The sequence below is a fragment of the Oenanthe melanoleuca genome, chromosome 2 (genome assembly GCF_029582105.1).
Source record: "Oenanthe melanoleuca isolate GR-GAL-2019-014 chromosome 2, OMel1.0, whole genome shotgun sequence".
Taxonomy (NCBI): domain Eukaryota; kingdom Metazoa; phylum Chordata; class Aves; order Passeriformes; family Muscicapidae; genus Oenanthe; species Oenanthe melanoleuca.
In genome coordinates, this window is record NC_079335.1 from 101,878,088 (window position 1) to 102,022,266 (window position 144,179).

General features: G+C 40.3%; 3 protein-coding genes across 5 annotated transcripts; 1 reads left to right on the forward strand and 2 right to left on the reverse strand.

Annotated features, from left to right (window-relative positions):
• Positions 1–33,653: 33,653 nt before the first annotated feature.
• Positions 33,654–61,192, reverse strand: EPDR1 (ependymin related 1). The gene is made up of 3 exons (XM_056483183.1): positions 60,717–61,192; positions 36,338–36,546; positions 33,654–34,313 (listed from the first exon to the last, which is right to left on the reverse strand). Exons 1-3 carry the CDS (start codon positions 61,139–61,141, stop codon positions 34,123–34,125), a joined length of 825 nt encoding a protein of 274 aa, XP_056339158.1. The 5' UTR covers positions 61,142–61,192; the 3' UTR covers positions 33,654–34,122.
• Positions 61,193–62,020: 828 nt separating this feature from the next.
• SFRP4 (secreted frizzled related protein 4) lies at positions 62,021–73,180 on the forward strand. The gene is made up of 6 exons (XM_056483184.1): positions 62,021–62,997; positions 63,153–63,233; positions 63,324–63,389; positions 65,942–66,140; positions 69,410–69,473; positions 72,349–73,180. Exons 1-6 carry the CDS (start codon positions 62,406–62,408, stop codon positions 72,535–72,537), a joined length of 1,191 nt encoding a protein of 396 aa, XP_056339159.1. The 5' UTR covers positions 62,021–62,405; the 3' UTR covers positions 72,538–73,180.
• A 5,064-nt stretch (positions 73,181–78,244) lies between these two features.
• Positions 78,245–99,862, reverse strand: NME8 (NME/NM23 family member 8). Of its 3 annotated transcripts, none has more exons than XM_056483186.1 (17): positions 99,720–99,862; positions 98,787–98,844; positions 97,696–97,732; positions 97,545–97,602; positions 96,506–96,612; positions 95,406–95,477; positions 94,284–94,400; positions 93,316–93,379; positions 92,022–92,101; positions 90,729–90,821; positions 89,225–89,370; positions 87,778–87,956; positions 86,550–86,694; positions 84,383–84,487; positions 83,522–83,673; positions 79,081–79,225; positions 78,245–78,495 (listed from the first exon to the last, which is right to left on the reverse strand). In XM_056483186.1, the coding sequence occupies exons 1-17, from the start codon at positions 99,754–99,756 to the stop codon at positions 78,273–78,275; spliced, it is 1,818 nt and encodes a 605-aa protein (XP_056339161.1). In that variant the 5' UTR covers positions 99,757–99,862; the 3' UTR covers positions 78,245–78,272. The 3 variants fall into 3 exon arrangements, with proteins under 3 accessions (XP_056339161.1, XP_056339162.1, XP_056339163.1); XM_056483187.1 differs by having other exon boundaries at positions 99,839–99,856; XM_056483188.1 differs by lacking the exon at positions 99,720–99,862 and having other exon boundaries at positions 92,022–92,098; positions 98,787–98,841.
• Positions 99,863–144,179: the final 44,317 nt, after the last annotated feature.

Here is a 144,179-nt window from a genome sequence, read left to right on the forward strand (position 1 = left end):
TCTAACTATCTTTATACTAGGTTTGGTTGCCAAACTTTAAAATCTTAAAATCTTTTACTATTTTACTTAACATACTGCTTTGCTTACATAATACATATCTCTGTTTGCTTTAAACTTATTTCTACTTAAGCTACAAACTTATATTCTTTTTTATGTCTGTTTCACTTCACTGTCCTAATTCTTTAAGCCTTCCTCAAGGTCTTAGGTATAACATTGTATCCATCTCTATCTCTGAGCCTGCATGCACAAGATCCTGAGAGCTCTCCGTTCTTGCAACCTCCCCAGTTTTGGATGAGTTTTCTACCTTAAAAGTAAAGTTCTCTAAAAATCTCTGAATATACTTTGGGTATATAAGTAAACTCCAGTGGGAATTTCCCCATTGGGAAAATGCACCCCATTTTCAATTACACTTCTAAAATTCATAGACATGACTTTTATAAATAAAGAAGAGGTACCAGAGATTAATTTGATAGTGTAAAAATTCCTGAAAGAATGAAAAGCAGAGTTTTCAAAATATGAACTCAGCTGTAGTGAAAAAACAGAGTGTGATGGCAGTGACCATGTGGCAAGCGCAAAAGGGCAAAAAGCCCATTATCATTGGCTTGTTACAGATCAGAACTGACCAGTGCACCCAAAGAAGACACAACCAGGATCTATAGGTGCCTTCCTGAATTAAGCTGAATTTAAGAAAGATATGTTGCTATTGGCACCAGAAGTTTGCTCACCTATTGTGGTTATATATACATCAGAGAAGTTGACTGAGCTGAACACACAGCTGTGGTGGAACCAAATTGCACCGTTTGTGCATGACTTACCCTTCTTGCTTGAGTAGCTCCATGCTCTCTCTGCAATGATGGCCCTGTGAGGCTGAGGCATCAGAAGCTTGCTGTGAGACAGAGGTGTCCACTCCAGCATACTATGAAGCCAGCGTGTTGCCTGTAGGAAGCAATTCAGACATTTTGAGAGGTCTCCAAGTGCTGGCCCAGAAGTGGGGCTTGGGACTTACCCTGGAAAAGACCTGGGGTAAAGTTCAGGAGTGGCTGATTAAATTGAGACTGAGGAAATAAAGTGTTTGGCCTCAGTAAGTAGAATAGGGATATTTCTGACAGGTTTTTGATGGAGAAATGGTTGAAGAAGCCTGATTTGCAATAGAATGGCAACAAAGTGAGTTTAAGGACTAAGGGCTGGTAAAGGAAACATAGCTTTTCACAGGATAACATATTTTTAGTGATGTTTTCCCAGATCAAATATTCAAAAAGCTTCAGGAAGGCTTGCAAAAGACCCACAATGTCACCAGTTGTACCCTGTCTTTGGTTTTCATGCTCAATCCTTTCTCCACCAGCACAACAATGATGTGTGAAGGCTGAGTCTGAGCTAGTTAGTCTTGAGGTGTTTAGTGAGTCACGTGTAAACTGGATACCCAGGAAAGGGCCGCCAATATTGGGTCTTCTTGGCCAATAACTCAACCCAGAAAATATCCTTCCATGTCTGCAACCATGTGGTCCCAGATCCCACATACAATAGACTTCCCATCCCTTGTGTGATGCATGATGCTCTAACAGGGCAACTTGGAGCACTTGAGCAGAAACCAGCAGTTTTCTGAGCCACAACAGAGGGATGCAAATGGCATTTGAAAGTGGGAGAGCAGGAACTGAGACCAGTCAAATGAAAACAGAAAGATAATTGAAATATAAAGAAAATTTCCTTCAAAACATGAACTTTGTACTAAATATTTCAATGCAGCCTATGCAACAAATTGAGGTACCATTGCAGTCAGAAATGGATATGCAATCTTTATGCATTCACAGGAGTGAGAAAGGCTTAAAAGTGCTTAATATTATAGTCCATGACCTTTACTGGAGACAGTCAAGACATGCAACAATTAATTGCATGATTATTAATTTGGGAAGGAAACACATTTTCTGGTTCTTTTGCACCTTTTAATATATGTTCTGTTTAGGAGAAATAGTCTAGTCACATTAAACATTTATGCCTTGTGAATTTACTCAAGTGAATTGTATGAAACTAATACAGAACAGGGGATCACCCATTGTGCTTGGAAAAGGCATTAACATGAGAGTCTTGGAAAAAACTGAGAGTGTGGCAAATGTACCGTGCTGCAGCAACAGGCTTTGTCTTTTTACTAGCACACTGCATATTTAAGCAAGTGCAAATTTACATGCACTCTTAGGTTTTGCTTTCTGACTGCAAGACTGAATACAATGACGGAATAATTCTGGATAAATTTATCATGTCAAAATGATTAAAGAATTTATCAGCTTCTGAACTGACCATGTAACAGGTGGGGTCATGGCGCAACTGCGGAGGGAGTTTTCCCCTTGTGACAACCTCACCAGCTTAACTATTATAGCATGACTATAATAATAAATGGGACGGGTACAATGGTGTGCCCGAGATACCCTTTGAATCCCTCCATAATCATGTGGTTTGAGAGGCAGCATTCAAGGACCAGGGGGAGGTGTTGGGTTAACAATACATAGGGATACCTGAGAGCAAGGGACCCAGTCAGAAGCAAGAACTAAGGACATGTCTGGGCATGCCCTTAGATGTCCTTATTCCCATGGTTTTAGGTTACAGCCTCTGCATCTGCAGGGCAGGAACCAGACCCAATGTTTAAGCCCTTGCTTTCCAGGGTTTTAAATTTATGCCCTCTGCATAGGAAATTCGGGTTAAGTCCCCGTCCATCTTAGCCAACTCTATTGCCACAGGGTCAGCAACGGCTAAACTGGTTTTAGTAACTCTCCTTTCTGCAATATTATGAGTGCAAAAAACTTTCTGGAGAAGTTGTGGAATCTAGAAACATTCTGTTGGGCAATTTGACAGAAAACAATCGTATTGCACAGAATTAAAATGTTTTTCTATGCTTAAAAATAGCCATCATTAAACTGTGATATTGCACAGGTCTGTCACTTGCACAATGTACTCATAGAACTTATCACTCATCACTTGTGTTCTGATGTTTCCATTTCCTAGTAATTCAAATTGCTTGCCAAACATAAAGAAACCTCAATTCCAAAGATAATCTGATGCTGTGTCAAAGAGGAATAAATAATTTTCGAATAGGTGATATTCAGGAAATATGCTTGCCAGAATCTCAGCGTGAGGCAATGAAGTCTCTCTGTAACTGCAAGTAGAAGCCTACTTATTTTACACAGCTCTTCAGCATGATTCAGTTTTCCTGTACCCTGTACCTTCTTTGAAGTAACCATGATTGTTTCATATTGTTTTCTGTATTCGTAGTGTTGGAATATTACAGAATCACAGAATCATTAGGTTGGAAGAGACCTTTAAGATCATCGAGTCCAACCCATGCCCTAACACCTCAACTACGACATGGCTCCGAGTGCCACATCCAGTCTTTTTTTAAGCACATCTAGGGATGGTGAGTCTGGATGGTGAATCCATCACTTCCCCAGGGAGACAACTCCAGTACTTGATCACCCTTTCTGTGAAAAACTTTTTCCTAATATCCAATCTATATTTCCCTTGGTGCTGCATAAAACTGTGTCTTCTTGTTCTGTGAGTTGCTGCTTGGAGAAAGAGACCAACCCTCACCTGACTACAGCCACCGTTCAAGAAGTTGCAGAGAGCGAAAAGGTCACCCTTGAGTCTTCTTTGCCCAGGCTAAACAACTCCAGCTCCCTCAGTTGTTCCTCATAGGGCTTATGTTCCAAGCCCTTCACCAGCCTCGTTGTCCTCCTCTGGACATGCTCAAGCATCTCAATGTCCTTCCTAAACTGAGGGGCCCAGAATTGGGCACAGCACTCAAGGTGTGGCCTCACCAGTGCCAAGTACAGGGGAAGAATGACCTACCTGGTCCTTTCTTCATTTATTTACCTTTCTTCATTTCCAGATCTCAACTGCAGAGCTTGTCAGTGGCTGACACTTGGGAATTTATATGCATGAAGAATGTTAGCCATGAGCTGGTCATGGATTAGATTACCCACCTGTGTCTTCTGTGTGTGCAGACTCCCAGAGTCCCTCAGGCAGGGAGTGATCTCAGGAGGTCTTCTGATCAAAGAAGAGTCAGAGCTGAGTTCAGACCACATTGCACAAGCCTGTGTCCTTTTGGGCCTTGAAAGCGTCCAGAGCAATGCCCTCTTCTTGGTACCCCAAAAGGCTACACTGAGGTCCCATCCCAGATCACCCTGCCAGGTTACTTTGGCCTGAGGAACCTGGCTGACAAATGCTGTACAGCCAAATGCTCAGGCAGCTTTAGAACATAAATATTCACAGACTTCCTCTACTTCTGGGTCATGCCTTCCCCATGTCTCATATCATTGCTACTGATTGATGCCCTGGGGAAGGGCATGTCAAGGAGGGCTACTGGATACCTATGGAGTCTCCCTGTTGACCTAAAGAATTATATTTAAGACTGGGGAGTGCTGACACACCACTAGTGATGGCAGAGTGGCCTAACATGTGTGAATCTTGTGTGTGAGAAGAAAAGATTTCAAGGAGCCAAAAATAAAGACAAGTTCCATTAGCCATTTGCTAAAAGTGATTTGTCCTTGTATTCCCCTCTAAGAGCTGTGGACTTGGACAGGCAACAGAGGAAACTTTGCATTCCCAAAAATTTTAACCAAGCTGAATGAATTTCTGTGAGTGAGCTGAAGTGGCTGACAGTGATGGGAATGATAATCAATGCTAGGGTGAATTCTTTGCTTCACTGACTCAGTGAAAGTTACATTCAGTACTTGCAAGATTCCAGCATAACCCTTGTGGCTTTTCCCACTGGTTTTTTCACTGAAAATCCATTCCTGGTAGGGCTGAAGTAGAAACAGGGGAAGAGAGGCATGCACCATCAAATACAAATAATATGGACCACCACAATAGAACTTGTGCTCCTTGATAAAGTACAGCAAAAGATTATTAACTAGGCATGAATAAATTCAAGCTGGAAAGTAGGAGCTGTCTAACTGTTAGAATAAGGGGATCTTGTAACACCCTATTCATAGCAGCAGCAGGAGGCAAAACAACATGATTATTTTTAAGATGGAGCAACCCTGTGATTGTGAAAAGCAAATGTAGTAAGACTTGATCTTTGTGGCCCAAGAAATCCTAGTGCTCTCTTGATTGGTAGGAAAGGTAAATTTAAGAAAGCTACTTATTCACACAGAGAAAAACAAATTAATTTCCCTTTATTTTGTAGATTATTATAATGGATTAATGTAATGTGAGTGAGTGAGGAAACACTGGTAGCTTCAAATGTGGAGTACTACCCCAAAATAAACAATGCAGCTGCTCCATGTTTTTTATTTGACTTGTGGTTAATGAAGCCCAGGGAATATTTTCTTTGCCTAATTAAGCATCATTTATAACCAATTGTTTGATGAGAAGTGTCATGTTTCTGGGCTCTTTGTTTTTTACAAACAATCCTAGCAACAAAATTTTTCAAAAGCAGATGTGTTACACTTACCTGGAACTGGGTAAACAAGTCTTGGATTTTGAGGTTTGGGATTTTGTGACCTGCTTGTGCCACAACAGCTACCAATGTCTAAGACATGTCATGATGTTCCAGTATGGCTCATACATACATGTTAAAAATGTGACTGCCAGAGCACTTACCCTTTCCTGTTATACTGCCAGCCCTGACCCAATTTAAGAAATGCTGCAACAGCTTCCCCATATTTCTGTGTGAGTATTCAACAAAACCTCTTTCATGTCTGGTGGACCTTCTCCTGAGGGTGGTCTGCAGCTGCTGGCCTGAAAATTGGTGATATGCTACTTATCATCAGGGTGCATTTTTGGAAATTCAATTTATTTCCAATATGAAATACTAGTCAAGATGGTCCTTCTACAGAAGGTCTAACTGGTTGCTGTTCACCACAGCTATTAATTACTTTTCTCTGCTCTTAGTTGTATGTCAAGCCAATTTAATACCCCATAGTCGTAGATTTTGTGGGCAAAGCAAAAGCAGTAGATGTCATATATTTTAAACATAACACTCATAAATAAGCTAGAGAAACATGGTCAAGACAAACTGAAGATTCTGGGGTGGAGCAAAGCTTCTAGAAAACCACATAATCTATGGAGTCAAATGGATGCAGTGAGCAGAGTTTCACAGGGATTTAATCTAAGTGTGATACAATGCAGTATTTCCAGGTCTGACACAAAGATAGAATAAGGTATTGTACTAAATGTGCAAATGACACCAAACTGGGGAGAAGTGCAAGGTTAGACCACCATATTGGGAATACATAATGGAAACAGAATGAAAAAAAAAATTTTTCAATGGGGACAAGCATAGGATGTGCAGACACTGAGTGGATACTAGACAGCACACCAGTAGGAAAGGGCCTACAAGCTGAACATGAGTCAACAGAATCGCAGAGTTACAAGAAAATCAAAAACTGGGCTCCATAGAGGATGGCAAATAAAACACATGGATGGAAAAGCCTAAACATTATCCTACAGCTCAACCACAGCTGAAACTGTGTGTAGCCGGAGGACTTGCACATTAAGAAGGACATAACTACTTGGAAAGAGTACAGAGAAGAGTAATGACGAAGAATATGAGCTGGAAAATACAATCTTGGAAGAAAGATTGGATTTATTTGTGTTTTTCCTCTGAAGAAGGAAGAAGGAATGGATAATCAGGAACATCACAGGTTTCCAAAACAAGAAAAACTGCTGATAAGGTGAAGAGAACAATCAGAATATCAGCTAGGACACTAGCATGGGGAACAAAGAATGATGTAAATGACCAGAGGAAAATATTTTGGAGACTGCTAGGAGCAGTCTGGTTAAATGCCGATCAGGAATGATGCAGCCAGAGCTGACCTAGTCATGGGACAGCCTGCTGAGGTAGAAAACACTGACCTGGTAAAACAATAGTTGGAAATACGGGTGACAGCTCAAAGCTATTTTAAAAATGAGTTCATGCCACTTCAAAGAAATTACAGCTTCATAGCTCTTTTTCATGGATGCCTGGAAATTCTGGGCAGTTATACTCTGGGGAGATTGGATTGTATGATGCCATTTGAGAGCAATTGACAGAAAGCATGATTTATTGCTTGGCAATTAGATGTTTTATTGGCTGGTTTAGTCACTCTCTTCTCACTACTGCAACATCACCAGGACAGCATTAATCTCACAAGTCTTAGCTTGCAGTATTTCACCTTAAGATAGAAACAGTGAAAAAGAAATATGAGTTTGGTTTGGTTTGATTTACATTGCAGAGTACATGCAAATTAAGGTACATAAGCAAAAAAGGGCACTGAATTCCACAGAAGTATGCTTCTTAAATAACTTCAGGAGCTGCCATCAAGCATTACCACCACTATGGGTATGTTCAATATGCTTGAGTTCCTTTCAGGTACCATTCAGGTTTCTCATAAAAATTGCAGGACTTTGGGGGTTGCAGAGAAAAAAGGTTCAGGATCAAGGTCCTGTGGTCCACTGACCCAGGCAATGAAAGCTAGAGCTGCTCACAGCAACTCTTTGTGAGCTACTGTTCCAAAGGTTTTGTTGGACAGGGCTGTCTCATGTTGTGAAAGGACCAAAAGGGGGGCATTTTCATAAGCCCCAGAAACACATCTTTTGGGCTACGTTTATGTGAAAAATAATATGTGACATGTAGTGAAACAGTGTCCCAAAAGAACAAATGTGCACAATGAGGTAACAGCAAAAGTTCTTTCTATCAAACAGCTTTTAATAATGACTTGTGTCAAAGTGTCAAAAAAAGTGTCAAAAAACTTTGCGGAGTAGATGTGAAAAATATGTGAAAAATAACACATCAATAACTTTTAGATAAAAATACACTGATGCTACATATACCCACTATTCTTTTATTCTATTTTGATGTTTTTACATGAGATTTTTTTGAGGACTGAAATTGTGCCTTTGTTGAAAATTTATTATGAATATTTACTCATCAAGGTTTGACAAGGAATACTTTGAAGTTTGACCTCCATAATGACTATAAAAAGTCCTGAAGAGACAGAATCCAGTCTGAGTGTTACCAAAAATTACACAAAGATACAGCAACATGGAAGGATTGAGGTTAATCACAGAATTACATAGTCTTGTTGTCTTCCTCATCCATTATACCAGAGCAGACTGCTACAACAGAGATGAAAGAGATTTCCTGAGTGATATTAACTTCAGTGTCAGCAAAATCAGCACATGAGATCCTGTAGGGTATTGCTGAAGTGGTCAAGATACTAAAGAGCTAACAGATTTACAGAGCTTGTAAGCAGATTTTTACATCAAATTTCTGGACTGAGAAGTTGTCCAAATCCCTGGAATGCTTTCACTGCAATCAGATGGTACACAAGGTGGGAAATATCAAGTGTGAAACCATTAAGAGTAGGAGGTCAAATACCAGCCATTGAGGTGGTAACATCTGGATGTTTAGTAAGCCTTTGTGGAAAGAAATTCAGAAGTCTCTTTGGGGCAGTATTTACTTTTCGGTTTATAGAAGTTTATAGATGATGGAAAAAACTTCTATATTTGAGTGTTAAAATTTTCCATCTCTTTGATGATTAACAGAATGAGGCTGATAAATCTGTCTTTCAGCTCCACAATGCACTCCTAGACTTTAATGTGGTGGCCTCTTTTTCCCACAGTTTATTCAGAACAGTGAAACCTGTGAACAATTCATTCAGAGCAGTGAAACAGAAAATTATGTTCACTGTAGTGTCAGCACCTAGTTTAAAACTGTGTATTTAAACTGGTGTATTTAAAACTGTTAATGAAAGAAACCTCATTTCACAGTGTTCTGTAAGAAGAAATTTGAGGTGATGTGAATAATTTTGCTCTGCATTTATGCCAGTTTACATTGCTGCTAACAGTAATAATCCCTTAATTGCCCACACTCAATTCTTGGAACTTGAGAATATTTTCATGTATTACATGACAATTTCTGTTGACTTTCTCTCCAAACATCAAGGCGTGATGAAAATTGTTTCATCACCCTGAAATTTGACAGTCATTAGTCTGAGTTTCTGATCAACAAAAGCAGAAAAAGTGATGATCAGAAGTGCACAGTCTTCCAGGCACATCTGGAACGCTTCTATTTCATTCAACTTTTTGAACTTTTGGCAACGTGGTTCCTTTGGGAAGCTCGTTATGCATGAAAGGCTTATTTTCCCTTTAATTTCTTTTATTTTGGAATAATAATAATAATAATATTTGAAAAGAGTATTGTCTGTTTTACAAATGAGATGCTAAACCAGTAATCATTCACATAATAAGCCACTGTAGATTTGGGAAGTCAAAAAAGAGTCTGAGTCAGCCAGGCCTCTGAGGTCCCAAATTGCATTTTTTTTCCTAAAGTCATGCTGAGCTCAAAAGGAATTTAGCTGCCTAAATAATTTTTCTTAATTTTGTCTGTAAAATCTCCAGAATTTTTAAAAATCATGTTCTAGATAATGGAAGAACTACAAATCCATCTTTTTCTATTAGCACATAAAACCCTCTGCAGATAACACACCAGTAGTTATTTGGATAGTGGTAACACTATCAGACAATAAATCCTTTGTTGCAATTTCAGATAAAGTAATCCCTTTCTCCTAACTAATGCAAATGGAATTTAAAAAAAAATAGATCTCTGAGGGAGAGTTTTAATGCCTTGCTTGGATATTCTGCATTTCTCAATAGGAATCTGAAGGTGAAGCCCTTCCCTGTAATAGGTGGAAGTAAATAGACACACAACGAACAGGATGATAGAAAGAGACCTTGGAAGCAAAGGGTGCAGGAGGAAATGTTTTGGTGTCTTAAAGTTGGTTTGAAGCAGTTTTTGAAAACATTTTATGCTTTAATAATATGGCTGGGGGAGAGGGGAGTTTTTGCCTAGACTAAAACTGGAACAATGATTCACCGCATGTCTGCAACTGTTCCTTGATCCCAGTTAAGTTTGACATTACTAACATCTATGAGTCAGCAGAGGCTCTTTGAGATGTTCTTTGCCTGCCCTGTTTTGAGACTGTTGCAGTAGGATCTTTACTCAAGGCTGGAACTGGCTCCCAGCATTGCCTGTGTCAGTTTTTCTTACCCACTATCAAATACCACCAGCTTCAACAAGAGAAGGGATCTATTTCTACTTCCCATGACCTCTGCACTACAGCTGTTCTAGTCTATACTTTCCTGTCTATGTCCAGGACCCCAATACTCTCTATCATCTCTCTGTAGCCAAGATAACAGACGTTCCCATAGAGACTTTGGGGCACAATGTTGAAGATGAATATTTTGAGTGGTCAACGTAGTCTAAAAAACAACAGCTGTCATAACCAGCAGTCATTCCAAGGGAAGGTTTTGTGTGTCATGCTTGGAGGCTCCTTTATTCTCCTTAAATATTAATGTGCTCTGTGCTTAAGTTTAAAAAAAAGTTCTGCTTCTAAAATTATATAATGTAATTTGGGGATTTGACAGAATAGAAAATAAGGGAGCTCTTTTATGTATGATGCCATGTTGCAATTACATATCTTTATTTTGTTTGGTTCCAAGATGGCTCAGTCTCTGAGCTGTTTCAGCTTTTTTTCTGGACTTGGCCTACAACTCCTTAGACAACAACTACTACATTTAAATTTTTGGCTAATGGACAGGCATCTATCTTCTGGAGCCATTTTCCAAAGAAGGTCATGAGCAAATGGTAATGGGAATACTTGACAGCACATTTGGTTGTTATGCTGGCTACGTTTATGCAGAATTAGAGTATTTTAAATACATGATTTATTTCAGTTGTATACCTACACCTACTTGCTTGTTGATTTGGGGGTTTTTTGGGGATGAGACAGAGCTGTTAATGAGCCTCTTACTAGCAGTCTTATCTATACGGCAGAGAATGTACTGCCCTGCAAAACAAAATAATTTATGAGAGCCATTTTCCTCCAGAAAAGTACCAGCCACTGCCTGCAATCAAATTTTTTTTTATAAATATGGCACATGGTCTTCTTCTTGGAAGAGAGATGTTAGAGAATAATATTACTAAATAACTCAATGTATTTAGAAGCAAGATTTATCAAGAGGCACAGCAAGTCAGCAACAGGTCTGGAAGAGAGGGCATGGTTTTTATGCAAAAGCAAATATGGATTCATCTTCTAAATTTCAGTTCAAAGTACTCATTTTATTGTGAGCTGATGGATAGTTTGGATAAGAAAGTTTTCAAATAAATCTTCATGTCTGTCGTGCTTGCTCTGTAGGTATTGGTTGTAAGAAGTTGACACTTAAAGTAAGACCAGTTTGGGGAATACAGAGTAGGGCATTTAGGGGACATTTGGCAAATGCTTAAAGAACTCAGCAAAGCTCTTCAGAGGAAAGATTATCTGCTAAAGTTTTCACTTTGCAAAATCTTGTGAGTAGTTTTCCACCCAGCCAGTCTGAGTAAACAATGTCTGGCAGTGATATCACCTGTAAAAGCAATGATTAAGGGGTTAGTTAACAGCTATGTCAATCACATAAAATAATTTGTTTTGATGATCACAAGTTTCTAGGGCAGAGGAATGGTTTTGTTTCTCAGCTGTTTACTTTGGACTGGTTTACCATGATATACTTAATCTACACCTGATGCTTTTCCTGAAATAGAAGATAGCACAGGATTCAGACCACAGCTGGGTACAGAAGGCAACATCTTTCCATGGTACATCACATCCATCTGCTGGGAACTAAAACACTCATCTGCTGAAAGTTCTGTAGAGTTTTGTAAAGCTGAGTTTTGTTTGTAAAGCTTGCAACAGGGTTGTAATTATTTATCTTGGTCTCTGGCTCTTCCTGTGGCATTCATTTTACAGTTATGGTCAGAACTGAATTCCTCTTCACTGATAAAGAGACAGGGAGAAAATCCACTGGCATTTGGCTTTCTGGCTTTCCTGAAGGTACAGATTCAGCCAGGATCTTCAAGGTGCTTGGGAAAAGGTCAGAAAGAAACAGATGAGATTTGCATCAAGGCAGATGCTAGCATAAAGAGGGAAAAACCCACCCGATGAGCGGTGCAGCCCTGAGAGAGAGAAAGCTTCATCTTTGGAGATGCATTTTTTTGGAGAAGCTCAAGACACAGCTGGACATGGCCCTGAGCAACTTGAATTCCTTTTGGAGTTAGCCCTGAATTGTGCAAAACTTGACTTGGGGCCACCAGTACTTGCTTCCAGCCTCACCTATCCCACAGGAAAATGATTTTCATGTAAGACACCCAGGTAGGGTGGATGTGCAAAGACTGAAAAAAACATTCTCACGCCCTTCAGAGAGATAAGGTGAAAGAAGAGAATGCCTTCAGAAGAAAGGTAAATGACATAGAAAACTTGTTCAAATACTCCAGTTATAGAAAATAGCCTGTAAAGTTCTCTCAAGGATGCACATACAATGAGAAAACTGTTGTCTTCCGAAAGGATTTAGTTCAAATCCTTAAGCTAGAAGCAAGCTGACAATAGTTAGTACCAAGTAGCTGAAAACTGTTGGATATTCTGGAAGGTAATCCTCTTCCAGTTCATTATGATATTGTGTATTTCATTTTCATTTAAGAGAAAGTCTTGTTAGAAAGCATTCACTGTGTCTGTAACAATGATACTGTAATAAGTTTAAATGAGTGCAATTTTTAAAAATCCTCAAAAATGTACTACTTTTTTAGCAGAGAAATTTTTCCAAAAGTAGTTTTGTCTTTACTTACTTTACATGTTTTCTCACAGAGAAAAAAGTCATTGTAGTGAAATAGGAAAACATAAATCTATTTTTAAATCCAGTAATGAACATTTTATGGCTGAAAATATCTTGAAATCCTCTCCTAAGCTCTTCTATAAACAAAGTTGCAGCAGTCTTCAAATATAAGGCTAGAGTTTATGAACATCAGTGGAGGCTTTTTGCATATCTGCTAGATATGGAAACATAAATTATCAGTTTTCTGAATTTAAAGTTTTACCTAGAAGACAATGCTTGGTAAAATAATGACTTAAGTGCAAATTAAAAACTTGACTCTATGAAAGAGTCCATGAGTAATGATTTTTCATGCTGCTTAGATTTAAAATTTCTCAAAAACTGTGGTTAAGTGTTTTAAGTGCTAAATTACAAGTTAGCTTTCCAACGTAAATCAACTGGATGGTACAGGAGATTGCAAATCAAAGTTTGCTTCTTTTCCTTGAGATACCAGGTCTAAAGCCTGTTGAAGTTAACTGGAATCTTTCAAGTAAATTCACTTTGGGCCTTGGAAGATAAACATAATATAAACACTTTTGCCTTTGCAGTCACCTTCTACTTCCATGCAAGATATGCAAACAAAGGTGGTAACTAATAATTGGATAAAAGCTTTTGAGTGTTGCGTCTGAGGGGAAGTAGCGACACATGCTAAATAGCCCATTTCAGGGCTGTGGCAAACAAAAGTTCACAAAATCTGCAGACAAGCATGGACAGTGTGGGAGTCCAGAGTAGTCCTCTGGCCTCCTTGGGGGTCTCAAAACCCCCCTGCCAAGGGTCTCAAAGACCCCTGAGTGAGACCCTGGTGTCTCAGGTGCTGAATTCAAACAGGGAAATTACCAACACAGAGGAAAGGAAACAAGCCACCAAAATTAGTAAAGTGTAAATTAGATTGTTAGAATGTAGATAAATAGACTTTTGGGAATGTTTGTGATAAGGGACACATGGCCAAGATGGAGAATTTGGGGATGCGGATACCTCTTCCTCCTTCTTCTCTGATTCATCCATGCTGGGTGACATGCTGGCACATTTATATTGGATGGGGTCAGAGCTGGACTGTTTAACAAGACTGTATTGTATTGGAAAAATGTTATAAACACATAGTACGTAATTTAGACCTTCACCAGGCAGATTCCATCCTGGATGTCTGGCAGAGAAGACCGCTGTTAGCCGGGCAAAGAGTTCTTGAGACAAGAAATGATAAACAATCCTTGAAGCCTCTGAAAACTGTCTCTTGCAATCTCTCATTGGCGGCTTTGGGAAAACCTAGGATTTAAACCACTGCATGTCCTCCTGAGGTGATCTCAGGTCTAAGGAGACACCTCAGGTTCTGACAGGACAGCCCATATCTGCTGCTGTATGCATGATCTACCCTTTCAGGCTGTAGATCTTACAGGGGTACTGGGTCATCCTTTCAATAGTGAAGTCCTTCCTTGTGTCTGTCCCAAGCCTCCTGCAGCCCCCTCACTCCTACAGTTAACATATCCACAGGAAATATCTGTGATGTGCCCAAGGTTTGCTTTCTCTTACTGGTTCCTCTAGGTATTCATGTGCTGAGTTTCATCTCTTTGCTTGGCATGTCTGCACTGATAATCCTGATCCCGTTATTTCCAAGTCATTATAGTCCTACATCTTACCATAGAGCATGACATTCTTAGCTCCGTCTCATTCACCCACCTGCAATGTGCTTTGAAGTCAAAAGGCTACCTGAAATGAAGATATTTTTAGTGCTCATATGTCTTGTAGGTACTGGTATCATACAAAAATCAGCCAGACTTCCAATTCTTTTATTTTTGCACAAACACAGATCAATTTTCCACAGACAAAAATCACAAAGCATAAAGGGAAGCAGGACAGAAGCTCTGGAAAAGCCAGATGCCCTCTTGGGATCAGGGAAGACAGGCAGGAGTGGGGTTTATTGCTTTTGGGAGATGTTCTCCCTATCCACAGCCCAGGCACTGCAACCCCCACAGCTTGATCAGCACTTTGTATTTACATAGCAGTTTACATCAGGGTGGAGCAGGGTTGAGTGTACTTTGGGTGGCAGGGTCAGAATTTGGCGAAGAATTTGCATCAACTCCTGCCAAAACTTTGGCATTTCTTAATCATTACAACCTCATAATTTGAAAAGTGCATTAAATTGTTAAATATTTTTGTAGGACTGGAGGTTACCAGACCCCATGCCAGGCATCTGAATCCTTTAATGGCAAAATTGCAAGTTTAGGACTGTGCTCCTGTCTGCCCCTGTAACAATGAGATGGTTTCCCAATAGATTTCTAGAGATTTAGATCAAATTCAGTGGCACTCTTGCTAATAGATAATCTAATGCAGTTCAATAATTTTTGAAAACCTCTGCTGTGAAATGACTAGCTAAGGCACTGAAATACATTATACTGATCCTGCTTCTTTCATAAGGAAACACTTGTGCAGCAAAGCCTGAGCCCTCCCTACCACCTGTGGCTGAGCTAGCCACCACTTGGTCCCCATGAAAAACTTCTCCCCTCTTTCTTAATACAAAATTACTGGTTTGGTTCCTTTTGCCCACTTTGTTCTGAAGTTTAAACCAAGGGTTGGGGTGCAAAGGCACAAGGGTCCCTCAGAGCAAAATTTTGGTATAGTACCGTTTGACTCTTATGCATGATATCTAAATATTAAATACAATTCTTAGCTCAATCTAAGGTTTACGGTTTTGTTATCATAGTTAACATTTAACTGTAGGAAACCTGAGCTTGGTACCTCAGCTGCAATGAAAGGATGTTTATGGCAAATTTCCCTTTCCCAGTTTCCTAATTTGCCCACTCATAAAATGCCCAGACCTTTACAGACTAATGCTTTTGTGCAGACCTGGAAAAAAACTGTCACTGTAAAGCAACCTATATGATGAAAACTATGTAATTTATAGCCTGAAACTAAATTTATGTTGCTTAAAACAACTATTTTATAGCTTAGCTGTTGGAGAGGTAGATGTGCTAAATCTAGCTACAGCCTAGTTTTGCTCATTATAAGAGGTTAAGACATGAGACAAACACAAGACTAATGTGGAAAAGTGGGGCTGTAACTTAACTAGAACTAGAAAGCTGGCCATAGTCAAGATGCACTCTGGGCTAATAGCTCTTATGAGTTTCCTGTCATTGGACAAAACACCAAATCTAGATTAAAAGCTTCTCCTTGCTTCAGGAACGCAGTCAGAGAGATTAGGCTGGGTGTCAGGAACTACATGACATTGCTCGAGGGAGCCACGTGGCAAATGCTCTTCTGCTGCAGGGTAAGATGCAGACCTCTCTGGGTAGAGATCAGTCCTTGACAGTGAGTCCTGGCCTAAATATTAGCTTAAATATTAGCTATTTGCCAGTCATGATCTTTGGAGCTGGCTTTTCAGGAAGATAAAGCATCCAAAGCACCAAAGAAAAATCTACACTCACTGACACTGGGCATATAGTCAGATGAATGCTGACTGGGCAAAATACAAAAGGCAGCAATAAAATGTCCTGCTGCTGTGGAAAGTTTTTCCATCCAGCCTCATGGAAACTAGCCTAAAGCCAGAGAACCCTCTCTGTGAAGGAGGTAGAAAATTTCACAAAATGAGAAAAACTTGAACCTTTGTGAAGAATCTGGGTTTGCTCTCCCAAGCACTGCAACAGGTGGTAGTCCTGCACATGGCATGGGACCTTGTCTTCTTTCACTGGTGTGGACCATGGGGTGTCTTGCAGCACCTTCACCACCCGACTTCCCTAGGCAAGCCTAAGGAAAGAAAAATCTGACCATGCATTGCAAAGAAACAATTGCATATCCACTGATAATCTAACACACTGTAATTTTAGGGGCTTTAACCCACTCTTATTATATCTAGGACCATTTTTCTTGACATTTAGATGTTTGGGGCTGGCGAAACAGCCTCCATGGATGATATTTGGCACTTCCTGGATTTGCCATGCAAGGTAAGCCAACAAGCCTGAAGCAGCTGGGACTGGCCAAATCCTCTTCCCTGTTGTGCAGACTCATGATGTGCCAAGGAAGCTCTATAAGTGGAGGCTCAAAGGTGAGAAAGCAGTGGGCGGATATGAAACTTTGGTAGCTCATTTCACATCACTTCAAATGACTCAATATCCAGCAGGAGAAAATACAGTGAAAATCTCTCCCTGCATGGGCAGGATGGTAAACATGAGACCTTTCTACTGAAGCCCCAACATGTGGTGGTCCTTTACTTGCAACTTATCTCCCACACCCTCACCACTGGTGATAAACACCCTCAAATTTGTCCCAGAAGTGTTGTACCTGGCCATGCAGAAAAGGACAACTGTCTGCTGTGGAAAGAGCAGCAGATTGGTTTGAGGTTACTGATCCTGTCTGCGGCTGAGGGCTTGCTGATGCAGGAGCCTACATCCAGCCTTTAGCAATGCTCCTGCCTTCCAGAGGTGGCTGGCAGAAGCTGCTGATATCTTTGGCTGCCCTGCATGTCATTCAAAGTCCGGCATGGAACGCCCTCCTCTGCCAAGTGGGAAAAAAAAAAAAAAAAAAAAAAAAAAAGGAAAAAAAGAAGAAAAAAATAATTAGACTTACACTTAAAAAGAAGTTTGGAAAATATGTTGTTTAAAATCGACCCCATTTAGAAAAATTAGTCCAAGATGTTGTCACTTCCCAAGCCAGGAGACACTGGGAGCACAATGCAGGAAGCCTGTCCAGCCCCTGCACTCCTGTTGGACAGGCACAAGTTATTATAGTGTGGGTGAGATTAAAAAAGGTTTTGAGCATCCAGACAAAATTTTCCTGTGCAGTGTGTGTAACCCAGTCTGTGACCTACACTGACCAGGGGATGGAAAAGAGGTTCCAGAGTTTTACCTCCATGAAGTCATTTGTTTCAGACAAATTGCAAACAGCAACACAGATCCATCTGTGGTAAAGACTATTTCTGCCATGTTGTCAGTGGGATGTTGCTAAACATGGCTGCCCACCACAGACTTTCCTCACCCCACAAGCCAGCCTCAGGAGATCAAACTGCCAGGGAGAGATGAAGTACAATGCTGATGCCAAACAATCACAGAATCATAGAATGCTTTCAGTTTGGAAGGGACATTAAAGATCATTTCATTCCAGTCCCCTACCTTGGGCAGGGAACACCTTCCATTAGACAAGGTTGCTCAAGTCCCATGCAACCTGGCCTTGCACACTTCCATTGATGGAGTGTCCACAGGTTCTCTGGCAACAGGTTCCAGAGTCCCAGCAATCTTACAGCAAAGAAATTCTTCCTAATATCTGATCTAAGTCTACCCTTACCCTAATGCAGGAAGAGCATGAGTCAGCTATGAGAGACATAAGAATAATTAAATCATTTAAGTGAGCAAGAACTGTGCTAGGTGTGTCTGTGTTTGTTAGGGTGTGATACACACACTAAAAGCACTGAGGCATAAAGATGTCTATTATCAGTTACTCTGTTACCACAGTATCTGTGTTCCAGCATGACCATGCAATCACATTCACAGTTTAGTTTAGAACTGGGAAAGGAGAGGAGGAATCGCTTTTTTTCTCTTTAGCATTTCAGGATAGATCCAAATCTCTTTAAAATCAATGGGCACCTTTCCAATGCTTTCAGTAGGTTTCAGCACACACCCTAGCTGCAGTAGAACGAATGGAGATCATTTTTTAGGCAGACAAACCTTCCATTACCTTTAACTATCAGTAAGTTTCAGTGTGACAGAGACAAGTCATATTTGGGAGTTAATACATTGCTTGTTAACTAACAACACTGGGAGATACATGTTTTTGGAACTGAACATTTCAAGGAGATATAAACTGGAATCTACAGTGCATAAGCTGTTGCTTCCAGGAGCCCTTGAATTTACTTCTCTTTCTTTTTTTGTTCCTCATTTCCTTAGCTTCAGCTTCCCCTTTGTTAGATTTATCTTACAGTCTTCACTTCAGTGATGCAATGCTCAGTGCACAGAACGTGAACTCCAAATTAAGTTTCTTTATTCTAAGGCAACTATTAGAGTTATTATTTGATCTTTCTCCATGTTTTCAGCTTTGCAGCTCTTTTCAGCATCTTGTAAGTTAAAATATATGGTATTGTAGTGTGAAATAAAGGTTTAGAATACACAAGAAAAAAATTGAAAATTTCATATCCAATGTATATTATAGTAGACAGAATCACTGACAGTGGTATGCTAATGGCTGGATGCAATAATCTGAAGGTTTTTTCCAGCCTAAGCAATTATCTGAGTCTATGAATATGTTCAGCAAGTATATAATTTAATAAAACTTTGGAATTGTTTATATCTACAATCAGAATTTCTGGGGTTTTTTTCTCAGTATACATTTCTGAAGAATAACAAAAAAGAAGTTTAAAGGGTCTAAAACATACTCTAAAGTACTTTCACCATAAAAACTATTGTAGCATTGAAGCTGGATCTTCCTGGATTGTCTGTAGAAAGCACTTTTTTCCTTTGATAAATGTTACCAAAGTCTTGACTCTAATTTTTGAAAGTGAATTTCAGAAGTTATATTTCAAGAGAATTTACTGGCAATTGAAATATTTTTTGGGATTTTTGTTCAGGGGTTGAATATTTAATAAACCAGTCTTTGGTAATATCTTTAAAGTGCTTGAATGTGAATTTAAGAAACTGAATTGTGAAAGTTGAGTTGATTTCATTTAACAATTTTTAAAGAAGTTTATTTCCTGTAAATTAAGATCTATGCCTGTACACTGACAAGGTTTAATTTTATAAAGTGGCTTGAACAAACAGAAGTATTTTTCCACTCTCTCTTAGAGAAAATACACTGCACAGATTAGCAAATACATGTTATTTGCTTCCTCAGATTTTGGTAGAAAACATTTGTTTTCTCATCAAAGAAATAGAAGTCCCATTTTATCATCAGCTGTAGGAGTATTTGATCCATATTTAAGTAAATGAAAAGCATGACTACAGATTTACAGGTCTGAATTCCAGATCCTTAATAATACTTAATACTACTTAATAATACTCCAAGAAATCAGTTATGTTATAAAGGAGAATTAAAAAATCCAGGAAATTATTCAATTCATTATATTTCTATCTAAAGGAAAATTTATAGCAACTTTTGTTAAAATTTGCAGTATAGGGCAATAATACTTGTAACAACAACAACAACAAAAATTTAGAAACATGAATCTATGACTTCAGGGTTTTTCTGTTTTACAGATACTGAGCTTATTTTCTGTTTCTTTTCATTAGAGAAATATGAAATGAGTCACTAAGTCTTTGGCATAAATGCCTGTTTGGTTGCATATGTTACCTCCAAAAGACAGAACAAAGTGCTATTGGGCTAGTTATTTTTCAATGTGTGGGTTACTTTCAAAATTAAATAAGAAAACATTTCTACTTGGTTATATATGTTCATTATCTAGTGCCACTTTGCCCTCTTTCATACATACATTTCTCACATCCAAATAGGATTCACTCCTGTCCAAAGTTCCTTCCTAAATTCAAAATATAAGAAAAGAAGGTCAGAAAATAAGAGGTTAACCATAACTTCAACACTATAAATTCATTCAAGCCATAAATAGAAAGACTATGTAGTTTCTTAATGTTTACCGTGACTTTAAAATGAGCAGCAAGGAATTTCCAGTGCTGGAAAACTGAAAATTATGAAGGGTAATGAGTATCAACCAGAACTTAGATGTTAGAAATTGGGGCATAAAGCAGCCAAAGCTGTGCTGGCTCTGAAGAAGTAAGGGTTAGGAGAAAGACTCGCTGAGTTTATGCCAGAGAAATTCTCATTTGAACAAAACACTTCACAAAATCCACTGTAACTTGTCTGTGTTCCAGCAGCTTTCACAAAGGCAAGGCATCACAGTGAGACATTTTCTTGCTCACCCTATGCAGCCTGATGCTAAGCATTTCAGACTTTCAGTTCAGACTGAGTTGTTGGATGTTGAGTGCCACAATGGCAAAAGAAATGGAGAGTAGTTACTTGATAAGGAGTTACCTTGATGGTCTTGAGTTAACCTTTGGGCTTGAGTTTGAAAATGCCCATTTGCAGTCCTCCAGTAAGAGTTTGGGTCTTGTTTTGAGTTCATTTACCTTGAATAGATTAGGAACTTGGTGTCATAATGTCCTGGAGTTAGCACAGCATTACACTGTGGATTTTTGAATAGATTATCTCAGTTTTCCCAGTTTTGTTCACATCTTCTCTTGGAATCCTTGCAAAGCCCTGTGTGGCATAAATTTAAGTCCTCTCAAGGAATTTCATTCAAGTGGAACTGGCTATCCAGATTATTATCAGAGGATGCCACAATCTACGATGTATGGAAACCTCAAGCAACAGGGACCTCTGAGAATTGCACACATGCCTGTACGTGCTTGGGAGGCCAAACCTTTACTGTTCGTCATGTCAAGACAACTTTTTGTGGTGCTCCAAGTGCACTCAGATTTGACCCATGAGCTCTGTGCACCAAAGACACCCAGGACAACATCACACAGCCTGTGAGTGAAGCTGACAAGCACTGAGCGGAGCATGAGTAAAGAAAATCCAATTTGTGCTGAGCACCAACATTGAGCCTTATGAAATGCGCTTACTGGCAGAAGGCTGCTGTTTGCTTCCGCTTTCTTTTTCGCTGAAGCCAAGTCTTTAATCTCAGTGAGCGCCACCCCTGAGCAGTCTGGCATATGCTCTTTGGGGGCTGCTGAGATCCCAGCAGCCTCCTGCCAGGAGTTCATTAATTACAAGAACAGGAGCGCTGCCTGTGTGCTGTGCCAGCGTGTGGCTTCCAGGTCTTTGACGGTGTGTGTTTATGCAACTGCAGACAGTGCTGGCGTCTGCTGCGCCTTGCAGGGTGACAAGGAAATGACAGTAAATCCAAAACCATGCTCATTCGTCACTTATGTGAAAATATGCTGCCTTCATCAAGCCAGAGAGAGTGCTCAGAAATGTGATGTCACTCCCCCAATATCACGTCACATGTCTCCTGGGGTACTTGCACAGACAGACCAGCAAAGTTAATGGGATTTGCATTTCGTTTCAGAGGCAGTTGACTATCACTCTGATACTGAGGTCAGTGGAAATGAAGACAAGTCTGAGCCATGGAGCTCTCTTATACAGCCCTTGGAGCTGCCCAGCTCCAGAAGGGCTGCTTTCCTAGATTTCATAGACAGAAAGTAGTATGCAGGAGTCAGTGGCTCGCTCCGTGCCAGCTAGAGTATCTCCACTGGATGCTGTTTACTGACACTGTTTTGCACCGCACAAAGATCTGGCACGAAGTCTTTTGCACTTCCTGATTGCTATGAGTTGTCCAAATTACAGCTGAAATATAGCCCCATTTTAAGACAGTTTAAAAAATATAAAATTAATGCTTAGTTTCTTGACGGCTAGCATCAAATCTGGCCAAGGCAGCTATCTGTAATTTTAGAATATATCAAGAAGTTTTATAGATCTCATGAAAACACTCTTTTTCATCTCCCTGGTGATTTAGCATTCCACTTGCTTTTTAGCTTCAGTCCATCTTTAGATCCTGTAGAAACAACACTAAATCTAAATGCAGAACAAAAATCAGCTCACACCATCTGGAAAAACTTCTTTCTTGGAGAGGCTATGATTAACTTGAGAAGACCCCTACCAGGGTAGCAGGAGTTCAAATGAAAAGCTTTTTGTAATACATGTATTTTAAGGATTTATACAGTGGTACAGAGCATTACACTCTCTGATAACCTTGTCAGGATTTGCCACAAACATCGAAATAAAAATTAGTTTTGGTAGCAGATGTCAACTCTTTTTAATGTTACACTGAAATAAAGGGTTTGAGGTATAGGAATGGGAGAGGATGAATAAGGCTGAAAAAGCTTAATATAACAATTAAAGAAGTGATGGAAACTTCCAAACATGGTGTTATAACTATTGCATGTAAAATGAAGAGTAAATAATCACTGCAACCGTAACCAGTGTTTTTATATATGTTATCCTTCTGTTGTGCATAAATGCATAACATACAAGTGAATATAATATGCCATTAAGAGTGAGGGGTGAGGTGTTCTCAATTTCCATCTGAAAAGGGATCAAGCATTCCATCAGGATGGAATAACTGGAAAAACAAAGTGCTGTGAGAGAGCTTGGAGCAGAGGCCAGCCATAGGGCAGACAGAGGAGGAAAGACTTTTGAAAGAAAAGTATAAGCTTAAACTTAAAGTGTAACTTAAATGAGTGGCAGCTGACCCCTGCAGCTACTGCAGACAATTTGAAATAAAATACTAGGAACTATAGAGTAAACTGGCCTGTGCTCTTCCAAGAACTGCATACATTACAGACACTAATTTTCCTACTTTGACTTTCCTAGTCTTCCATTAAGAAATTTCACAAGAGGAATTAAAAAATGCAATGAACAATGAACAAATAAGGAGCCCAGATCATTGTCATACTGGACCTGGAACCAAAGATATTTGATAGGTTCTGTCATGATGCTCCTTCTTCTTCTATCTGCAGTTTAGAGAGACATTGATGCCCCTGCTACTGAGCATTGCAATATCAGTCTTGAATTGTTTATTGGGATGCCCACTTTCCTGTCATGCTCACCAGAAAAGTGTGGCTGAAAGTCTGATCTGAAATAGAATATGTTATTTCTGTTATCTGATGCTGTGCAAAGGGTGAGACTAATCTTTCATTGTCTGTCAGCAAAATAAAAATACGGACTCTCTAAGTACATCTCCTGCTGTCCTTGATTCCATACTTACAAACTCACAGAAAGTTTAGGTTTTCAGCTTTCTAAAATATTAGTTGATGCAGTTGTGCAGATGTTCTTCACAGAAGGTTGTATTACAAGGACAGTGCCATTACAACCAGTGAACAAGAATTTGTAGGCATTCTCAAGCACCCTTTTTGTAGTGCAGTTGGTCAATTATGCTACTTCAGCAAGTATGGTGACAGAACCTGCTGGTTTTATTCAGTAGAGGATCCCGCTGACTGGAAGGAAGACAATGTTATTCCAGTTTTTACAAGGGCATGAGGGGAACAGTGGGAAACTACAGACGTGTTAACCGAGCCTCAGTGACTGGGAAAATTACAGAGAACATAATACTGGGTGCTACTGATAGGATATTAGAGGACAAGGCAATCATCAGGCACAGATAACATGCATTCACAAAGGAGAAGTCCTGTATAACTTATTTAATATTGTTCTAGCATAAGGTCAGCCGCCTATTGGATGAAGGGAAGGCAATGGAGGAAGATTTTTGGATTTCATTTTATTAAGGCTTTTTATTCTGTCCCTCACAACATTCTTCTAGACAAGCCATCCAATTGAGAAGTGAACAGGTGGTTCAGTGGGTTAAGAACTGAGTGAAGAGCAGGGCTCAAAAGGTTGTAGGTAGTCTGGCTGGAGGCCAGTCACCAGCATTGCTCCTCAGGGCTCAGTTCTAAGGACAGTCTGTTCAATATATTTATCAATGATCTGGAGACAGGAGTTGGAAGTTTGCTGATGATGCTAAACTGGAATGTGCTGTTGACTCCCTCGAGAGGCCTTGCAGAGGGATCTGGATAGATTGGAGCACTAAACAATCATCAGTGGCATGAAACTGAAGAAGAACAAACACTGGGATGGAGAAATACTTTCCCCAAGTATGAATTGGGACTGGCATGGCTGGAGAACAGCCCCACAGGAAGGGGTCTGGGGCTGAAGGCTGACAGCAGGCTCAACACAAGTAGGCAGTGGCAAACCCATCTTGGGATTCATCAAATACATCACAGCCAGCTGGTCAAAAGGGATGATTGTCCTGCTATACTCAGCACTGGTGCAGAGTCACCTTGAGTACTGTGTGTCCCAAAATTTAACAGGCATGTGAAGGTCCTTCAATGTGTCCAGAGGAGGGCAACAAAATTGTGCAAGAGCTGGAAGCCACATCCTCTGAGGAGCAGCAGAAGACAGGGGCTTCATCTAGTTTGAAGAGAAGGAGGTTGAGGCTCTCTGCAGCTTTATGAGAAGGGGAAGTGCAGAGGGTACCCAGTACCAGCGTGCGTGGGAATGGCTAAAAAGCTGCTTCCAACAGAAAGGATATAACTGGAAACAGAATTTTAATTTAAGTTTCTGACTCACTTTTAGGGCAGAAGTCCAAAAGCATTATCACAATGTACAGGTTTAGCCAGGAGCAGGTTAATGCAATCCTCAGTTCAGCTTGAAAAAACATCACTTGAAGTCTGGCAAAGTCAGAGCCAGAATTTTGCAAATCCTCTACATCCTTTGGAGAGCCATTTGCTGGTGGGACTGTGTGGGGAGAACGGATTTATATCTCACTCATGTGTCTCTTGTAGCAAGGAGTTAATGGCACAGCTTGTATCCAACACAGTTGCTATGAACTCCAACTCTCCAGGCAAGTTTGCCCACAGAGTTTCTTGAAATATTCTGAATTATGGGCTGAGACTCCCAATGAGTGTCCTGCACCCAGGCTCTGCAGAAAATGAACATGCTGGTCTCTAAACATCTCTTCTTCATAGGATGTGTTTGTTTTGACCACACATCCTTCCTGAATCCTACTGTATAGAATAACCCAAACTGCCTGGAGCCAAAAGGAATGATGCCAGGTGAACCCAGTCTCCTTCAAATCAGAGGCAGACATTGGTCAAGCCACAGATAATACTACAGTCTTGAAAATATGTAACTGATATTGAAAAAAACCCTGAAAATTATCTAAAAAGGATTAACCTTTACCAGAAAAAGGAAATTTGATAACTGAATGATGCACAAAGAAGGGTCTTTCTAGGGGAAAAAAAAAACCTCAAAAGTTTTAAGAATGTGATTTTCTGTGTTTGGTAATGCATTTTTTATATAAGATTTTGTATTTTGGCTTTCAAAAAATCCAACCCCCAAAAAGCATTCCTACTTTATTTATTTTTTTTCTCTGTTTATAAATTATTTTGATTTTTAGTCTTTGAGGAGGAAGAAAAATAACCAAAGTCATGTATTATTTTGGATGTAAAAGTTGAAACCATTTGGGTTTATGAATACAGGCCTAGCAGTCAGCAGTCCCTGTTTCCTGAAAAACAAGAATAAGGATTGGTTACAGACACAGAGAAAAGGAGTAATGCTTGGTACTTTCCAACTTATGACACACCTTGATAACACACTTATGAACCACACTTTTTACCTTCCTTTTTCTGCTGTGGTTCTTGAGTAGTGATGCATGAAAAGCACCCCTCTGCCTGTCTGGTGCTTGCATTGTGCACATGGAGTGCTAAAAAGTGGCAGCTCATCATGGGGCTGCAAGCCTGGGGCCCTTCCAAGAACAGGCTGCTTTGCATAAGCAAGAACCCCTGGAGAAACAGAGCCAAGGGAAGAGCAGAGCTCACTCCCACTCCAGGTTTAAAATGGACCAGAGAGAGCCAGGGCACGTGTGGCGCCTTGGAAACACAAGTGCAACAGTAAGGAACAGAGTTGGAAAGGCCCAGAGAAGCCCTGGCAAAGGGCTTTGCTCAGTGACCCACAGAACAAGGAACAATGCCAGGGGGCCACCCTCGGAGCCTAGAAAGTTGCCTTCTCCCAGATGTGAGACATGAGGGTCACCCTTGTGGGGCATGAGCAGCAGGCAGCAACCTGGCCTAAAGGGACTCTAGAAGCCCTGACCAGTGGTCATGCTTTATGCTGCAGAAGGCCAAAAAGCCATGGAACACTGTGCCAATCTGTCCCACAGGAAAACTCTTTCCTGATTGCAGCACTGCTATTCTCTAGGCATGTGTCTAAGACGTGTTTTTTTGTCTCACAGGTTGGTCAACACCTCCCAAGATGTCTGAACGCTACTATCCTTCAGCCTGGAGCTGTCTCAGGACCTTGTGAAAGTGATCACACTCAAATGGATGCTGAAATAACACATCCAGAACCAATTAGCTCTGGCTGTATATTTGCATTCCCATACTGTGCTGTATCTAGCATTAATCTAGACTGGAAGTAACAACTTCCTATATAATTGGCACTTAGTGCCACATCAAAATAAAAACAGTCACATCTTTTGGCCACCGTAGGTGGAATTTTTTTGGAAGTGCAGGTGAGACTTGAATTTTTTCCTCTAGTCTAGTTTTTAATTATGGCCACTGATGGCCTGATGTGAGGTTTATGTCTCATCCCAAACATTTTCTTATGGGCTGCTGTTGCATAGCAGGGCACTTTAATGTGAGTGTTTTCAGTACAAAGCCAATGCTGTTTTCAGCACTGGAGTGCAGCAATTCTGATCATGCCCTTGGGTTCAGGTGGCCCAAAGTTCACTATAGTGCTCAAGACACCTGACCAAATACACACCATGTATGTCTCCCTTCTCTACAGCCTCTTGCCAGCCATGTTTCAGGCAGCTGGTGCAGAAATAAAGGAGGACGTTTTAATGATGTATTGTACTTTCTCACTCTTGCCTGGTGCTTTCGGTTGGCAGGCACATGTTTCACCATCAAGGCAATATCCAACATTTTCTTCTGCACTTAAAAAGATCCTATGGAGTGAGAGATTTTGTTAGTGAGCAACACATCTGACATCATGCTAGACCTGCTGTAATACAGCAACATTGAGCCCCAGTCTTTGAAGCACAAAAATGCTTTGCTTCCTGTGACTTAGCTTTTGCAATTGCCTGTTTCATGACTCCAGCTAAAGTGGCTCAATGATGGGAGAGGCAGCAGGTATATGGGAATTTGTCCTGCCTTGCTTCATTCTGGACTTCACCCTCTGATTATTACTCCTGATGTTTCCTGGGAGGACCATCAGTCTTTTTTATCCACATCTCTAAGAGTGAGAGTGTTGGAACAAATAATCCTAATAGCAATATCATATTGGCAGTGTCAGCTAGCTCAAGGTGGAAATTAAATGGAAGGGAGTTAGGCACTTTCAATGTCCAAATTCATCAGCTCTATTAAGAAAACTTTTCTTGGAATTGAAAGAACAGGATTGTAAGTGCCGGCTGTTTATTTCCACCAGCTAGAGATTATTTCACACTTAGTCTATTCACTTCAGTGGGAGGTGCAAATGTTTGGTACTTCCCTGAAGCAAGCATGAAAGATCAAATCCATCCAAGGCCTCCTTCCTTCTGCAGGGCACCCAAAATCACTGGTCCCTGCAGGGCCATCAGCCACTAAGTGAACAGCGCCTCTGTGAGCAAACCCCATGAGTGCTCTATCAGACTGGTCAGGTCTTTCAGGGATTTGTATTGCCCAAAGATAAATGCTGATGTTTAGAAACATTTTAATTTGGATTTGGGTCCTCATAATTTCTTCCTCCCTTGCCCCCACTTCTTTTCTTTGGGGTGTGGTTGACTGTTTTTTTGACTACCACTCTGTTGGCATACTTTAATTCTGCCTTATCTTATTTATTTTTTCACCTTGCTCAATTATTGCTGTTTTTCTCTTCTTCTCACCTTCATGAAAGATGAACTTTACAGATTTCTGAATGAGATTTCCAATCTAGGATGTCCCAGCAGGCTGGAAACAGGGAAAAATGTCACCATTTTAGGTAAGCTTTCTCCCATGGTAAGGGACACTGCCTGCTGCTCATAACCTCCTCTGTGTTCAAGCAAGCACATTTGACAAAACAAAAGATTCAGAACAGATCCTGTGCCAGCATAAAACATCACATTTCTTTGGAAATCTGCAGAGTACTAAGATAACACACAAGTAAAGAAACCTGATTCTTTGACAGGACTGGGTCTGCAGGAAGAGGCAATGTCTTAAATTAGCTTAATTTGTATGCTTGCAAAAGTAGCCAGCTTTAAGCAAGAGCTTCAAGCCTACAACAGAAGCAGCTTCTTTCAAAGGTGAATGTCAGCTGAGAGGGATTATTCAGAGTTTAGTCCTTCTAACAAACCGTGTTATTTATTTAAAGTAATAAGTCTGAAAAACTTTAAAAAGCTATACATATTGCTTTATAGATACAGCGTTTGTTCCATGACAAATCTTTCTACATACTATTGCTTTAATTCAAAAGTCTGAAAATGATTTTAACATCATTTCTGTAGAAGAATGATGGGAGGAAACACCTTGCTTTCTGTCTCTCTATGAAGCAATTGCTCAAGAATGAATTATGGTCATGCATACAGGATTTAGTACAAGATCTTACTTTAATAAAATAAAAAGCAATGCAGGCTGCTCAGCATAGCTCCCCATCTCCTTTGGAGAAATGTGGTGTATTTCCTGGGGTTAAGTGTCTACAGATTGTGCAGAGCCCAGAGTTTTAACACCGTCATCATAGTTGGTAGTCACTTGGGCCACCAGTAAGGGTATCTCCACTGTCACTCATCATTATTTTCAGCATTTCCATCTCCTGTGCCCTTGCCAGTGCAAACTGCTGCCAACATCAAGAGTGCCCTTTTTTATACAAGTCACTTATTATGGGGTATTGCAGCATAAACCAGGGATTGCTACATGGCATCAAATCTGTGGTAAAAGACCCCCAAACTTAACATCCATATGAAAAATTGCCCCATCAAATTAACAGAAGCAGCTCTCATACAAAAGAAAAGGAAATGGGTGAAGAAACAACATAAAAAAATTAATTTCAAAATGGCACAGCAATGGAAAGACAGCAAAGGCTTTCCCCACAACTTTAAAAGCCCTATAGGAAAGCAAAGAAGACCTACCTGCCCTGTGTGTGGGTACAGCGAGGTCCCTGACAGACCTGAAGAATGAAGATGGGACAGTGGGGACAGGCTGAAGGGTGCTGTTTGGCCACACAGGGGGCTGTCACAAACTGCTGGACTGAGGCAGGAGGCATAAGCACAAACCCCTGCCAGATAGACTGGAATGGCAGCGGCAGAGGTGATGAGAGCAGGCAGGCATTCTCCATGGAAAACAAAACTGAGTCACTGGCCTGGCCTGAAAGATAATTTTAGTGCAGAGGGTGAAACCCAACCCTCTCTTTCAGTGTGACATGGGCTGTGATGTTGAGCTGGCAACTCAACTGCTGCAGTTTCAGGAACATCAAAGCTGTTTATCAGCCCTGAGCAAGCGTGGGAAAAACCTTGGCGGGGAGCACGGTGAGCCCAGCAGGTTTTCCTTTCATTTCCTCTCCTTCCCTTTTGCTCATGAGCACCTTTGCCTAGCGTCATGGAAGCCTGAGCTGAGCCAAATTAATGGTGATGGCCAGGTCTGAGGGCATGAGCAACATCCCTGCGCACAGAGTGAGTGTGCAGGGCACAAAGTGTAAGCCCAGATGTGTAACATGCACACATAATTTTATTCCATGTCTTAAGGCAGGGGCTGGGAACCCTCCATGACATTGGTACTATTGCCCCAATGCCTCCAGGCCTTTGAGGGCCCCACTGGTGGAGGCAGTAATGTTGGCCCAGCATTATCACGATCAGGAAGGCAAGAGCAAGTGGAAAGCAGAATTACTGTTCCTACCTTGCAGGGTGAGAAAGAAAGGAGTCTGAAGTAGATTCTATTGATGTAGTGGTGACAAGATTAATTCTTCAGTCTTCAAAGGCAGCACTCTTTTAAATGCACATACATTCTTGTAGATAAACATGCAAGTCATCAGTCACGCACTCACGCCTGCAAAATGCACAGTGCTGGGCAATTTGTCTTTATTTCAAACAAAGTATCATACTGCAGCTATGTGCATCACTTCATCCAGGATGCAGTTTCAGGCTCTATGCTGAAATAACCATACCAAACAACATGGATCTTTACCCTGGAGCATGTTGAATCAGTAGGCACTGGAAGTAGTGTTTGGAAATTTATGCTAACATCTTCAGAGTAGCATCTTGTCCTACCTTTCTAACAGTTTTCTGGGACTACTGACTGGACCATTAGGTTTTTCTTTGTTCTTCCTTTACAAAGCAGTAAGTGCTCAGGATTGTTTAAAAAGTTTTCCAAGCTTGCTCCATTTGTTACTATGACAAAGTGCAGATGTGAAGAATAAATCTGTGTCTGAGTACATGCCATACATGCAAGCCTCCTGGAAAGACTGTGAACTCCAGATCCTTATAGCCAGGGACCTCTGTCTATTTGCGTGGGTATCCTTTTGAAATTTTTATTCCTTATAGTTAGAAAGTAAGCTACTGATAATCTTGTGATGTGCCTTTCTGTCATGTAGGAACATCCTGCAGTTTGCCTCCAGCATCAGTTTGTGGTCAAGGATGCAGAAGATGCAGGATGTGATACAAACAAGACCACTCATCAACTGGCATTTTGGGACATCAGCAATCGCACATGAGCCAACTCTGGCCTCTCTATTGGATACCCACATATAGTTCAGTGTATGTTGCTCACATATGGCTGGCACTGCCCTTGCCCTTGAGAGAGAACTGCTGGGAAAATAAATAGGTCAAGTCTAGTTCACACTTATCAGGCATTTAGGTGCTCAACTCCAACTGAAATAAATGCAAGAGAGGGCTGCAAACACTGTTTGGAAGTGGACTTCACTGACATTAAGAAGTAAAGGGGGTGGGAAAAGAGATGCAAGTTTGCAAGGAGTAAGTGTAAGCACTAAAATAAAATTAACTTCAAGGTGAGAAATACACTGATTTTGTTAATGTCCCAAAATAAGAGTATCATACTGTTTAGAGAGATTTCTTGACTAAAATTGACTTTGACAATGGATTATTGTGTTTCTTCCTGTGTTCTTCATGATGGTTCGCATTCCCTGGTAAACTTTCATGGTGTGCAGCATGGCTCAAAGCAAGAAAATCTGTCTCTAATACTAGAATGAAGCCAACTGTTAAAATAGGAACTGAACCAAATGCCCAGATCTCCTCCCTAAACCCAAATGAAACCTTCCTTTGAGGCTCAGGCATGTTTGGTTAACTTTAAATTAAACAATGTTGTTTCTCTACACATCCTGCTTTCAGTGAAGACTCCAAGCAGAAACACAAATATATGGCAGACACATCTATGTTTACACTATTTCTGGCCCAGCTGAAACTGGAAACACTGGAAATCTCACAAAATCAGCTTTGTCTCACAGACTATTCAGATACCAGGTTCTGTTGCTGTAACTGCACAGAATACAATATAACTCATGTACATACCAATTTATTATTAATTTTTCACCAAATAACTGTGATAAACAAGTTTCCCAGACTATCAGACATATGAACCCCCATTTGTATTCATTTGTGGCAACATACTGTATAGCTATCTTATATTCCTTTTATGCTCCTTCTCATTGAGTGACTGGCTTAGTTGCCTAAAGACATAATATCTCTTGTGGTACACAACAACAAACCAAAGCATGTAACAAAGATAACAAACTAGGCATACGCATGTAGTGCTTCATATTTGGTTTGTGGCTAATTCAAAATACATAATCCTAAATTTTACTGCTTGATATCTCTTGGACAACTCTCTGCATTGAATTTGTAGAGCACAAATATGAAGAAAATATTGTTTTAGAAGGAACACATTTAGACATATAAAATTGCCCTACAAGTCAGGGCAAAATTTTTAAAGCACTTTTGCGCACCAGACTTTTGCAAATTTTCAAATTCATATTTAAAGGAGCATTTAATGTGATTGCCAGAAACTATATCACTGTCAGCAAAGCATAATACAGGCACCCTGATTACCCAGCTATCTGCTTGACCGCAACGTAGCCATTCCAAACAATTCAGTACCACAGCTTCATGCTTGTTAGCCAGACTGTTTTCCAGATTCTAACAAGACACATATTAAGAAATGCATGTTAAATCATTGTCCTAATGAGAACAATATGCAGTTAGCATTTAGAGTGTCACACAAAAGATACATATGCCTTCTTGACTACAGAAGGCGAGTACAGAATAAGGGCATTCTAAATTCAAGGAAACTCAAGCCTTTTGTCCATCAGCATGTTTCAGTGAAATGGCTGTCTTCAAGAGAGATTTTTAATGAACTAGATAAATTTTAACCAGAATATATATATATGCTTCCAGGAGGCATGGGGCAAAGTAAAATGCCATTCTGACCATGACTGTGAAAGAAAAACAACCACTGTCTCATTTGCTTATGTACAAAAAGCTATGAGTATATAAGGCACTAAAAGCTTAGCTTTTATAGCTTTATAATGCACCTCTCCTCTGGAGACACCAAACTTCTCAATGTTTACATCTGTTGACAGCCAGATGACTTCTGGAGCAAACAACTACTCAACATGCGTAAGAGGACAAGAATCTGTCTTTAAATTTATTTTCAAGTAATAATACATACCTTACCAAATAAATCAGTTAATCTAATTTGGTAAAAGAGTAAAACTCATCACACTTCTGAGAGTCTCAAAGGTACATGGTTTGGTTTAAATTTTCTAATGCAAAATATGAGCACACTTTTTTGGTTGTGTGAAGATAATAAGATTGAGATGCTGATGAAACAGCAAATAAAACAGGCATCAATGGAGTGGGTGCAAAAGAAAGCAAGATTGTTACATCTGCTTAATTTTCTGTGTCTTACTGCCACACTGCACAGAGGACATCTAAAACCTGTGTCTCCCATTCCTCCCTCCTGCCCCTCTGCACAGGTCACAAGCTCTCTCCATCACAACCACCAGGCACTGTGTGAATGCTGATTCAGCCTTTACTAACTATGCATGAAGAACAGCTTTTCTTTTTTCAAAGCTCCCTGGAACTATAAAGGTGTTTCCACACCCTGACTAAAGACTGTTTGAAAGTAGTTACAAAATATTAAAGCAGTTTAGAGTGAAGTACTGTTTAATCCCTTTGCATAGGTTAAAACTAATATTGCCTTGAAAAGTAAGTGCTGAACTAAAATGTGACTGAAACTTGTCTCATCACACCCTACTGGAAGCCTTCTCCAAAAGGGAGATGCATAAAAACTTCGGCTTACTTCTTTTTGAAGATGTACCACTCCCTCCTTCCTTTCCTTTCACCCCATTCTCACAAGAAACAGAAAAGTATTTTTTTTGCATGTCAGCAAGCATTACATGAAAAGAAACTATGCCAGTTTCTTTTCAGAAAGAACCTTGCTCAAAAATTGACTACCAGCTTCCTGAAGGACAGAAAGAAAAGAAAAAAAAACAATGCAAAAATGAAAACAGAACACAGAGCAAATTAAAACCAAATGAACAAATTTACACAATTTTGATGCATATAGTTTAAAATTTTATCTTTTACTTAGAGATGAGGTTTTACACAGGTCACCTTTCCCTTCAAGTCTCCAGAAGTAACAACAAAAAAGACAACAAAATTTAGCTTTTTCTTCTAGACAGTACCATTGTTGCTATCTGCTTATGCTTTGTCTTCTTGAAAAAATAAATGCAATCTTTGCAAAAGGAAAAATCAACCTTAAATAAATAGTATCTAGAAATATTATCTCATTGGTAACTATATAATACTGCAAGTGCATCACTGAGCAGATTAATGTGATCAAAGGTATCTTTTGTTTTATATATTTAACTCAGTTATATGCTTATGTTCTCTTTCAAGTTTGTCTTCAAAACTTACAAATTCCAAAAAGAGCAACAATTAGCATGAAAAATCAGCTTAGATATCAACAACTGACTACTAATAACCATCCTCTTGGCTAATATGTGTTTGCATAGGGCAGCCAGTGTCCATAATCAGCATTCATCTTTCATCCTCGTCAGCTGGGCTGTCTGGCAGGTGCTGGGTGGGGTGAAGATGGAGGGGTCTGCAATACCTGGATGGATGTCAAAGAAGCGAGTGGAGGTTGTCACGCTGTAGTTCTTGGTGTAGGTTTCCTGTACTGGGTAACAGTCTTTGACAGTGTAAATGCCGACCCAGGATTCCACTGCAACCAAACAGAAATGTGACAGCTTTAGGTGACAAGGCAAGATAAATGGGTCATGATGATGTCGCCTCTTTTAACTCATTTCTTCTCTTTAACATTGTTCAGATTCTCATTATTATTTTATTTTTTTTTAAATTCCTATTCTTTTCAAGCACTTCTAGCAGTTCATTATCTCAAGAAAACACTCAATGCTGATCTCCACCAGGACATGATGCAGCAAGTCCGTCCCTTTTTTAACTTCAGTTTAATTCCACAGCATACTAACCTCAGAGGTGTTCCTTCGTTTTCTTCCCCCCTTACTCTCTGTCATCACCTCTACCTTCTCCACTATGCTATTTGGGCAGTGGCACCAATACCATTGAAGTGATTTCCTTTGAATAGCCTTTGCTTTTATCTCTCTTTTGTTAATTTCACAGACACCTTGATCATTCTTTACCCATTCAACCATATTCCATCCTGTTGTTTTATGCATTTCAGATCACTTGGTAGCATAAACTCATGATGTTAAAATTCCCTACCGTGATCATGAATCAGTGCCACTAAGGAATACCTGTAACAAATTTTTCTAGTCCTGAGGACACTTAGTTTCTCCCACCTAAGGCAATCACACACACTTATTTTCAGTACTTTCAGTTTTGTGTCATAAGCCATACTACAACCATATTACGAGAAATAAATAAATGTTGACATGAAACATACATATACTGTATCCAAAGAAAAGGTGGCAAGCTAAGTAATATTTGAATATACCTCTTTTGAGCATGCTAATATACAAAAAATATTCTGACCTCAATTAATATGGTTTTGAGTACACAAAAGTGGAGGCAACCTTTTACTGAACAAGTCTTCTCTCAGAATTTAAAATAAAAAATAATGGTTAAATATGATGCTACCAAAGTAGCCTGTATCTCCCCTAAAACGTTTATAATTGTAAAAGAAATGTAAGTTTACAATCCAAATGAAATCTAGCTGAAAAGTATATAGGTAGATAGTGACTTTCAGATATTATGTTTATGAATGATCATACAGAAAAGCACTGGAGATACAAAATAATACAGAATAAAAATCACACATCACTAATTGAATGTATCTGGACATGAAGTTCTAAAAAAATTCCAAAAATATCAGATCTGAAAAAAAATGATTATTGGAGTGAGTGATAATTTGTCTTTTGCAGAACACCAGAGGACGTATTAACCTAGTTACAGAGGTCTTATGATCTTATCCTTCATTCCCTACTTCATTTGTTCTACTTTCACTCAAGAAAGAAATATTTTCCTCTAGCTAAATGCTCAAGTTTGTAACGAGTCTATCTATTAGATGACCATAACCATAAGAGTTGCATTAGCTGAATAGTCCCATCAATTTCAGGGAGGTTTTAAAATTATTTTTATAGTTGTCTTGGTCATCAATAAACCATAGATGAAACTGAAGCCAAAGTCTAATAAATTTTTATGCATTCAAAACCTAACATTGGAAAATTCAGTCTTCATTCTTTTAGAATGTAAGTGTTCAGCTGCCACGTGTAGAACTAAGCCTTGTGAGCAGATATTTCTTACCAGTACAGAGGACAACAAAATATAGGCACATATTAAGGATTTCAGTGGCTGCAGGACTATGTATAGACAAATACTGTCTGAAAACCTGCTTTGTTTCTATTACACAGACTCTATTTTGAGTGTGCCCCTAAATATAGTACCAATTCTTCTCTAGATAAATTTGGGATACAGGCTGCCAGATTCAGACACGAAATTATGCTGTTCCATGCCAAACTCTGTATGATACCAAATACAATACATTCAAGTCCCCTGAACATATTTAACCCTGCTGAAATACGACATTTTCCTAAAAAAAAAGCATTATTATTAAAATTATATTCTGTCCACAGGGCATTTTCATTACTTCTTCCAGAGAATTTTATGGAAGTATGGAAAGCCGGGGTGAAACATGAATAATTTTATTTTTCCCTGTGCAGCAGAGACATTTATTATTATACAATTAAATAAAAACATGCATGCATGTACATTTCCTGGCTGGTTTTCTGTCAGACCATTCCTGTACCATAACTTCATCTCCAGGTCCCCCAATGTAGTACTGATCTTCATAAGTTGAATTGGCAGGAATATCATATGGATCCCATGGCTCTGTCAAAGCAATCTTCGAGCAAAGCTTTGTAACTTGCTCAATCTGAAACATCACCGCATCTTTGTAAAGCAATATATACTCAAAGAACCTGAAACATTAAGAAAAAGCAATTAATATATATAATCTTTTTCTATCCTTAGCAAGGAACATTGCTGGCTGGTATGTAAGCTTGCCTTTGACTTCTCAGTGTAAGAACATTTTCACTTGCATTAAAGTTTGCCAAACTCAGAAATGATAATCACTTGGGATGAAATTTCCCATCCTGGAAGTGTGTTTCAGCTGATTCTTTCCAAAATAAGTTCAGGCTGAACTGGTTCAGCTGTTTCTGAGAACAACAGAACAACTTTTCTGAGAACAACTGAGAGAAAAACATGTTATTATTCCTAGTTTTGGTTGGGGTTCTTTTGTTTGTTTGGTTGGTTTTTCTTTAAATAGCTGTTTCATTAAAAAGCTCAAGTGCCTCCATGTTTTGCAAAAAGGACTTAAAGTTTTGACAGGAGAAAAGTTTTTATTAAAAGCTGCCCAGATCTTGCTAAGTTATAAGCCTTTAAAAAAAATCTGCTTGCATAAGCTGGATAGAATCACTTATCCACAAATGTGGTAGAGCCTTCCTCTGTACTGGTTAGATGTGGTATCTGCCACCCTCACAGATGTTTCTCCATGGCAACACACACAGCTTAAGTTGGACATGGTGATGAAGGGGAAAATACATGGTCCCAAGTGCAGAACAGAGAGGATCATCCTCGTATGGCACAGTTTCTCTCCGGAAGCCACCGGACCCAAGAAGTAATGAAAAGAAAAAGTAGAAGTGCAAAATAGTAAGGCAGAGAGAAGGAGAGGTGTGGAGCTCAATGAGCTTGAGAGGCTAGACGATGAAGTCACCAGCCCAAAAAATTAATAAGAATTTAAAACCGATCTTCTAATGCATATGAAGTGTCCAAGCCATGCTCTGAGAAGAGATGATAACACTTTCATCTAGTTTCTGTTTACAGTGGTCTGGTCTACCACCAGTACTTTGGCATTGTTTCCATACCTTAAAAAAGCAGGTAGTATGTCCTTACCTTTAAACTGGGCACAAAACCAGAGAGAAATAGAAAATCAAAATTATCAGAAGCATCAGCTTATCTTGAATACTCAGTTTGAAATAGCAGAAACTCAATTTCTCCAGGGTACTTTGCATTACCAGTCAGATGAGAAGTTGCTCAAAGCATGTCTCAAATCATCATCATGTTTGCTCTAAATCTTTCGCAAAGGACTTACAAGGCTCACTTTCTAAATCCTCTAAAACTCTGCATTCATTATTAGAAGCTTCCCTTGAATATCTCAGCCCAAATATTTGGCTAAAAGCTACTGTTATGCAGTGACTAGAGAAAAGGAAGGGAACAGCTTCATCTTTCCATCTGTAATTCCTTGCCTCATTCATAATGCTGTCTCCATTTCCTAGAAAAAAAGCCCAAAACTTGGGTGTCTTTGACACAAGCATCTTCTACTTCACAAATCTGGTGCTAGTCCTGAAGACTATTCATCCTGTGTCATCAGAAAGATGGGAAGCTAGTTTAAAACACTGCATAATTCATGTAATTGAAGAGATTATGCACAAAAGCAATAGCAGACCCTTCTCTATTTCCCAACTCCTTCATATTTCTCTTTGCGGTCCTCAGATTCTTTTGGGGAGGATGCAAAGTTTACATAAAATAGGGTTGAAACCAAAACAATTTACAGTTTTGATTTTTGCACTACACAATTGTACCAGACAGCAAGAACTTCATCCTCCATTGACACTGTGGCATTTTAAGGTTGCATAATAAGAAGTGTCTCAGCACGGTTAAAAGCATCTGAGCAACATTCCTACCACTTCTTGAGAGCACCATTTACCCTGCATGCGTGGAAACACAGTCATGGGACAAGAAAACTGACATGATGGAAACTGGGGTCCATCTCTCACTCACAGCCTTACGAAACATGGGAGGTAGCTTGTCCTGCTTTCCAAGTGGGAAACTGGGAACTTCTCCCACATTGACAAGACTCATGCAAAAAGGCTGACAAATTGCAAGGCTACATATGACCTTCCCCATGGTAAATCATTCTCCTGCCCATATCTTAAAATATTCTTGCTCCTGCTATGACTTTCACCAACCTAAACTTGCCTGCCATTTTCTTAGTCAAAGGCAAGGTTTCCACAGTCATTATGTGCTATTGAATTATTCAGTATCTGTTTAAACTGTTTTCTTCCATAACGCCAACCTGAGATCACATAAGGGCATACATAAATTTTATATCACATTTGGTGCAGAGAACACACAAGAACACTAAAATATATTTTTTATGTGTTTTCAATGACAGTCTAATGACTCAACTACTCTTCGGCTGGCTGCCCAGCAGCTTCCATAGAAGTGGGATGGGAAATGCCTTACAGAGGAATCTATCACCATGTTTGAGACATCTGAGTGATAATACAGTGATTTTGTAAAAGAACACAAAACCCCAATGTATTAGAAAAGCATTACAAATTACTAGGAATAAAGCTAAACTGTTACATTTCTTTTTTATTTAAAATCCTCACTTAAAACTTAACTCACACAGAAATTTTACTCACATTTTTTACAATCCTGCAAACAGCAAGATGGACATTATGAAACTCCAAAGTAAATAAAAATGAGGAAAATCCAAACAAATCAAGCTCAGCACCAGTCATCTCTCTGGCAGCCATTGCACAGAGAAAGAGGCTCCACCACTGGCATTTTTGGTTCTGGGAGAGGTGGACTGAACATATATGTAAGAGACACCAGTCCTAGACCTCAATGGGCTGCCAGGATGAACTCTGCCTCCATGGTGGCAGGCATATGAGAGGAGATCTGCAGAAAACATCGTTCTGCTCACTGTGCATGACAGCCCTGGGTAAGCAGGGGCAAAATTTACACTGTCCTTGTTAAACTCAGATGTGCCTCACATCCAAGTTTCACACAGAATTGCTCTGTGTCCTGGAAATAACAAGCACAGAAACCTAAGATTACACAGGATCTGAGTTTAAAGGCATATGAAAGGGGAATGGTAAGTTGCTGCTTTATAAAGATAAGTATTTACCAGCCAAAATTAATAGCAAAATGTGCATGAGTATAAAAATGATAATTAAAAAAATTTAAATAAGAAATATTTTCCTCTTTTTGTTTTTAACAAGCCAAGTCCTGAGTATACTGTCTCTATTTGTTTTAGGTGCCTGAGATTTCATTGGATTCTTGAGGGGAAGCACAGAGTCCTGAAAATAGGTCTTGGCAAAGAAACAGGAGAGAAAATTATTTTTAATTAGCTCATTTTTCCAGAAAAATGCAACATATTTCCAGCCTGCGCCCACCTCTAATAGTATTTTTATAATAATTTAATTACTTAAACTGTAACTTCAAGAAAGCCTTAACCTAAAACCAAGTGCCCCAACTAGACCTCAATTAGGCACCAAGCAAGTTAAACGCAAAGACAGAATACTACACAATCACAAGGTGAAACACTTGTGTTAAAGACATACTGCAAGGGGTGGGTGTGCATCCAAATACTGTCCTACCTCTGAGATTCCTCATGAAATCTGGGGAGATAGCTAGAGGTCCCTCTCAGGACACAGCCCAGACAACATAAAGACACTCCTGGACCCTCACAAAGGCTTTAACTAACAAACTTGTCTTCTGAATGGGTGATTTTTTTTTTTTTTTTTTTTTTTTTTTTTTTTTTTTTTTTGTATGTTAATAATGCAATTCATAACAGTGAAGTATTTTTCAACATTTGTCAGAAAAAAACCCATTAATGTTAAGATCATGCTACCAGCTCCTTTTCAGGAATTCAGTCTGCATCTTGTGCTGGGTCCTCCCCAGTTCTGAAGCCTGCTAGCTTGCCCATCATCTAACACATCTGCCTAACTTCCAGGGTTTACTTCTGCACTTCCAAGGGCTTCCTTGTGAGAGCCAAATGGAGAAGAAAGGAGCTCCTTGCTGTCCAACTGCCTTTGTAGTGACTTAGAGGAGCAGAAGCATTATTAGTGGCATGGCAAGACCCGTGTGATGTATTGAAGAATATCAGACAAGGTCATTTGCTAGAGAGAAGCAAAATAATGGTCTGAGATTGAGACTGGGTAATACAAACACTTTCTGTGCTAAATCTGGCTCTGCATTATTTTGCTCTGTGGTTTTGGACAATCAACTTACAGTACCAGAGCCTTAAAATACTGTATATTATTTTCGTTTGATTGCTGTAGCACTGGAGACACACAAATCTGTGATCACAAACCAGCTGTGTGAGACATATTAACAAAGAATAAAACCACAAATCCTGCCCAGAAAAAAACCAAAACACTGAAACAATGCTAAAACAGACTTTACTGCAAAGGTGTACTAGAGCTTTAACCTGTTGATTCAGATTTCCCAGATGTAACTATTTTAACCTTAAAACTCTCATTCACGTTACCCAGGACTTATATTATCTAGTAGTATAAAGCTAGTGAAAAACAGAAGCAAACTTTTATGTATTATTTGTATCTAAGATACTGTATTACTCAGCAGGAAACAGTATTTGCTATTCAGTATCTCAAGCTGAGGTCAGTGCAATTATTTCCAAGCTAACTTTACTTTCTCTTTTGTGATTAAATTAACACTTGAAGCATCTGTCTGCCTTTGTGGTACTACTTAATTCTTCGCCAGTTCTCTTTGTAAAAATACATCTTGAAAGAAGCTAACCCCACATCTAAGTAGAAGGAATTTCACTACGAATATCCCAAACAAATTCTCTGTTCTAATGTGCATGGATAGATACATCCGTATATTTAATTCTTGAGGTATCTTGTATCCTCTTGTATCATTGTGGGATAAAATACTCCACAACGATACCACTCTTTTTTTATGCATTTTTTACTGAAGATGTACTGGGAGAATGAGAACCTTTATAGAAGTGTGACTACATAATCCCATCTTCTCTGGTCCTCAGATCAATAGTTCAAGGGAGCAAAGCTGCCAAGCAGACATGCAGATAATTGATAAACACTCATCAGGTCAAGAACATTCATCTGCTTTTGGAATGATCTGGCAAGCTCATTTCAGAAGGGAGAAGCATTCGTTTTTTTAGTACATTTCTGGGAATTCCTTTCCTCTTTCCCATGAAGTTTTTGGTAATTTCAGACTTCTGTTTTACTTCTGGTATATCAGACCTCAACAACAGTAATTTGCCATATTTCATCTCACATGTTTGGCGGGGGTGCAGGATTATGGTATATTGTATAAATACAGGATTGTGAAAATACACGTGACAGTAAATATAGAGTGATACTGTATAAAAGCAGTATTTTTAATCTGACTTAAATCACTTACAGATTGTAAAGGCTTTCTATTTATTTATTCATTTTCAAGGAGTATCAGGGATCTAATTAACATGGCATATGATGAACTTTGACCACACCACCAGTTTCTGAAGCAGAGAGATTAACCAATAGTAAGTCCTGCTAATCATGCAGTTGGTATACCTTAAATACAGGAATCAAAAGCTGCAATGTCAAAGCTACACCAGCTACAAGATGACATATTTTTGTGACTTTAATTATGAAACACAATTTAAAAGTATTAATTTCTTATAATTTTGTTTTAAAATTCGGTTAGTTATTTTGGCAAATACTAAAAGAAAATCAGATCTTCAGCAAGAAGCCTGTTTCCCTTGCTGTCCCTTTCCTTTTTTTGGCTATTTGACACTTCTTAATAATCCACCAAGTCACACCCCTGAGAACAATGCATTGCAATTGAAGGTGAAATTCAGAAAAACAATAAAGCATTTTGTTTAAGAGCTGTGTTTTGCAAGAGGCTAAAAGATGCACCTCGCTTAATAGAGACCATCTGTATGTTTCCGTAAATAACGGTATATTCGTAATTAGAGCCCTCAGTGGACAACACCACAGCTTAAAAGGAAAGGAATGGAAGATATGGCAGCAGACCATAATGCCTTCAAATGAATCAATGGAATCATCTCCTGGGGAATATGGTATATACTAGCAGAACCACATGATATCAAAATACAATTGAGGTCAGAGATAATTTTTCTGTTACGGGTTTGTAAAAAAGTCTAGTACAATGATGTTTCCATGACTAAGTTAATAATAATAATGTTTACTGGAAAATCACAGCAGGGCTTAAAGGAGACCAAAAACAGTGTGGAAGGCCAGGATTCACCTCTCAGTATATACAAAAGACCTTAGTAAAGAGGAAATAAAGAGGGAAATGACAGAGGTGCACTATAATTTATGTATTACATTTCTCACCCTTCTTTGTGCTATATATAGAAAGGAAGTAAATAACTCAATTGGAAGAGTCAGTGCTCAAAACTGAGACATAGAAACACTTTTTTGAATGCAATTTTTTTAGGCACTCTGTGAGGTTGTAAAGATGTAAGAAATAGGAAACAGAAATTTAACATGTAGGGAGAGTCAGAAAAAACACAGTTACAAAAAGGAAAAAAAAACCAAAACATATCCAAACATAAAAGACATACCTGTGTTTGTGTTTTTAATTTTACCTCTAGAGACCAGCCAGGAGCCTGCAGTTCCTGCCACAAGGTCTGGCAGGCCTGGGCAGGGCCAGGAGCAATGGTGGCCAAGCCCCACTAGCATGTAAAAATGGAGCCCACAGGGAGCAGCAGAGGCCAGGGCAGGCCAACAAAGTGTGGGGCTGCCCTTCCCATGCAAGGGTGTTCAGCGAGGGTGCTGAACCTCTGCCAGGGAGCAATGGGATCCACCCAGCAGAAAGGCATGGTCTTCCTAAGCTCTGCAGTGGCTACAACTGATGCAGCTGCCCAGACAGAGTTCTAGTGGACCCAGGTGTAATCTGCAGGGTGTCTCCTGCTTGGATAGTGGCAGTGAGCATCTCTGTTTGAGCTGAACCAGGTACAGAACATCTCTGCTTAGTGACAGAGCTGCGGGAGCAGGCGAGTACAGGAGTATCAGGGATTGCAAAGACATTTGAACTACACTGGAAATGGGAAAGAGATAAAACCAGGTTTGCTAGAGATAAGACTAGGGGTGGCACACCAATGCTTGAGGAATGGTGTGCTAACAAGGTCCTTTGGTCTGCCCTCTCAGTGGAAGGTATGGAGCTCTAAGACACAAGGGCTATTGATGCATTAGAAACCATAGAAGTGCTTGAGAATAGTCACACAAGACTTCTTCCCCTCATAGAACAGGTGGCAGGATCAACAGCCCAGCTGAAGCACATCTACAAGGATGCACACAGCAGAGGCAGCTGGAACAGGAGAAGAAGGAAGCCATTCTGCAGCAGAAAACTGATACAGTTTGAAAGATGGCAGGATGACTTGCACAACTAGAGTGTTGTAAAGGATAACTGTAAATGCCTCAGAAGAGATAGGAAAGGAAGGAGAGGTGGTGGAGTAGCCCTGTATGTCAGGATGTGTTTCGTTTTAGTGGGGGTGACAAAAGGGTTGAGTGTTCATGGGTAAGACCAGCAAGGCAGATGTCATGTTACAGACCACTCAACCAAGATGAAACAGCAGATGAAATATTCTACAAGCAGCTGGGAGAAGACTCACAATCACTTGCTCTTGTTCTCACGGGGGGCTTCAACTTACCAGATGTCTGCTGGAAATATAACACAGCTGAGAGAAAACAGTCTAGGAGGTGACTGCAATGTGTGGAAGATAACTTCCTGGCACTGGTGAGGGAGCCAGCTAGGAAAGGTATCCCTCTGGATGTATTTTTCATTAATAGTGACAAGCTCTTTGGTGATGTAATAGTTGGAGGCCATCTTGGGCACAGTAATCACAAAATGACAGAGTTTTAAATTACCAGAGAAGTAAGGACAGGGACATCAGCAGAACATCTTTGACTTCTGGAGGGCAGATTTTGGCCTATTCAGGATGAGAAACAGGCCAAAGTACTTAATGTCTTCTTTGCCTCAGTCTTTAATGGTGAGACCATTTGTTCTGGGTACCAAACACCCTGAGCTGGAAGACAAAGACGGGAAGTGGAATGAAGCCCCCATTATCCAAGGGGAAATTGGTAGTGACTTGATCATATTTGTGCATGACACACAGAAGTCCATGGGGCTGGATAGGATCCACCCAAGAGTATTGAGGGAGTGCACAGAATTGCTCACCAAGACACTTTCCATCACTTCCCAGCAGTCCTGGCTCACTCAGGTCACAGCTGACCAGAAGTTAGCAAATGTTATGTTCATCTGCAAGAAGAGCAAGGAGGAAGATACAGAGAACTACAGGCCTTTCAGCCTGATGCCAGTGCCATGAAAGGGTCACAGAGCAGATTACTCCTTGAGTGTTATTATGCAGTATGTGCAGAATTTGGTCTAGCCCACAGGGGTTTATGGAAGGCAGATCCTGCTTGGCCAACCCAGTCTCCTATGACAAGGTGACCCACTCAGTAGATGAGGGAAGGGATGTTGATGCATTCCTGGGTTTTAGTGAAGTCTTTAGCACCATTATCCACAGCATTATCCTGAAGGAACTGTCTGCCTATAGTTTGTACGGTGCACTGTTCACTGGGTTAAACACTGTCTGACAAGCCAAAGAGTGGTGGTGAATGGAGTTAAATCCAGCTAGTGCCTAGTCATGAGTGGTGGTCTTGAGGGCTCAATACTGGGCTAGTCCTGCTTAGTATCTATATCCATGAACTGGATGAGGAGATCAAGTGCACCCTCAATAAACCTGCAAATGACACCAAGTTGGGCAGCAGTGCTGGTGATCTGCTGGAGGGTACAATTGCTCTACAGAGGAATCTGGACAGGCTGAGGCTAATGGTATGAGGTCAACAAGGGCAAGAGCTGGGTCCTGCTCTTGGGTAACAACAACGATAGGGAACACTTCAGGCTGGGGAAGAATGGCTGCCCAGCAGAAAAAGACCAGAGGCTGCTGGTTGTCAGCCAGCTGAACATGAGCCTGGAGTGTGCCCAAGTGGCCACAAAGTCCACTGGCACCCTAGCTTGTATCAGCAAATGTGACCTGGGCAGTGATTCTCCTCCTTGTACCCAGCCCTGGTGAGGCTGCATTTAAAGAAGTGCTCAGTTCCAGGTCCCTCACTACAAGAAGGACATTAAGGTGCTGGAGCATGTTCAGAAAAGAGCAGTGGAGTTGGTGAAGGGTCTGGAGCACAAGGATGGTAAGGTGTGGCTGAGGGAGTTGGGTGTATTTAGCCAGGAGAAGAGGAGGCTTTGGGGATACCTCATTGCTCTTTACAACTTCCTGAAATGAGGTTGTAGCCAGGTGGGTGCCAGTCTCTTCTCTCAACGAACGAATGATAAGACAAGACAAAATGGCCTGTAGTTGTGCCAGGGAAGGTTTAGATTAAATATCTGGAAAAATTTCTTCAAGCACTGTAACAGGCTCAGCTGTGTGGTTGAGTCACAATCCCAGGAGACATTTAAAAGACTGGAAGATGTGGTGCTTAGGGACATGGTTTAGTGGCAGCTCTTGTTGTTAATTTAACTCTTGGACCCAATGATTCTAACAGTAATTTGCAACAACAAAAATTTAATGATTCTAACTGTCAGATTTATATGGAGTTATCACACTTTTCTCTTAACCAGGGTCTGAAACAGGATATTAAATTGGATGTTATCTCTGCTGCCTATGAAAGTATCTATTTTACACATCAGAAAGGCATTGTAGAATGAGGTTCCTTAATTACAAATAACTACATTGAAATACTCTTCCTTTTCTAGTCATGTAGTTTAGAATGAAAGAATAACAAAATATAAAAAAAAATTTTTCAACTAGAACTGGATACTGCTGCTTCTTACACATCTTAATTTCTGTTTATGAACAGAGAAGGATCTTCATACACCATGAACAGGGATGACATGCATTTCAGGAACCCTGTAATGATCTTCATCAAGATTACGAATTCCGTCATGCATATACTTGGCTAGTTAGTTGCTTTTCAGTATACATTCCTGCAGAAAAAGTAATCATGAAGCAGTCTGAGGAACAGATTGCCATTTGGAACAGATAGGGAGGAGGTCCCTATTCTGATGGAGCAAACTTTTCTTTCATGATGGACTATGCCCTGGAAAAATTTATGAGGACATGCCCTTGTACCAGATTGCTGTCCCAAGATGTAATGTTTTCCACCTTCCATCTGCAATGATTTCCTGAAGAGGGATGATTCAGGTCTTTCTGATATCTATCCAATATTAAAAAAAAAATAAGACTGTCTGTTTTCAAGGGAGTTTGGAAGCCAGGCCAGATAATCAGATGCAACAGTTTGACAGCTAAGTACTCTTCAATTTTTCAACCTCCATCCAAAGATCTGAGTATAGCTTATTGCTAAAGAAAATTTGTGGAAGATGGAAATTCATTTCACTGGAAATACATGCAACCTGAAATCATGGCACTGAACTGCATTCTTCCTCCCCACCTCCAACATAAAAATAACTTAATTTCAACTAGAAGTCTTTGTGCAGGTCTTTTTCTTCCTTCATCAGCTATCAATCAAAAGTAATATTGTTAGGTGAGTGCATAAATTGATGAGTGGGTTCAAATACAGTGTGTCAGTGTGTTAAAATTCCAGGTGGGACTGACTGAAACTGTACAAAACAGAAGAATTATGGAAAAAAAAGGGAATGTCTGTGAAAGAAAACATAATTTGGGCAGATGTTAATTGCTACATGGTTGTAAAGGAAACAGCATTTTGAACACATATCCACTGAGAAGTGGTGCAGTGCACAGTAATGATTTAGAAAGGGAAGTTTACAGTTCTGGGTCTATTATGGAGGTCATTTATTCTGCTCTACTTAGACCGGATGAGACCAGAACACTGATGTTGCTCACTTCAGGGAACAGATAAACAGGTAGAATATAGTCCAGAGAACAGCAAGGACAGTGTGATGTTTTAGAAACAGGACCTATGAAGAAACTGATCATGTTTAGTCTACAACAGCAAGACTGAGGTATGATGACAAGATGGTCAGTATATCAAAAGTTAAAAATGAATACCAACTTTTCTCCATGTCACCTGAAGCAAGGAGGGCTTACTTAGGAGATACTCTAAAAATGTCTGTGTCTTCTTACAGCTCAGCTTTTACAAGAACTGGTAAGAAAATCAGAATCAGGGACAACCCATGTAAAACTTTTCTACTCCAGGATGGAGGAACAGGTTATATGGCAATCTTCCCAGCCTTACATGTAAGTGATTGGAGAATACTGATGACTGCTGGTCTTTTTTTTTTGTAACAGACTAGCTCAATCAGTAAGTCTCCTGATATTACAAGACCTGGTTTCTTGACACTACAACCGTCCTAGAGAACAACCTTTGGAGATTACTTCCTGAGACCACCCAAATGCAATAATGGCACTCTCTGAGGAGTCTCAGCAGAGGGCTCCATCTTAATTTCACATGGGAATTTGAGAGATGGTGCCATCTCTTGCACACTGATGACCTTCAGCTCTGTTTGACTGCACATAATTATTGACTGCATATTGACATAAATATTGACACATATTGACTGCATATAATTATACCATCATACTGTTTTTAGTGCCTGAATGAATTAAATACTGTCTAAAATGAGGACTGGTGAGATGGGAGTCAAACGAAACATGTTCAACATTCACAGGGAATAATTAAATGTTGAACTATCTGTTAAACTTGGTCTTCACAGAACGGTTTTCCTTTGGTCCTCTATTGAGTTATTGTGCTTTTTGTTATGACAACAACTTTTCAGCCTTAGGGGGTGGGGAGTGGCTTTCAGCAGTCATCACATGCCTACTGCTTGTAGGAATCCTCTGTAAGCAATAACCATGATGCAGCACAAGAAACTGGCATGTCCTTAAAAATCAGCTGGGCTGAAAGTACATAAATAATTAGTAGATGAAAATTCAATTTAAAACCTTTATCTTCAAGTTATTGGACACACATCAGTGTGTTTGATACAGAACTATTTCACAGGTTATCTGTTAATCCATCACAGAAACAGTTGCTGAAGACACTGCAATCAGCTAAAGGAAGCATGATTAAGCATACATTTCTATATTTAAGAATGTCTACAGCTATTTCAATTGTATTAAACCCCTGATACATTTATTTTTCGTTCAAGGACAGTTCTAAGAAGCAAGTAGCAGAAGGCAAGATGTGTAAATAATATTGGTATAAATATACTACACTGGCAGAGCTGAAAGTTTTCTATTACTCATGAAAAGGTCACTAGACCTATTGAACTATTTAGACTACTCATGCTGCTTAAAATATGACAAAAACAGCCTTACCATTTAGCATCTGACACAAATACAAATTGAAATCTTTAGCAAAGGGTATGCTTACCTAATTTTGGGGTGTTTTCCTGACACGGAGCCCAGGTATCCTACATACACCCACAGGGAGCCATCGTTTTCTTTGAGCTTTGCTTAATCATATGAATTTTTTATCAAGCACATTATCCGAATCTGTGCCTTCCTCTGTTTTCTGGAAGAGAGACGGTAACAAGCCAGCCTGGCTTTACAAATCCTTTGTGGTTTTGGGCACAGGTACTTAAAATTATACAAGGAAGTGTCTAAATAATCACAGAATGCTTTGGGTTGGAGGTGACCTTAAAGATCACCTAGTTCCAATCCCCTGCCATGGGCAAGGACATCTTCGACTAGACTAGGTTGCTCTAAGTCCCCAGGTACTCTCACAGATAAGAAAAAGAAATTAATTTCTTGTATAGAAAATGTAAGTTAACAAATCTGGATGTAATTATATAGTGATACATTAATTTGGAAACTAATTCTAATAAGAATTCCTCAATCTGTACAGAATTCTGCTCTACAAATAAGCATCCTCTGTGAAATACCAGAACTGCACAGCATGAGTAAGCTTTCCAGTACTGACTACCTAAAGTAGGGCAGAATCATAAGTTTCCTGGCAAGAAAAGTATCTGAATATGATAAAACCACAGTTGCAAATAGTATTAGGAAATACTGAAAGAATGAAAAATGAGATTTTTCTTCACTGTATTCACTGGGTGGACTCTGGGCTCCATATGAGTGTTTAAAAACCTTTCACACTGCCATGCACAAAACTATCCTTGGAGAACTCTGGGGAAAATCTGGCCATTCCCCATCAGAAACATTAATTTCTGAAATGACAGGTACCCATACAAACAGTAGGTTTCCATGCAGACAGACTACTTAAGGAGAAATTTCCAGCTATTTAACAGCCATATAGGTCTCACACCTGCTTTCCTGTGTAGGGTTTCACCAAAATAAATAGCAAAGCATGATACATTTTTAGAAGCGCTCATATCTACTGAGCCACCTGATTTTCAGATGAAGTAGCAACTGTGACTTCCCACAAAGAACTGACAGAAGGACAGCAAATTAAGACTTCCTAAGTGTGAAAATATCAGAATTGACAAGAGTAAGGGATGGGTAACATCAAAGACCAAAACTTCAGCAGAAAGTCTTTTTAGTGGTTTATCTTCCTTGCCATCTTATATAACTTTTTTTTTTTAAACTGCAGTTGGTCCCAAGGTCCAAATAAGAACAGAGTAGAATGAAGACAGATGTTTTTGTTCTTTATCTTGCTGATAAGAAGGACTACATTATGTGGAGGTGTTTTGAGGGCCTTTTCATCTTACTCCATTAAAGCCTAAAGAAAATGTGCATCAGAAAATGGTTTGTTCCAAACAGACAACCTGAAAAATTAGTTACAGACATCACAAACCTTTTTCTGCTAAAGCAGTTGACTGTGTGTTTTGAACATACACTCTAAGTATGAAATAATACTTGGCAACAGCTAAAAAGGAACAGATTCTGAAGAACACATTACTGCACTAGAAGTCAATCATTAAGGGTCAGTGAAACTGTTTTTGGAATGATTTACTTATGCACTATTCAACTGACCAAAATAGTAAATATGCAGGATATTTTTACAATGTTATATTTTAAATTAAGAAGTAAGTAACCTTAATAAGAGATGTTACAATACATGTGGTAATATTGGTCTTCCACATTATTTGCTGTCTATCACATTATCACATTCCATTATGAACTGTCCTCAGGAAAAATAATGCATATAGAAAATAGGATAACAAGTATACAATATCACTTTCCATTTGAGATGGGCAAATGAGTTTAATAAACTTAAGGATAAGCCACTTCTTAGATGCTTCATATTAAAAAATAATTTCAACTGCAATGAAGAGATTGTTTTTGTTTACAATTTAGGGAGAAGCAAGAACAAAGAATGTTAAGGTAGATCAAAGAAAGTTTCACTCTTCTAATATCCAAAAGAATTGAGCAATTGAGATTTTTACTACTCTTTTAGAATTCCATAAATCTTATGTGTTCTTATACTTGTAACTGTTCGATCACACTTTGAGGACAGTTGGGTTGAATTAGACAGTTATGCAGTCCTATATGTATTTCTATTAAGCTTTTAGTTACAAAAACAAATAAGCAAACAAACAAAAAGAAAAAAAAATGGAGACAGAGCTCCAGAATCAATCATATTTCTCAATGGTATCTGATAATCTAAATCTTCTTCACTGCTGGAATCTTACAGATTATTTATATCAGAAAGAAATGAGTAGTATCATGAGATTGCTCACCTTCATATGCAGAAGAAATAAGCTATACACATGCAGTGTGGCATCTGCACGCATATTAACCATGAATTTTCAATCATTCCTTCAGCATGGCAGTGTATACTACTGACCTTCAGCCACAGGGTTGACTGATTGAGGTAATTTCCAACCTATGCATCCAGTCTCTTCTGTTCCTCCCACATGTACAGAAGGCCAGCTCAGAGGGATTTCAGATTTCAGACAATCATTAAACCAACAAGGAGCTAATGATTGGGGAAAGGCAGAAGGCTGAATCAAAGTTCCCTCTTGCCACAAAACATAGTCTGGATAATGCCAGGATGGAAGGGTAAATATCATAAGGAATGGAAGGTAGAAAATAAGCTTTCATGGAATGAATAGCTAAGTAGCTCCCCAGACATATGAACTCTTTGTAGCCAGAGACTGAAAAATTTTAGCAACTACAGTGTAAGCACTGTACAGGAAAAAAATGTCTGCCAAATTAAAGTACTGATGTCGGAAATTTTTAAAATCATGAAAATACATAAACAAAAATCTGTAAAAGCATAAATATGGTCATTGCTAAGTTATGGGAACAACCTTATTGACCATAAGAATGTTGCTAATAAAATTCTCAGAGCAAAAACAAGAATTACAGAAGTTAACTTACCTTTTTGACTTTTTGTGATACATGGGAAGCATCTTTTAATAATCGAGTGGGACACAAAGCCAAACATCTGCACCTAACCTTCAAAACAATGATTAAATTGATTCGCAAATAAATGTTATTCAGGGATCTTTATTAATGAAAGATGGAAAAAAAGCATGAGTTCACATGAAAACAAGTGATTCCTTCTTTCTTACTACCACCTGTTATATATTAGGTTTTGGACAAGGACATTTAGGCTGCTGTTGAAAACCCCTAAATTACTCCTGGGTATTAAAGTGTAAGAGGTACTAGCTCCAGAAATTATACGCTACTTAAAACCAAGACTGTCTCACATGCTGAACCATCCATGCTTTCACACATGGGAACAAATTCTTGGCAGAAAATCCTGTCCTTGGCCCATGACTCTCAGCACAATACAAAATTTCCCTGTGGAATCTAAGATCTCTAGTCAACATACATACATCTCCCCTGGGACCATGAAAGTGAGACAGTAAACAACAGCAACTGAAAGAAACAGGGCTGCTTGGCAGAGATAAGCAGAAGTTTCATTGGCCACTAGTACCTTCACATTATGCAATGCCATGCCGGGCATAATGTTCCTTATTTTAGAAGAGCCAAAATATTGCACAAAGTGGCCCTATTTTACCTAGACATCATCCCCTCCCCAGCAAATCAGACACTATATCATGCCTTGAAAACACTCTGGAGGGGAAAATAATAAAGAGCAACAGGTAAAAATACTTCAGGAGAGAGAACTCAAGTTTCTGAGCATGTGATTCCCTGCAAATCTAAAGGTAAGGCAAAAATGAAAGTCATCTGAAGACAGGGATGAGGCTAATCAAGATGAGGTTCAGGAGTTGGTTTGCTGGTGCTGCATCTACACAGATTCACAGCTGGACGGCCTCAAGTCTGAATAGCTCACTATTATTTATTATGCCATGTCAAGGCTAGCCATCAGTTAGTTTATAGCAAAATTGAGAGGACAGAAGGATACCTGAACCACAGCTTTTAATGTGAATCAACTAATGACTCGGCATATCAAAAAAAGGAATAATAAGGTTCCATCTCACTGACTTCACTCTGGGAAAATGTCATCCAGTTGAAAACCTGTCCCATGCAGCTAATAAATGGATAAGCCTGTTGCTATGCAATAAATATCAGGTCTCTATCTGGAAAACATTTTTTTTAACCTCACAGAAGCCCTATATTAGAAGAATCTGGTTTAACCTTCAAAGGAGATACTTGTTAAGATGAACAGATTTGGTCCTGTGAGAATAGGTGTGATGTTGTCAGTTGTGACATCCTAATTGTGTCAGGCCTCAAGATGAATGGAGCTCAAATTAAGATCATGGATATAAAGATGCCTTTCATTGTGTTTGTTTAGCTGTGCAGCCATATCACCATCAGCTGTCTGTGACCACAGAATACTGAATCTCTTTCTATTCATGTCCACCTTAAATCTTTACCAAACAAAAAACAAAACACCCCAAAAAACCAAACCAAAACAAAAAAAAGCAAACCACCAAACAAACAAAAAACACCAAAAAAACCCCCCCAAAATGTAAATAAAATTTACAGTGATTTACCTTTTGAAAATTTGGTCCAAGTAACAGAGATATAGGCATATTATATTTTCAGTGCGGTCCTGGTTCTGCCTTAAGTTTTTGCCATAATGTCCAACAGTACAAATTGAGCCGTAAGTTTCAATGCAAAAACACATTATTTCAAAAAGTTCAAAAGACAAGCAAGAGACGATAAAATGGAAAAAAGAAGTAATTCCCTAGATTTAAAGGGTTCAGATGGATAAGCCAATATCTACTAGCAGCACATACAACATGGTGTTAGTGACTACCATTTAACGCCTTCTAGAAAAACAAAACTTCTTAATGAGAACCTTGTTTTTTTTAAGAACATCCAGTAAACAGTATCTATAACTTACGTGGTAGTAATGACCCCAGTGAGTGTCTGACAGTGGTTTTTAAATACACCAACCAGCACTCTAGCAAATTATCAATTTGGGGTCACTGGACACTTTATCTACATTTTTTATCTAGCTTTAAAGGGTTTTGTGGATCCTGCTATTTTGAATTTAAGAGTCAGTTTATTTTGTTCAGTTTGGATGTGTCCTGTGTTTTAGTATTGTATGAAATGGCTCCAGAGCACGTAGCATAAACAATGGTTTCAATAACACTACGCTGAAAAGTACATCCATCTCAAAGCAATGGATTTGCTTACTCATACTCAGGTGTTTTACTGTGTTTTTTTTTCACAACTAACAAAGATGCTGTTGTTCAAGGAAGCATAGCACACAAGATAGAGAAAGCTTTGCTAGGCTAACAGTTTTCAATTTCCTCTAACAGAGTCCACTTGTTTGCTACTGCTGCAGTCTGATGGCTGAAAAATTTCAACTGCCTCCTCTGAGCAGTTTTAATCTCTTCCCAACCAGTCCACCTGTAACAACAAAAGAAATTAACTCTAGTGCCTTCCTGAACTGTATAGCCTGGCTGACTTTCAGCAAGATCAAGAACTTGGAAAAGAGAATGATTGCTGCTGCCTGTGGGCAGAAACAAACAGAATCAACAGTTGAAGTGAGACGAAATGCTCCTTCACACAGCCATCATGGACTACAGTTCCTTCTTGTATAGTGCTCTTCTCCAAGGAAACATGTGTCTTGGCAGGGACCACCACTGAGGGACTCAGTAAGCTGACTCATAAATAGGTTTATGATGGAAATGCAGGACTTGAGGCTTGCACAGCCAACACTCCACATCCCTTCACAATACTCTCACTAGAACAAATGAGGCTTGCTTCAGGATATTGCCTGGCATCTGACTGTCCATGTGCATCCAGCACAGCAGCTTTCCAAACTCACAGCCATGAGGCATCAGATAACTGAAAGAACTTGACACCTGTAAGAAGAAAGTAAATGCAGGAGGTCTAAGTACCTTCCCTCAGTTCTTTTTCTTAGAAGTGAGTCACATACATAGCAGCTTATGAAGAATCTTAATTATTATAAAAATTAGTCCAAATCACTCAGGTTATGTTTAAAGAAACTGCTGAAAATTCATTTCTGTTTCACTGAAAATTAAAGGTCTCACAAGTCTGCACACTCTACATAATCTTAAAAAATGGATCATGGGTTCCTGGGAAACTTGGCCAATTCTGAAAATTTTACCCATGACAGCCTTTCATTTCCCAAAACATTGAACTGCAGAAACAACTCCCAAAACCAAGTCTGGGAAACAAATTTGCAGTTGCTCAGGGTAGCTCAATACTTAGCCTATTGAGTCACCACAATGACCACAGAACAGATGGATTATATGATTTTAATAGGTCAGACACCGCTGTTTTTTCCTTTACAATCACACATCCTAAACCAACTAAAAAGTAGTTAAGTCAGGCGTATGCCCACATTCACTTTGTTTTGCAAAGTCATCACCCCTTCTCCTGATGAACGTTATTGTATTTGCATCTAACCTTATGCTGCATCTCTTCAGTCAAGGAGAGGGACTGACACACACACAGGCAAAGAGCCTGCCAGAATAAGAGATTTACTTCTCTAAACATAGCTTTGTCACTCCTCTATCACATCAGCCGTTTGTGTTGCCAGGTGAGGAGCTTATCACCCCCTTAACTGTGCCTATCTTTTGCAAATAAGGTTGAACTAAAGGAATTTAACATGCAGTTCTGTTTTTAAATTAACACTGATAGGGTACCTGCTGATTGTTTTTCTGCTGTGGAAGTACAGTTTTTAAGACACTAACCCTAACAGCTGCAAATACACAGGCTGAGTACTGTACAATAGGCCAAGGAGATTACAGCTAAAATACATGCACAGAAGAAAAAAAAAAACCAAAAAAAAACCCAAAAAAAAAAAAAAAAAAAAAAAAAAAAAAAAAAAAAAAAGCCAAAAAACCATTTTCTTCCTCCTACTGACTGTCTTGACCACATGAAAAGTCTTTTTCTTCCCATCATCACATTTCACACCAAGGGGCATTGCAGATGAAGCCTGCCTGCAGTGTGAACAGGTGAATGATCTCCTTTCACTGGTGGCCAAGCTTAGGGAGGAAGTTGAAAGACTAAGGAGTATTAGGGAAAGAGAAAGGGAAATAAGACTGGGAGAGCTTCACCCTCCCAACCTTGAGGGAGGCCCACCAGGAGTCCGAAGACTCCCAAACCTTCCACTGCCAGGCAACAGGAGGACACTTGGTTGAAGAAGGGGAGTGGAAGTCAGTCTCTGTTTGGGGAGGCCACAATAAAAACTCCTCCCAACCCCCATCCCCCAGCCAAGTGCCACTTCAGAATGGGTACAAAATCCTAGATTTAGACAGTCAGCCAGATTATTTAGAAGTAAATTATCTGACCCATTCCACAGAGAGGTGAGCTACCTCCCTGGGGCCTGGGTAAGGGACATCACTGAGAGACTTCCTGCGCTGATTCGGCCCACTGATTATTACCCACTACTGATACTCCAGGCTGGCAGTGATGAGAGTGGAAAGAGGAGTGCTAGGGCAATTAAAAAGGACTAAAGGGCACTCGGTCAAGTGATTGATAGGGCAGGGGCACAGGTAGTCTTCTCCTCAGCCCCCCGGTGGCTGAGAAAAACAGTGAATAGGAGAGCTAACGTTAACAAGTGCTCAAGGGTTGGTGTCATCAGCAGAATTTTGGGTTCTCTGATCATGGGACGACTTGGCCTGCTGGAACCAGATGGGATCCATCTTTCTAGTGAGGGCAGAAGGATTTTAGCTTATAAACTGGCAGAACTTGTTGAGAGGGCTTTAAACTAGGTTCAACGAGGGAGGGGGACGCAATTGGGCTGTCACCAGTGGTGTCCCCCAGGGGTCTGTGCTGGGGCCTGTTCTGTTTAGTATCTTTACTGATGACATGGATGAGGATATTGAGTCCTTTATTAGCAAATTTGCAGACGGCACTAATCTGGGAGCATGTGTCAATCCACTGGGAGGTAGGAGGGCCCTGCAGAGAGACGTGGAATGGTTAGATGGATGGGTAGAGTCCAATAGGATGAGGCTTAATAAGTCTAAGTGTCGAGTCCTCCATTTTGGCCACAATAACCCCCTGCAACATTATTGGCTGGGGACAGTGTGGCTGGATGGTGCCCAGGCAGAAAGGGACCTGACGGTAGTGGTTGGCAGCCAGCTGAACAGGAGCCAGCAGTGTGCCCTGGTGGCCAAGAAGGCCAATGGCATCCTGGCCTGTATCAGGAATAGTGTGGCCAGCAGGAACAGGGAGGTCATTCTTGCCCTGTACTTGGCACTGGTGAGGCCACACCTTGAGTACTGTGTCCAGTTCTGGGCCCCTCAGTTTAGGAAGGACGTTGAGATGCTTGAGCTTGTTCAGAGAAGGGCAACAAGCCTGGTGAAGGGCTTAGAACACAAGGCCTATGAGGAACAGCTAAGGGAGCTGAAGTTGTTTAGCCTGGAGAAAAGGAGACTCAGAGGTGACCTTATCACTCTCTACAACTTCCTTACAGGTGGCTGTAGTCAGGTGGGACTCGGTCTCTTTCACCAGGCAGCAACTGACAGAACCAGAGGACACAGTCTCAAGCTGCGCCAGGGGAGATACAGTTTGGATATTAGGAAAAAGCTTTTCACTGAAAGAATAATAAAGTATTGGAATGCTTTGCCTAGGGACGTGGTGGAGTCACCATTCCTGGATGTATTTAAAAAAAGACTGGACGTGGCACTTGGTGTCATGGTCTAGCTGAGGTGTTAGGGCATGGGTCGGACTTGGAGGTCTCTTCCAACCCTGTTATTCTGTGATTCTGTGATTCTCGTAGAATGATCTCTTATTGGGCCTGCCCTGAAAATCATTCTGTGGAAAACAGTATAAAAGAGAAGGGTGAAACTCTGTGAATGCACCATGTGGCAAGTAACACTCCAGCTCTCAAGCATCACCTGTACTATTCCTACTCTGCTCCGTACTTCATGCTTTTCTTTCTTCATAACTAAGCACTGTTGAGTGGCTTCAGCAGTGCCAAAGAGTACACTCCTTGCTCTGTTTCTCCAAGAAATCCAAGGTCATGGATCACATGAAGTTCTGGCCACAATGCAGTCACTAGGATTTTTTGTTTGGACTTTGTGCCAGGATTTCTCACCAGTTTGAAAAGATGCCATACTCAAATCCACACCATTTGAAGTTACCTTATAAAGAAACTCTTGCCCCAGCTGCAAACTATGGTAGTAACTGCTACCTATTTTGTGAAGTGTCCTGAGATAGAGGCCAACAGTGGGGTTGAGTAAGAGTGAGGAAGGTTTAACATCCAAAGAGCACAAAAGGGAGAAACTTCATATAGTACGCAATAAAGGATTAAAACACATGTTCTGTGTATAACAGCATTAACACAGTTTCGCCTTGAGCTCTAGGGAGCTTTTACATTTTATCTGGAGTGATCTAGTCCAAATGGGAAACAGCTCAATATACTCAGTGTTTGTTTTCTCTTCTTCTGCTATCAATAGCAGCTGAGCACTACGCAAAACTTCAAGACTGTCCCTGCCCACCTTGTCTATCCCCAAAAATTTGATCCTGAAGCCGAAAGAAGCAGTAGGGCAAGGCATGCTGGAAAAAACAAAAGAAGCAGAGTGTGGCAAAGGCTGGGTCTGTAAAAGAAGTTAAAAAGAAAGTCCAGAAATTAATCCAATTGGAATAGGTTCTCCTCGAAAAATCTCAGCCTAGAATCACTGTTGGTAGTTCTTACTCTCTGAGCCCGAGTGGGGGAGCCAACTGTGTGACCTAGAGTGTGACACATACCTAAGAAGCTAGTTGAAACCACATCTATGACTTCTCTAATGGACTAGCTCTGTTGGTTGCCTGGCAAGCAATGTGTGTGCCCAAGTGGCAGGTGACAGTGCAGCTGGACAATAGGGAATGGGCAGTCTTTACTAATGTGGTCACTGCATCTCAGGTGATCTTGAAACCACTGATGGGCAAAGAAGTGATGTTAACAAAGCAGCAATTGGGTGGTTACTTTTCTGAAGTTGAGGTAGGTATGTTTTACTAGGCTGATGTAGGTAGGAAAATGCCAAACAGCAGAATATATGAATTTGAAACATATATCCACCTCATAAAACCTGAAAGTTTCATGTTTTCCTGCAGTTATGAGCCTGCAAGCCTTTCCACACAGGCAAATATTTGTGTCCTTGATTAACCTCAGCCAATAACTCAAGCAAAGCTGTGTCTGATTAAGGTTCACATTTGCAAGCTCCAGAAAATGTTTTGTAGAAAAATGTGGTTGTTGGCCAATTCTGACTGCTGCACATAAGTTACATCTGATAGGAGCAAAATGTGAGAATTTAGACTGAAATTTCCTTAGAGACCAGGGCAGCACTATTTTCCTTGTTGATTTTGTAATCACTGCCTCCCCCTTTGTTGTAAACGTCAAAACTTGGTGGAGGAGAGGAGAGGTTATTTTTCAAAAGACAGGATAAATCCCTTTGTCTCTAACTTCTGAAGGCTTCAGTTTACTACTCACTATGTCCACAGTGAAATGAAGTTGTGATCGCAATTCAAGACCTGGTCCAACACATACTGAAACCAATGGGAGACTTTCTGTTGACTTAAATGGAAGTTGGGTCACACCCTGAGCAGACACTACTGCACATATAACAAAACCCCTCTCCAGTTATTTTCTGCCAATTTTGGATGGCAAAAAGCATGGGCATAGAAACATTAAAGACCCCTGAGGTCAGATATTGTCTAGAACAAAAATCTAATACAGGAAAAACCAACAGGCGCACCTGTCTGCACTCTCCCTCTTTCTAGCCCTACCAACCCAGACAAAACTGCAAGAACAAGTATTTATCAAAAAATGTAAAAAGATAAGATCTTGGCAAAAGGCAAACTCTGGCCCATAGTCTAAAATGTAGAATAATTATTCAATAAAAGTTTTCAAATAAAATAAACATAAGCTTGAAGAAATTAGTGTAGTACAGCTTAGGAGCTAGAAAAAACTTGCATCAGGCTTTGGTACGAAATTGATTGTCAGGAAAAAGAGACAGCAGCAAAAAGGAATATTGATCTTTCAACAGGAGAGACCACTAATTTTGATGATACAGCATTTGTAGGCTGGTCTTTACCTTGTCTCACAGATGCTCAGGATGGACACACAATTATTTGAACAATTAATAGGTGGGAGAGGCCAAGGTATGGACAGACCTGCTACCCCCACATTGGCAGATATGACATGTTGTCTGAAAGTGATTGACACTCAGTAGCCAGAAATGTCTCACCAGGATGGCCTCTCTAGGCCGATCAGCTCTTCCACCTAACCCAAGCTTGGCAGGCTGGGGAAGAAGAAAACAGGCTTTTTAGTCAGAATTTTTCTACACTTGCTTTTCAGCAAATCAAGAAACAGACAATGACACAGGGATTTTTGGGATTAGTTATGGACTTAAGAGATACATCTTGTATAAATGAAAACCAGGAGGGTCCTGCAAGGCTGTGCAATAGGAATGAATATACTGTACCACAGGTAATGGATGCATCCTTACACCTTGACTTAGGACCAAACTCTGGCAAGGACTAAGAAGGCCCAGAGAACTTGTACCTTAAACTTGTTAGCAAATTACTGAGTTAGAACATTCTCCCTTGTCTCATAACATTATTCACATGTTTGAGTATATCTTCATTATACTTCACCTTTTTGGATTAGCTTCCAACTCCATTTTAATAGCAAAAGAGCTGGGAGGGACGGAATATCTCCGAAGGTAAAAAGCTGACACTGTTGACCTTAAATCTCTCGATATATACACACATATATGTACAGAAAAGATAGATCCAAGCCATGTTGGTGACAGGTTTCCTAGCGCCAGCAGTTCCCAGCACGCCGGTGCCTCGCCTCGCTGTCCCCGCACTCCCCCGACTCACCCAGGGGAGGTGCCGCCGGCAACGCGGGCCGAGGGAGACCCCCCCACCCCGTCCCGGCTTCGCATCACACCATACACCCCGGGAGGCGCCTCCGGGCTCTGCGCCGACTCTCACCGCCACGCCTGGCCCGGCCCCGCCGCAGGTCCCGCCGCCACCTACTTCTTGCAGGGGATGAGTGCCTTCCTCTCCTCCAGGACGCGGAGGCGCTGGTTGAGGCTGTCGTAGGAGACAGCGGCCCGCGTGTTGTGGCCCGAGCCATGCTCATAGAACACGGTGCGCCCTTCCCACTGGCGCGGCGCCTGGCACGGCTCAGCCGCCGCAGCCGCTCCACCTCGCAGCAGGAGGACGCCCAGCAGCAGAGGCAGCAACAGCAGTGGCCCTGGCCCCAGGCGCAGCTGCCGCCCGGCCGCCAGCCGGGCCATGCTCTGCTCCGAGCCGCGGTCCCTCGGCGCACGGCTGCTCCGCACGGCGCGCAGGCGGGCGGGCAGGTTGTGCCGGGAGGCGGGGGCGGCCCACCTCCAAACCCGCATCATTTCGGCGGCGATAGATGGCTGCTGCCATAGGCCCGGACGCCAGTGGGGCATGAGACAGCGCGGGGACAGGCGACGGAGACCCTCGCCCTCCCACGCCTCCCTCCCCGCGGGGAGCGCTCTGCGTGACCTCGGGGAGGGAGGGGATACGCGAACAGGAGTGACCTGCTGGGACAAACTGCTTTAATGTTACTCTCGAGGGGGGTCATTTCAGTGCCTCCCCACGGACAGTGTCACCAAGCACTTGCATTCCTTCATCTTCCACTGCCCTCTTAGGTGTGTCAGCTAAGTTTCCTGCCTGATCTGGATGTGCTTTCCTCACTCACTACAGGAAGGGGAGGCCCGTGCCCCACAGATGCTCCGTCTCTGCAGCTCTGCTGCATCTGCAGAGCGCAACACCGGTGGCACCAGGGTACCTGGTCGAGGCAGGTACTCTGAGCCACGCTGGGGTTCTCTCAGGTCACTGTGATAACCATTGAGTTAATCTTATCTCAGCGGGTCCTCAAAGACTCGGGGAGTGGCATTTCCCACCGTGAAGAACGGGCCCAGAGGTGCAAGGGAGCAAGATGGATGTGAGGGACCCCTTTGTCCCCGCGTGGGCACACCACTCTGCTGCACCAGGGGGGCGTGGCCGTGGAGCACCAAGGGAAGGAAAATAAAAAACAGTTTGGGAAAAATCTGAAAGGCCTTCTTCCACTCGTGTGCAGATGCGATTGGTGGGATACAGAAGTCCGCAGCTTCACACCGGCCCCGCCACCCGCTTCCGTCTCGGCTCGGCCACCGGCGCATCCCCTGTGCCGAGCAAATCGGGCCACGATCCAAAATCTCGTCTGTCCGCCCGTCCCCTTCACGCCTTTCCCCGTCCGTGCGGAGCTCATGGAGGGAATTCTGCAAACCTCTGAAGGCATCGGGAACAGCCGCCGGAGTTGGCTCAAGCCCGCAAAAAGTTTCTTCTTCCGTGAGAAAACGCGGTGCATAAAGTTCAGCCGGGAAGAAGTCGCGGTTTGTACCGTCGCCTTCCGTCTCCCCGCGCCGGAGCGCAGAGGCCCGCGGCAAAGCTGTGTGGTTTGAGTTTCCTTCCCCTCCCCTCGCCCCCCTTCCACCTGAAGGAATTTATGACACGGATGAAAACTGAAACGGAGCTGGAGGGGCGGCTGAGAGACGCAGTGATGTCGCCGGGGGATTAAACGGGGTGGAGGTGATGTCACCGTGCCTGCACAGCAAAACGCACACATACACGCACACCCCCCACCCCCCGGAGGATCAGAGCTGCCAAAGCAGAGCGATCGGCCCCACGTCACTCGTGCCACTGGTATAAATGCAGTCCTGCGATGTGCATGGCTGTCGGCGTGGCGGCTCCCGCGACTTGACTGCAGCAGGGCTCCGGGAGGCAGCGCCACTCCGCTCCCTTCGGCCGCCGGGATCCCCGGTGTGGCGGCGAACAAGGAGGAGAAGGAGGAAGAAGAGGATGCTGCGCGCCTTGGTGGCGGTGTCCCTGTGGCTGCGGGTGAGCCCGCGGGCGCAGGGCACGCCGTGCGAGGCGGTTCGCATCCCCATGTGCCGCCCCATGCCCTGGAATATCACCCGCATGCCCAACCACCTCCACCACAGCACCCAGGAAAACGCCGTCCTCGCTATCGAACAGTACGAGGAGCTGGTGGCCATCGGCTGCAGCCCGGTCCTGCCCTTTTTCCTCTGCGCCATGTACGCTCCCATCTGCACTCTGGAGTTCCTCTACGACCCCATCAAGCCGTGCCGCTCCGTCTGCCAGCGCGCCCGCGACGACTGCGAGCCCATCATGCGCCGCTACAACCACAGCTGGCCCGAGAGCTTGGCTTGCGACGACCTCCCCGTCTACGACCGCGGCGTCTGCATCTCCCCAGAGGCCATCGTCACCGACGTGCCGGAGGGTGAGAACCCTAGGGGCAGCGAGACGTGGGAGGGAGGACTCCCTCCACCCCCGCGGGACGCCCCGCGGTAGGACGGGGGCGCTGCGGGACCCCCACGCTCCAGTCCTGGAGCCTCTACGGACAGTTTTCTCTCCCTGACACACCTCTGTTTGCAGATGTGAAGTGGACGGACTTCACACAGGGCTTTATGATGCCGGACAGACCCCTGGAGCCTGACTGCAGGAGCCGCGGCCAGGGTGAGCCTAGGACAAGTCCCCGCCTCCACCTCCCCGGAGACTGGGTCCCTCTGACACCCCTCAACCTTTCTCCCTTCTCTTCCTTTGAAGACCCGTGCAGGTGCAAAAAGACAAAGCCTACACTGTCAACCTACTTGGTCAAGAACTACAGCTACAGTAAGTGCATGGGGGAAATGCTTCACTTTGCCTGTCCCACACCCTCCTTGAGTCCCTGCAAGTTAGGCAACTCTGTGTGGGTGGTGAACCCACACCAGGCCCATCCAGCAAGTGTGACATCAGAAGACTGCTCCAACACAGCATTTCCAAGTGGAAATGCCTGGGGATACTTAGCTGTCCTCTTCAAAATCCAGCTATAGCACACACCATGTGCTGGCAGTAGCAGTAATAGCATAGATGATGGTGTGTTTCTGACAAAAGCGGTAAAATGTCACTAATGCACACCCTTCTGCTCTGCAGAAAGGGTGCTTGCTGCTGCAATGGTTACTCGTCTGATGTGATTGTGATGATTTGGCCAGCTCCTGTTTTCATCCAGCATATAGAATAAGCAGGAGTTTGCTATCCAAATAAAACTTGTAAATGTGAATCAGCTGCAGCAAAGTAAAATGTTTTTAGCAGGTTATATATGCTTTCACTTACTAGCCAGAGTTCTGTTTGGTGCAGAATGTCAAGAGATTTACTGAATTCAGTGACAATTTGCACTATCCAGCCAAGGAGATATATGTTGCATGACATACTGGCAATAAAACTAAGTATTTATTCCTCTTCCCCCTTGGCTTCCCCCTGCCTCAGATTTCTGATGGTGTGAGTCAGGAAGAACTCTAATTAAGATTAGATAAATGCCAGATTAAACCTAGTGTCAATTACAAAACCCCTACTAACTATGATTTTAATATACACTACTGCTTCATTTTGCATTTTGTGGGCATTTTCTCACAGGTTTTTTTCCCAGTCATTTATCTAGTTCTTCTGCAGTATAGTTATAATACAATTAAATTACTATTTGTTTGATATCAAATGAAAGTAAGTATGTAGCTATTTGCTTATTTCTTAGTATGTTTGGTGGGAATAATCAAGCTGAAACTCTAGCTTAGATAATTGTATAATTTTTTGTTCATTATATTATTTTGGTGCATGTACACAACATACTCTTTTTATATAATTCCTTGATCTGCATCAGTACAACACAGAGATATGTTTAGGTGGAGTAACGAACTTCCACAGTTGCCTGAAACATATGAAAAAGTAGTGATATCAAATTACTGTTCCGAAATGAAAGACAGGTGCTAGCCATGTAAATTCTGATTCCAGTTATTTCAGTGGTAGTGTTCCTTGAGTAAAGCCTGTATGTTGGAGTCCGAATTTCAATTCCATTGAATTTGTGAAATCAAGATCTTGTTTTTGAGATGCAAATTTTTATTCAACACCCTCTGAGATAAATAGACCTATTTATATGGAAAATGAATTGAGGGACAAGATGTATTAAATGGAAAGTCAATCAATTTTTTTTTCTGAAAACCTTTAAAATAATACATACAGCCAAATTGTACTTTTAGCTATCAGAACCAATCAGATTTTAAAATGGATTTGAGTCTCCAAAACTGAAAATCCTCACACTTTGTGTCTGTTATACATGTCCTGATAGAGGTAGCACATAAACCCCAGACTGCATTAAAAGTGCTCGTCTCCTCTTTTCTATGTGTGACATTTATTCCAAATGTTACGAGGTTCGTGTGAAGGCTTTTGACCTGGTGGCTGGCAGGGGCAGGCTGATCACCCTGTGGTCTATACACTTCTAATGCTTTTTTCACTGAAGTGTGTTTGGACAGTAGAACCCTTTCCATTTTAACATTTCCTAGAGACAAAGTTCTTTATGTAAAAATTATATTTAATTTATTAGGTCTGGTATTTCTCACAAGAGAGAAGAGATGAAATGCTGAAGTGGTAGGTAATGCCAGGATTTGTAGGTACGAAGTTATCCAGGGATAATTTCAGAGCAATCTGTACCATTTCACATTCTTGCATCCATGCAGACATGCAGCTTTCCTCAATGAAAGGTAAAAATACAAATTACTGTATATTCAATCAGAAGAACCTGTTTCATTGTCTCATTTATATGAGAATCTCACTATTGGTAGAGAATCCAAAAGATGAAAAAAGATTAAAAAAGGTATAGCTTAAGTAAATCGTGGCAATCCTAAGCCTCTTAGTTTTTTGACTATTGTTTCTAACCTTCTCTTGTTTCTTATATTTAAGAAAAGACTATTTCCTAGTTGCAATCTACAGGAAGTTATTTTATTATTGAAAAGACTGAATTCATTATGACTGTCTGTGAGGTAAATTATTCATGACTTAATTGGAAAAAGCCAGATGTGGCTGGAGAATGGGTTAGATTTATGCAAAGGGTTGTTCAAGTCTGAATTGAAGGAGCTGTTTTGGTATGTGATTCCAGGTGAGACTGGTTGGCCTGATCTAGCAAAGATTTAGGCACATGTTTAATTTCACAGTTGTCAACAGTTCTACTGAAAACCAAATTGAGATCAGGCCTCTGTTATTCTAAGCCACTGTTCGTGCCCACACAGTCAGAAGTAGTTCTAATTTCACAACCAAAACAACAGCTTCCAGTTCAATATATTTTATTTAATTCTAAGATGTGATTAAATATCTAAGACTGTTCTATTGTTCTCACTCCTCTATTTTTTTACTTGCAGTCATTCATGCTCAAGTAAAAAGCATAGAAAGAGGGAACTGCAATGAGATAACAACTGTAGTTGAAGTCAAAGATGTACTCAAGTCTTCAACACCAATTCCTCTGTCCCAAGTGCCTCTTCTTACAAATTCCTCCTGCCAGTGCCCTCCTCTTCAACCAAAGCAGGATGTTCTTATCATGTGCTATGAGTGGCACTCAAGGTGAGCTGTGATGCAAAAAAGTGTTAGAGCTGGCTAGGATAGAGGGAAAGGAAGACCAGCAAAGCTCTCTTCCTCATCATAGGCTTGTTTCACTAGTATCACTCATACATACGCGTACATGTTTCCATTACCTTCACAGCTGACTTTCTTCATCAGCCTCAGCTCTGTGCCTTGCTGTGGTGTTTACAAAACTTGGCTCACGCCAAGAGCATAAAATTTGTTGGCATTAGTTGCTGACAGCATATTGATAAGGCATCATGCAGCAGTTCAGGCACCTCCAGCTTGGGAGTGTTTTTCCAGTACCACCTTCCATAGGGTTGAGCTGCTTTGTGTGCAGCAAGCGGAATGGTGACTGTGTTGGCAGGACCATGTGGAAAGCATTGTTCTGTCTTACCAAGGGAGGGGCCGGGGGATGATACACATCTGTCAACAGAGCTGCTGGAGTCAGAGCCTGGCCTTCTCCACTGGCATGTCCATACTTTGGACCAATGCTATCAACAAGATGTTTCTGATCCCACAGCCATACCAGGATCAGCCACAGCTGCAGACACTGGAGATCTATCTCCCAGATTGCAGATGAAAAGTAAATACTTTCAAAGCAGCTTGCCAATCCTGCTGTATGATTAAAAGAAAAAACGAAACAAAACTAACTTTACCAGACCTTTCATCTGGCAGTCAGCCTAGCCCCAGGCATGGAAGGAAATCCAGCATGCTGGTCTGGAAGGAAAGGAGTGATGAATCACAGCTCCTTTTCTCTCTGGTTCCTTGAGACAGAAGGGGACATCCCATCCCCATTAGCACCCTAAGTGCACCAGTAGATGCCATCACAGTAGGTTGTGCTGTTTTAGGTTCTGTGTAGGCCTGTGTGTTGTGGTTTGGAGATAAGGCTGTCTTTAAAATGTGCAGGCTGGTTTTACATATTGTGAAGTTGCTGTTAATTGGTCACGAAAACTTCTAAGGACCACATAACATCAACGTGTGGGATATGATGAACCATGTCCATATTTTTTATGAGTTTTATGTGGATATTTTGGTAGCATTTTATAGGTGTTTCTAAAATTTGCCATCTGATATCTTGTTTTAACTTGTCTTTTGGTGAGCTAGCAAACAAAGTATTTTATTACTGCCCAGCTCTTTACCCCTCCAAGTCTGGAAGTATTTCACAAATATTAATGTAGAGCCCTCAGTTTGTTAGCCATTTTAGGGATACAAGCTCTGACTCATGTAGAAGGACTATGACCAGAACAGCAATGGAGGAGCTCTGGGTTGCAGAGGATCCTCTGGAGGCTGTTAGGTGTGGGAGTTATTGTCGGTGGGACAGTTGTCAGGATAAACTCAGGAGCTCTCTATATTTTGGTCTTGAAGTTTGCAGTTTATTGTAAGGGCGTGGGTATACAGGGTCCTGCTAAGAGCTGCCAGCCACAACTCAGAGCAGGACAGAGAGAGAGGTATGAGAGAGAGAGAAAAAGAGAGAATAATAAGAGAGTGATTTTCCCGTTTACAATACAATAAGTTTTCTTCTATGTTGAAAATTCTAATTCCCCCTAACCAATCTACTACAAGATACAAATTTCCTAATATTTGCATGTAACCTATAGGAATTACTATATTACTATGTTTTATTGCTTTCTTATCTATAAACCTTATTTCTAAACCTTTCCTGCCATACTTGGAAGAGGGTGTCTGCTTGCATCTTTGGTAATTGTAGCATTTGGCATTACCTAAACAAAGGAAGGAGGCCTCAAACATTTACATTGTTGCTCTCAGCCCCACAGTCGAAAACTGCTATAATTTCTATTTCGCTTATGGTTTCAAAATCTTTTGCTAAGCACTCATATTTATAAGGTTTTCCTATTTCATCATTCCCAACAGTTAGGAAATGGAGATTTCATAAGTTGAAGATCACAATCAGCATCTCCATTACTATGGAAAAACACTATTCACTAAATATCTTGTGATGGATTTTAAAGGCCATTGAGGTTTTTAATTTCATATAGTGTACTAAAATGGATTTGCAAAAGAAACATAAACTATTATATGTGTTTTTTGTTGAACTCAGTGGCAGGCAAACAGAAGGTTTTGAGTTACAGCAGTTTTTTTTTAAAGGACAGAGGCAGAATGAGTAGAAGCTGTACCTCCTCTGCACTCAATGACAAAATACCTATTGCCTATTGTTGGGGTTAGAGCCTCACTGGATAATTTGACCTGAATCAAAGCTGTGCCAGATGTACCCCATTTTTTGGTTTCATTCATGGCTGTGTACTTGGTGTCAATCCTGTACATTAATCCTCTAATTTCTCTTTGGAAAGAAAAGGAAATATACAACATATTGGTCCTAATTCTCCGAGGTTTGCACTCACGTTAGGCCTTTTATGTTTGGTCAAACTGGATGCACAGTGGCTAGTGACTATGAGAGGCAGCATTTTGTACTGTGTTTGAGCTGCTAGGAGAAACAGCACTGTTTATGGAAACTGGAGGTCAGGCCCTGCTACACTGTTTAACCTTCACCAGCCAGAACAGTGCTGTGTGATGTTGTATGCATTTATAACGATGTCTTGATGTTTCCAGACAACATTGGTGTGTCAATAAAAACCCCCAGAATTTTAGTGAAATTTACATTAGGGAGTGTTAAGGCCTGGTATCTCAACCAAACAAACAAAAAACTCCAAAATGTTGTCTCTCGGTTGGGAAGGTGTGGCATCAGACTGCTTTAGAATAAGCTGCTTTAGGAGCTGTTTAAGGCATATATATTTAATAGTCACTTTTTTGTTGTTGTTCATTTCATAACACCTAGCATGTTTTCATAGCACCTCATTGTTTTCATGCAGGAGCTAGCCAGATTTCACTGGTAGGCAAGTATGGCAAGTATCACGAATCATACATCTTCCAAATTCACCTAAAGTCCTCATTAAGGAGTTAGATGTAGGAAACACATATTGCCATCTTCGTGTATTTATAGGTAGAAATACACGATACAGGATACAATTGTAAGTGATCATATATTACTATATTTCAGCTAAGCTGTATTAGCTGGTGCATGTGAAACAGCTTCTTTTTTAAAGACAGAAGTAAAATGCATCAGTTTAATCTATTCTTCACACAAAAACATAGAGAAACATATGGTATCCCATTATCCTATACATAAAACCTGTCAGTACCAGTACTTATGGGTGCATTTCAACCCCAATCTGTGTTAAAACATCTGGAATGGCATCTTGGGAATTAAAATCAGAAATATCTATAACTTGTGTATATTTCTTAATTTTCAGGTTGATGCTTCTTGATGGATGTCTAGTTGAAAAATGGAAGGACCAACTAAACAGAAGATTTAAGGTAAATGCAAACAAAGAAAAGAGTGCTGATGTTCTTGATAAAAAGTTAAACACCTTTGTTTTACTTCAGTATTGATTAACTTTGATGACTTTCAGATATATGTAACTCCTCTGGGTATCATTATTTTCACTTGAACATTTTCAGCCCTGGTAGTTACCCAATTATAAGTGAAAATTTGAATACTTTAGTCTTGTGTTTTAGGGTCTCTAAAATTTTATTTGTATTTAATTTTACCCTGCGGGGTGATCTTCATGTGAACTCTGGTTTTGTACAATAATGTCTCTAAGAATTTCTTTCATATCCCTGCTACCACAAGGAGTGATGATACAAAAGTGAAGGTGATATGCACATGAGTACATAGTCCACATTAGATAAGAAAGGAAGTTACAATCCGCTGCAGTGGATTAATGTTTTTTGCTGCATTAAAGATTGCAGGCTGGAGACACACACTTCTCACCAGGTACTCCCTACTAAGACCCACTCAAAGGATTGGGTATTTTCTCTCTGGATTCAGGAAACACTGGAAGAAAAGGTCCAATACAGGGACATGGGTGGCAGACACAGCAGATGCCTCTGCTTTTTGGGGCTTCAGGATAGCACTTGATATTGCTCCCTACTTTTAAATTCCTCTTTTTACTGGAAAGAAAGGATGGATTGGGGAAGGTGTGATTCTTCCTCCCACTTTAGAGATGAAAGAAAGTTATTTTTGGAATTCAGAAAGATTTTCAGAGCATTAAGGCCATACATGTATGTTTGTTTTAATTATGAGTTGATTGGCAATTGATAGGGAGGAGGAAAAGAGATGTAGGAATCCATAAGCTGAAGCTTTTAGATTACAGACCAGCTTCTTGCAGGAAATTGCATTCAATCTTCTCTCATACCCTCTTCACTTACTAATGTGAAACCTATGTGTGGAAAAAAAAACCATGCCTTAAATCTTAAAAAAATAAATACATGGCAATTGCAGAGGGTGCCATATGGGATTTAGAAGAATATTGACATATGACTTGGATTCCTGAAATCCATTAGCTGTCAGCTTAGTGGCCTGTTACTGGCGCACGGTATGTTTTAGTCACCTCCTCACCCTCTTTTGTCATTTCTAATTGTGTCTTGAATCATGTTTGGGCATTAGTTTCCAAATTGTCAAATAGATGCATGACTACCAAGCAAAATACCCTTCAAAGTATATGTAATTTCCTCTTATATTAATAGTTTCAGAAAGTAAATCCTCATATAATCATGTTTGAGTGGGACACAACTAAATGTCTGCTAAGAGAAGGGAAGGGAAGGGAAGGGAAGGGAAGGGAAGGGAAGGGAAGGGAAGGGAAGGGAAGGGAAGGGAAGGGAAGGGAAGGGAAGGGAAGGGAAGGGAAGGGAAGGGAAGGGAAGGGAAGGGAAGGGAAGGGAAGGGAAGGGAAGGGAAGGGAAGGGAAGGGAAGGGAAGGGAAGGGAAGGGAAGGGAAGGGAAGGGAAGGGAAGGGAAGGGAAGGGAAGGGAAGGGAAGGGAAGGGAAGGGAAGGGAAGGGAAGGGAAGGGAAGGGAAGGGAAGGGAAGGGAAGGGAAGGGAAGGGAAGGGAAGGGAAGGGAAGGGAAGGGAAGGGAAGGGAAGGGAAGGGAAGGGAAGGGAAGGGAAGGGAAGGGAAGGGAAGGGAAGGGAAGGGAAGGGAAGGGTGTGGATTCAGTGTTCTGGATGTTCTGGGTCTTTATTCAGCTCTGACCACACAAAGCCAATATGGAGCTAGATATCACAGTGGCTTCGTTTTAATGCCCATCATTCATCTCTGAAAACTTGCATCCAATTTTGCTCTTGCGTTACCACTTAAAATGGATGTTTTGAGCTGTCTGTCAACCACAGAAGACAGTTGTTAACATAACCACAACATGGCTGGTCTTTTCTCCAGCCAGGGCAAGTGTCTGAATTGCAAGAAAGTCAGTGCAGAGATAATAGGGAAGCTGAAGAGCATTTCTTTTGCTCTGATCACTGGGTAAATTCCCTGCCTTTAGGACTTTTAGAAGGGAAAGATAATAGAGATGAGATTCTTTCTGGGTTCTACTCCCTACCTTGTTTTCCTTAAAATATGTATTTCTGTTCCTAGAGGTGAAAATCCACAGTCCCTGTTGCTGTTTTATGGATCCCTCCACATTTGGGAGAGCTGACCAGTTAAACTTACTGTAAAAACCTATTTTGTAACTACTGCACTATTTGGTATAAAAATCTGACAGCTGTTATCTTTGGTAGGCTTGTTGCTTTTCAAAATTTCTTGGGGGTGCTGCAGCAGGTACATTATTCAAACCATGCCATTACAACTCTCAACACCGTGATTTCACTGTGATCATCGCTATTGTCTGTCCATAACATAAGCTGGTTCATGCCCAGTCCTCTCTATCCCAGGGAAAAGCAGGAGCAGAAAGTAAATACCAATTTCCCTTGCAGCTGTGTGCTTAAGTACATATTGTGAAAGGATAGTTTGATTCCTGCAGACTTTTCTGAGGAAAAGTAAAGTAGTATGTTCAACAAGACAGCAAAGAAGGGCCTTGGAAAGGAGTTCCAGTGTTTTGGTCCTGACCTTTTGATGGCATGGTACCAACTCCCCTCTATTTCTGAAAAGGCACTCATGTGCAACATGAACCCGAGATGGGCAATCATCATTTCCATCCACTGGTATTGTGGAATTTCCCTCTAACCTAGTACACGTGTAAGGTTCTGCCTGCAAATAACCATAACATGCTGACACCAATGACCTTTGCAATATAGAGCATTGAAGTGTTAAAGGCAGCAGTAGCTTCAGTGGTTCAGGATACCCTGATTAAGATGTAATTATTTATGATTATGTCCTTCCCTAACTCATCCTCTTTGTCTTTGGCATTTCTACAGAGGTGGGAGCAGCGACTGCAAGAACAAAAGAGGCGAACTGCCCACAATAAGAACCAGAACTCAGGACGCAGTGGTCAGAGTGGAGCCCTGAAACTGCAAACCAAGAACACCAACTCACTGATCAGTGGCCCCAAAAAGGCCATTAAAATAAGAAATGTCCAGAAAGAAATCAACCCCAAAAAAGTATGAGTGTGAAATTCCTGAAAGGAAGGACTTCCCCTGAATGACAGCATGTTTTATTAATCATCATTAACTTGTCGACTTAAAAAATCATGTCGGTTTCTACGTAGACGTTTTTTGCTGCACTTTACTGTTACAAGGTTTGCTTATCCTTTCAAGTCACTGCAAGCCATAGAGCATAGATTTGCACTAATATGAGGTAGGCATATTTCATCTGACTGAGCTTTATCTTTGGGCTCTGATTTCCCATCTAGATACAACTAGCCTTGGCTGCCAGAGGTTTTGACTCCTTGTACCAATTGCCTGCTCTGCTTCCCTGTCAGATGTTGGAGAGCTGCATGGAGTTTCTCCTCAGCTGGTGCATTAGTTGGTGAGTTAGTCTGTGAATTAGCTGAGATCTCACTAGCCTTGTCAGCTGAGGAAGTAGCAGAAGGATGGTAACCTCTGGCAGATATTTCAGGTAGCAATGACTGCAGCTGCTGGAGCTGAACCTATTTGCTATTTGGAAGCACAGCCCTTGTTCAGGGTGTTCAAAAGCATAGTTTACCATTAAGCGTCTGGCTATGCATTATATGATTATTTTAATATGTGTGCCAAAAATATACTTACAGTGATAGTATTTGATCTCATGGGTTTGTGTAGTAAAAGTGCATTCACAGCAGACATTCAATTTTTTTATTGCACTTCAGGCTGACTTTTGTTGTTCTAATTTAGAATATATTTAAACATATAATTGAATAATCTGTATTTTTTTGAAAGGACAGGTTAAAGTGAACAGATCTGTAGGATTCTTTAACACATTTGCTGTAATATAACTTTGCTATAAAAACTGGAATAGAAGCTTTATTCTAAAGATAACTGACAGCTACTGTACAGTATTAAGGAGAAGATAGGGCTTAAGTGGCTCAGTAATCATTTGAATAACTTTCTGTAGTTTGATACTGTATTTGTAACCTTTCTCTGATCTTAAATAAATAAATAAATGAATCAGTCTTGTCCCTATTAATAAGCTTCTCAAAGCAACTGGCTATCTGCAGTTTTTCTTATCAGAAAGTACTATTTACCCTGGAAAGGATGACAGGAAAGCAGATGTTTTTATTTATACAGTAAGTTACTGACTTAACATTTCTTGTGTGAGATATTAGAGCAGAAGAGGTGATACAAATCTAATTGATATAACTCCAAGATGGCATTTATACTATTCCTTCCAAGGTGTACTTGGATGAGGCAGCATAGATAACACATTCTGATTTGAATTTCATGTAACACACAAGAAGATCACCCACATTAAGATCAGATGAGCTCATGATAGATGCCTGAAAGACCTTCAAGATTTCCTGCAGGAAGACTAAGGACTAGACTGATCAATACTGGTAAAACGAGGATTTCTATAAAAGAGAAATTCTATGTCAGAAAAAAAAAAGGAGTTCTGTGTAGATTATCATAAGGAGTAATAACTAGTCATGTCAGTATTTTGATGTTTGCCACAACAAGAATTCCAATGAAATTTGCATGTCTGACATTCACAATAGATTATGTTGAAGTGATTTTGGTAGCAGCAGTTATATACTTGGTAATTTTCTCAAGAAAATTTGAGACATAGATGCCAATTTACTATGTTTAAAACAACTGGACAGATGTATTACAAGAAAATGAAATCTTGTAGTTCATTATAGAATTAGGTGGTGCAAAAAGTTAATTACAATTCTCCCAAGACTAACAAAAGATGACATAATTATTCTTCTGATATTTGTCCCAGCAGGAGATAAATAGAACCACAGGATACATTTATTTGTACCACAGATTACATATTTCCTTGCTAAGGAACTTTAATGAAATTATAATCTGACACTATATTAAACATCTGTTTCAGTTTAGAATGATAAACAAGAGAGTTATAAATCTCAAAATACTGTTTTAGAAAAATAAGTATGTCTGATTGTACTGCGTTTTTGTACTGAAATACTACATTAAAAATAAGGCAAGTAGAGAAAAAGCTTTTTTTCCCTGGCGAGAAGATGGAGTCAATCATCTTGTGGCTCTGTACCACTGCACTGTTTTTCCTTTGCTCTGACTACTGAATCAACTACACTGGCAAGTCAGACCTTGCAAATATCTGTTCAGTTTATCCTCAGTTCTTTGTGAGCAAATTATAAACTTTCTGGTTACCTTGCTCAGAGAATACATACTGAATTCTCTAAGTATTTGCAAACTAAAGTTTTCATCCCATTGTAACCAATCAAAATACTTAGAGTGTTTTATTTGGGGCATCTCTTGGTTACTTTGATAATGCCATTAATAAATACCGAATGGCACTTCTAACTAAACTGAGCACTTTTGTATGGGCGGTAGTAAGAAACTCACTAGGAGCATATGTTTGGTGTTCCAGGCAATTTTTGTTTTGTATTAAAAAAAGGCCAAGCCCGTCAGCAAGAAGGCAGCTGCAACACTGAGGAAAAAAAAAAAAAAAAAACACTTCAAGAATTTGGCCTGTTAATTTTTCTTCTTTAAGTAGTTTCAATAACTATATTAATCCACCAGCAAACTGTTTGTCCCCCTTTGCTTAATCGAGGTTTCATTACTCCAGTGCTGGAGTGCACTAGCACAGCAATGGCTACACCTGGCCATGGGTGTGCACAAGAAGAAGTGAGTCTGACCTTTTGCCATGTGCCAGGGAGCAGAGGTGGGGAGTGGACTGTCCGGAGAAGAATTTGTCTGTTCAAACAACCCTGAACTGCTTCAACACCTATTTCATGACATGGGAAGGAAAGGGGGAGGGGAGGGGAGGGGAGGGGAGGGGAGGGGAGGGGAGGGGAGGGGAGGGGAGGGGAGGGGAGGGGAGGGGAGGGGAGGGAGGGGAGGGGAGGGGAGGGGAGGGGAGGGGAGGGGATTCATTGTTCTGGGTGTTCTGGGTCTGGATTCAGCTGGCAATTGATGTCACAGGGGATTTTCAAAATGGAATGACTTACATTATTGCTGAATTGGTTTGACACATGGCTTCTTAAAATACAGGAAAATGGGTTTGGGGAAACACACAAACTTATTAATTTATACCTTGCATGTCTATTCTTTGTATTATGATATCCCCTGCTTTTTGCATGCAACTTTGTTGTATTGCCTTTCCTTCTTCCATATTTTTACCATATCAGATTGAAAGTTAGTCAGCATAAAGTGTACATAAAAATGTTAAGGAGTTTGAAACACCTGGCTCTGTGCATCTCTTTCTATTCCAGCTTACCAGAATGGTCAATCTAATGACAGCAACCTGGAGAAGGAAAGGTGGCAAGTCTCTGGAGAAAATAATTTGTATGTTTTTACCCCTGACAAAACGAAAAAAAGTTTGACTTGAACAGTTGTAAAATAATATGTGATGCTGCTGTGGAGTCTAGGTAGCTGTTCCAAAGGTTTCATTTAACAAACCCCACATCTGACTATGTTCACAATAAAATCTCTTTAAGTGATATATCACTACTTCAATATTTGTTATTTCAACATCACATTGATGTGACTGTCACTTATTCTTTAATGGCTAAGCATATATACATTTATTGGGGTGCTTTCAATTTGAATCATTAGGTAATCAAAGCTTAAGAATTCCTGCTACAGAGTACATAAAACTATTTTAGAAGTTTTCTAACCATATTGACCTTTAGATAGTGCCTACTTAAGTCAGCGTTTTCAAACTCATATAAATTAGTCACCTGCGAATGAAATTCTGTCTCCTTTGATTTCTATTTAAGTTTTTCCATTTCAATAAACATAATTAAGGTTCCATCTATAGACTGTATTTAAGCACCTAAGTTTGTAGTCTCTTTTTTTAGACATGTCAAGCACACATCATTCCTACTAAAGTCAATAGATGCTATATATGCTCAGCATTCCTGGCTCTTGGAATGAATTTTAAATCTAGTTCTGCTGGGTTCCATGTCAACAAAGTACTGCACCTGCCCAGAATTACCAGTAGGGCTACACTCAACTGCTGACCTTTGTATATTTTAACCAGCTGCTCAAAGCTCAACAACTACAACTTAGGTTGGTTTTTTCCCCCCTAAACTATTCTATTCTATTCTATTCTATTCTATTCTATTCTATTCTATTCTATTCTATTCTATTCTATTCTATTCTATTCTATTCTATTCTATTCTATTCTATTCTATTCTATTCTATTCTATTCTATTCTATATTCTATTCCATTTCCTAAACAAGGAAATATGTGGTCTGTAGTATAAATAAACATGTCCTGTGGTTCTATTTATCTCCTGCTGGGACAAAAATCAGAAGAATAATTATGTTATCTTTTATTAGTTTTGGAAGAATTATAATTAAATTTTTGCATCACCTAATTCTATAACGAACTACAAGATGTTTTCTAAATAAACAGTCATAAAAGCCACATTCTCTTTTGAATTGACATTTAGATATGAGATAAACGGACAGAGATTTTATGTAAGTTTTATATGCAGCAGTTTTGAGTAAATTTAATTTTAGGAAGATTTTAGTCTGTGAGACTCCATGGAGTTTATATTGCAACAGAGTCCTCCTGACTCTATAAATCAAATGATTGCTGATCCCACCATAAATGTTCAAGTCCTTAAAAATTGTATACATATCAATGTCACAGTAATATAATTTTCAAAGAAGAGTGGATGGCAGTATAAATAATATAATAATTCACCTACGGGGTGAGTTAAATTTTTAAAGAGATAAAGCAATCTCTTAAAATGCTGACAGTGTTTTTTTGATTGCCATTCCTTTGAATGCATATTTTGATAATTGCAGAAAAGTCTGCTTCTCAGAGATATAAAAGCTTTGCAAATCTGAATCTCTTCATCATTTGAATGAAACAGTTCTGTTTGATGTTTTAGGATGTGTCTGTTAAATTTCTCCTTTCCAAAGCTGCTAGAAGACTTTAAGATCAAGAACATGTTTAGGAGAAGATGATGAGCATTAATAAATGGAATGTTCCCACATTTAAATTTGGGTTTGGATATGTAGGCCAAACAAAAAATATCATAGATCTATGCACAGCACTTCAATGGAATCTACTGGATCACTTTAACCAAGCACAAAACAGGCATTGTAAATGACACACATGAATATGAAAACACAAATAGACAAAATCCTTCAAGACCTAATAGTTAAAACAAACTGAAAAAAATGTTATATTAAGAATGATGTGATGCAATATGAAGGATAATGGTTAAGCAAGAGCAAATACTTAGTATACAAAACTTTACCATACTTAAATAGTCAGAGGCAGAGCTACTAGCTTGAAGAGGGATGCACACATATACAGTTGGGCAGTGGGCCCAGGAGCCCCATTTGGCTCACATTTGGAACTGCAGAACTCGATCCACATCACCAGCAGATGTGCCATTAATAGTGTTTTAATCACCTTCCTTGACCCTTGTCCTTCCTTGTTCTTTTTAGATTAGCTATACACAAAGCACTTTAGAATCCTGGAACTATTGGAAAGGCATAAATCTGTTAAAATGATAAAAGAAAAATCACCTACTAAACATATATAAAGAAACCATTATTAATGTCAAACTCCTAGCAGACTTTACTTGTTACATTGATATGCTTTGCAATATGGAAGAGCTGATAACAAAAACTGCCCAACTAGAATTGGACGGAGTATGAAGAAAAATAAGTGTGTTTATGTAGTCTTAAATATAGTTGTTGGGTAGACAATTGTATCTAATTACATGAATATCAATTTTCAGAGAGTTTCTCTTAATTGTTTAATCTGCATCCAGCTCTCCAAATGCAAGCTGAATGCTTCTCATTGCATGTTCTATATTAGATGATCCATGAACAGCATTAGACAAAATATCGTGTGCGAACTGAGCCCGAATTGATTCAGGACAGGTCTTCTTTGCCTCTTCTGGATCAGTTGGACCCATTAGTTGCCTCCACTCTTCCACAGCATTTTCCTTTGATAAGACCATTATTACTGATGGACCCCTGTAAAATCAATATAAAGAAACTGTTACAGTATTCTGAGATTTCTGAGATGCAGACTTAGCTTTAATGTCAGAGGTACCATGAAGGGTTCTAATAAGCATTGAACTATCTTAATTTTATTAAGCTGCTTAAATATTAAAATTTGTTTCTGCATGTTTTGTTTAAAGGAAAAGTCCAATATTTGAAAGCCAAAGAGATTATGATGATCAGATATTTGGATTTGGACTTCTTGTCCAAAAGACATTCTCACCCTGAAGCAAGACAATACATACTGTTTTTATCAGCTATACTAACAATATTATGAGGAAGATATTTGTCATGCATGAGGAGAAAAAGGATTCTATTGGGAAGCAGTTCCTTTCTAGGGAAAATAAAATCCAAAATGAAACTACCCATAAGTTTGAAAAGAATTGTAAATCTCCCTTTCAAAGGAAGAGTATTCTGTGCTAAAAGCCACTAAACTTGCCAGAAAGAGTGACAGGTTGTAAAATCCTTGCACCAGTTATGGTGTAGCATGTTTTTTTGGCACTATAGAAAGTGTGATGTCTACTTACATACCTCAGTACTGTAAACCAAGACACTTACTGTGTCATATAATTCACCAACTGTTCGAAAAAGGGTTTTCCTTTGTGATCCTTGTAAAACTGTTCAGCCATTTCACGAGTTAAAGCTTGTTCTTTTACCTTTGAGATGCTAAATCCAGCCTCTTTAACTTTTTTCATAATTTCATCTAGGAGAATAACAAACAAGCTCATTTTTGAGTGAAGTGGTTTAGATGCAACAAATGTAAACCCCATTTTAAAAATGTATACCCAAATTTTAAAAGTTTAAAATCTGGATTTTCACAAGAGGAGAAAATAGACACAAAAAAGCCAGTGATGAATTAGCATTAGAAAGACTACTGAAATTTGTTAGGACAGATAGAGGATTTATAAAGAGTGAAAGCAAACATCCCTAGGGCAAGATTCTGAATTGTACATAGCACTCTTTTTATTTTGATTTTTTTCCTCCTTATTCCCTTAGACTACCAGTAAGCACTTCCTAGCCAAGTGCCACTTCAGATTAGTTATGAGGCCCTGGATCCACAGAGTCATCCAGATGATTTAGATTATTTAGAAGAAAATTATCTGCCTAGTGAACCTCCCCATTACGATTCATCTGTCAGACAGTTCACCACTTCTTACATCAAAAAGAAAAGAAGGGTAGTCATAGTAGGTCACTCCCTTCTGAGGGGAACAGAGGGCCCCATATGTTGACTGGACCCATCCACAGAGAGGTGTGCTTCCTTCCTGGGGCCCAGGTAAGGGACATCAGTAAGAGACTCCCCGGACTGATTCAGCCCACTGATTATTACCCACTGTTGATACTCCAGTCTGACAGTGAGGAGATTGACAAGAGGAGTGTCAAGGCAATTATAAGGCACTTTAGGGCACTGGGACTAGTGGTTGACAGGACAGGGGAACAGGTAGTGTTTTCCTCAGTCCCCTTGTGCTTGAGATAAACAGTGAAAGAAATAGGAGAACTCACATCATTAAAAAGTGGCTCAAGGGTTGGTGTAATCGGCAAAATTTACTATTTTTTGATCATGGGACAGCTTTTACGGCACCTGGCCTGCTGGAACCAGATGGGATCTGTCTCTCAGTTAAGGGCAAAAGATTTTTAGCTCTTGAACTGGTGGATCTTGTTGAGAGGGCTTTAAACTAGGTTCGAAGGGGGAAGAGGATGCAGTTGGGCTGTCTAAAAGCAGGCCCAAGGGTGGTAAGCCTGAGCTAGAGGTGAAATCAGTGGCCTAGCTGAGGTGCATGTATACCAATACACACAGCATGGGTAATAAACAAAGAGCTGGAAGCCATGGTGCAACAGCAGAGCTTTGATGTAGTCGCTTTCACGGAAACGTGGTGGCATGACTCACATAGCTGGAGCACTGCACTGGATGGCTACAAGCTCTTCAGAAGAGAAAGGAAAGGGAGAAGAGGTGGAGGGGTAGCTCTTTATATTAGGGAGGCTTTTGATGCCATAGGTATTAAAACTAAAGATGATGGAGTTAAATGCCTATGGGTAAGAATTAAGGGTAAAACTAACAAGGCTGATATCTTACTGGGAATTTTTTATCGTCTACCCCACCAGGAAGAAGAGGTGGACAACTTTTTCTATGAGCAGCTAGATAATGTTTCAGGATCATCAGCCCTTATTCTTGTAGCTGAATTTAACCTGCCAGATATCTGCTGGGAACTTAATAAGCTGGAATAAAAAGGCAGTGCAGGAAATTTTTAGAGTGTGTGGAGGACAACATTTTGACACAGCTGGTGTGTGAGCCCACCAGGGGAGAGACTATGTTAGGCCTGTTGTTTGTAAATAGAGATGAGCTGGTGGGACATGTGGTGGGTGCAGGTTACCTGGAACATAATGATCATGAAATTATAGAGTCCTCGATATTTGGTGAAATCAGGAAGAACATCAGTAAGACTTTTACATTGGATTTCCGGAGGGCAGATTTTGGCCTGTTTAGGAGACTTATTACAAGAGTTTCCTGGGCAGCAGTATTTAAAATCAAACGAGTTCATGAAAGGTAGGTGTGCTTCAAAACAGAGGTCTTGAGGGCACAGGAAGAAACTGTCCCTCTGTGCTGAAAGGTGAGTTGACGAGGCAAAAGTCCAGCCTGGATGGGCAAGGAGGTTTTGGAGGAACTTAGGAATAAAAGAGGATGTATCATCTTTGGAGGGAGGGTCAGCTGTCTCGGGAAGTATTTAAGGGGGCTGCTAGAGCAGGTAGGAAAAAAATTAAGGAGGCTAGAGCTCTGTTTGAACTAAAATGGAGAGTTCTGTAAAGGATTATAAAAAATATTTCTACAAATATATTAATGGTAAAAGGATGGGTAAGTCCAGCCTTTGTTCATTTTTGAATGAGGGAGGAAACTTAGTAACTGTGGATGAGAAGAAGGCAGAGGTGCTAATGCCTTTGTCTCAGTCTTTACTGGGAAGATGGCTTGTCCTCAGGACAGCTGTCCTCCTGGGCAGGTAGATGGTGTCAGGGAGCAGAATGGTCCCCCTGTTATCCAGGAGGAGGCAGTCAGAGAACTGCTGAGATGCTCGGATATTCATAAATCTATGGGACCAGATGGGATCCACCCCAGGGTGATGAGGGAGCTGGCAGATGAGCTTGCAAAGACACTCTCCATCATTTACCAACAGACCTGGCACACTTGTGAGGCTCCAGATGACTGGAAGCTGGCCAATGTGACACCTATTCATAAAAAGGGTGGGAAGGAAGATCCTAGTAGTTATAGGTCAGTTAGCCTGACCTCTGTACCTGGTAAGGTTATGGAACAGTTTATACTGAGTGCCATCACACAGCACTTAGAGGATGTCCAGAGTATCAGACCCAGCCACCATGGGTTTAGGAGGGGCAGGTTGTGTTTAACCGACCTGATCTCATTTTACGACCAGGTGACCCAGCTGGTGGATGCAGGAAAGGCTGTGGATGTTGTGTACCTGGACTTCAGCAAGGCCTTTTGACACTGCCTCCTACAGCATACTCCTGGAAAAGCTGGCAGCCCATGGCTTGGACAGGAGCACTCTTTGTTGAGTTAAGAACTGGCTGAATGGCCAGGCCCAGAGTGTGGTGGTGAATGGTGCTGCATCCAGCAGGCTACCGGTCACCAGTGGTGTCCCCCAGGGGTCTGTGCTGGGGCCTGTTCTGTTTAGTATCTTTACTGATGACATGGATGAGGATATTGAGTCCTTTATTAGCAAATTTGCAGACGGCACTAATCTGGGAGCATGTGTCAATCCACTGGGAGGTAGGAGGGCCCTGCAGAGAGACGTGGAATGGTTAGATGGATGGGTAGAGTCCAATAGGATGAGGCTTAATAGGTCTAAGTGTCGAGTCCTCCATTTTGGCCACAATAACCCCCTGCAACATTATTGGCTGGGGACAGTGTGGCTGGATGGTGCCCAGGCAGAAAGGGACCTGACGGTAGTGGTTGACAGCCAGCCGAACAGGAGCCAGCAGTGTGCCCTGGTGGCCAAGAAGGCCAATGGCATCCTGGCCTGTATCAGGAATAGTGTGGCCAGCAGGAGCAGGGAGGTCATTCTTGCCCTGTACTTGGCACTGGTGAGGCCACACCTTGAGTACTGTGTCCAGTTCTGGGCCCCTCAGTTTAGGAAGGACGTTGAGATGCTTGAGCATGTTCAGAGAAGGGCAACAAGTCTGCTGGGGAGCTTGGAACACAAGGCCTGTGAGGAACAACTGAGGGAGCTAGGGTTGTTTTGCCTGGAGAAAAGGAGACTCAGAGGTGACCTTATCACTCTCTACAACTTCCTGGAAGGTGGCTGTAGTCAGGTGGGACTTGGTCTTTCACCAGGCAGCAACTGACAGAACTAGAGGACACAGTCTCAAGCTGCACCAGGAGAGATACAGTTTGGATATTAGGAAGAACATTTTCATGGAAAGAATGATAAAGTACTGGAATGGTCTGCCCAGGAAGATGGTGGAGTTTCCATCCCTGTATGTGTTTGAAAAAAGACTGGATGTGTTGCTCAGTGTCATGGTCTAGTTGAGGTGTTAGGGCATAGGCTAGACTCGATCTTGAGGGTCTCTTCCAGCCTAGCCATTTTGTGAATTCTGTAAATTCTATGAAGTTAAACCAAGAATGGGACTGCATCCTATTGAGTAATGACCCCTTTTGAGTCAGTAGAAATACCCATCTGAAATAAGTAATAGAAGTTTGGCAAGTGTCTCTCTCCTTTGGCTAATAAAGATTCTGGGCAGGCTGTCTGCAGAATTGCCTGGCCCTTAAACAGTTTAACTTAGCTAGGAATTCTCTTCAATTGACCACTGTTCTACTCAAGAAAGACCTATAGACAGTTTAAGCAAAAGAAGTGTCACATTTGAGATCTCGATCTGAATTATGCAAGCCATGTAAAAGCATTTCTCTGCAGAGAAAATGTGCATCAAAGAATCATAAGAATCTTTTGTAGAAATTATTACATCACTAGATATAGCCCATACTTTCTCAGTGCCTTACCTTTATGAGTCTTAGCAGCATCAGGTTTGATTAATGCAAAGGTTTGTTCCTTAGGAAAGAAGAATTCTAGTTCCTTCTGAGCATCGCTGGGTGTAGAACTTCCATGCAGCTGATTGATAGGTACATTTTCAATTGCATACTGTGCACGCAAACTAAGAGTCATTAAAAGAGTGAAGTTACTTAAAAGCATAGCCATTTTGAGATCTGAGCTATAGTTAGCCTTTACCCAGGGAATATAAATAAGTGTTGATCTGGAAATCTGAAATACAAACACCCTCCCTCCCAACACTCGTGCTGTTATATTCCAAAATATACCACTTATTTCTAAATGAAATGGCACTTCTGAGAGCAGCAGGTAAGATGATACCATTGCAGTTTCTTAGAGCAATGTGATGAGCATGTAGAATTAAGGTGTCTGTTTATAAAATGTATAGGAGAAACTTAGTCACAAATAAAATATTCTACTGATGCAGAGTTTTCAATAGGCTACAAGAAAATCATAGTGGTGGAAAATCATAATGGTGTTATTTCAAGAACACTTCTCCCTCCCCACCCCCCCCCCCCCCCCCATTAAGAATAGGTATTGCCAATATTTTTTCTCAGACTCACAGACTCAAGGGTTTCCCGTTCACTTCATTGCACTTTTTAAAACTCAGCTTTTAATTCTGTTTAGCAGTCATTACATCTAAAAAATGTTGTGGTTTCTATGTGTAATACACTAGTACTTCCAAGAAAAGCTTTAAAAACTCCAGAAATGCATATCTGTTTCCAGATGATGGCACTATAGTTACACTACTTGTAATGTGGAATGAGAGGAGGTATATGAAATGGTGAATGATGGTTAACTTCTGCAATTATTACCTCTCCGGATTTTCCTTAGCTTCTTCAAGAGTCTTTGGGCCTAGTAAATCTCTCCAGTGTGAGACAGCATTTTCTCGTGTTAGAGCCAATACAAGAGTTGGACCACTGTAAAAGAGGAAAAGTAACATTAAAAAAAAAATAAAATTAAACTCTTGTAGCTTTTAAAAAGTAATTTGATTATTGTCTTGGGATGACTTTATGATGCTTGTTTCCTCAAATCATCTGTTGGTGTTGAATATTGAGTTCTGCAACTTTAAGACTGCTTCCATGAGTGAGTGGGAAGAGAAAGAGGTGCAGAGTTTGTTATCAGAGACTGCACTTGCTCCCCTGCATTCTTCACACAGACCATGTTGTCTGCAGTGGACGGCAGGAAAGAGCTCCTCTTTGCTTTTAGTTAGTTTTTCTGGCTAGCTAAGGCAAAGGGGATCACCTGGACTGTGTTTTTTCGTTTTGTCTTGGAATTGTTCGAACCTACTCTGGACTGAAAACCCAGGGGAGAACTGGGAGCTTACACCTGTGTGCCACCTGGCCTGGCCTGGGCTGTGGCATTTCTCAGCACCGGAGGGACTGAGAACAGACTGAGTGAGCTGAGCTGCGACCCACGGAAGGGACTCTTCTGAGTGTGTCATCTCTTCGGAGCGGCAAGAGGTTTTGCTGTTTGATACTGTTCAATTTTGTGCTGGAAAGTGCTTCGTCAGTTAAATAAACAGGTTTTTTTCCACTTCTCTCTGAGGAAATATTTTTCCCCAAATCGGTTGAGGTCCCCCATTTGGAGGTTTCCACCCAAATTTGCCCTAAACCAAACAAATATTTATATATAGCCCAGACTAGGAAAATGATCCCTAGTATTGAAGGACCTTAAAACTTGTATGATTATTTAAACAGGTACAGGCTATAAAATCTTATTGGGCTTAAATATGAATTTAAATTGCAAAGTCACTGTGTTTCGTTACAATGGCAAGACAGAAAGACTAATCATGCCACAACTGTGTCCCAACTCCATATGAAAGCAATATCCAGACATGATTTATTTCTCTTCCCCAAGGTATCCAGCACATAGCCTGGTTGAAGATTTCAGAGGCCTCCTACAAACAACCTAAATGCAGCCTTTTTAGAGCATAAACTGTTTTCACTCAAATCAGTGGACTTGGCCACTAATACATCATACATACAGCAATATGGAGTAGGTAGTAACTTTTTGTCTTAGGTTGCAATACAAGATGTGGCCAAAAGTATGTATTCTATAACCATCTGTTGAAACCAGGTGGGGCAGTCATATTTATCTTTTCCATAACCCATCCTTCCTCCAGAAAGTCCTGCTGTATGACTAATAAAATTACATCATTTCACTGGGAGATGCTCCAGCCAAGGGGAGGACCAAGCCTTTCCTACCTTGATAAAAACTGAGACATGGAACACCAAAGTAGCCTTCTTTCCACTGGATTCCAGAAGAAAGCTGGACCTTTCCACATCATCATCGGACCTTTGGAGGAAAACTGAACCCTTCTACAGGATGACTGCTTCAACTGAACCACATCTGTCACTCCAGGAGGACTGTAGCCGTCATTTAATCAGACTGCTGCCAAAACCCTGACTGATGGGGTGTCAGGCTGTATTCTGACTCTGTCAGTGTTTTGGGATTGTTCTTTGCAATATTGTATTTCTATTTTAATTTTCCTAGTAAAGAACTATTACTTCTATTTCCCATATTTTTGCCTGAGAGCCCCTTAATTTCAAAATTCTAATAATTTGGAGGGAAGGGGTTTACATTCTCAATTTAAAACAGAGGCTCCTGCCTTTCTTAGCAGACACCAAACCAGGATGCTTTTAAAAGCTTGGGGTCTTTTATTTGTTGTACTTGGAAATTATTCCATTATCTGCAGTTATCTGTTCCTGTTTCATTTTTCATAAACTTTTAGACACATGTGTATCTTGAAACCATGTATTATCCAACATCAGGTTGGATGGGACTGTGAGCAACCTATCCAGGTGGAAGGTGTCCCTGCTCATGGCAGCAGGTTGGAACTAGATGGGCAATAATGATCCCTTCCAACCTAAACCATTCTGCGCATCTATGATTCAATATTTATTTAATGTGAAAATTTAAGTATTATCTGATTCTATATAGATTCTATAGATTTACATTCTCCTTTTTCATTCAACATACCTGGTCATTTGCTCTAGAAGGACTGGGAAGTAGTCTTGATCTACATGTTCTTTGTAAAATGTACGAACTTGTTCCTCAGATAGAATTATTTCTTTCTGCATTGCTATTTGGAAACCGTCATTCTTTATTCTTTGCATGATGGAATCTGTTAAAAATATTGAAATAATGCTAAATTGCCATCCATTCATTCACCTGCATGCTTGTAGAGAAATGACACCAACTTTTCAATGATAATGTTACATTTTATGGGTGAATTTGTTTCCTAAATAAAGAAAAGGAAACTAATTTAAAGCAACTGCTAGGAGGCATCACTAGTGCCTGGACACTGAGAAAACTGATCCTCATGATCTTTAAGCATTCTCTTGCTTAAAAAACCTCAGTAGGAATTCCTGACAGAGAAATATGATACATGTTACTAGCAGCAAAAGAAGGTCTAAGGAATTTGAATAGGTAAAATGTTTATTTAATTAAGTCTTACAAGACCACATGGGTAAGTAAGCAGTATTTGGCAAAAGTCAAAATTAGTGTGTAATTACCTAAACATAAACTGCAGAACTGCTGCTCTAAGCAACATGCTGGACAGCCATAAGGAAAATAAATTCACAGGGAAAGATCAAAATTGTAGTCTTTCAACTCTACACGTAAGTTAGCTCAAGTACAGGGATTCTTAAGTTACAAATAAAAATACTATCTGAAATCTAGGAAGAAATGTAAATATATGACTGAGAAGGAAACTTGTTTGTATGAAGCTCCATGTAATAGATTTTTTTAATTTAATCTCTAAAAACACTGTTTAGAACTGCCCTTGAGCAGCATTGCCTCATGCAGGATAGAGTGTCATGGATTGGATATTTTTCCCCTTGCTACTGATCTATCTTGAGCCTGCTATTCAAGAATATCATCTGCTTCATTATGGTGAGAAATCTAGTCCCCTACACTACATTTGAAAATATGAGCTTCTCTGAGAGATCTTCTAGAAATATTCCATCTACAGAATTTCTTGAAAAATTAACCAAAGATCAATATATCATTGACATTTGCATTCTCAATATATGAAAAACATTAACCTCACAACTTCATTCCAGACAAAGATTACTGCTGGCCTAATGGTGGAGAGACAGTATAACCTAAAAACTTACTAATAAATTAGTTAGAATTTATAATTCAAAATTCAAAATATGAGAATATTTGCATACCCTTGATAGAAAATACAGTTATTAACACTTACCTCGCCTTTCCTTCAAGAGACTAGGTCTTATTATGGCCAAAGTCCTTTCAACGTGTTGTTCTACCTTATTTATATGAAAATTTGGGAAAAAGAAGGCAAGCTGTCTGCTGGCATCTTCAACACTGTCTTGCACGTCACATAAATTTACCAGACTCTCAGTTTCTGTGAGTCCTGGCAACCTGATGAAACATGAAGTCATACAGTATTTAAGTCACTGCTTAGTGTTAACAAGCTGACTTACTGAAGACTTTCTTAAAATTTAGTGAAACATAAGAATAGAATGCAAAACTAAGTTTTTATTAAATTCAGATTGATGAGTAAAGTAACATTTCTGAAAAGAGAATTATTAATCTTCTCAAAAAGTGCCTGATTATGTGCTCTGAAGGAGAAATCTCAGCCAGGCTGCTTTAACAATTCCCCTCTAGCTTATCCAAAATAATTTCTCTGTTACTGAGACAGAATTACTATTGACAAGTGTACAGTGAATGATCAATAGAAGTCTTGTGCTTCATTCATGCACAGCATGATCATCAAAATGATAGCACTACAGAGTTGTTGATAACTTCTCATTGTTTCTTGCCTGTTTGTTTAGCTGTGTAAATAAAATCCCTCTTGGCCACTTGTAGAAAATGCAGTATTCTCCAGCTGCACTAAAATAAGGCAGAAAGGGATGCAGCAGGCATGAACAAAAAAGTCAATTACTTCAACAAATTATTTCCCAGACAAAGCATTTAAGCTCATGTTGCTTTAGGTAAATATTTAGTGTAAATATAAAATTTAATCCGATATTTGAATTTTTGTGAAATTCAACAATTTCTGCTGTCTGAGGCTGTGTATACAACTACCAATCTTAAAATTTTCTACAAACCCTTGGCATAGAAGAAAAACACACATTTCAAGATACCATGGTTGTGAACAGCTAATCCTTACAAATTTTTTTGTATCTTTAAGCAGGGTGGGGACAAACCCCAGTACCATTCCCCTTCTCTGCTGGCTTTTACAGTGTTCCCAGGGAGAAGAGCATGCCTCAGTTGTTCCCTGGTCTACCTGGGCCCTATGTACAGCTTGCCAAGAAACACAGGAGAAAACATGGGAAAGAGTGCAACCTTCAATTGGCAGTGCAGTCAGTCCCCGGGGATGGGTGAACTAGAATTGCAAGGACTACGTCAGCTTTGAAGTGTATCATTGTTCCCATTGTTCTGAGAACCCATTGAAGAGATCAATGATCTTGGCTTGTCATCTTTAACTAGGAAGCAAGGAATTTCTGAATTCCCATGAGAACTGGGGTTACATCTCTAGTAGTGGTCCTGTGTAGGTGATGAACTCTGCCTGCTCCCTGGACCTGCACACATGGGCACATCTGTGTCTGTAGGAACACATGCCTTGGTTTATGATGTGCTCTGAACACTGTGACTGAATCACAGGACCCATTTTCACTGGTACTTACTTGACTGGCTCTTCAGGCTCACCAGACTCACTTGTTTTGTGTAGTTCTTTCCATTGAGGAATAGCATCAGTTGCTTCTTTTTTAGTGATTATCAAAACATGGCATGGTCCACTCATCATGAATTGAACAAATGCGTCAAAGTCAGGCTAAAAAACATAATTCCCCGCCACCCCCCCCGCCCCATGAATTGCAGGAATTCTAAGTTTGTCATACATGATAAAATCTGGAAAGAAAAAAAAAATTTTATATATATATATATATATATATATATATATATATATATATATATATATATATATATATAATATTGTGTTGGGTTGATGTGGCCAGAAATGTGTATTCTACCACCATCTGTTGAAGCTGGGTGGGGTAGTGATTCCATATCTCCGTGGCACATATTATTGGCTAATGGGCCATCTTTAAGACTGAGTGGGGCAATCATCTTTATCTTTTCCACAACACATCCTCCTCCAGGATGATGAGCCAGTAAGTCCTACTGTATGACTGATAAAATTACATCATCCCATTGAGAGATGCTCCAGTCAGGGGGAGGAGCCAAGTCTTTCCTACCTAAATAAAAAAACTGAGATTTTGGACAGCAAGATACAGCCTTTCCACTGGATTCCAGAGGAAAACCGGACCTTTTCCACATCATCCCTGGACCTTCAGAGGGAAATTGCACACTTCTACAGGACCACTGCTTCAGCTAAATCACATCTGCCACTGCAGGAGGATGGTAGCCACCATTTAATTGGACTGCTACCAACATCCTGACTGACAGGGTGTCAGGTTGTATTCTGACTCTGTCAGGGTTGGGATTGTTCTTTGTAATACTGCATTTCTATTTTAATTTTCCTAATAAAGAACTGTTATTCCTAATTCCCATATCTTTGCCTGAAAGCCCCTTAATTTCAAAATTATAATAATAATTTGGAGGGAGGGGGTTTACATTCTCCATTTCAAAGAGAAGCTTCTGCCTTTATTGGCAAACACCTGTCCTTCAAATCGAGACAAAAATGTAGTATCCCTTATTTTCTGGCTGGAAAAATGGAAAAATATATGTCAAATAGATACTGTCATATAGGTTGAGGAATTGCAGAAATCATCTATACAGCACCCTAATTTTCTTTCCTACGAAGGTCACTGGTCCTGTCATAACATGTTTTAAAATCACTATAATTTTATTTTGATAAATAGTGTTATAAATTAGCTCCTTGTCTAAGGATCATGCACATTTAGATAACAGAAAGAAGAATAAATTCTTTTACTATTTAATTTGGGGTCAGTTTAATTTTGTTGGAATATTAAATTACTACATAGTGATATTTATATGAGTGAGAGAAAGAAAAGGGAGAGAGACTATCTCTTTTTATATGTACTAAATCTACATTATTTCAGTTTTTCAATATACCTAAAATTTACCATGCAGAGATTTGCAAGCATACCTGATAGCAATTATATGTTTTACCTGTTCCTTTCATTTAGGTTTTTAGTTTGTTTTTACCTCTTCTTTATTCCGGGCATAAAATACTCTGATTTGCTCTTCAGTAAGCATTCTCTCCTCTGCGGCTTTAATGTCAAATCCTGCATTTTTAATCTGCAATTATTTGGTTATTACTCACGGGCATTTGAAAACGGATACATACAAAATCATATGTTGTTGTAAATCTAAAGATTGATTGGTTTTGGAAGCTATCCTAAATTTTAAATTCTCTGAAATATTCAGAATATAACTGCTATCTTTGCCTAAACTGAACTTCCAGCCTTTCAAAGCATTTCACTAAATTCAAGATTACAATACCCTTAAGTTAAAATTTGTGAAAAAATATAGTACAGTTCAATGTACATTCATTCAATAGTTAATAATCCCTTTTATTTCACATTGATCCTTTGGATCACTGTGAGTGGTTAAGATGCAACTCATGTTGCAAGATATTATAAATTATATTATAGCCATAGCAGTCACTTAAATGTATTCTTGTTAACTGTTATATTAGGCTAAAAACATGGCTTTAGAAACAGCAAATAAAAAGACCTGAATCTAACTTATGATTTTCTGTTTCAAACTAGGTTACTGCACTAAATACAAGCACTTGTGAGTACATGACTTGCATCAAAGTTCACAGTCCATTGGTATGAGGTTTCTACCATATACTGATGTTTTAACAGCAAAGGCAGTATTCAGCCCCAGTACTGATGATACACCAATATTAACCTGTGTACCAGCACTTAGCCCTTTAAAAGCCCCTGTGGTGCTGCTGAGTGTTTTCAGCCTTCCCCGACAAGGCTGGCTGTGAAACCAGTGTTGGAAAACACACTTCAAGAGCCAGGTAGTGGCTGCTCCAGCTAAATTGTTTTCAAGTACTACCTTATTTTTTTTTGCCTTTCTGAGCTTCTTTCCTTTCCAGCTAAGGTAGGATAATTGCAGAAACAATATATAACACTCTGATTCCCTTTCCTGCAACGGTCACTGTCCCTGTCACAACACATAAAAATTCTTCTATTTTGGTCCTGATATATATTGTTATAAGCAATTTTTTTTTCTTTTTTTTGTGTTTTTTTTTTTTTTGGTAACAGAAGCAATATGAATCAATGTCTAACCTCTCTCAGCACACAATTTTAAAACAGTAGTATAAATTTGAATGTCATATTATTTCAGGTAAAAATTATTGGCCTTTTATCACCCTTAGCAGAGAAGTTTTATCAGCTTCTGTTCCAAAGTCTGGGCATAAATTAGGATTTACTAATATGCCTCCTAAATGAATAGAATGAATGAATATTTTAAAATTCTCTCTACCTTTTTTTTAATTTCTTCTACACGGCCTGATAAAACATCATCAGGTTTTATAATTCCAACAGAGTAAGTGAGTACTTCTTCTGAAAAAAGGAAAAAATAATGTTCTAAGTAATGCATTCAGCAAAATTAAGGGGATCGTCTTTACTGGACCTGAAGTTTACATTTAAGCATTTGACTGTAACTCAGAGTAAAAAAAAAACATAAGAATTTCAAATAATGATAATAGGAAACAGCAGTATTATTACCAATACCAGAAACACTTAAGGATCTGCATGTGTTAGGGAAAATATTACTGCCAAATATTAATATATTACATATATTATATTAATATATTACAGTGTCTGAGAGATCCTCTAACCTGAAGCTGAAACTGAGCTAAAGCCCTGTTTTCTGTTCTTCTATCATGTTTAGGTTCTGGGGATTAATGTGAAGTCTGTAGATAGTTGCTAAATGATAGTACTTTCCTTCTAGGTCTCCCAGGGTTTATAAGAAAACATATAGGCTAAAGCTGAGGTCAGGAATATGCCAGTTGAATGATACAATTAAAAAAAAAACCAACAAAACATGAAGAGGAAGGAAAAGGGATGCTATGACTGTGATCTAATGCCTCACACAGAGAAAAAGAGTGCAAGATCAAGAAGAGGGAAAGGATGGAGAAGTTTTTTCATCTCAGGGTTGTAGAATGGCATTCTCTGCACAGATGAAGCAGTAGGAACATTCAGTAGCCACAGATAACAATAAAAATAGAAAATATGTAGGTCTCAGCTAATGAAAAGCCTGAGATAAATCATAGACAGGACTTTCAAACAGGATGGTGCTTATTTTTCAATCTTTTTGGAAGCTTATCCTGCTGCTGTGGATTTATGTTCTTCTTTAAATCTGTTATTAATCTAATCTGGTGAAAGAGTAATCTGAGGTAGAAGGCATGCCATTGCTTCACAGATTAACTCTTCTAGTCCTCTCAGGTTGGCTTCATTTTAGTATTCCACCTCAACAGAAGTACACAGCTCACACAGGAACTGTGTAGAAGTGACTTTCAGGCCTTAACTTTACACATGAAAATTCCCTGACACATATAATGTCTGTCTAAAGTCTGAAGGTTCTCAGACTGGGGGTGAAAATATTGATGACAGTCCAATATATTAATTCCTTACAGAAGAAAGCTCATTCATAGCATTTCATTAACGCAACCAAAGGAAGGTGTATTAGTGCTGGACGTAGACAATTATAAATGAAAATGCATTTGTTTTCTTTCATTCTGTTAGCATTTCTAAAATAAATCAAATATATTTACCCTCCTCTACAGCCTCCTCATCAGACCCTTCTGATGAACCTTCTTGAAAAACAAGTTCTTCTACCTAAGTTAATTGCAAATGCAGTAAAAGTACATCACCAGTGCAAAAATAAAGTCACCAAACATAGCTGTCACATCTATACAACACATTTATCTTAATGTAAGAATGAATTTCCTACCCTGGAAAACAAGCAGTTCTAAGAAAGGCCTTTGGTTGGTCTGACTTTCCTTAACTGAATTTCAGTTTGTTAAAAAGCTCTTTTTACTATGATTTATTTCATCTCCATTTTAACAAAATAAGCAATGAGACATGAGTATTTCCCATGTCTTTGTTTCATATGATGCATATATATTAAAAATACTTAGCCTGAAAGAAAAAGATTACTAAAACATTTATGAGCTAGTAGCATTTTGTCTGTCTCTCCATTTCTTACATTGCTAGACTAACCTGTAAATTTGTTAAGTTTTTATAAGATACCATAGTAGAAATTTGGGGGTTCTGAGGAGAACAAGCATCAAGGGAGGATTAACTTTCCAGGCTTCACTACTACTGTGAATTCCAGCTGTGGGATCTTTCACAGTGCAGGTTATTGAGGTCCTCATGTTACCTGGAAGTCAGGAGTCAAAAGTGATGTAATATATTTGTTGAATGGCCTTTGTTTTTAGTAGCGAACTGGATTCATTAAGTACAGAGCAATCCCCATGGTTTTGAGCAAACTGATCTAGTGAAAGGTGAGACTGCCTGTGGCAGGAGGGGTTAGACTAGATGATCCTTAGAAGTGCCTTAGAACCCAGATAATTTTACTTGATTAAAATAAAAAAAAAGTGCATCATCTATGTTATTGTTCATTGTTAGGACAAAAATATGAAAAATTAAACATTATCTAAACACTATCATAGACATTTAGAGAAACAGTGTAAGTGTAATAAAAATACACGTTTATGCGTAAGTATCTGGTTTGTGTTACCTCAGCACGTTCCTTCACTCCAGCTGCAATTTCCCTCTCTTCTTGCACTAACTCTATTACTGTCTTAGTTATGAGAGGAGCATTTACACCTTTCACCAGTGCAAGAATTTTACCATGCTGTAGAAGAGAAAATAACACTCTCAGTGAGTTTTCACCACTTAATTTACACATTTACTTGAATTTTTGAAACATGCAATATCTTGGCTATTTTTTCCAGCTGCAGGATAATTTCCTATGCCCTATGAAGGGAATACCAAAGCTACTACTGGCTCTATTATTTCAGAATGAAATTTTTGTGCATTTAATTCCTTGCTTCCTTCTTTACTAAATTTTCCCTGTTTATTTCTAGGCTCAATACTCATAATACATTTGGAAGCAAATGCAAATATGGATTTTACTTGTTCTTAATTTCTTTAACATAGAGTTTTCTGTCTTTTTTTGTGTGCATGTGTGACTTTTCAGTGCATTCTCTACCACATTCAGATGCACAGGAGTGAAGCTAATGATGACCAAAAATACTGCTAACATTTCTAGACAGCATTCAGATTCAAACCAGAAAGTGTCCTGAAAGTATCATTATTCTTGGTCTCTGCTTATGGAAATTAAAATCTTGCCACCCTCAAGTTAAAACAATCCCCACCTCTTCTTAAGTGAGCAATGCACTGCAGCTGTATCCTAGGAGAACCAGCTTTCTGTGTCCATCAGTGAGAGATAATAAATATATGGTTAATTGCTGTGGTTACTCAAGTATGGAAACACTTACTTGTTGTCTTAAGAACCTTATAATGCCATGAAAAGTAAACTCTCTGCGATGAAAAGTGTGCATAAAATAATCATTTCAGTGTAACCACATGCAGGCACTCTATGTAAGGCAAACCTGGAAAACATACCTGGATTTCTCACTAACTACCAAAACAGTGACTACCACAATTCTTTCGTGACTGTATGTGCAGCACACAAGCATGGGAAAGAGCTCAAGCAAACAACATCAGATAGTACCATCCTACATAGTGTAAAATGTAAAGATAGGATTTATACAGCTTCACATCTATTTTAAAATCTGTTGAAAAGTTAAGGCAGAAGTAGGCAGCATATTAAAAGAAACTGATGGGATGTACTTACAATACTAAAAAGAAACACAGGTTCACAACTCCTCCTAAATGGTTTCAGAGTTTCGATGCTGTCAGCTTCTGCCTGAAGTCAGACAAAAAAATTATTTGCTTACATAAATGTGTATGCATATGCATATGTAAAGAAAACCTTTCTACTCACAGGAAAATTCCACTTTGCAACTTTGGTGTTGCAAACTCAAACTGCAGTCCTAAATGCGATGAAGAAATAACTGTTTCGGTAACATGGGATTGTCCTCCCTTTGTATTTCAGCAATTAATAATGGAAAAATATCTTATCTTGATACTATTTTCTCATGGAGGATATAATAACACCTATAAATGAAGAAGTAGCCCATGAAGTCTTGATGGAAGAGATTATCCAGTGTATTAATTTTTTTTGGTGAAAATTGGTCAACTGCATGAAAGCATGTGAGATAGCCTCAGAACATAACTCTCTGCCTTTTTCATGTAAAAAAAATTCAGGTGTTTTCTGGAAAGTTCTTTCATTGTGGAATTTTAAGTTTTCACTAACAGAAAAAAGGATGAACTTGGTCAATATCTTGGATAAACTGAGTCTGTGAAACATGTTTATCTACTTTAAATATGAGATATAATATACTCACACATATATATATGTATATATATATACTGCTAGTGGAAACAATTATTTTTACTACTACAGTTTTGTGATTTTTTAAAATTTTTCCCCATTTTTGTTTTCTTAAAAATGAAATACCAGATAACATTTGCAAAAAATGATGCAACAGTTTTTCACGGATATAAGAATTTTAAATGAAATGGTTCATAATGCAGAGACCTAAAACTAAAAGTCATATTGTCTGGCTTTTGAATATTTCTGCAATCTCATCAAGGAAAACAAAAGTTGTGGGATATCAGCTCTTTTTTTATTATAGCTTCTTATATATTTATTGCCATTTCTAGTCCACCTCTAAACAAAGTCTTATGAGGATAAATGCAGGGAAAGCAACCAGGCCAAAATTATGGCAACTCAGTTTAACGACAGTAAAATGAAAGTTCTGGATATGCAAATCAGAAGATATATTTAAATCAAAATGTAAATATAATCACATACAGGTTTTGTGTCCTTACCACGGCAAACTGTAGGATATTGTCTTCACTGAAGTCATTCATTAGTTTTCTGAATAAATTCAGCACAGCTTTGCAAGGACCACACCAAGATTGATACACATCTATTACTAAAATGTAATAGTTTAGAATTACAAACAGATGACTTGAGGAACTTATAAAATGAGACATTTATGTTTGGGTTGAAATGTACTGGGAAGACATGCACATGGCTCTTTCAGTCCTCTTCTAGTCAATGAATGTATTATGAATACATCAATGGATTCAGTGGATGCATTGGTGAATACATACTCTCTAATTTTAATTACTTTTAACATTGGAAACCTACTTCAGAATACTATTTGAGATTATTAATCCCAATAGCAACTTTTCTCTCATATTCCTTTTCCTTTTATTTTCTCCTCTTTGTTTCCCACTGTCGGTTTTTATTCTTATCTAGACCTTTATTCTACTGCATTTTCACTTCCCTGAGCCTTTGCCCATTACTATCCCTCTGTAGATATGATCCTGTTACAGATTTGTTCCTTTTACCAAAAACCAGTTCCTACAAGACATAGGAGAAATAGTTATTGGACTAAGTGAACTGAAAACTGGGAATAATGCATGCCATAAAACATGCACTCTCTAGAATGCTACAGTAATTATTTAGTCTGTGCAAGATTTTACACACAGAAGCATCCAACTCCCTACCATGAAGAATAACGTACTGGAAATATATTTTCTAAACATTGGTGCATATATAAAAATAAAATTTAGATAAATATTATTTGAATGACTATTTATCATATAAGATGCTGCATATTCGAAATTGTAATCTATTATCTTAAAAGTATTTTTCAACTGAATTCTATGAATTCTATGATTCAATGACTCCATGATACACCTTTATAAATATATATATTTATAAATATATATTACTGTGGCCTTTCTTTAAAAGATATGACCATAGTCTTCTAGAATATCTGTCAGAGATAATAAATAAATATGAAAACTCGCACATATGTCCATGAAAGAATAAAAAGAAAATATTGGCTGTTAATACCTACTATACCCTTTGTCAGCAGCATTTCATCCCACTGGTTTTGATTGCTTATTATGGTCTGAAACAAAATTAATTAACATTTTAACATTCTAAAAAGGCAGAAAAAGCATCTATTTCTCTCTAAAATTGAGTAAGTAATTAGGATTTATACCTGCATCTGGATTTCTTTCTTCTTGCCTGCCATTTCCCTGTGATTATAGGAACAATATTAAAATCCAAAGCAGTTTTAAAGCTTTTTAAAAGACCAAATGATATACAGAACTGATTTTGATGGTTCTTAAAGTATCACTGCCTTCTGATTCCCTCAGCATTTGACTCAACATAAGCCCTTGCAATGATGGTAATTAATACTCCACTTTGGAATTCTGTGCAGAAATACACAGCTTGTTTGCAAAATCCACATGGCACAAGAAACAGAAGAAAATTTAGTATCTTAATGTGTTAGGATGTGCAAAACTTTTGACCTCAATAATCTTTCAAGCTTATAATCACTATGCTCAGAATAGCCACAGGCACTTTAATGGGATGACAGCTGCTGTAACACTGGACCATTTCAGAAAAATATTGATTAAAGAGCTTCAACTGTAATGACATCAGATCAGTCTTCCTGTCTGCTGAGATACATAAAAAGCAATGACATAATTTTGCTCCATAACTAAACTTCCAAAATGAACCCTGGTGCATTCATCATTCTGTCATTAATAAATAATGTCCGTCATATATTTATGGTAGGCAACTAACTGTGAACTGGACAGAACAGTGATCTCAGTTGAGATACATATGTGGATGGAGTTTGACTTCAACTTGAGTTTTCAGAGTTCTTGGTTAAGATGGTGGTCTTTGCCTCAGGGAAAATGATAGTGCCTTGATGATTGTGACCTCCTCTGGCACTGTCATTTGAGAAACCAACCAGCAAATATGTCCAGGGTTTGAACTATACTGATACACTATCCTGATACACTCACAAAAACTGTTCCCTTCAGATCGCAGATTGAGGCATAGAAGACATTATGAGAGCTCATACCCTCATGCTTGTTTCACATTTCATGTAAAAGTGTTAACGATTAAAATTTTAAATGCAGGCTTTCTTCAAATCCTTAAAACCAGATGGTGGTACAAAGCATGGCATTAATTTCTATCCTTTAAAGACTCCATGGAGATGATGCTGGCTACTGACACTAGAGGCAACTGGCAGGTAAAAATATGTCATATTAGTAGGAAACCTTCATCAAATTAACCTACCTTTCGTTTTTACCTTCTGTCACTGAGCAATGGCAATCAATTCTTTGCAAGATCAGTTCTGCAAAACATAATACATGAAAATGGTCTATACATCCCAATTGTTCTACATGCTCTCAAACTAAAAATATGCAGTCATACACAACCAGATGGCAAGGCAAAGCACTGCAGAACAGACACGTGCTGCTGTATGAAAATATACAAATGTGCACATTAGTCTGGCATAGTAGCTGTATGTGACAGACAAGTGAAGGCTACACGTGACATATATACTTTTAAATAAAATTTTCACATAACATTCTCTCAGCAATGCAGGCAGTATTATACTGATTAAACCTGAACAGATAGGCATGTTTTTTCCTTTGTCTGTGATACGGTCAACATGCTTCTTTAACTTTGACAAAAGGCATTTTTCGATCCACACTCCATCGTGGATGTGCAAATTTTGCATCTCTTACTGCACTCTTTACAATCAAAACTGCTTCCTTGAACTGGCCAGATATAAAAATAGACCTGGGTGCACACTCAGATACGCTAAGTGATATTCACACAGTGAATACACAAACTGATTTTTAAATACTCACAGTCTTTGCAGATAACCGTTCAACATCTTAGCACAAACCCTCATCACACATATACATGAAGATACCTAAGCATTTGTGAGATTTTGACATGCTGCTGTGTATAGGTATGTGCATGTAGACACATAACACCTGAGCATAATAACATCTTATGTGTGACACTGGATCCTTGTAAGTTCCTAGGTGGCACTCTGGTGGCTCATCTTCCCACACACACATACACACACAAACACACACACACACACCGAGAAAAATGTGTAAGTGAACAAATGCATAGACACACAGGCCAGTTTAGGGCCAGCAGCACTCCACACCAGATGTTGTAACCAGGAAGAGCTCCCAGACACTCATATACCCTGTGGTTTGATATACACCCTCCACCGTAAGCACATCACAGCACAATGGCTTGGGTACCACTCTGCCCTGAGGTGAGAGTCCACTCAGGAACACACAGGCCCCCCAGCCCACTTGCACCTATACTGGAGTAGCCACTTGCCTGGGGACACTCTGTGGCCACCCAACTGCTGCCCCTCAACGGTCTTAACGTCCTCTCCCATCCTTTACCCAGCCCAGCTCTATCTCTGCTCCATCTCAAAGGGTCATTTTTTCCCCCTCACTCTCTTTTATCAGTCTGGGGTTGACATGGCACTGGCGACTGAGATACAGGCATGCTGAGAGGGAATTGGAGGGGGCTGGGGAATGAAAGGTTGGTAGGAAGCCTCACCATTCCCTCTGTTTTCTTTACCCTAGGGAGAGTCAACCTTTTCCCTTTAACATGTGAGAAAATTAGTCTTGGCACCTAATTAGAGATCTGCCATCACTCTGTCTTACTTGCAAATTGTGAGACAGCGGAGGCTAAAAGAGGAAGATTTTAGTGGAGGTTATGGTGACCAAAAGAGGGTCTCGAAAGCCTAATAGTGGCATCTATGCTCATGCACTACCAGTGCAGGTCTGTCATCACACTGGTACAGAAAAAAGTTATCATTTTTAAGATGTACATTTGCATTGTAGCAGACCCCAAAAAGTTCACGGTAGACAAAGGCAAAATTTATTTATACACATAGAAAGCACAATTGGTCCAGAGTACAGTGGGGCTATTTTCATGCATTAACTCTTACAGGCATCATAAATAGTAGGAATTTCTTTGTGAAGGTAAAGGCTTGAGAATGTTCACAAATAAAATATTGGTGTCTGTAAACTGCACACATCACATATGCATGTTGTTACAGAACTATAAATTGGCTTTGCATCCAATTTATTTTTGAAACCTTGCCCGGGCATACTATGCCCAGGCTGTCATGTGTGTCTACCATATCTTAAGAAAATCTAGTTTCAGAGACTTTCTTGTAGCTTTTCTTGAGCATTTGTGTGATTTGCAAAGCCCCAAAGGAAAAGTTACTTTTATTTCATGAAAATAATATGAAGAAAAAAAGTAGGGAAAGCAAGCTCTTAGAGGCACTAGAATAGACATTCTTCCTCACAGTTAAGTCTTCCCAAGTTGAAGGATGTTCATTCTGCAGTAGTGGGAATGAGGCAACGTTTCCACAGAGTTGCAGCAGTTTTCAATGCTCAGATTGTGCTATGTCCTAACATCTCGGGTTAGATCAACAAGGTGACAACAGAGATTTTGTATTCAGATTAGAAATAACGCGCTTACATGGCAAACATAAATCACTTCCTACATTTTTTACTGGAAAACCCTAACTTTGGAACTAGTACAAGCTCTGCATTGGCTTCCTTGGGAGTGGGGGGTGCTATAATCTTTATTTTTCTACATGAAGTAGGAAAACCACTTTTGAAACTTTCATTGATGTACAAAATTGGAAAGAACTAAAAAGATGAGATATTTAACCTAACTGCCATGTGGAAGTTAAAGACCCAAAGACTAGGCTACGTTTTTGGGGCTTCCTTCACAAATTGCTAACTTTTTTATCCAGACCACTTTCTTCATGAACAGCCACCTTTTTATATATTACAAACCACTCCTCCCCTCAAAAGAGTCTTGAAGATGAAACACTAGAATGAGGTAATGTTCATTTACCAAATGTTAAAAGGCTGATACAGCCTGCTCTTTAACTGCTCTGTTAGAATGAATTATATATATGCTTTGGATATCATAATGCAGTTAATGTAAAGGGAGTTGGTACTTCAAAATGCTGAAAAATAAAATAAGATCATCCTTCTTTAGGTTAGGGAGCACAGTTCTATAAACTTTTAAATTAATTTAATTATGACATACTTAGCTTATGTAGACCAACAGTATTCATGACCCTTATAAAAAGCATGAAAAGAGAAGGGACTAGGAGTTTACAAGGTGTTTCCCAGAATCAAATTATTCAAGTTTTTTATAGTGTACATGAAAAGTATAATGAAAATATGCAATGGATAAACCAAAAAAAATGGATTCACGATGATTAACTGCATAGTTTTTCCGAATAATTTTAAAACTATTTCACTCCATTTTGTGCACACCACTTGATTTCAGGTCTGCTCTTTTTCATGAGCTGTAAATGCCCAGAGTGACCTAGTTCCAAATTACTAACATTCTTTTACAAAATAATGAAAAGCAGTTGTACACCCTTCTGAGATTTGTAACCCTTGAGACAAAAGTAGAGATGTTTTCCCTGCTAGTCAATGTTTCTATGTGCTCTAACACCTGCTCAGAAGCCAGTGCCTATGCAGCTCTGATGACTGCCTGCTTGTAAACACAGAGGAGGTCTTGATCACCTAAATTTATAAACTTTTGTGGTCTCTTCTGTGACTCTATAGTCCTCGTGCATACTGATGCTACAGTGTATTCAACTTTTGCCTTCTGCAGGTTAAATTTCCTGCACGTGTGTTAGTGCTCCTCCTGCCCCTCTGCCTTGATTTACTCCAGGACTATTTATGATGAGAGAACATGAGACCTTCTCAACTCTTCTGCGGAACTGTTCTTAGAGTGGCGGTGTGGCAGCCACTGTAACTTGAAAGCTCTGTATGTGTGTATTGGCTTTTTCTGCACCAGTCATAAGGAGACCATGAATCTGATAGTAGTGGAACAGCTTTCTGATTTCTTGTATTTTTCTGTAAAACAGAAAGAATGTGAAACAGTGGAAAATTTAGCTTCTTGAAATCAAAGATAGCTGTTTTAGTTTAAAAAGTGCAAAACTGAAGAATGTGATTTGTGCTGCTGTAAGTGCAGATCTCTGTCTGACGATTGCTGGTGGGATAATTCGATGCAGTAGAACTGTTATGGTAAACAAAGAAAGAGCATAAAATAAATAAATAAACAATTTTCTGTAAGAAGTTACTGTGAAACACCAGTTTCTCAGGGTGACAGACCACGTGACTCCAAACCAGGCAGTGCACTTCTGAGTGGCAGCCCAAGACAGCCACAAGTTCCAGTTCTGGAGGTTTGAGGAGCAATTAGTTTTGCCCATAAGTGGACACAAACGATTTGACACTTTGTTTTTCAGGAAAGACCCAGCTTTGTCAGTGGTAGATATATCCCTAACTTGCCCTGAAGACAACATGAATGGTAGCCCTAAAGGATAATACATAAAACTTTTAATATATAATACTAATACATAAACTTTTGCAGAGTTTGTATCACAAGAGAGGTTCATGAATGTTAGAGTTCAATATATATAAAATGAACAGATGAGAAAGAACTGAGATAATTATGTGATTAAGACGTCTTCAGAAATATAGGCATTCGTCCTCCCAAGTAATATGATTATTACCTCTGAGACTTGATTCTCTAGAGCAAGAAAAATCAGGGATTTTTTTATTTTACCTTACCCTAGAATCTCGAAATTATGTGAATAACAGCATGGTTAATAGTTGTGGATGTACACATGATACTTTTATTAATTTTTAATTACAGTCTTTGTTAAAATTTTGATTTTGGTAATTTGAGTATTAATATTTTAATGTATTAATTTTTTCTTATTCCTTGTCTGTATAATTATTCATCTTTTGAGTGTATGAAACACATTTGACTCCTTACATACTGATTTATAAAATAGTAGAGTGTTACTTTGGGAACACCCTTTGTAGTTGTAGTATGTGCAAACCCATGAACATAAGAGTTTAGTGAGACATAATGAGTGGTTTCCAACAGCCCAAGAAACTGGCAACTCTGATTTGCATCATACCTAAGCCACCTGAAAACAGACTAGTAGTTTGCACTCTGGCAGTATCATATGCACAGATTCACCAGATTCACACACAGTTTTCCACTAGTTATGTGTGGAGGTTAGATTTTTACTCAAAGAGAGATAGAGAAGACTGGTCTTTGCAATGGGATCTAGAAAGTGCAAGAAAATGAAGAAAAATATCTTCCCGTATATCAAAGCAAAACCCATTATATCAGGTAACAAAGGTGGATTGGAGTACACATAAGGATTTTTAATCAAAGTTAGCTAGTAAAGATACAGCAGTGGCTTCTGTTTTACCAAACCTAAAGATCTCTGGATGCGGAGGCCCTAAAAGGCATTCCCTAGTTAGGGAGATACAAGAGGCTTCTCTTATAGCAAATCCTATTCTGAAATGCCAATGTACCCCTGTTCTGTTCCCTCGGTCGGCCCGTGCCCTCTTCCCTGTCCCTCAGTCTTTTTGGTCACTCCCACCCTGTTTTCCTGTTGGCTCCCATGTCTTAACCCCACCTTTGTGCCACACCTATGTCCCCTGTAATTGGTCTCTGATGCTCCCCCTGCCCCAAACTTCCCATATACTTGAACCTGGACCCTCACCACGACCTTTGCCTTTACCTCTGATCCTGGACTATCCATGTGCATGGCTGAAATAAACATCTCTGTGGAACTCATACAAAGGCTCTTCCTGCTTCTTTACCTGCAACTGTCTTAACAGCTATCCAGGTCACAACACCCAGAGCCCCAGTTTAAGAACCTCCAGAATAGTTAAGATGGCTCAACTGAACTCAGACCAAAAACTGTCATTTCTGTCATAGGTTCCTGTGGATGTGAAAAGAAAATCAGAGGTTTGGTCATGCAGTGAGTGTTTGTACATCAAACAGGGTAGTCACTGGGACAGAATGTAATAGCCACTTGTGAGCAGGAATAGGAAGTTTTTATGCTCCTAGTGATGTATTTTTAATCTCCAGATGAAGGACCTACTGGAAGAGGATGATAGAGTAAGCCTGTGTCCAGATGACTCATCCTATTTGTGAGCTGAAACTTGGGTTTCTCTCGGAGTTTCCAGGACAGTGTGTGCTAGAGGATCAGAAATCACCTCTGAGTCATCTCAAAACCAAATTTGCCTCTGCCATCATAGTTTCCTTCCTGTGTCCCTGCTGTATGCAGTGCATGAGTACACTTCATGCGCATAGGAGGTGTTCTTTGTTGTAAGGATCCCTAGTGCACACAACTCCAGTGGCAAACACCCTGCTAGTCCCATGGGATTGCCACAGAGGTTGGAGGTAAAACAAACTTATTTCACCTGTAAAGGTCTTGACAGCTATGAAATACCTATATATCCCAGTGAATTATCCTCACTTATCAAATTTAATGGACTTCAAAACCAAATCTAATGAATTTCACTATACTGCTGAACTGGAGTTTATAATCTTATCTCTTTCCATGCATATTTTAGTTCTAGAGCTCTGTCTGTGGAAATACATAAATGCAATTATAAGGCCATCATACCTATCTGGGAGACTTTTGCTAAAGATTATTTTTAACTATTCCTTCTTGTCTTCTACATATACAAAACCTCTATCATGTTGCCAGCAGCTATTTGATCCTTAAATGAGAGAGGTTTTATATTTATTTCAATTATGGAAATAGTTGTAGGCTATAAAATAGTAATCTGGTTAAAAGCAAGTGAAGGGTCTTTCAGATACTAGTTTCAGTGCTTTCCTCTGTAAAACAATACAATAGTGTTATACACGTTTCTACATTCAGTATTTTGTATCTACTCAAATGGTCTATTTTTTTTACAAAGTAGCTATAAATCTTCTTTCACTTTCAACTTTGAACACAAAGATAAAATTAGTTTAAAATCTCATTGCACACAGTTTTCACCTATATTTCTTCAAAGCTTTCAATTATGCCCAGTTAATATATCTCATAACTGCTTCATAAGCTTTCATTAACTAAAGCTCAGAAATCTGAAATTTTTGTGTGTCTCCTCCTAATTTCACCACTTTGCCTGAAATTTTCAGCATCAGAAACACACAAAGAATCAGACAGTTACTTTAATTACAAATGGTAGATGTGCATTTTCCTCTCGTATATAATTTATGACAGTTATTTATTCTTAATGCAAGTCCAGTGTTTTCTACAGCACAATGTACACCTAGTACATCAGTACATTAGCACATCAGTACACCTAGTGTTTTAACCAACACACTTTATGAAGTCAGGACATTTTTCTTCTGCATCTCAAACTCACTTGTAATTTCACATTAAAATATTAATGTTGTATTGCAAAATAGTTACAATATGAAACTCCATCTCCAGTGCAAGTGTCCTACTGCATCGTTCAGCTTCAATTGTTCTGTTTCCCTGTGTGATCCACATTAGACAGGAGTGGTGACAGCAACCTGGTGGGTTCTACACAATCCTAGAATGTTGTTCCAAATAGAATATTAGATAGATATTAAAAACATCTACCTAAGGAAGAATCTAAATTACACAAACCTGTCTTTGTTGGATGCTTCCTCATGACTTGGCCATTTAGCTAGACTGAAACGTCCCATACAACATTTAAAATATTTTGCCTCTGTGTGTGTAGGAAACCTGGCAGTAAAACATAGCCATAGCAGCAAGTTACAATCATACTGAGAGAAAACACCCAGAGATATCTGCTTAAGCCAAGTGGAAGTTCTCAGATTTTCTTGTTTTCCTTTTAATGTCAGTCTAGCATGCATTCTGTATCATTAAATTCTTGTTGCATTTATATTACTGAATTTAACCATGTGCAAGAATATTCCCTGAGGTTGGATCTGTTTGGTAAACCTGTAAGCTCTTAGAATCATCTGTAAATGTGGTGAGTAGTCTCAGAAAAGTATTTATCCCTGACAGCCACCACTTTTCATAAATATCTGCTCATGATGTAAAAGTTGACAGGGCTCTAGAGACCCTGCTGTTTATTCCTACAGTTATGGCCATGCTTGCTTTGACATGGTGCTCTGACAATGTCTCAGTAAGCCTCAGTCTGTGCTCCAGGTTCTGCTGGACATACTAATGTCATGCTATAAAACACCTGTCTGGTTTTGACCTTGAGTTGAAAAAAAGGCATGGCCTACTCTATGGCCTACCCTAAAGGAGAATATCTACCTTTCTTCTAACCAAAGAGGGTCTGAAACAAGAATCAGAAGAGTTCATCTCCATCTGGGACTCCTTGGGGACCACAGGAGTTCTCAATATCATGTCCAGTTTTCTCAAGACATGGAAAATGGCAAAGGTGATGTTCAGAAGAGCACAGAGTTGAAAACTCAGTCAGCTGTATTTTGGCGTGTGTAAAGTCACTGTGTTGGTCTCCAGTAGGTCTTCAAACCAGAGGCCTGGGTTGGTAGGAGAGCGTCCCAAGTACACAGTCTCCAGGTTCTTTTTTGATTTTACTTTGTGTCACTCTTATCTAGTAGCATTATGCCAACTCCCAAGAACAACCCAGTGGCCTTTCTCTCACATGCTAATGTCCTGCTCAGATCATTCTGCTCAACAATAGAATGTGGCCTGGGGCTTACTCCAGTATAGAAAAATTGAGGTTTATACCTTATATTTTCTCATCAGAGAGAGGGTGGCTGAAGGAGATTTAGAGACAGATACCTTTTTATGTGAGGCAAGATATGCAGAGGCAGGGAATGAGCTGCAGCAGACAGAAGGGAGGAAGGGGAAAAGTCAGCAGTTCCTCCTCAAAAGAGAGTCTCCTATGGCAATAGCAGCAGAGAAAATAACATCAATCGGAGCTTGCCTGCTGGTAAACAGCTGTGGGCCCCACTGGGACCTTTGCTCTCCATCATGATTGGCACCCTGATGGCAAGCACTTTAAAGTGGTTACAGCTGCCAGCTGAGGTTGACTTTGGCAGGCACATGGATTTGTGTGGGGACATGCTACCCCTGAGGCAGGAACTTTCATTGCCTGCCTCTTCTTCCGTTGCATGTGGGGTTTTCAGGGCTCTGACATACTCTGACACCCACCACAGACCACATCCTTGGTCATAAAAGGCATAAAGAGGCCAAGACATCACAAAATAAGGAGTGCAGCCTGGTTTCATCTGTAGAGAAAAACCCAGGACATGCCCACCTGTCATGTGCTGTGCTGAAGAATGGCTCCCAGGTGCTGGTGATGCAGGTACAGATCTGCACCTTGAGAAGGACTGTGTGTGAATCTGCTGAGGGGGAGAAGCAAACATAGTAATTTTCAAAAACTGCAGGCAGGATGGTTGCAAGGCTTTGATGGTGTGGTGATTCATTTGTGCTCTGTGCTTAGGTAGCCCTAGCCCTGTACCAGGTGGACCTTCATGGTTTTGCAGCCAAAGAAGTGGCCTGCTGAGCCCTGAACTGTAGAGATTAATCACCACTTTCTCATGTCTCCGCTTTTTAACATGGCTCTGCATATAAGAGGAAACATTCAGGGTAAAATAATTTTTGTGGCATAGACAGCTATACCAACAGGATCTTTTGCTTATTTTTGCTTAAATTTGCCAGCAAGCTCTACTACAGTTTAATTTAAGAGGACCTGGAAATATCCAACACTGAAGTTTCATATGATGAGGCAATGATGCAAACCCTATATTGCACATTTTAACAAGGCAGATTTTCACTAGAAAGCAGCATATCCTTGGTTAAAACTGAGGGAAGATTCATTGTGAAACCTGTAGTTTAATATAAATGTAGTACTATTAATATAGAGAAAGGTTGTACATGATATTTGAATGCGTATGTACACAGACAGAATGCAAACCTACAGGAAGGATGCGATTTTATTTTTCAACAATTGAACTTAATTCAGAAAATCACCATTGAATTTTCAGCATTTTTCAGTTTTGTCATGTTCTTTCTTCCTGTTGCTGATTTTTGAATTTTATAGTTCATTCCCTCCATCTTGTTCTTTGTTGTTTTGTTTTAGTCAGATAATTTAACCGGCAGGTTCCACTAGCATGTTCTTTGAAAAGAGTAGGTAAGTAAAATGTATAGACTTCAAAGTAGCTGCTAAAACATTGTCTCTTGCAAATAAAAAGGATAAACTTTCCAACAAATTCTAGAAATCCTAGTATAGAAATAACTTTGGATTTCATAATGTAGCATCAATATGCATATGCCTTTCAGAACATCCTGGAAATACTCAGTTTCATATTTCAAACTATGTACATATCGCATGAAAAAAATAATTATCTTGAAATTCTTATATAAATTAAATAGAATCTTTTGAAATCTATTTGATTAATTACAAATAGTGCCACTTGCAAATTTTCTTTGTGTGGAATCCATTAATAATTTTTGGATAGTCAAGATTTTCGTGAACATGTTTTTCAAAAAATGAAGTAACTACACCACTTAAAAGGGCATTTTATGCCTTAGAATGAAGGCATATATGTTTTGATCACCTGTTGCCACAACAACTACCAGGGTTGTCTAAAGATACCTGGAGCACCTTGTGGTGATTCTGCTGTGCAGTGTGTGAACCACAGGCACAAAGGTAACTTTTGGGGGCATCTTTATGGGTACAGTGCTTATTGGCACTGCAAGTCCTTCATGAAGTTTCTCTGTGTCACCATTAAAGCCTCATAAGTCCATGCCTGAAAAACATATCTTTTCCTTGGTCCTGAAATGTGGTGCATAAATTCTAGAAGCATCAGATTGACTAAGCTGTCTGTGAGCTGAGCAGAACTGTGTCATCCACAACAAGAATGCTTTAGCACCTAGAAATATATTAATGGATAGTCCTTTTAGTCCTTTCCTTTAAATTATAAATTTATGTTTCTGCTGTATTCAGACCTGAGCTCCTCAAAATACTTTCAGGTCAATCTGAGATTTTATTCTATTGAGGCTTCCCCAGCATTGACCACCCCGGCATTGAGAGTTTTATTTCTGTGGGGAGGAAGGTGAGAAGATTATTCTGCAAATGCTGTCCAGAATGTTGAAAATTTCTAAACAAAAATATTGTAACATATTAAAAACTAATATTAAATGTTTTGCTTCTAACTGGAGTTCATTCCGCCCTCTCTTTGTACTTTCTCTTTTTTTAGTTTATAAATGGTAAAAGTTCAAAACAGTAAGACAGGTGAGTTATGTGATGTGGTTAATGCCAGAGTCTTCTGGGTATGAATAATTTCAGAAGTTTAAAAAATTTATATAATCTATTCTGAGCTGCTTGTAAATTGGGTTAGTACCTGTCTTGGGGTGACTTTATGATGCTTGTATCCCCAAATCATCTGTTCTGTTGGTGTTGAATATTAAATTCTGCAGCTTTAAGACTGGTTCCAGGAGTAAAGGGGGAGAGAAGAGGTGCAGAGTTTGTTATCAGAGACTGCACTTGTTTCCCTGCATTCTTCACACAGACCATGTTGTCTGCAGTGGACAGCAGGAGAGAGCTCTATTTTGCTCTTGGTTATTTTTCTGGCTAGCTGAGGCAGAGAAGCTCCCTGAACTGTGTGTTTTTTCTTTCCTTTTTCTTGGAACTGTTTGAACCTGCTCCGGACTGAAAACCCAGGGGAGAACTGGGAGCTCACACCTGTGGCCCACCAGGCCTGGCCTGGGCTGTGGCATTTGCCAGCACTGGAGGGACTGAGAACAGACTGAGTGAGCCAAGCTGCGACCCACGGAAGAGTCCCTTTTAGAGTTTGTCATCTCTTCGGAGCGGGGAGAAGTTTTGCTGTTTAGTATTGTTCAGTTTTGTGCTGGGAAGTGCTTTGCCTGTTAAATAAGCAAGTTTTTTTTCCACTTTTCTCCGAGGAAATATTTTCCCAAACCAGCTGGGGGAGAGACTGCTTGAATTTGTTTCCTAGAGGGTCCGCATTCAGAGGTTTCCTCCCAAATTTATCGTAAACCAGGACAGTACCTCAGCAGAATTGGATCCTGGAGAGAAATATGAATGGAATAGAGCTAGGAAATGGTGACAACTGACAGAATGGTAGGAAGTTTGTAGTAAAACTTCACACTTACTTTCTTCTGCTGTTCTGGGGTGATAGACATGTAATGTCACATAAACACCAAAGCAGCAGTGTAGTTATCAGTGCTTCTCCCTTCCTGCAGATACTTTATTTACAGATTCTTTGTCTTCAAAATAAGAACCAACTGGAAAAAAAGGAGAAATAAACTGTTGAGTTTTTTTTACGTTTGAGAATCTAAGTGGATTCTTCAGATACATTTCAGATGTTTCGTTAGAAGAAATTATTATTTGGTATTAAATTAACATGCACTTTGGAATAATCTCCTTAATGCTACTTTCTCTTCAATTTTTTTTATTCTATGATGCTTTCCTCTGTCATATTCACATTTTCCTACAAGAGTAGGAATTTTGTATTATAACAACTAAGAAAAAACTTGTATATTACTTATTTAACTTTATTTAATAAACCAGATTGCTGGCAAGTTGCTGATACACTATGGTGTTGATTTTTCCTGCTAATCTGTCTATTTCCAAAATTAGTAGATTTTATATTGAAATAATTTTTTTTTGTGGGGGATGCAGGGAGGGGTGATTTTTTTGATTTTTTGAGATTCAGTTTTATCATCATCTGAATTTCCTAATCTAATTAACTGAGTGGGATGTCATGAGCTTATTCTACAGAGCTGAGTGCATCACGAAAACCTGTACCGGCAGCAGAAATCCAGCATGTGGCATCAACTGCATTGGAAGAGACTGGGAAAGAGTGAGCAGAGAGGCAGCAGCTCTGGCAACTGGAAATGGGCATCCCTCAAAAATACACAGGTCATGAGTAATAGTGCAACAGCAGTTGCAACTCTCTTCTATGGCAAATTTGAAATTACCCTTCAAACAAAAACCACCAGGGGTTAAAATTTAGATGTCTCAGTCGTAAGGCTTGAGGAAATTAGTATTTTTTTCTGCTTACTAACAGAATCTCTCTCTCCATATGAGTATCTTTCAGATGATAAGACAGTGATTTTAGGAATAACTATAAAATCAAAATAAAGTAATGAAGTGTGGCTACCATGTAAACCCATACATTTCTCACCCTTCCTTTTTCTGTCATAGAAGAAACTTCTTTACAAATGTTGTTACAAAAGGTGCCACAGAGTGGCAGTCTGTTTTTGTGGAGGAAATGTTTCTTCCTTTCTCCCTTTTATTCCCAGTCTGTGTATATGTTACATTTTGCTTTTCTCACTTTCTGGTGCTCTTTATCTTTTGAGTTTGGAATGTTTTTTTATCATCCTTTTATATATTTCAGGTTCTAGAATCCATGCTACCTCACTGGATTTCAAGCTGGATAGTTTTGATTCATGCATGCATATTTTTGTCTTCTGAGGTTTTCTTTTGAGTCAAAGTTCAGTTATAACTGGAAGAAGTGTTAGCTTTTATTTTAAAAAAATTGATCTATAGCCCGTGTTTAACTGTAGGTTCTGGCTTGCCTTTAGATCTTTATTTGTGACTCATTCAAATGCTTATTTTACTAGTAACTTATTTCTGTTTAACCAGGCTTTCTATCATCAATCATACTGCCTGTTCAGCCGTCAGAGAAAAATACGAAGAATGATAATATTACAGAAACACTGATGGCCATTTCAAGAGCTTTAATAGAATAAGTGTCAGCACCAATGCACTTCAACATCATCCTTTGCAATAATACTGAGAAGTGGAGGAAGAAGACAGCCGAGCTGATTGACATTTATGTATGTATCTTATGCATGATCAAATTAGCATTTCTTCCCAATTGAAAGCAGGAATATATAAAGGAGAGGATTACGTAAAGTGAAGATTATTACTCTAAACACATCACTTACTAATGAATGTAAGATTATCTTTCTTTGAGAAAGGAGAGAAAGACTGATGCAGACATGACAATTCACTGTGTAGCTTTCCAGCTGACTAACTTACCATCTGGAAGGAGGGGGGTGTAAATGAATTCTTAAAGCATCTCAATGAAGCAACTAAATTACAACTCATCTCAGATTCTCATCACCTTGGTTTTGCTGACTACCTTTATTTTTTAATATAGTGGCTGATTTCAGGCATACCCTGACTCTACCAGCTATGAAACTTGATTGTAGTGATTAGTGATCAATATTGAGGGACTTGAGACCAAATTCCATCTCTTCAACAGCTTCTGTGTTACGTGAATAGTATAATTTATGAATTCTGCATAGCTCCTTTCAAAGACCTTAGGATTATCAGGATTGCACTGTCCAATGTAGCTCACTTACTGTAAAGAATTCTAAAAGAATATAAAAAGGTATAATGAGGCCATGAATAGCAAATAGTAAAGCACTGGAAATTAGTTCAATCAGGAAATTTACAATAATTTGTGTAATGTGAAGGGCTTGAGTGTTTGATCTGGGAGTGTCAGAGGGGTGGCCTCTGGTTGTTAAAGCCAAGAATGGATGGAGATCGGGTGCTCTCCAGAAGTTAGACAGAGTAAGGCAAATGTCTGGATTCTCAGTGGTGGTAATGACCAATTGGTGAGTTCAGATGTTAATTCTCCTATTTATTTGAATCACCTATATCTGGGCTGTACTTCCCACTGAAAGTACCCATCTCTTCAAGATAACTGGCTTAAACTACACAGATACCTTTTTGATTGCCACAGCAGCAGTGAGTGACTTTGTGACGAACGGGTAGTTTCAACAGTGGAAAAACAGGGACACCTAACACCAACCACAGAGTGATTCATTACAGCTAAATAGAAAAAAAATTAATTCTCTAACCTCTTTCAAAAACCATCTGTTAAATGTGATATACTAGCGATCTTCTTCACAGTATGCTTTTTCTGACCAGTAGATTACTTGACATAATTGGTTTGCAGTAGCTCCACTAGTATGAGGGATCTTCTCTGTTCTGCATGGGGTTTTTTGTGGTGTCTATGAGGGATAATGAAATGTAATCTGTTCAGAAGCCAGGTCAGCCCATGGTGAAGAAAATAACAGTCTCTCTTTAAAACCAAAATGTTGGAAGCATAGAAACTATCCAGGCAAAATTAAGAATGTCACTTGGTGATTAGGCTATGGCTGAGGAAGAAACACATTTGAAAGCTTGTAAGATGCTTTCTGAGAAGCTGACAAATGGGCAGTTGCAACAGAATATGGTGAAGAGGAAAGGGAAAACAGTTGTGATGAGTAATCTCACTTGAGTCTTTCATGGCACTAAACCAAAAAAAAAAAAAAAAAAAAATCACAATATCACCAAGTACCACAATTCTGTTAAACAAGTTTGACAATAATTATGTCAAAAAGGCTTCTAATGGTGTCACAGTTTTGAGTCATCTAACATACATGACTATGATATCAAGCATAAAGCAGTAATTGGAAAACATGTCTGAGTGACTAGAGTTAATAACTGCACTGTTACGAAACTTCGTAGTGTGGTGCTCTCCATGTTGTCATAGTTGTTGCCTATGCACATACAACATTCTGCACAACAAAACTAGTGTGCCACTTAGCATAACAATGCTGAAGGTTTTCTTTTCTTTGTAACATTGCAGGAAAAATCACTTAATAAAGCAAAAGTTGAATAAAAAAAAAAAGAAATAGTTATGTGGCTGGGTTCTGACCTGCTACACTTCTTGTTAGCTTTTTAATTAAAAAACAGGTGTTATTAGGTACTTAAAAGAAAGGCAGCTGCATGCTGAACTAGAGATGGATCAGAAATGTTAGACACACCCTGCTGCAGATTTGCTGCAGGGCAACAGATATTTCTTTACTCATGAAATTAATGTGCTGTGTGATCTTGTGCTAGCTTTCATCATCATCAGTGGGTCAGACTAACACCATTTCTGCATTACTTCCATCATGGTTTATATTGACAGAAATTAGGTGTTTTAAAATACAACCGTGAACTTCTAATTTCCATCAATATTACCAAACTGCTCAATGAGGATCTCTTGCCTTTTCCAGTCTCAGGGCATCAATATTATGATAAATAGCTTCAAAAATTTTGACATCTCTTGTGGTCACCACTGCCTGTTGCTTCAATGCACAGTCACCGGAGGCTGATGCAAATTCTCTCTTGCTTGGCACACGGAGATTATATCATTTCAAAGCAAGAAATTCACCTTCAGAATGTGCCTTTGGAGATGATTATTGATGTAGTCTGGTGGCATGATCTACGCTATATTAAGATGTCCAAGAATGCTGCCAGGGATGTGCAGCAGTTCCATTGTCACTTCTTTCCCTTTAATAAGAAAATAATCAACCATCACTGCCACAGGAAGGTCCATAACTGCAGGCTCCTCCATATGAAAGCATGAAGTTAAGTCAAAGATTGACAGGACTACTGTGTGAAACTCTGGCATTGCCGTTCCCACTGAGAATTTAATAGTAGTTATTTCTCTATAGCTCTTAGAAAGTTCTTAAATAATTCTTTTTGATGAAAATTGGGATTTTGTTCTTGCCAGAAATCTGTATCAATTCTTAGTGATATAAGTGCTGTTAATACTTTGTGCCACTCAGTCTCTGCTGGCACCAGCACTCTCATCATGCAGACCTGCTGATCACTTCCTTCCTGATGCAGAGGACATGAGGTCCAATACACCCAATCTGCACATGAGTTTTAGACATCATGAAAAACAGTCTTGCAGAATGTCTGCCTTCCCTGAACATTCAGTGGGGAGTGGTTGGTGTATTAGTACACCATGGATAAAGCTTCTCCAAACTAGGTGCAGGCACCAGGCAAGTAATTAACTGACATCTCCTGCCTTACATCTTTCCAGATATATGTATCATTTCTGAGACACACCACCTTCATATATAGAGAATCTCTGGTGGGTCCTGGCATTTTGAAGGACAGTAAGAGGAGATCCAAGCATTAGACATAAAAAACTAAGTGCATCAGAGTAGGACATGGATCATTCCTTGCCCCTTCTTCCCATTGCTGGAACAGAGCAATCATGCAACAAGAACTTCTCAGGCTTTGGTTCATACCAAGCCAGTCTGGAGCTGTGCAAGGCAGAACACTAATAGCAGTACTACACATATCCATACCTAATAGTGTTAGTCTTCCTCAATGTCATTTGGAAACAAACTATTCTCGTAATGCTGTTACACAACATGTGAGAGTTTAGCAAGAGAAGAGGGAGAGCTCTCTACAGCTCTGATGGATGGGGACAAGTGAAATTAATTCAGTAAAGAAGTCTGCACTGTTAATTCCTTTAAAAGTCCTGATAATTATTTTTTGTGCATTTTCATGGTGCCCACTAGTTTATCTGAGGACGTGTAGTAGCATAGCCCCTTTAAGAGCAATAAATCAGAGTGGCAAGCTGTTCTTCAGTTTGGAGGCTAATGAGTTTTTTTTTCTCTGAAAGCTAATACAGACTTCAGAAAGCATTCCCCAGAGCAGATAATGTGGTGGTTTAATGATTGCCAAACTGGGTGTTTGCATCATTGTGAGGTCTATTTGAGATATTCTAATATTCTACCAGTGCCTCTTCTAAATCTTTGTAGAAAGGGCTTCTCAGGCTCACACATGTATTAAGAGTATATTTCAACTTCTTGAAGTCTAACCATAATTTTTTGTATGCATTCACATATTTTTCTGACTGGCTAGAATCTATCTCATTTAATTATCTGAAAGTGTGTTTTGTTGGTTCTGCTAGCTGCTTGTATACCCATATTCCCACTGCCCTCCCTCCCAGGAACATATGCCTAACTATGTTCCACTGGCCAGCTGGCAGCACCTCTTGAAATGCTCTTACTGCAAGGATATTGCTCACTAGAAAACAAAGGCAGGGGCTTACCCTTAGCAAGAAGAAATGGGGGATATTTTCTGGCTTTACAGAAAGAGCTGATGATCCAAAACTTGCTGGATTGCAGCTGTGTGTAGGTTTTATAGGTGGGAAGCCGTGTGGACTCTCTTTTAATTTACGAACTCAGCAAAAAAAAAAGCCAAGCTCTTCCTTACTTGGGTATGTGCCAGGAGAGTGTTTCTAAAGTCCAAGGAACTTGGCTTTACAGCCTGATGACTGGCATAACCTGTACCTATTAGGTGCTTGAATCAGACCACCTTCTTACTTCTCCCTGGCTCCTCAAGTTGTTCTTGTACCACAGTTCCCCAGAGATAGAGGTATCCAGGACACAGGACTGTATTCCATATCTGGATTACAGACTGACACTGCTGGGGTGGAAGCGCCTCCATGCCACCTCAACTGTAGCCTCATCTGATGGCAACTGCTCAGGGAAAAGTCAGTACACAGAGACTGTTCAGTGTTACCTGCTGGCAGAAAACCTGGAATGCTTATATCAAATCCCTGCTGGATCATGTAGTGTGGGTGTGCAGGAACAGAGCTGACAGCTTTTTCCCAGGAGCAATTTCATGAGGAGCTCACCACTGCAGAAGTAGGTGTAGAGGATGTATTGCTTCCTTATTAGATTATTATATATATTAGATTAGATTATTATGTCTGATCAGACAAGATCTTATTTAAAAGATTTTATTCCATCTGATAATGAGAGGAGAGCATTCCTTTTTAATTTAATTCCTTTTCAAGCTGTGAGAGTCCGTCTGAAAGCCTCTCGTTTGTTCTGCCCAACGACCCTCGCCTGAGGCCTAAGAAGACCCCTCAAACTGCAGTTTAAAGGCGCTGGCCAGGGATGGGAGGAACGCCAAGTGATTGTTCACAGGTGGTGCCCATTGGACCAGGACTGGTTTCTCAGGAGACTGGGTTACGGATAGTCACGGTGCACTGAACTGTGTTTACTCGACAAGGCCCCCACAGGTGTGAGAACAATGAACTGGCCAGGGATGGAGCGCCCTGTGTTTGTTTCATCAACAAGGACTCGCTTGGGCTTGTTTTGGGTTTGTTCCCCCAATGGAACCCAAAGCGTACCTGAAAGTCCTCACCTGTTTGGCCAGTTGCCCGATGCCTTGGAAAAGACTATAAAAGAAACTCTCAAACCAAAGACCCCTGAGATCTCCCTGGACGGCAACGGACATCTATTGGCTGGTTCCACGAGGATCGTCTGCCCGTCTTGGTAGCTGTAATCCCAATCCCTCTCTCTCTCTCTCTCTCTCTCTCTCTCTCTCTCTCTCTCTCTCTCTCTCTCTCTCTCTCTCTCTCTCTCTCTCTCTTTTATTTCCTGTCCCTCTATCGCAGTTTGTTGGCACTAAATAAAGTGCATTTTTGCAAAAGCAAACTGGTTTTGTCCCCTGCTGTGTCTTTTGCACTTTGAGATCCCTAAAAGAACCTATCAGGACTCCGCATGTGGTGTAGACCCTGACACAAGCTCTGTGAGCTCTAGTAGGAGAAAGACTACAGAGGAAAACTAATGGAATTTTTTATCATTATACTTAGTAATAGAGATATTCTGATTTCAAAGGTGATTTCAGAGGGCAATTCAACTCCTGCAAGGGTAATCCATGGTTTTGGTCTGCCAAGACTCTCCTAAAAATGTCTTCAATATGTCTGCAGCATTTAATCTTTCAGCCACCTCTACTTGTCAGATAGCAATTGTTGTCTATTTTTGATCCCTCAAATTTTGTTAACATACTTCAGAGACACATTTTAAGCTGCCTCTTCTCTTTTTTTTGTCTTTTTATCTATTTCTCTCTTGCTGTCTCTTAACATCTTTGTAATTTTAAATAATAAACAAGTAGAGAATTATGAGCCACACTATTCCTTCTTTTCCTGTTCTCCCTTGCATTGTTTTATCTTGACTTTTAATGGCCTAACTTTTACAATTGAATTGTTTCTCTTTCATAAAATTTAAGATTTTATTGTTTTTGTTGTCTCAATTTTGCAGACCTCTAATAGTTCCTTCCTCTATACAAATCTAATCTTGCTCTTATGCTTCACATGCAGATACTGTTGCTGTGAGATTATTTTGTAAATTATTCTCATATTTATATAGAATGCGTGGTCAGAGGAATCTGCCTGTTCAGGTGTTTCAACAAAAAGCCCCTGCTTTGGCACAAAGATTGTCCTGTGAGTCAGAGGGCTGCATCCATTCCATGTAAACGCATGGATCTTAGAAAAAAGCTTTTGAGTTGACGTGTTTGCATGGTGGCAACCTTCTTAAACTGCAGATGACACATCTGTGGGCAGACACCAAGTTGAGTAAGAGTTTTTCTTAAACAAATAAGATTTAAAGCTGTATAAATCTGGAAAGTTATTGCAATCACACTGTAACTTTGGTTTAAGGGAATGGTTCTCAAACGCCAGTTCTCCAGCTTCCTCCTGCCAGAACTTGGCTGGTAACAAATCAAATAAGACAAGTATTAGGGTAAATAATAACAGACTAGCTCAAGTCTAGAAGCCTGGAAAAATTACACTGAACTTTCTGGTGCTCAGTAAGTTAGTTTTGCCACCCACAAACAAAAATCCAGTATTTCACCAAACAGATGGGAAGGAAAGGAAAACTGACAATGAGGAGATGAACAGTATGCCATATGATACCAAACCACTCATCTTTAAGGAGGGTAAGAATTACTTACAAAGGACTCTTCATTCAGGTATTCCAAAGAACCACGTGCTAAATCCATGTTTTCAGTTGGGATAATTTCCTTCTTAGTAGCTAATGCAGTGCTGTGTTTTGAATTTGGGTTGAAAATAATGTTGACAATACACTGATGGGTGTTGCTGAGCAGTATTAACTTAAGTCAAGGACTTCTCAGCATCTCATTCTCCTCCAAAAACATGCACACCTTCAGAGACCTTCACCTCTCTTTTTAGTTTCTACAATCTAGGATTGCACAATGCGCCTAATACATACTAATTTCCTAACCCTGCCTGTCCCCACTTCATACTAAAATTAGCTCTACACCTCTTCGCAACTGTGAACTGCTCCCTGTTGGTCAGTCTTGCTGTCGTATGGGGGTCCTTGGAATGAAGTAAACAGTCCTCCTCTCATTTGAACTTTCCACCTTGCCTTTTTTGTGCCTTCATATTAGTATTTAGTCGCTTTCCAGACAAAAACCAGATACTGGGTTTTCTGGCTCAGGGGTCTCAGGAATTCCCCCTTATCTGGAAGGGGCCTCTCTCTTCCACCCTGTTTGCGCATTCTTGGCCCTCTATCTTGTCTTGTAGCCTTGCTCGTCCTCCTGTTCTTGCAAAAACAGAGATTGTTAAGCAGTCATACAATCTTGTCACCCCCCTGTATTTTTACCCTTAACTATTTAATTTTAATTGCCCCTGTTTCAAAATGACCAAAGGACATTCCACAGCATAGACTACCATACTCAGTATGTACCCAAACTGGAGAGAGTTGGCTAGAAGCCTTCTGATTGCTGCTGGGGAACAGGCTGCCTAAGTGATTGTTGTTGTAATTCGGTATCTGAGGTATAAGAAATTAAATACCCTGCAAACGTCCTTCCTGCTAGTCCCCAGTTCATGTCCCCCTTTCCGGTCCTGTGACCTTCCCCTGTGATCTTGTACCCACCGAGGGGTCAGGTATGCTGATCCTAGTCCCCCTGTGTCCTCATCCCATTGGCAGCCAGCCAAGGCCACTCCCATTCCCCTCTCCTGAATACCTGGTTCGGAGAGAGATTCTCCCTCTTTCCGGCCATACCATCGCCCTGGAATAAACTGGGATTGAAAGAGCCTCTTTTGTATCCTTTTCCATCCATGCTGCGATACTTTGTCTGATCTTACGTAATTAGGAAAAAGACACAGAGTATAGTAGCAGATTGTGTTGTGCATCGCTTGTTTTTCTTGGGTTTTATTTATCACTCTCTATCTCTCTCTCTCTCTCCCCCCCTTTTCACACAATTATTATTTTTATAATCATAATTAGTATTATTAGTACCATTATTATATTTTACTTTATTTTAATTATTAAACTATGTTTATTCCAACCTAAGTTTTGCCTCTTTTCTAAATAACCTCCCCATTCCAGCGGGGAGGGAAGGGGTGGAAGGTGAGTAAGCAGCTGTGTGGTTCTTGGTTGCCAGCTGGGGCTAAACCACACACAAGTGGCAAGTCATTAGATGTGATGTTCTGTTATAAAGCAAAAGGTGGAACATAGGTGATATTTCATTCATCAGCCTAAAATTTTAAAAGGTTTTGACTAATCCAGTAGTAACTTCTGTTGATGTTACTCTTCTCAGGGTGTTAGTGGTTAAAATGTCAAGGGGAGAAGGAAATTTGAGATGAACAAGAGTGGCAGTTTTCATATGCAATTTGTCTGAAAATTTATTTCTCCTTTGAATGGTTATATGGGCTAGGGGGAAAGAAAAGTGCCTTCTTACAGGTAGGAATGTTTTTAGGGTAACTGTAGAAGGCAGCAGTAGAGATAAAGCAGGGAAGTTCCTGGTCACTTATGTTGCACAGCTATGTTTATGGGACAGCATCACCAGCCTGTGCCCTGACATTTCGTGCTTTCACAGTAGAGTAAAAGGACAGTGAGTAAGACATCTGGAGCAGGACATGAGTCCATGAGTCATCTTGGTGCTCCTCATTGCAGAAAAGCCTCTTTCTGAATTTGTTTCTTCATTTACCCCATCCAGGATACACAAGCAGTCACCCACTTAGGATAAGTTTCGAAAAGGGGCTGGAATGATAATGCCAATGGCAAAACAAAATGTGGAGCTTGTGAAAATTTCCCTTTTCTTCCAGCTTTTTTCCAGTAGGAAGACTTGCCATATGCTGGTTTCCATATTGCAACATTTCAGAGGGGTTTCCACAAATAGAGGATATGAAAATGAGAGAAGAAAAATTGCTTCAGGGAATGGATTTATTTAAAAACATGGCTGAAGGATTTTTCATAATTTTTATCTTTGAGTAAACTGTAGTTGAGATGTGCTAATGTAAGATCCATTAGTAGTTTGATACTTCTGCCAAGCAGAGTATGGAATTAAAGCAGTACATATTTTATGCTATTTTTATATATAATAGAAAGGTTGTACCTTTTCATAGTGTTTTTTAAAACTTTGTTGCTCAATAGATTAATGCAATCTATTTCCATGGAGTTTTAGAAGTTATAAGGTGTTTTATGCATCAGTACAATGTCTTGGAAAGTACTTTGGGTGACAACACACAGTCTTCACTTACCATGGATTTAATATGTGGCTCCTTATTGATAGCTGAAAACAGAAGTAGTACAGAAGGCATGAAGAAATTGTACTTTTTTTTTTATGGTCTTTTGTAGATTTGATATTTCTTTTAGTTATTTTTTTCATTATTTGTCTGGGTTATTTTTGTCTGGTATTTATTCTCTGTGCAACAATCACTGCAATAAGTGCTGCCTTGCTGTAGCTTTTCTGTAATGTTTTCACCCATGTGCATATGGATAAAGCACTTTTCAATTCCTTTCATAATTTTATCCCATATGTAGTTCTGCTCTGTATGCCAGATGCACAGATGCTCTGTGGCTCATGGTGGCACACAAAGCCCCAAATTAGAATGTATGTGATGAAAGGCAAAGACTGTAGTGTGTTTCTATGCTTAAGGTTTACACAGGAAAAAAAAAAAGAGAGATAGTTATGACAGTATATGTTAGTGTTAAGAGTTGTTGCTTGAGTGGAGAAAAGAAAAAAAAAGAGAGTGTGAGTGTGCCTTTGTTTCCTCCTAAATCATCTGTTCTTTCTCTTCTTTGCAGAGTGGCATGTCAATCTGGTGACACCATCAATATGACCTTTCTCTGTGAGAAGGCATAAGGAACAGATGAAAGGGAAGGAATATATGAATTAAAACCTTCTATGTCTCTTATGCATCACCTTCTGCCCTGTAGAAAAGGATATGCTTGACTTAGATGGGAGCAGGCCACCAGTACCAGCAGTGTAGCTGTGACAGCAGTGAGCACACTCATTTGTATGGTGAGAACCACTGACAGCTTTCCATCAAACTAACTTAGGAAGCCAGATATACTATCAAACTAACCTAGGAATCAGGGATACTATAGCGGCCAGGGGTCCATTGGTTCAACCTAGAATGCCACAACCTTCCTAGAGAGAGGTCTCGCAAGAGGCAGACGTCTAGGGGGTTCTGGCACTTCTCTAACTGCCAGGGACTTCAGCAAGTGTGGCAGACAGCGGCTGCAAATTTCAGCTCTTATCAGTGAATTTCAGCTCTGTGATACAGCTATGCCTTGTGAAGACACCCCAGGCCGACTCAGGGACAGAGAGACAGAAGCATCGTACAGCAATGCCAAGGAGATATGCTTTATATAAATAGTAGTAATATATAATGGGTTTCAGTAGATTCATTTGGTGGAGTATATAACAGGCAGACTATGACTTACCTTTTAAAACAAAGCTGTTATTTATGTGGTTTGGTGCAAAGAAAAGAGATTTATTTTTATAAATTCAGGAATTCGGCATTATTTTGCTGTCCCATACATACCACTTTAGAAGTAAGTTAGAAGATGTATTAAATAGTTTTGTCCCACTATTTGGTCTAATTGCCCTCCAACACCTGTAGTGGCAATTAAAGTTGTTGTTGCTTTACTCTAGAAAATTGATATTGCTGGCTATAAAGTCATTTTACTTGGGAACAGCTGCAGAAAACTGCATGTAAGTCAAGGATCTGGCACCAATAGCATAAATTTTTCCTCATTCCAAATGCTTTCCTTTCTGCTTGACCATGTTGCTACTCACTGTCTTTTCAAACTTCCCATTGTTTCAGTCTCACAGCCTTTTTCAGAAATCTGTGTCTCGAGGAATTCTTTCCTGATACTTATACACAGAATCAACAAGCCTCTTCAGGAATTAAATCCCTGAAACTAATTTTTGTTTGATACAGGCAAGGTTTAATCTTTATTAAACTAAAAAAAGCAATTAGAAAGGAAGCATATAAACCAATTAACTCATGCAGGAAAGCAAGATAGCAGTTTTCAGTGAGTTACAGGAAGCATGGAGGGTGCCCAAAACACAAGGGTGGTGCTTTCAAGGTGGGGTGGAGAGTTTGGTTTTGGGATTGTTCTCCCCATCTACTCCTCTCTGGTGAGAACCCAGCTGGAGTACTGCATCCACATTCTGGGGCCCCAACATAAAAAGGATGTCAAGATGCTGAAGCAAGTCCAGAGGAGGCCACAAAATGATCAGAGGGGTTGAGCACATCTCCTATGTGAACAGGCTGTGACACTTGGGGTTGTTTATCCCAGAGAACAGAATGCTCTGGGGAGACCTCAGAGCACTTTCCAGTACATAAAGGGGACCTACAGGAAAGATGGAGAGAGACTTTCACAAGGACATGTAGGGGTAGGATAAGGGTAGTGGTAATGGCTTTGAAGTGAAAGAGGAGAGATTCAAATTAGCTAGGAGGAAGAAGTTCTACTGTGTGAGTGATGAGGCACTGAACACATTACACAGAGTAGCTGTGGATACCCCGTTCTTGGAGGGATGAGTCCTTGAGTAACGTAGTCTAGTGAAAGGTGTTCCTGCTCATGGCAGGGATGCTGGAATTTTGTGGTATTTGAGGTCCCTTCCACACCAAGACATTCTATGTTTCTATAATCAGGTTTTGGGTTTGTTTGTTTTCACAAATTTGCATTGATCTTAAACTCTCCAAGATCTTACAACTGTGTGTTTGTGACCACAATTCACAAAAACAGGCCTTATCTTTACTGAAGCAAGTTTCCTACTTTTCTGAAAAAAAGTAAGTGCTTACAGTCAGAATGCAGTTGCAGAGAGAGCACTAGAAGGCAAGGATTAGGACTCTAAATACTAAAAATGATTGTATTTCTGAGCAAATTAGTTTATAATTCAGATGAGTCTGGTATCTAGAGGCTCATCATCCCAATTTCACCAAAATACACATCCATCAGTTAATCAAAATACATATATACAAAAAATACAGTTAATCAAAATACATATATATAAAAAAGAGGATTCTGAATTTTTGAGAATTCAGAATTTGAAGTATCCAGTATCAGTTCCATAGGAATGAAACCTGTGAGCAAATCAGAAAAAAAGAATTATCATTTATCCTTGTGAATGTTGGATGTAGGGATAGGGGAATGAATATCAATAGCATGAATTCTAAGATACAATGAAATTAAATATATTTAATATGAGTACAAAACAGAGCAACTCCAAAAATAGTGATAATGTTTCATTCTGTTCTCAGTGGTATAAAATGGACCAGTTATGGTGGGATTTTTAGTTCCTATCACTAAAAAGATGGCTGAATACAAAGACCATTCAGCAAGCTATCAGACTTTTCTGAATTAATTTAGTGTGAGATATCCAAAGATACCTAAGGAAGCGAAAGTGAGTTTGAAATTTATACATTTTGCCTAGTGGATGCCACCACAGAAGTTGCTTCCTTCAAGGAGTCAAGGTTAGTCCCAGAAACAGGAAACTCCAAAGCTGAGGCTATTTGGACAGAGCACTGTCTGTCCAAATGAATGGAGCCATGTATTTACAAAAACTGATGCTCTCACCTTCAGAAAGCCTTGTCCATAGGATGACTGCTTTTGCAGAAGAAAATACAGTAGAGGAAATGCAGGTCTGCAACACTCAGCAACAGAAGTGGCTTAAAGCATTGTGCAGACAAGAATAATCTTAATGGATTTAAAAACAGATGCCCATCTAATATTTAAAGTCTACTTCCTCCCAATCCCTGTCTTGGAAAAGGTTCCGTAGAATGTCCTTCTATGACATCAGTAGCAGCCAGGAATGAACCTCTATGCTGGCAAGTTCACAGCTCCAGCAGAACAATGTAATTTCAGCTGCCTTTTTTGATAGTTTGATAGAAAATCTCTATGCTTCCATTATTCCAAACTATTTATGAAATTAAATGCAATGAATGTCTGTTTATAGCCCATACTCTCAGCACATGGCAAAGAGAATATGTACAACCAACAAAAATGCTCTCATGATAAAATGATCATGATCCTAAGTGTCTCAAACTACATAGATTCATTCAACAGCTTTCACTATTTATTTGTTTCCTCAGTCCAAGGATTTGAGCAATTACCGAAATGGTAAGAATATTTCTACCCTAGAGCATAGATGGACCATGCAGCTAATTAACATATATTAACACAACTCTGTGAAAATGGAATATGTGATAGGTTCCAACTGAACTGTTTATCAGAGTTCTGTTGAACTTATCTTTCTATTATAACAAAAATAGATTGTAGAACAAATTAATAGAATGAAGAGGAACATTTAAAAATAGAGTGATTAACCTAATTGTTTTTTATTCAACCAATAGTAATTCCTAGAAATTAAGAATGGGAGAAGCTATTTATTTATTTAGTTAGTTAGTTAGCTATTTAATTCAACACTGAGAGAGAGAAAAATTTGCCTTAAGTATGATTAATAATTATTTAATCTAAAATGTAGATGAAAATCAGGGAGGAAGTTTACCTACACATTTCAAATTTCAGAGACATATGTGCTTCAATTTTACATTTTCGATGTACAAAATAGTATAAATAATTTAAGTAGAAATAAACATCTTTAAACACATTATATTTAGCTATAAACCTAAAGGCCTAATTAATAAAAAAATTCAAAATTTGGTTCCTTTATATAAGAAGATGTAAACTCTCAAAAATAAGTCCAGGGATTATGGTCTCAGTTCAAAGGGGGACACTGAAAAGATCAATTAATTTTTTTCTTAATTTTTTTCTTCACTAGGCATACTTTTAGACAAGACTGTCAAAATATTGTTAGCCAGCATAAACTGGTTGCTACATATGAGAGGATAAAGATTAATTAATTCAAAAGGTATTTTTTAGATCCTCCTGATATTTCAAAATCCTCTGGATCACAAATAAATAAATAAATAAATAAATAAATAAATAACTTTCCCTATTTGAGCCTTAGGATTTTTTTTTGTTTTACACATTCAAATTTAACAATTTTAATAAAAAATAAAATTGTATTAAAATACAATTTTATTTTTTAAACTTAAGCCCTTTGGTATAATTCAAACCCCAAGTTTAAGGAATTTTACAGCCTTTTAGATCATTCTTTAAAAAGGTCGCTTAAATTATGGCTGATAGCTGAGCTAAGCCCTCACTCATCTTCCCAGAGGGATGGGGATTAGAACTGGAAGGGCAAAAGAAAGAAGAAAATTTCTGGGTCAAGATAAAGGCAATTTAATATGTGGAGAGAGATAAAGGGAAACATAAATTAAGCAATGCAAAAGCAGTCATCACTCACCACCAGAAAATGATGCCAAATCAGTCTCTGAGAAACAGCTACTTTGGGCAAAACTCCCTCTTCCCATTTTTACTGCTGAGTGTGTTGTTCTGTGGTATGGAAGATTCTATTGGACAGTTCAGATCAGCTGTTCCAGCTGCATCCCCTCCTTACTTCTTGCCCACCCTCAGCCCATGGGTTAGAGAAGCAGACTCATGAAAGAGAGAATGTGTTGGTGCCATGAAATCCTGGCTCATCAACAGCTACACCACTGATGCATTATCGACATCACTTCCCCAGTACAGGGTAAAACTGTATAAATGAAGTGGCCACCTTAGAAACGTAATTTTATGTGGATTGCCCTGAAGAAAGCTTTGGGTTACTTTAAGTGTTATTCGATTATTATTCCACACCATCCTGGTTTGTATTCCACGAGTGACACAGCTACTTGGTTTCTTTACTCCGGCTTTGGGTATGATGGTGGCCGAAAGCCACCTCCAGTTAGGTGTCAGCGTAAAGCCAGTAGTTGCCACTGTAATACTGAGCACTCAGAATCCTCATTTATCTGTACCTGTATGTATCTGCTTGGATGCAAGCCATACTTTTCAGGACAAAAAGCACTATTTTCTCACATGGAGCCAACCTGTCACCTGTTGTATCAATGATGAATGTGAGACATTTTTTGGATGAGCTTTGGTCCTGCATCAAAGAGCAGGGCCCAGCCAAGAACAAGGACTGCCAGCATTGCAGTCTGGTATTTCCAGTGTACTGTGGGCAGCAATGCATGAAACTGGAACATGGACTTCAAGGAGAGACAGTCCCTTTCCCAGTTGTGAGCCTGATGTAAACCACAGGAAAAAAAAACTTTGTTGCAAAATTAAGGGGACAACTGACTTTAAAGAGGTAGGAATACTTTGCCAATATTTGTAACTTCCTTCTTCCAAGAACTGCTGCCAATAGAGTATTAAAGAGATTGCTCCAGAAAACAATGACTAGGGATCTATGAGGCTTCTCAAGGCAAATTTGCTTTTCCTTTTCATATTGTCTTTCAATTAAACCAGCATCAGGATTTAGGACATACATCATATTCTCAAATATTTAAATTAGCAAATATCCAAATAATAGTCAATTTGTGTAGCTGCCAGGACTAGAGTGGTTCTAGTTTCGGGCTGCTACAGGTCCGGATAGCTCTGAGGGTTCTTGAGGCAGAGGGCCAGCTACATGGCTAGTTAGGAAAGACTCTGAGAAAGGTAACTTTATTTCTTCGAAGGGTTCTACCAGCAAAATCTGGTTACATAGCACAGCAAGGGGTCTTTATAGATTTCAGGGGGATTGTATTTCTAAGCAGTAAAATTATAAATTGAGAAACTATCCAATTACTTAGATTCTAGGTAAGAAAAGGCCAATCATCTAGTAAAGACCAATAGAAATCCTAAATGATAATAGGGGTTTTGGCAGAGATGGGGGGCATCACTCATGAAAGGTTTCATTGTCTCAGGGCATAAAATCCCAAGGGCCTTTTTCAGGGACCATTGTATCATCCACAAATTTGTTGTTTTCCATGTTGCTTGTAAAGTTCTCTGGTTTTCTTATTTACTTCCAGATCTGGATTATCTCAGAGTAGCATTCTGATCTCAGGGTAGCATTCTCACCAGTCACTCATTCATTTTCTTCTGATATATCACACTTCTGAAGGGCTGAGTATTAAGCATGTGCAATGCAAGAATGTGTAAGTAAATGTCAGAGAATAAGAAAATTAAAAAAAAAAAATCAAACCCATTGTGTGAACTCTGCTGGTTTTCAGCTTACTTATAAATCTGGGAAATGTATTTCTTGAGTTGTGACATGTCAAACATCAGGAAGATGTGAGAGGCTTGGCTACTTTCAGTGTCTTAACACAGAGTATGCATGATGGTAGTGTACTGTCCTCACCTAAATGCATAACAAAATTTACTGACAAGTACCACTCCCTTCTGGCATGTACACAGCAGGGCAATACAGTTGTCTTGCAGCTGTTTGCCTTGATAGAACTGTCCTATATAGAGGTCTGAAAGAAATTATTCAGATCTCCAAAGTCAGCATAAAAATTGTCTGGATTTTCCTCTGTCTAGAAAGTTATTTTCCTGTCCCTTGGTGATGCATTCAGAGGTACATGTAAAGGAAGACATCCCTCAGTGTGCATACAAGCCATAATCTGCCCTCTGTGATCCTCAGAGGTGCAGTGCAGAACTCAGCCAAGATGTTCCTTCCTGCTTACTCCCAGCCTGCCCATTCCTGGCCCTCTATGAGTGCAGAGATATTATGCAGAAGGAATTTAGATATTTTCCCATCCCTGAGCTCCATGAAATTGGGATGGCTAGAGAAGTTGATTCGAAACCACAGAAAAAAAACCATCATCCTGGCCATTAAGACCGGGATCAGAGCAAAAACTGTTCAGCTTCTTTGCTGGGGCTGCTAGACCTGAAGAGTCATATAGGAGAGTGATTCTTCATAGTGCTTTTCAAACGTTCAGGGACCAAAGGAACAAGCATTTTATATCAGGGAATCCTGTGTCTGCATCCTAGAAAGTAAAGCTGAAAGTAGTAGAGTATACCAAAGGTCAGAGTGCAGCAAGAGAGGAGGGTAGAGAACTATTAGGGAGCAATGCTTTGAAAGCTAGAGGCACATGAGAAATGCTCATGGGGCTGATGGCCTATTCTGTCAGGAGAACATTCTGTCCTTTTACCTGCCATATGGAACTCGTCCCATGCGTTCATGCTCTGAAATGGTGGAGCCTGGGGGCTTTGGTGCCCAATGACATCCACTGACAGTTGTTACAAGCAACTGTGTCATTCCCCACCAGTACTTTCTTGAAAGCTATAAAAACTCTCTGTATTCCTCTGCCCATGTGGAAAACACTACAGCACCACAAAACTGAGTCTTGAGCTAGTCCTGACCTGAACTGTGATGTTCTGCAAAACTTTCACTTTCTTGGGATTTTGTTTCTTTTGATTTTACTAATTTTACACTGTATTGCAGTCCAAAAACCTGGTTTTCACCATTTTTCATGGGGTAGGCTAATTCAGTTGGTGCTCCATTGGTTTTAGGAAATCACACTCCAAAAAATTATGTGATGAGTCCTTGTGACTTTCCGTGATTGAGATGTCACAGTGTCTCTAAGCAATACTTTGTTTCTCTACTCTTATTATATGCAAAGTTTTCCTAATGGTTCAGTCTTCCTTGCTGTAGTTAAGTCCCTCTCCTTTCATTGATACTGAAAGTCACAGCCACAGGGAACAGACTATTCCTTCCTTTTCTGCAGGCTGTCATGCAGAGGAAGGCTGTTGGACATCTTCCTCAGCTGTGCTCTTTCAACTCTGATATCCCTGTTCCCATGCAGTTTATTCCCATACATTTTTTTTTCTGATGATCCCATTGTGATCTTCTGATTTGTTGCGATGTGGTCTATATCTTCTCAGGAACAGTGCCCAAAGCTGAATGCTAGCCTGACATTTGGTCTTGTCCAAAACGAAGAGAACAAGATCTATTCAAGACCTTGTTCTCAGTTACACACTTGCCAAGGTGTTTACTCTTTTGCTCTTGTACAATGCCACTGGCTCTGCTGACAGCACACATCGAGGCAGCACTGTGCAGAGCTTTTGCTGAGGTGGTTATTCTCCATCACACAACAGGGGAACTGCTCATTTCTACCTGAACTAACCACCTTGCATTTGCCCTTACGCTCAACTTCAACCTTAATCCTCTTCTCTAGTGTTCTGGGCTGGAAATCCAGCAGTGTCATTCCATTGGCTGAAACACACCATCTACTTCATCACCCAAACCATTACTGAGAACACTTACTACTGGGCCTCCACATTCCTATCACAGTACAATTGCTGGTAGAATTGTACAGTAGAATATGTTTAATCCTGCTTGTGTCTAGGTAAAATCCCTGTTTCTTCACACACCTCCTGCAGCTGTTTCCAGTTATTTTCCTGAATTGACTTCAGGACAAAGGATAAATGATCCAGGATGCTACTTTCAAGAAGTGCAAATCACGTTTCTGCAAAAGTCCATTTATTTATTAGGTAAGGAAGTGCTGCAGGAGGAGCCTTATGAAGGGCTCTCTTCTTCATTGCTGGCAGTCAGGACTACAATCTAATTCAGCTTCTATAGTTAGGCAAACCAATTATGATCTATCACAGCTTGTGTTTTTAAGACATACCTGTCAGTTGCAAGTATTAGCACACCAGCCAATGTTTTTTAAATCTATTTGCAGGCAACCCTTTGAGATCCTTTCTAGAAAAAATGTAACTGGACTGGACAAAAAGGTCAAGCAAAGAATAATGGCCAGAGCATAAAAGTGAAACTTGTTGCATATGGAGAGCCCTTAAAAATCTTAATGGACTACTGCACTTGTGGATAAAGTCCCATGGGAATGGCTGTGCATACTGAAACCAAATTCAGTAAGGCATCAATACAAGAGCCACAGGACACAGTGAAGTGCTTAGTCAGGCAAGGATGATGTGGATAAGACTTGCAAGAACTTTTTCTTCTTTGCAGGTGTCTCTTGCATTTATCATTATAGATTGCAGGTGATTTTAAAACTTGAAGGTTTGAGCGCGGAGGACTCTGAATGCATGGCCTTTTCCAGAGCACTCAGTAGGAGCCTTATTTCCATTGCTCCACTGGATGCATGATAACATTTTGTTGACTTAAGAATAATATTATTTAAACATCATTAAACACTTGGAAAAGTTCCCAGGCCAGAAAACAGATAGTATGTAGGAATTTGCAACAGCGATTCCCCATTTTTTCTAGTACTTTAGGGCAGGTACTTGGAAGACCCCACCTGATCTTCGGTCCCTGCTCCAGCTCTCTTGCCATCTACGATTTCTTACAGACATCTGGCAAGGCTGATAAGCTCAAGTTAGGCCTTTACATGCTGGTGTCATTCCACATGTCCTTGTCAGAAACTGGAAATAAATGGGCACCACTAAACAGCTTCTAGAACAGGAGGGGAAAGAAATTTCCATAGATGGAGTATGAGATGAACAACCTCTCAGATGTGTCAGATCAAAGTTTCTATATCACTTAGCCAGATCAGAGTCAGCATCATTCTGCTTGCTCCTAATCCCACTTCACCAGCTCTTGGACACAGCTGGTTACAATCTCACACCCCACTGTATTTCTTTGACCCTTAAAATTCCGCTGATTACATGACATTGAGTAATAATGGGAGAAAAAATGTGAAAAGGAAAAAGTTAATTGGAGATTTTGCGTGGTGCACGTTTGTCATCAGAGACTTTATGGCTGAGAGCTAAGTGCTCCAGCCTCTGCTCCCTCCTATGGTCTTATTGGTAATATATTATAGAATCTGATTTTGCAAGGTAGTATTTACAAAGATCATGCCCATTAAATCCCAGACTTTCTCTTTGATAAGTAATACTTAGTTTGTAAGTTAGAAAATGTGTAACAACAATTGTAACTTCGTAATTAACAATGGGTTGGATAGCTAATATATATTGGTGATATGTAAATAAAAGTAAGAGAGGAAAAATACAATAATTTCTTAAAAGCTTAGCAAAATTAGAAGGTGGGAAGAAGAGAGTAAAGGTGTTAAACATTGATAATACTTGCTTTCTATTTACTATAGTTGCTTTTTTAAAATAAGAAATGCTTTGCATATAGTGTTTCATATATAATGCCATTTTCTATATCAAATAAATTAAATAGGGATGCCTGATTTACTTGGAAATAGTCAAAATTATCTTGGCAGATTAGATATCTAGCCATGCTGCATGTGCTGTGCTGGAGCGAACACTCTCAGAGTCAAGTATTATTTCCCAGAATCATGAACTCTTCTCTACCCGCTCCCCTCACTGGCTGTGAAGAGATGCTCAGCCCTAAAGGGCTGAATTACTGCTGTACTTTATCAGAATTCAGATGCAAAGTGAATTTATGTAGATCATACCTTTGATTTTTTAGTGCAATACACTATAGCATTGCCTGGTTTTCTCCCAGGAGCTGTATCCATATTTGGTTATGATCTCTAGGTAAGCAGATTCCTAGAGCTAATACTAAATGTATTTCATGTTGTTTAAACAGCATTTTTGTCTTTAGGTTGGGCTCCATATGTACTCTATGATGCAAGCTTGAGTCAATTGTCCCAAATATATAAGAACTTATAAAAAACTTGCTCCGTTTTTAAGTTCTGCTGTGAAAGCAGAGAGATTCCTCTTTATAGAGATTCCTCTTGGCCAGAGAGCCACCTCCTGTCCTGCCTTCTGGTCACCTGCTCTTGGCTTTCACTGGAAGCTGTGAAGTTTTCAGCCCAACAGACTAGACCTTGTCTATGTAGTGGATTCTAGATTTAAATGAAAAGTGATAATCAGTTACAAAATGAAGTTTCAGCAGTTTGCTGAAAATTAGCTCTGTTCTCAGCCTTCCTTTTGCAATTCTCCAGCTTCAAGAGAAGAAAATGAATTCCCTAATTCCTCTAACCTCAGAATGAACTTAAAGTTCAGTTTAAGTACAACTTCCTAAAAGATATTTTATCTAATTTCCTTTTTTTTTTTTTCTGCTCTATTTAGTGAATAACTAAATTCTGTATTTTTATTTCAACTTACCTATTTTGTACACGTTATTTATCCCACTCCAGCCTAGCTCTGCCGGGATGCATGGGAGCTTTCTCCTTGCAGCCCAGCATCCTCAGAAATTGTGTCTGCTGCACCACCAAATTCTGGTCTGCAAGAATTGCTTCACTCTCCAGTACTTGCTGTGCTCCAGAAGGGACAGAAATGTGTTGTAACTTTGTTTACCTTTGGGACCAAGCATCTGGGCAATCTTTGCAGTTCCAGAGCCCACATAATGACAGTTGGTCAGTGACGACTGAACCTTTGTCAGTGATGACACTGAGGAGCTCCTGGAGACACCCAGCCCTCATCTACCTGCTAGTGTACCTGCCTTGATCCACCTGGTGCTTGGTTTTTCCATAAAGAGATCCACCCCTTCCACATTGCCCGTGATCTCTGAGTTTAACTGCAGAGCTGGAACATAAAGCACCTTTTCCTAAGTACCTGATTTTAAGGGAGGACCTTGAACCGTGAAGCAGTGCCAGTGTTATCACCAACTGCTTGTGTTCTTTTTTCACATCACACATGACCTTGCCTCACCTTCCATACCCTGAACTAAGTTTTTTGCTAAGTTAAATAGAACTCCAGTGTCTGGAATTGTCTCTCCATCAAAATGGACCTTCTTGCAGTGAAGTGCTGCTTGCTGTGGTTGTATCACTACTGTCATATATCTTAAGCTCCCATGTGAAATTTGCTTGCTAAATCATCTCTTAATCCCAGGGAGAAAGACTTCTATTCCCAATTTTTAATCCTCTTATCTTCTAACAATGTTAACTTTTCTACAAAACTCTATCAAAAACTAACCTTAAATTTGTAAAATGACTTTTTCTACAATTCCCCGATACTAATCTTCAATCCATCACCTTAACAGCCTTCTGGAATCAGGTTGGAACACACATCTACTCGTTACAAACTCAGGGCAATTTTAAAGTCACCTCTTTCATCCCTTTATTTCAAGAAATTATTCACACCCAAAGGGCACAGGCTCCATCCTTTCCCAAATGGCAAAAATCCCTTCCCCCAGCTCTATTAACACATGTTAACTCAGCTCCCTCCCCCTCGCAAGCACACACCGACCAGGCTTTTGTCTCGCTCTCTGTCCCCCCATCCCGCGCATTTCCCCTCCTCCCCCACCGTTATGACAACGGCTGTCCCCACTGCCACAGCCCAGCCACCACCAGAAGCGGAGCCGCCGCTTCCCGTGCTGTGGCAGCCCAGAACCTGGCTCCATTACCACCGTGCGCCCTCAGCCCGCCCCGGTGTTCAGCCAGCTGCCCCCTGCCCTGCGCTGCGGCAGCCCAGAGCCCGGCTCCATCAGTCATGTGGGTGGTGGTGCCACGCTCCCTCAGCAGCTGCCCAGCTCCTGCCCATCACCCCTCCCCACACAGCCCACCCAGCCGCCAGTGCTGCATCCCGCCCAGCCGTGCGCGCTCTCTCGGTCCGCCCCGGGGTCCAGCCTCACTGCCCACTCGTCTCCACCGCTGCCAGCACCAGCCCCCCCTGCTGCCCACGCCGCAGCTGCTTTGTCCCCAGCCAACGCTGCCGTCTGTCTCCCCCCTGCAACCGCTGCCCATTCACTCTCAGCCCGCCTCGCGCTCTGCTCCCGTCAGCCCGCCATGCACGCCCTTCCCCACAGCACAGCCACTCCAAGCACCACTCTCAGCTCCCACCTCCACTGCTTTTGTGCTCGGTTCCCGGCCGCCGTTGGTTACCATGCTCTCCCCCAATCTGTGCTGTGCCCCGCATGCCCTTAGCAGCGACACACAAGCCCCACTGGCCATGATTTCCGCGCCACTCGGCCACCACTGTTGCACGTTGCATTGTGTCATGGCCCACAACACTCGCCCCAGCTTCGCCACCCGGGAACAATACAGCCTCCCTGTACTAGGCATTACTGCCCTCCAACACTGCCACCCAGCCCCCATCCCTCCATGCTGCCTTTCCCTCCCCCTGTCCACGGCCCCCCACACCATCTTCACCTACCAGCCCGCCTCCCCCTCACCCTACTTCAACACCACCTGCACCCCCCACACAAAACCACCTCCCCCTCCCTGCCCCTATGGCAACTCCTTGCAATCCTTCACTCCCTACAGTTGCTGGGGAAATGACATTCCTCCCACATTCCAGTAATCACCACCCCACACAAACTAGCCATAGCCCGCCATTTTTCCCTCTCTCTTCTGCCAATGCATCAGTTCTTACTGCGCCAGCGCCACCCTGTGGCCAAACTGTTTCATGCACCCTTCCAAGCCAACTTCAGTCCTCTACAGCCCCCCCAAACCCCGCTCCCATCTCCCAGACCTGCCTCCTCCAGACTGCCTCTGCAGCTTCCACCAAAACCCTCCCTTCTCATTCTTAAAGACACCATAGCCAACACAGACATTCTAACACCTCTGACGACACAAATACAAATTTCTGTGATTCAGATAATGACCATGATCCGTGGGCAAACGTCCGGGTATTAGCCATGCAAAATGGAAACTAGCAAATAGCTCAAAAAATTTCTGCCTTTCCTGTAACATAGAAAACAGGCAGGAGACGAAGTGCCAAAATACAGCTCATTGGGAAGTATTTTATGCAAAGCAATTAACAGAATTATCCAAGATTGGAAAAGAAAATGGGAGAAATACTGAATTATTTAAAAAATTTTTAGAGGCATTTTTTTCTGCATATGTTTTAGTACCACATAATGTACAAAATCTGGCACAATGTCTTTTAACTCCTGCTGATTATATTTTATTTAAACAGCATTGGAAAAAGCAATTAAAAACATTATCTGATAATTATGCAAAAGATGCAAATTGCCCAAATTTCACAGTAGAACAATTAGCTGGAGAAGGGGATTTATCAAAGCCTTCAGAACGAGCTAGCACTTTTCCCAAAGACACATTACAAGACATAGCAAATGCAGTAAAGACATCCCTGCTTCTCACACCCGATGACTCCACACCCACCCTGCATTTCTCCAATGTTAAACAAAAAATAGATGAGGGCTTTATCAAATTTGTAGACAGACTGAAAGATGCTCTGGAAAAACAAATAGAGAGCACAGAGACACGAAAAGAACTTTTATGCAAATTTGCTGTGAGCAATGCAAATGAACAATGTAAAACTATCCTAAGGTCCTTGCCTCTCGACACAGACCCCACCATTGAACAAATGGTGGAAACCTGCACAAGTCACATGTCCACTGAAAACACAGTAGCCCAGGCAGTTGCTAAAGGTATTGCTGAAGGGGACACAGGAGCTTTTGCAGCAGTGACCTCCAAAGAAAATGCCCACTGCTTTTACTATGGGGAACTTGAACATGTTGTAAAAAATTGCCCAAAAAGGCACAAATGCAGCACCCTCACACCAATCATTATAAACTCCAGAAACAGCAAAAGTACCCGCAGAATTCAAAAAACTGCCAGTGCAGCGCGGGAATGGCACCATGCCACGACAACAAATCAAAGGCCATCTCCCACACTGTCCCGCCCATGAAAATCAGTCAAATTCTAGAACATATCAAGAGGATCTAACATACGGAGCACTTCAGAGAGGAACCAGGCACTAGCTGGTGAATTCGTTGTCTTTGAACTTCACAGATGGCAATTTCTACCGTGTTCCCACAGGTAAATGTGGAGCACCAGGTGGTCCTTGGGACATTTTAATACGTGGTGACATTCTCCACAGCCCAAAACAAATTTCTGTTTTGCCAGAGATTCAAACTGTACAATCTGGACAAAAAAAATCTCTGTCCAACTTCTCTGCACAGACACACCTTTTTTCCTTTCACAGGACTTTCACCAATTGCACAAGCCTTCCTGCTCCTGTACAATTACAAGGAACAGATCTCTCTCAACCCTACCATACTGTGGGTGCAGATCATGGGCTCAAAGAAACCCATCATTGAATGCAACATCCTCTGCAAAGGTGAAAGAATCCTCAGACCAGGGATGATTGACACCGGAGCTGATGTCACCATCATCACTTGCTCAGAATGGCCATCCAACTGGAAACTGCAACCAGTAGCCGGCATGATTTCTGGAATTGGTGGCGTCACCGTGTCCATGCAAAGCAGGAACAATGTCATCGTTGAAGGACCTGAAGGCAAGTTGACAACCATTCGCCCGTTCATGGTCAGAGCCCTCATCATCCTGTGGGGTAGGGATGTCCTATCCCAATGGGGAGTTTCCCTCCAAATCCAAAGCCGGGATTTCTGACTGGGGCCACTGAAGAGCGCGCTCTCCCACTGACCCCTCAGCTCACCTGGAAAAGTGAAGATCCTGTCTGGGTTGAGCAGTGGTCCCTCTCAAAAGTCAAACTGCGCACATTGCATGCCCTGGTGGAAAAGCAACTCGCCAAAGGCCACATCACTGAAACCACAAGCCCCTGGAACACTCCGGTTTTCGTCCTGCAAAAACCTGGAGCAAACAGATGGAGGCTTCTCCAAGACCTTTACTAAATCAACTATGTCATCGAAGACATGGGACCTCTTCAGCCTGGTCTGCCTTCTCCATCAATGCTGCCTCGAAATTGGGCACTTGCCATCATGGACATCAAAGATTGCTTCTTCAGCATTCCACAGCACCCCAAGACACCCCACGGTTTGCTTTCTCCATCCCCTCTCTAAACAGAGAGGCTCCCCTCAAGAGATACCACTGGCTTTTCCTCCCCCAAGGACTCAAAAACTCTCCCACCATATGCGGCTCACGTTCTCTCTCCAGTTTGAAGCTCATTCCCAGATGCAATCATCTACCACTACATGGACAACATTCTAATTTGTGCTTCAGAAAAGACTTACTTGGACAAAGCAGTGAAAACAACCATTGAAACCATCGAAAAAGCATGATTTGAAATTCGCGAAGACAAAGTACAGTACACCAGCCTGTGAAATTATCTTGGACTCCAAATTCGTGAAAGAACCATCATACCCCAGCAGCTTTCCATCAAAGGCAATCCAAAAACTCTAAGAGACCTACACAGTCTGTGTGGATCCATCAACTGGGTAGGCTCCCTTCTGGGAATCACAAGAAAGGACCTCGCCCCCCGTTCAACTTTCTCCATGGCAAAGAAGACCTCGACTCCCCATGCACCATCACACCAGAAGCCCAAGGTGCCATTGTCAAGGTCCAAGAAGCCCTCTCCTCACACTAAGCTCACCGATTGTAACCGGATCTGCCCTTCCAGTTTGTCATCCTGGTAAAAGCCCCTCACTTTCACATACTGATTTTCCAATGGGACTCTCAACTCACTGACCCTTTGCTGATCCTTGAATGGGTCTTCACAAGCAATCAACCCACAAAAACAATTACCACGTTTCAAGAAATTATGGCACATCTCATAAGGAAAGCCAGAACTCACCTCCGCTCTCTTGCAGGGTATGAGTTCACATGCATTTACCTGCCACTAACCACTGGAAATCTGGAGCATTTGCTCCAGACCAACGAAAGCCTCCAAATTGCTCTAGATAACTATACTGGTCAAATTTCCATTCATTTACCAAAGCACAAGCTTTTCAAGAAAGATGCAGTTTTTCATTTAATTCCAAAATTAGTCCAAAGCAGAATCCCCTCAAAGCTCTAACTGTTTTTACTGACTGCTCAGGCTCTTCTCACAAGTCCAGTCATGACCTGGAAAGACCCCAAAAACCCAAAATTGGAAATCAGATGTTCAAATAGTGGAGGGATCTCCACAAATTGCAGAGCTAGCAGCTGTTGTTAGAGCCTTTGAGAAATTCAAAGACGAACCCTTTAATTGTTGTAACCCAAAACCAGGGGTAGAAGGAATGCTATAACTCTTTCTAGGGTCCTATATCATTGGCAGGAAAGCCATAAGGGCCTCTGTCCTCCCTGATCTCTCCTGTTACCCTATGTGTCCACATCCTATTGGCTTCTTGCCAAGTCCCCTCCCTGACCTTTTCCCTAGAAAAGTCTGTTAGCGGAGACCCTAACCCTCTTTGTCCCCTCTTTGTTACGGAGTCATCATGCAATAAACAAGATCCCTGAGAAAGACAAAGAGCCTCTTTTGGATTCCTTCGTTTATCTTATGTAACACCCTTTAGCTCCCTGAGAGTAACTAACTAGGAGGGAGTTACAGGGTGTTCAGTTGGCAACCAACGTGTGCAGCTTGTTTTAATTACTAGCCCACAAGTAGCTGAATCCCATTTTCAGGGATTTAATAGGCTTGTTGGTCTGATCAACTACCCCCCTTGCTTGGCTAGCTGGATTTTAAACAGCTCCCAGGTAGGGAGGGAGAACGGCCGATAACTCCTCTCTCAGCGCTGGAGGGAGCCGGCCGTAGAAAATAAACCTCGTTCACGAATCACAGGAGAAGCCGAGGTCCGTCAGGACAGGTACAGTCTACTCCCTGGTGGGAGGCGGGGATCCCAGAGGGAACGGGTTTCCCCGGGCAGAGACGGTCGCGGCGCGGCAGCAGGGCGGGCTTTAGGACCCGGGGCTGCCGCGGGAGCTGCGGCACTTCGAGCAGTGCAGCAGCGGCTCGAAGGAGCGGTCCCCCGCCGAGACAAGCGGGATAGCTACACCTTTCGAACCGGTGCCGCAGGCGGCTCCGGCGCTGCGCAGCTCTTGGGGGCTCCCCAGAACCCCGCTTGGGGTGGCAGGGGTTCCCCGGAGCTGGCACGGCCGGCGGAACGCGGGCCACGTGTTCAGGGTTTCATCCCAGACCGTGGAGAGTCCGCACTCCTTTTCTGGCGGGATTTTTTTAAACTCGGGTCGGAAAAGAGTCGTTGTTCTCTGGTGATTATTCCGTGAAGGTATAGGATATTGTGCAAATTGCTCTTATAACATTGAAATGGGCTCACAATTATCAGCACAACAAAAAAGTATTATTTCTCAGCTTAAAGAACTGATAAATTCAGGAGATGTAGCAATTAAACAGAAAACAATAATACAATTTGTATCTTGGCTTTCTAAAGAAATTCCAAATTTTGAACAACAAGATATAAATTCGGTTTTCTTTTGGGATGAAATAGGAAATTTATTGACTTCTAAAATAGAAAAAGGTAATTCTGCTACAGCTTTGTTCCTCCCTATATTTGTAAATATTCGCAAACAATTATTACAATTGGAAAATAAAGGACAGCTACAGATAAAAGCTTTGAACCCCCCCCCCCATCTTCTCCAAATTCCCCTGTCTCTGAAAAGGATCCGAATGCTGTAAATTCTGAGCAGTCTGTCAAGAAATCCTCTTTATACCCATCTCTTTCAAATTTACCTCAACAGAACTCTGATGATACTCCAAAAAGTCATCTTCCTTTGTCTTACAGTAAGGGGGACCACATGGTCCATGGCGGCCTGCATGCCCCAGCTTCTTCATCCCACAATCCTTTCTTCTCCACCCCCTTCCCTGTCCCCTATCCTAATCCTACACATATAGTTCACCCTAGTAACCTCTTCCTGGCTCAGGTTACAAATAACAATCCTCCAGGCTACAGCGGGGCCCCGGGGGACAGCCCAGAGGCTGAGGGAGGAGGAGGAGGAGGAGGAGGGGGAGGTGAAGCCTCGGCTGACAGCAGCGGGGAAATACAGGCTGTAGCTAGCTCTGCAGTCCAGATCTTAGAGGGAGAGAATATACCATCAACTGCTCCCGTAATTTATGTGGGTAGAAAAAATGGAAGAAGGGTGTATAACCCTCTCTCATATCAAGATAAAAAAGAAATTTGTAAAGTGCAAAGAGAATTTGGTAGAAGCAATGAGATTTTCAAGGGTATGCTGAGAGCAACTTTCACTTCAAATGAAATGACACCTCATGATTTAAAAGATATTTTCAGGTGTTTGCTAACTCCCTCAGAATATGATGTGTGGTTTAATATGTGGAAACGTTCTTTAGGGATTCTTTTAACAGAGCTTCACCAAAGCACTTGAAAAACAAACTTGAGTATTATCCAAATTTGTTTTAGATAAAATTTGCAATGTAGCTGAAAAAAAGTTTTAATCAGTTACCAACAGTTGAGATAACTGGCAGTTATGTTAATGTAAAACAATATGCTTCTGAGACCTTTTTGCAGTTTGTGGATCGTCTGCCTGTGCAGGTGGAAAGACAAGTGCATGATCCAGCAACCCAGGCTGAATTGATAAAAGAGATGGCACAAAGAAATGCCAATGAGGCCTGTCGCAGAGTCATTCTAAGTCTTCCTATGTACCCTGAACCAAACCTAGCACAAATGATAGAAGCCTGTGCCAGTAAAGCAGAATTGTTCAGAGTACCAGAAAGGAATCCAAGGCCAGCTCCATCCAAGCCTGCAGCAGCTGAAACACCACGAGAAAGGAAGCAACCTGTGCCACCTGAACAGCTGCAGCATATCACCTGCTTCCAGTGTAAAAAGCAAGGACATTTCGCTAGGGAATGCCCTCTTAACCAGAAACACAAGAAGTCTAACAAAAGAAAAAACTGAGTTTGCAGCGCGTGCCTGCTCTTAACATCATAACGCGCAAAGATATAAATGCTGCGGGCACTACTGTGGCAAAAGCCTCTCTCTTAAAAACAAAGTGGGAGGATGGGATAAAAAGTGTGGGTATACCAAATAATTTAAATGTTAATTCTCCTGTTCACCAGGTCTGGCAGCCTTGTGGTCGTGTCAGGCTGGAGACTACAAAAGGTTTTCATTTCAGGACTACTGATTGGACAATTATTACAGTGGATCTGTCAAGCAGCCTAGTAGACGTGACCGTATTGCACATGGAAATGGAGAGTGAGTATTTTGTTGTTGGATACACAGCACACACACCATTAGAAATTGAAGTAGCTCCCATGGTTATGAAAGGAAAATTATCCTGCCTCATAATATTAGCACGCTGTCCTCAGCCACCATTCTACCTGGGCAAGGGGCAGATATTAGCTCAGGCTATTCCCATTCCAGCAGAAGTCACAGCAGATGGGAAAGCACCTGAGGCCTACTGGGCAGAAGCAGTGGGTAAGGAAAAACCTTCTTTGGCATGCAACCTAACACATGGATCAGATCACCTCCATGTGGAAGGGATGCTTGACACAGGGGCAGATGTGACGATCATACCCGAAAGGATATGGCCTTCACACTGGGAACTGCAACCTGTGGCTGGGAAAATTCAAGGTATAGGAGGAATTAAATTGGCTAAAATATCAAAAACCATGGTGCAAATTGAGGGTCCAGATGGGAGATTGGCTAGTGTTCGTCCATTTGTAATAGATTACAAATGTCCTTTGTGGGAGAGAGACTCCATGTCACAGTGGGGAATTAAAATGATTATTCCAAAAACTCCATGAGATTTTTAGAATTGGCTACTGTGGAGCGCCCTGCCCAGAAACTAACATGGCTAAGTGACACCCCAGTTTGGGTAGCACAGTGGCCAATGAAAAAGGAAAAGTTGAAGGCGCTTGAAGAACTTGTGGAGGAGCAATTAGCAAAAAACCATATTGAAGAAACCACAAGCCCTTGGAATTCCCCCATCTTTGTAATAAAGAAACCGGGGAAGGACAAGTGGAGATTATTACATGACCTCAGAGAAATAAACAAAGTAATTCAGGACATGGGGTCTCCTCAACCTGGGATCCCCAACAACGTTACGCCAAGATTGGCAATTGGCTGTAATAGACATCAAAGATTGTTTTTTCCAAATCCCCCTACACCCTGAAGATGCCCAAAGGTTTGCTTTCTCAGTTCCCTCCATAAATCGAGAAGCACCAATGAAGCGGTACCACTGGAAAGTGCTGCCACAGGGCATGAAGTGCAGTCCTACCATCTGCCAGTGGTATGTAGCCTCATTGCTGTCCCCTGTGCGTGCACAAAGAAGGGAAGCCATAATATTACATTATATCAATGATGTGCTTGTGTGTGCTCCCAATGACCTGATACTCCAACACACACTTGACCTAGTGGTTAAAGTTTTAACCTCTGCTGGATTTCAATTGCAGGAAGACAAAGTTCAGAGGATGCCACCTTGGAAGTACCTGGGCTTGGAAATTACTGCACGGACTATTGTTCCACAGAAATTAGAAATTAATTGTAATCCCAAAACCTTGGCAGATGTCCATTCCCTGTGTGGGTCTTTAAATTGGGTAAGGCCCTGGTTAGGCCTCACTAATGAGGACCTAAAACCTCTCTTTAATTTATTGAAAGGAGAAAGAGAGCTGGTTTCTCCCAGGGAACTTACCCCAGAGGCAAAGATTGCAATTGAAAAGGTACAAAAAGCGTTGGCAGAGGGGCAGGCTCACCGTTATCAACCTGAGCTGCCTTTCAAATTCATTGTTTTGGGAAAACTGCCACACCTGCATGGTCTAATATTCCAGTGGATCAAGGGGCAGGATGATTCACTCTTAATCATAGAGTGGGTTTTCCTCTCCCATCAAAGATCCAAGACCATCACTCAGCCACAAGAGCTGATGGCTCAGCTGATTCAGAAGGCAAGGATGAGGCTGCGTGAGCTGGCTGGTTGTGACTTTGCATGCATTTACCTGCCAATCAAACTTTCTGAGGAGGGAAGAAACTCTCCTGAAAGGATGACCAAAGAGATGTTTGAGCACTTGCTCCAGAGCAATGCCAGCCTCCAATTATCTCTAGACAGCTACAGTGGACAAATATCAGTCCAGGGCCCGGCTCATAAGTTGTTCAATGAGGAATTCCACCTCATTCCTCGAGAGAAGAGGAGTAGGAGACCACTCAAAGCACTCACAGTGTTTCACAGATGCGTCAGGGGCTTCTCATAAGTCAGTGATGACTTGGAGAAACCCACAGACTCAGCATTGGGGAGCTGATGTGGAGTTTGTGGAGGGCTCGCCCCAAATAGCCGAGCTGCCTGCAGTTGTGAGAGCCTTTGAGAAGTTCTCGGAGCCATTTAACTTGGTAACAGACTCAGTTTATGTTGCTGGGGTAGTCTCTAGAGCGGAGCAGGCAGTGCTCAAAGACATCGATAATGAGCATCTCTTTAGACTGCTCTCAAAGCTAATCTATTTGGTTTCACATAGAGAGCATCCTTTCTATGTGATGCATGTGAGGTCACACATCGATTTGCCAGGCGAGATTGCAGAAGGGAATCGTAAAGCAGACTCCTTTGCAGCCCCAGCTGAGAAAGCACGCC

Excerpts from the sequence above, each read along its gene's own strand:
- EPDR1 (XM_056483183.1), bottom strand. The coding sequence starts at position 61,141 with ATGCCCCACTGGCGTCCGGGCCTATGGCAGCAGCCATCTATCGCCGCC. Across the intron at positions 36,547-60,716 it reads GCACTCATCCCCTGCAAGAA|GTTCTTTGAGTATATATTGC; the intron begins GTAGGTGGCGGC and ends TTAATGTTTCAG. Across the intron at positions 34,314-36,337 it reads CAGAAAACCAGCCAGGAAAT|TGGAATCCTGGGTCGGCATT; the intron begins GTACATGCATGC and ends GTTTGGTTGCAG.
- SFRP4 (XM_056483184.1), top strand. The coding sequence starts at position 62,406 with ATGCAGTCCTGCGATGTGCATGGCTGTCGGCGTGGCGGCTCCCGCGAC. Across the intron at positions 63,234-63,323 it reads CTGCAGGAGCCGCGGCCAGG|ACCCGTGCAGGTGCAAAAAG; the intron begins GTGAGCCTAGGA and ends CTTCCTTTGAAG. Across the intron at positions 66,141-69,409 it reads TGCTATGAGTGGCACTCAAG|GTTGATGCTTCTTGATGGAT; the intron begins GTGAGCTGTGAT and ends CTTAATTTTCAG.
- NME8 (XM_056483186.1), bottom strand. The coding sequence starts at position 99,756 with ATGTGCTTACGGTGGAGGGTGTATATCAAACCACAGG. Across the intron at positions 96,613-97,544 it reads GCTGACAAAGGGTATAGTAG|TAATAGATGTGTATCAATCT; the intron begins GTATTAACAGCC and ends ATTACATTTTAG. Across the intron at positions 89,371-90,728 it reads ATGCCCGGAATAAAGAAGAG|CCTGACTTTGACGCATTTGT; the intron begins GTAAAAACAAAC and ends TATGTTTTTTAG.